Source organism: Dama dama, chromosome 25 (genome assembly GCF_033118175.1).
Source record: "Dama dama isolate Ldn47 chromosome 25, ASM3311817v1, whole genome shotgun sequence".
Classification (NCBI taxonomy): Eukaryota; Metazoa; Chordata; class Mammalia; order Artiodactyla; family Cervidae; genus Dama; species Dama dama.
In genome coordinates, this window is record NC_083705.1 from 20,481,472 (window position 1) to 20,609,937 (window position 128,466).

Consider the following 128,466-nt stretch of genomic DNA (forward strand, 5'->3'; position numbering starts at 1 on the left):
CTTAAAATATGTCAAGCATGAGTACTAGAGTTAACACTGGTCTTATTTCTAAAATCTTTTGTTAAAAGAAATTTCTCTTAAAGTTAGAATCAAGTCCCATAGCCATCCAAACAATTTTTCTCTTCTCTTTGCATAGATACCTATTACAGATACAGAAATGGTTTTAATAGTCCATTCTGTGCCTCTGTTTAGCAACTCAAAACTAATTCTTAGAGAAAATTCAAGTCATCATGCTTACTGGCTCCCTACAGCTTGTTTTTTTTTTTATTTTTTTTTATTATTATTATTATTTTTTTTTTGTCATACATTGATATGAATCAGCCATAGATTTACACATATTCCCCATCCCGATCCCCCCTCCCACCTCCCTCTCCACCCGATTCCTCTGGGTCTTCCCAGTGCACCAGGCCCGAGCACTTGTCTCATGCATCCCACCTGGGCTGGTGATCTGTTTCACCATAGATAGTATACATGCTGTTCTTTTGAAATATCCCACCCTCACATTCTCCCACAGAGTTCAAAAGTCTGTTCTGTATTTCTGTGCCTCTTTTTCTGTTTTGCATATAGGGTTATCATTACCATCTTTCTAAATTCCATATATATGTGTTAGTATGCTGTAATGTTCTTTATCTTTCTGGCTTACTTCACTCTGTATAAGGGGCTCCAGTTTCATCCATCTCATTAGGACTGGTTCAAATGAATTCTTTTTAACGGCTGAGTAATATTCCATGGTGTATATGTACCACAGCTTCCTTATCCATTCATCTGCTGATGGGCATCTAGGTTGCTTCCATGTCCTGGCTATTATAAACAGTGCTGCGATGAACATTGGGGTGCACGTGTCTCTTTCAGATCTGGTTTCCTCAGTGTGTATGCCCAGAAGTGGTATTGCTGGGTCATATGGCAGTTCTATTTCCAGTTTTTTAAGAAATCTCCACACTATTTTCCATAGCGGCTGTACTAGTTTGCATTCCCACCAACAGTGTAAGAGGGGTAGCTTGTTTTATAATTAGCATAATTAGTCAAAGGTGGCTGAATGGGGAAATCATATCATTTACTTCCCAGGAACAAACCCTGGGATGCCTTGCCAGTGTTTTTCATTAATGGAAAGAGCAGAGATTGTGCAAACCCTGCTCCTCAACTGGACTCAAAACAGAGAGTTAGTTTCCAATATCCAAATTACTTACTGTTTAAAACTAACTCAAAGTTGATTCCTTGTTCACCAATATGTTTAATTAAGGCACACAAAATAAAATTATTGTCTAGGTGATATCTTGCCTAAGTATAAATTCTTAATAACCAGATTTAATGCAATAAACAAAGTATTCAATGATTATTTGAAGAACAAAGGATGTGTTGACTTATAAAAGTGAATCCTGCTCACAAAGAAATCAGGTAATAATAAAGAATTTTAAAAATCACCTGAATCTCCCTAATTACCTTTGATGTTTGGTAGATAACTTTATAGACATATCTCAATGTATATGGACAAATAAAACACAGGCAGACAGATTTAAGAATGCATTGCAATAATTTCATTAAAATAGATCTACATGATACATTCTACTTTTTAATAAAAATCTTCAGTTTAATTTTACCTAAATTTAACAGAAGAAAATAAAGTAAATTGTAAAGTGAAATTAAAGAAAGTAAAGTGACATAGCAAAATTTTAGACAGACTCTTGGAAGAAAATCAATGACAAACCTAGATAGTGTATTAAAAAGCAGAGATATTACATTGCCTACAAAGGTTCGTTTTTTCAGTAGTCATGTAGGGATGTGAGAGCTGGACAATAAAAAAGGTTGAGGGCTGAAGAATTGATGCCTTCAAACTGTGGCGCTGAAGAAAACTCTTGAGAGTCCCTTGGGCTGCAAGGAGATCCAGCCAGTCAATCCTAAAGGAGATCAGTCCTGAGTGTTCATTGGAAGGACTGATGCAAAGGACTCGCCATCCGATGCAAAGAACTGACTCACTGGAAAAGACCCTGATGCTGGGAAAGATTGAAGGCAGGAGGAGAAGGGGACAACAGAGGATGAGATGGTTGGATGGCATCACTGATTCAATGGACATGAGTTTGAGCAAACTTGGGGAGATGGTGAAGGACAGGGAATCCTGGTGTGCTGCAGTCCATGGGGTCTCAAAGAGTCGGACACAACTGAACAACAAAGAGATTCTTCCCATGTTAAAACTATAATATACAATACAGTGGAATATTACTCAGCCATTAAAAAGAATGAAATAATGCCATTTGCAGCAACACTGAAGGACCTAGAGATCGTCATAGAGTGAAATAAGTCAGAGAAGGAGAAATAGCATATGACATCCCATATAGGTGGAGTCTAAAAAGAAATGATACTGACAAAACAGAAAGACTCAAAGACTTCGAGAACAGTTCTGGTTGCTGGGGGTGGGGGGATAAGGATGGGGAGAAGGGATGGTTAGGGAGTTTGGGATGGACATTACACACTGTTATATTTTAAATGGGTAACCAACAAGGACCTACTGTATAGCACATGGAGCTCTTCTCAATGTTATGTAGAGTCTGGATGGGAGGGGAGTTTGGGGGAGAATGGATACATGTATATGTATGGCCGAGTCCCTTCCCTGTTCATCTGAAACTATCACAACACTGTTAATCAGCTATACCTCAATATTAAATAAAAAGTTTAAAAATATATGTAATATACAAAACCTTTAAGAAAAAAGAATAATTTTAATTTTAGGCGATATCCGCTGATGGCCTGTAAGAGATAAAGTATTAATCTTACATATCTTCCTACTTAACCTTCCTTCACATCTTTTTTTGTTAATCATTTTCTTATGCTTAATGCTTATAATATTTAGATTTAGTTCTACAATCACAGTTCTCATAGTGACTTCATGTTTTAAACTCAAAAGGATTCAAACAGTCATATCAATTTTTTTACAAGTTTTTTTTCTATTTATTCATTATTTTGATTCACCTCTTGGCTGGGCTGGATTTCATAATATAATAGGTTATTCATAAAGAACTTTATTTTCAGTCTGTTGACTTTATACCTGAAAGGCAATCTGAGCTTGTTACACAGCTTTTAGCTCATATTTCCCTTAAACTTCCTAGATAACATTCAACTCTCTTATATTATTTGTTGTTGTTATGGGGAAGGTATTAAGAGCTAGGATTCTAAGAAAACATAAAGATGTCTTACAATTTAAAAACATTTAAAACAGAAAATTAACATCCAAGATGTTGCAATAATAAATAACCAGAACTTATTTATTATTAAAGAGAATAGAAGAAGGATAAGCAATGTTTCTTTTGCAGGCTTATCTTTACCAAGTTATTCTTTTGACTATATAAAATTATTTAATATTTATTAAGCTTTCTCTGATAGCTCAGTCAGTAAAGAATCTGCCAGCAATGCAGGAGATTCAGGAGACACAGATTCGATCCTTGGGTTGGGAAGATCCCCTGGAGGGCATAGCAAAAGACTCCAGTATTCTCGCCAGGAAAATCCCATGGACAGAGGAACCTGGCAGGCTATAGTCCACGGGGTCGCAAGGAGTCAGACATGATTGAATCAACTGAGAATGAGCACAAATATTTACTAAGTGGTAAATATGATGCCTGTATGCTACATGTGATAAGAATCTGACACTTGTAAAGCTACGTGGAAAATAACTAAAATGAGGATAAAAAAGATCTACAATGCAATTATTATATTACGTGAGATAAATCTTAAAACAGGAAGCTGACTAACACAAGGGGTCAGTAAAAATTATATGTACGTATAGATATGTGCAATAGTTTGATGCTAAATGTTTAAGAACTAGTTAGGAGGAGGGGCACCTGATTTATAACAAGTACCCAATTCCATGGTGTACATACTAACTCATCACAGCTGATTTCAAGCTACCAACATGATTTCACTAACCAAGGAGTTTGGAAGAGATGGGCATGACCTGAGCGCCATCGTGCTTATGTGGACATTGGGAAAACAGAAAACAAAATCTAGAATGAGTGAAAGAAAAAATGTCAGGGCTTCAGGGATTCAGGTTTCCTAGGGAGTGTAATACGAGAGAGGTAATCTCTCAAATAAATGCAGGATAATTTCTACAAGGGAAAAACAAAGTGATTAATGAGAGGTCATAACAGGGGGCCCTGGTTAAAGAAAATTCTTGACAAGGTGATTTTAAGGCTGATTACTAAAGAATTAGTAGGTACTGCCAGGCAGAGTTGGGGGACAGTGCTCCAGGAAAAGGAATGCAAAGTCAGCAAGATGGAGAAAGTCTATTTCAAGAACTAGGAAGGAATTTTCCTCTAATCCTCACGGTGAGAATCTGGCTCAGATACTGGAGACACAGGGGTGGATGCTGACAGACGGAGCCCTTACAGAGCTGCTTACGAGCCCCAGATCCAGCCCTGACTCTTGTCGCTGGCCTGTCCTGTGGGCTTAACCGCCGCACACTCCTCCAGCTGTGCACCTACATCTCATAGGCCCAGCTTTCTTCACCAAACACAAGTGGGGAGACCCTGTGGCCACAGGACTGCACGCTGACACCAGGGCCCCTGCAGCTGCAAGTGCATCGGAGCGGGCGCAGCCCTTGCTGCTGGCCCTGGCCCCCGCCACCATGTGGATGTCCGCAACTGGCCCCTGTCGCTACACAGGCACCGATCAGGAACGGGAGAAGACAGCCCAGTCTCAACGCTCCTTTTCAACATCGTCCTGTGAGTCCAAGCCAGAGTAATCAAAACCAGAAATAAAAAGCTTCCAGATTGGAAAGGAAGAAGTAAAACTGTGTCATGCTGATGACATTATCTTGAATATAGAAAATTATTATAAAGACCAACAGAAATGTTAGAATAAACAAATTCAGTAAAGTTTCAGGATACCAAATTAACATATAAAAATTCATTGTGTTTCTAGATACTAACAGTGAGCTATCTGAAAAAGAAATTTAAAAACCCATACTATTTACAGGCTCTCCTAGTGGCTCAGACAGTAAATAACCCACCTGCAATGTGGGAGACCTGGGTTTGATCTTGGGAATATCCCCTGGAGCAGGGCATGCAACCCACTCCAGTATTCTTGCCTGGAGAATCCACATAGACAGAGGAGCCTGGCAGGCTTCAGTCCATGGGGTCACAAAGAGTCAGATATGACTGAGGGGATGAGCACATACTATTTATAATAGCAGCAAAGACAATAGAATAATTAGGAATAAAGTCATTCTAAAAAGTGAATGATATATACAACAAATCTATAAAATATTGATGAAAGAAACTAAAGGAAACACACATAAATGGAAACATATTCATTGTTAATGGACAGGGATTAGTATTGTTAAAACTTCCACATTATCCAGAGCCATCAGTATAATCTCTATCAAAATCCTAATGGCATTTTCCACAAAAATACAAAAAACAATCCTAAAATTTGTATGGACCACAAAAGGCCCTAAATGGTCAAAGCAATGTTGAGAAAGTAAAACAAAACTGGAGGCATCACATTTCCTGGTCTCAAACTGTATTACAAAGTTACAGTATGGCACTGGCATAAAAACAGACACATAGGTCAGTGGAACAGAACCGAGAGCCCAGAAAGAATCCCATGCACATGGAATCAACTAATATTTGACAAAGGAGCCAAGAATACTCAATGGGGAAAAGATAGTCTCTTCAATAAACTGTGCTCAGAAAAACCAGATATTCAACATGTAAAAGAATTAATTTAAACTACTATCTTCAATCATTCACAAAATAATCTCAAAATAGATTATGAACCTAAACATAAAACATGAAACCATAAAGCTCCTAGGAGAAAACTTAGGGGGAAAGCTCCTAGACATTGGTAATGACACCAAAAGCACAAGCAACACAACCAAAAGTCAACAAATGGGATGAAGAACACCAGAAAGCTTCTGCTCAGCAAAGGAAACAATCAACATGATGAAAAAGCACCTTAGAGAATGGGAGAAAATATGTGAAAATCACATAGCTGACCAGGTGTCAGTATCCAAAACATGTAAAGAACTCATACAACTCAAAAGGGGAAAAGGCAAATTACCCAATTAAAAGATGTACAAAGGACCTGAATGAGTATTTTTCCAAAGAAGACATACAAATGACCGACAAGTACATGAAAAGGTACTTGGCATCACTAATAACCAGGGAGATGTAAGTCAAAACCATAATGATAGTTTTGACCTCACCCCTGTTAGAGTGGTTATCCACAAAAACACAAGACAAATGATTATTGCCATTATTTGCCATTAACTAAAAATTATCTTTTAAATATCCACAATTGCTGGGAAGAATGTAGAGAAAAGGAAAATCTAATGCACTGTCAGTGGGTATGTAAATTCATACAGCTACTATGAAAACAGTAAGGAGTTTCCTCAAAAAATTAAAATAGGACTACCATATAATCAACAAACCCACTTCTTGGTATATATTCAATGAAAATTAAATCACTATCTCAAAAAGATATCTGCTCTCCAGTGTTCACAGCAGCATTATTCACAACAGCCAAGACAAACAACTCAGGTATCCCTAGACAGAAGAATGGATACAGAAAATGAGAAAGATAAACATCTCACTCTTATGTTTACATATATACAATACATATTATCCAGTCATAAAAAAAGGAAATCCTACCATTTATATCAACATGAATGGACCCTGAAGGCATTATACTGAACAAAATAAGTCAAACAGCGGAAAACAAATACTGCACGATCTCATTTAAATGTGGAATCTTAAACCATTAATCTCATAGAAACAGAAAGTAAGTTGAGAGTTACAGGGAACTGAGGGGGGTGTGGGGGGGAGGGGGGGAGTGAGGAATAGGGAGAGATAACAGGCATAGGATACAGACTTTCAGTTATAAGGTGAATAAATTCCAGGGATTTATTTAATGTATAGCAGAGTGACTATAGTTGACAATACTGTATTGTATACTTAAAAGTTGCTGTGAACAAAGATCTTAACTGTTCTCACTATAACAGGTACCAAAAAAATAATAATTATGTGATGTGAAGGATGTGTTAACTGACATTATCGTGGTAAACTTTTCACAATATATATATGCATTTATCAAATCATCACACTGTACACCTTAAATGTACACACTATATGCCAATTATACCTCAATTAAACTGGGGCAAAATGTTAACAACAAAAAATAATAATAATATCAATTATAAAAGAATGCACAGCATGAGAGTTGCAAGTTAAGTTTTATTTGGGGCAAAATGAGGAGTGCAGCCCAGAAGACGGCACCTCAGATAGCTGTGAGAAACTGCTCCAAAGAGGCAGGCAGGAAGGCTAATAATATATATGTGATTCTGGTGAGGGGGGAATAAATGCAATCAAGCACACATTTTTCCAGAAGGTTTCTACTAGTTTTGTGAAGCTTTGCTAGTCACGAGGAACAGCTGTCACCATGAAGGATTTTAGTGTTTTTCTAGATAAGAGGGAGATATAAGAATTGGGCTTATAAAATTAGCTCCTGAACAATCTCTATCTGAAGACCCATCCTGGCAGTTTTTCCCTGAGTCCAGAATGCCTCATTTCTGCTCTCCATCCTGAACTCCTCTCAGGGGGTGTTGAAAATCAGTAGCTGTAGCAGCAACATGATTTAATCCTATAGAGGCAGATTGCAAATGCTAACAGCAAGAGTCAATTTGTAGTTGACACTAAGAAAAAGAACGTATCCTGAACAAAGAAGAAAGAAGCACAACATGAGACCGGAGAAGGAGGTGGGCAAGGGTCGGATCCCACAGTGCCCTGTGCACCAGTCTTATTGAAAAGTTTGTGTTTTATTCTAAGTTTAATAAAAAGTCAATGCAAGCTTCAAATAAGGTAGTATAATTCAATTTAAAGTGTAAACCATCAATTTGGATGCAGTATGGGAAAAGGATTGTAAGAGGATAAAAGTCTGAAATCTGAAGAGTTATTAGGAAGATGAGGAAAAATTAGGAAGCCCAAGGCAGGAAGCTGTGAAAGCATTTGCAGGAAAAATGTGACTTTGAGTTGATCCAGGGTAGGGAAGGCAAAGATGGAGAGATGGAGATTCAAGATAGGCTAGGAAAAGGAGTCGTTAAGGGGTGTGGGTATTGAAACAGAGGAAGAAGTCAAAGATGGCTTCCAGTTTCTAGCTCATACCAGTGTGTTGTTAGAAGCACCATGCCCTGAGAGGAGAAAAACTGAGGAAAAGCAACTTTGGGGAAAAGATTGTTGAGACATCAATGGTATATCAGAGTGATTTTTGGAACATCCTTTCGAATGTGTGGTTCTGGTCTTCATGTGAGTCTGAGATTGAAATTTTGGATTTGTCTTTTTATGGCTAGAATTTAAACCCAAGGATGAAAATGCCTAGAAGAAGAGTGTAGAGTAAGACCAGAAAAGAGCCCAGGACAAATACTGGCTGGTAAGAGAAAGAATGATGGATGAATCATAAGCTAGAATAGAGACTGCCAGGGAAAATATCAACAATCTCAGATACGCAGATAATATCACTCTAATGGCAGAAAGTGAAGAGGAACTAAAGAGTCTCTTGATGAGGATGAAAGAGAAGAGTTGAAAAAACTAGCTTAAAACTCAACTTTCAAAAAACTAAGAACATGGCATCCAATCCCATCACTCCATGGCAAATAGTAAGGGGAAAAAATGAAAGCAGTGACAGATTTTCCTTTCTCAGGCTCCAAAATTGCTGCAGATGATGACTGCAGCCACAAATTCAAAAACTTGCTCCTTGGAAGGAAAGTTATGACAAATCTAGACAGCATGTTAAAAAGCAGAGACATGACTTGCCGACAAAGGTCCATATAGTCAAAGCTATGGTTTTTTCAGTAGTCATGCACAGATGTGAGACCTGGATCATAAAGAGCGCTAAAGAGTTGATACTTTAGAACTGTGGTCTTGGAGAAGACTCTTGAGAGTCCCTTGGACTGCAAGAAGATCAAACCAGTCAATCCTAAAGGAAATCAATCCTGAATGTTCACTGGAAGGAATGATGCTAAAGCTGAAGTTCTAATACTTTATCCACCTGATGCAAAGAGACAACTCATTGAAAAAGACCCTGATTCTGGGAAAGATTGAAGGCAAAAGGAGAAAGGGGTGGCAGAGGATGAGATGATTAGATAACATCACCGATTTAATGGACATGCATTGGAGCAAACTCCAGGAGACAGTGAAGGACAGGACAGCCTGGCGTGCTGCCATCCATGGGGCTGCAAAGAGTCAGATATGACTTTAGTGATTGAACAACAACAAGAGAAAAACACATCTTCAAAGGAACTTGAGAAAGAGAAATCAGAGGAGAAAGAAAAATTCAAAAGAAGATGGTGTCATGAGAGCCAAGAGATAAAATGTTTCAAAGAAAGGTGATAGTTAGCCAGGTCTTATGAGCAAAATATAAGGTGAATGCTTTCGAGTTAGCAACTTGGGAAGTCATTGGTAAAGTTACTGAAAATTATCTCTGCAGAGAAACTGGTATACAATTCAGGCATCAGTGACTTATAGAGAAAATGATTCTACCACATGATTTCTCTGATTTTGAATGTAAATTCAGGCCACTACAATGGCCCAGATATCTTAAGGATTTGCTCAGTTATGTGATTCAAAAGGCCATGTGTGATATCCACTATAAAGACACAGGAATTCGCCTTTCTGGAGTAACATGAAAAATTTACAAATTCTGCACAGAAGAAGCAACTAAAATTTCCACGGGGTGAAAAAAGTAAATAATGAATCACTTTTGAACACATATGTCCTGGAGCCTTCTCGGGTCCCCTTTCACAAAGGGTGATACATGCATACAAGAGTTGGATGAAGGAAATAAGTTAGCTAAAATATAAGATGGCATTGACTTCCCCTTCCCAGCAGCACTTGAAAACACTGGATCCAAATTACCATAAAAAAGGTACAGCATTTCTTGTTTGCTTGCTTGGAGTTGATGATGATGGGTTAAGATGTTTTGTTACTGTTCTCATTATTTGCTATTAAATAAAATGATGTTTGAAACTAAGTCTGTCTATAACTGTGGCATAGAAAAACTGTGCCATTTTCCTTCCAAAGCATAAGTATCATATTTCTAGGCAAATATTTTAAAAGATACATGTGCTCTATTCCCAAATTCTTCACACTGAGAAGAGAAAGGTTAAATAAATTGTGATTCTTTCCTCAGAGTAAATGACTTGAATTCTACCATGACTAAGAACCACCATTGGTCAACTTAGGTGTTCCTGCTCTGATTCCTTTAAAAGACCATTTGGCCGACTGAACTATTTCTTTTTGAGTTTAAATATTTGCTTAAAATGAACATTTCAAAAGTGTATTTATCCTCTTTTACAGCTGAAGGTACAACTATAAATTAAAAATCTTTCAGCTACTAGGAAGATAAAAGATTTTCTTACTCAATTTAAATCTTTTTTCAAATAAAAATGTGTATTAGCAGCCCAAATTATGTTTTCTTCACATTGTGCTGTACATGTAAAACCTACTTATACTACCATAGAAACCCTCTTCAGTTCAGTTCAGTTCAGTTCAGTCGCTCAGTCGTGTCTGACTCTTTGTGACCCCATGAATCGCAGCACACCAGACCTCCCTGTCCATCACCAACTCCCGGAGTTTACTCAGACTCATGTCCATTGAGTCATGGTGCCATCCAGCCATCTCATCCTCTGTCATCCCCTTCCCCTCCTGTCCCCAATCCCTCCCAGCATCAGGGTCTTTTCCAATGAGTCAACTCTTCACACGAGGTGGCCAAAGTATTGGAGTTTCAGCTTCAGCATCAGTCCTTCCAATGAACACCTAGGACTGATCTTCTTTAGAACGGCCTGGTTGGATCTCCTTGCAGTCCAAGGGACTCTCAAGAGTCTACTCCAACACCACACTTCCAAAAGCATCAATTTTTCGGCACTCAGCTTTCTTCACAGTCCAACTCTCACATCCATACATGACCACTGGAAAAACCATAGCCTTGACTAGACAGACCTTTGTTGGCAAAGTAATGCCTCTGCTTTTTAATACGCTATCTAGGTTGGTCATAACTTTCCTTCCAAGAAGTAAGCGTCTTTTAATTTCATGGCTGCAATCACCATCTGCAGTGATTTTGGAGCCCAAAAAAAGTAAAGTCTGACACTGCTTCCACTGTTTCCCCGTCTCTTAGTCAACTAATAATCATAGAAAATGAACACATCTGCATAACACTTTTAATGAAACCTGCACTATGTTGAAGTTCAAATTTCTAACCAGACACATATGGCAAATATTAGAAGTGACCTTCTGTCCTTTTGAAAAACCAAACAAAACAGAATTTGAATGCTGTATTATGGAAATTTCTCTTCTGGGAATACAAGAGTTCTATAGTATCACCCCATCCTTTATGTACATATTAATCAGATGTGAAAAGAGAAAAGATAAGTGAGTGGGGGCAAAAGGGGGAAATCAGTCCAACCATCTTTGCTACAACCCAGACATGAGGAGAGTAGGGTTAAGGTTGGGGTGCTGGTGGTGGGAAATAACAAGTGAGAAGAGGAGAGGCTGTAGAAAGGGAGAGCCAATGGGATCGTCCCAAACCACTGCTACATGTTAGGGATGGGAGGGAAAGGAAAACTCAAGGCAGACTGAAGTTTTCAGGTGCAGTGCGAGTGAAGGTGCATTGAAAGAAATATGGAAGCCTAGCATGGGACTTGAGAGAAAGTAGAGTGTTCTCAAAAGGAGAGCCCACTTTTAGATGTACTGACTGAAGTCAGGGTAGGACTGCCATGTTATCAGGAAGAGAGGGAAATGCAATTGGAGCCCAGGAGAGAAGTCAGGCCCAGAGAAGTAGATCTGTGAGTCATCTACGCAAACATGACTGTCCCATCAAAACCACATGAGCAGTGTGAGGGCAGGAATGAAGAGGAGGGAGAGCAAAGGGGTCCTCCTGATGCTCCTGGGGAAGTGCTACATTCAAGGGCAGCAGATAGAGGTCAGCTGGACATAGGGACCCCTCGTCACAGGACAGAGTCATTTATTCTTTTCAATTCAGGTAAAAACGCTTAAATCTCCTAACTCTTTATTAAATAGTATCCACAAACAGATTTGACCAGGACTTTAAAAACAAAGGAGCAAAAAATGAAAATAAATGAGACAAATTTTATTTAACTGCAAAATAAAATTTGAATGTAATATCAGTAAATAAAAAAGTAAATTTTGTAAAAAAAAAAAAAAACTTTGAAGTATGGAAATAAGTGGGGAAAATAGGGATTTTTTTCCTTAAAAGAGTTCTCCCTGTCTTTTGATTTCTATTGTCCGTAATACAGTTTGTTGAGTTTGAATATGAGATTCTCTATGCTGACTGTTTTCTCTTTCTAGAAATATTAGTTTTCTTTTTCAAGAAAACATATAAGAGATTCTAAAAGTAATTTCATATTTTAAAAGGCCTACTAAATAGTGTGAGAGAGAGAGAGAGAGTGTGTGTGTGTGTGTGTGTGTAAAGTGCTTTAACCCTTTGAGACTTTAGGTCAGCCATAGGAAAGACTAAGAGTCATTCATGGGGTAATTTCCCATGTAGCTGTCTGTGGGAGAAGCAGTAAGGGTGAAAGCCACTTCCTCCCACTGCTTTCCCTAACCTAAATTAGGTTTATTTTATCCTCAAGACTTTATCTGTAATTAAAAGAACTAAAATTAAATAAATATATCTTTCTCCTTTTGCAAAGTGAAGGCAGAAAATCCACCAGTTGTTAACTTCTTCTGATTTCAAAAATCCAAAATTGTGATGTAGTAAAAAAAAAAAAAAAAAGAAAGAAAAAAGGATGCTTATTAAAATGAGGTAGAAAGGAAGTACAATGAGTAAACAACCTAAATACAACTGGCAACCTTGGAGTACTTCTTCAAGGAGGTACAATATATGCTCACAATGCCAAACAGAGCCGACAGGCTGTTTCTCTCCCACCATCTTTCTCAAGGTAAAAGATTTCCAAAGCCCCATCCAGCATATGGGCTAGGGCCTTCTGGAGCAGGCAGGTTGCAGGAGCTGGGAGAAAGGAACCTTGGGGGAAACTCAAACTGTTTGAAAGGAAGATGTGCAGATTTAAAAAACAGAAAGAAAAAGAATTGTTCCTAGGTGGCTGAAATTTTTAGTGTTTGCTGACTGACCCATGACCCTCAGCCCCGCTCTCCAGCTCTGCCCAGAGGCTGCCTGCCACTGCTGAGACTGACAGATATTTAGCCTCCTGAGGTGCTCTGTCATCTGCCCTGTGTTGGTCATTCATTCCAGATAACTCACATTCACATGCTATTAATACATTGGGAAATGGAGCTGACAGTGAATATTTCAGGGCATCCAAAATACACCGAGGGTATCATTTCCCTTAAGCAGAGCAAAGGCTGCATCACTGACAACTAACAGTGAGCTCGTGTGTGTGTGCTTACCCGCTCAGCCGTGTCCGACTCTTTGTGATCCCATGGTACGTAGCCGGCCAGGCTCCTCTGTCCGTGGGATTTTTCCAGGCAAGAATACTGGAGTGGGTTGCCATTTCCTCCTCCAGGGAATCTTCCCAGCCTAGGAATTGAACCCTCGTCTCCTGTGTCTCATGCATTGCAGGTGGATTCTTTACCCGCTGAGCCATCGGGAGAAGTCCGATAGTGAGCCTATCAGTTTGCAAATGTCATCCCTCAAAGCAGCTCTGTCTGGGACAGCATTAAAATTTCAGTCTGTATTGCTCTCTTCTAGCTATGCTCTCTACTTCTTGAGAGAGAAACAAGACATACACATGTGCAATGATGATCTTCTGTGTGGGTGTCACCTCAACAGATATTTCTATTTCTGTTGTGTATTGCCACACCCCCAAAAGTTACAACTGTTCCTGCCATAGAGAGGCATCAGTAGGTATTTGTTAAATGAATATATTATTTTAGATAATTAGATGTGTATATTTAGCTGATAATCTTAAATGAATTTTCTAAGAGCTGAAAGAAGCCAAGGTCTTCTTTTTTTCTTACCAATTACTGATTATTATTTTGAAGATACAAGTTTTCTTGCTAAATGAAGAATTGTTAAACATTTATAAAATTATGTCAATATTCAAAACATATAATAGAACAATAGATATTTTGGAGGGGTGGATAAGTTCAAGATGCCATTTGAGTCTCAATTCCCTGTTGAAGAATAAAAGACATAATTTTAATCTCCCAAATATATCCAATATAGACATAAAAGCCTCTCAAGCAGTGCTCTAAAAATTGCTAACTTTCATAAACACAACCAGTGACAGACTCTGCTCAGTGAGAAGCAGGAGGTCACCCACCTCTAGATGTAGATCTCATCTGAGATCATGGTGATGGTGAAAAGAACTACAAAGACCACACCCATAATTGGCAGCTGCCAACATTTATGGTGTCCTTTTTATGCCCTCATTTGTTCCCCTTCTTAATAATTCTGTCTATGAAATTGCTCTTATTCTTAATAATTAAATGAAGCAATCTGTGTAAAGAATTTACAACCATATCTCACACCAAGTAATTGCTTTAAACTCATTGGATGTCATTTAGACTATCATTTTAAAGACAAGAAAATTCAGTTAAGCAGCCATCTCCAAAATCACAGAGACAGTTAAGTGGTAAAACTGGGATCTGAATCTGAAAATAAACTCTATCCTTAGAACCGAGGCCTTAGCCTCTAGACAATTCTGTCTCCCCCCGGTTCTGTGCCTCCATCCCTAACCTCATTCCTTCATGTTCCAAAACCCTGCACCTGTATATAACTTAAAAGGATAAGTCTGAGTAATATATTCAGTCAATACTGTTCATCAAAATTACTTACTCAATGAAAATTCAAATACTTCTGAATTCACTGATTTTGTAAGGTGAGCACTAATTTGCAAATGCTCATATATTGACACGTTTCTCCTCACACTCATTGTCACTGGACACAAGTGAAACTGTCATCAATTCAGCTGAAAATGTGAAAAATTCATCTCTTCCATGTTAGACAGCCAGTTACATTTTAATTGTATATGGTAAAGAGAGTAGCCTCAACCTAATACTGTGAACACAACTCTGAAAAACTTTTCTAAACCCAATTTTCATCGTAGAAGTTCTTTGTTCTTATTGGATTTTATGCAAATTACATTTTGTCTTCTACTGGGGAAAAAAGTGGGTTTCTAATTGAAATAAAGTCATGTGCATACAAAATATTTGTTGTAAAATCACATGAGAATGATAATATCTATAAAAAGCTACCCATTTAAATTAGTCAAGGGACAAAATATTACTAACAGGTCCACACTCCAAGTCATAACGTGGATAAACCATACTAGCATAAACCTGCATCTGAAGGTGCAGGCTGGTTGGCCCACTGTCTGCCTAATCTGCTTTGGGAGCAGCAGGAATCTGAGTTAAACAGTATTTCTGTCCTTTTCTATTTCCCTTCTGGAATCTTCAGATAATAGCACAAAGATATAATAAGTAATTCATTTATTTATACATTTCCTACCAAGTATTTTTTATCCCTAATCCACTTTAATGAACAGCTCTTCTAGAGAAAAGAAAGCTGACCATCTGGCAGACACAACCCAAATACTTATTTTAGTCAGAGTAATTGAATATGAGGATGTGATGAGGAGAATGAGATTTTGCTGAACAGAGCTGATCCTAGTCAGCAGTTCCTAGCTAATCAGTAGCTAATCCCACTTCGGCTGCATGAAACCTGAAGCTAGGAAAAACTCTAAGCTTCTTTCAAGCACCCAAGAGTCACCTTCTAGAAATAATGACTTCAGCTAAGAGGCAACCTATGCTCTTTTTGCACCCTCCATGCCTTCTGGGTCTGTAAATTTAGTCCTGCTTTGGCTTCCCTCCCTGAGATCCCAGTCTTCTTTGCAATGCCCTTGTATGTACCTTATATTTGCCTACCAGCAGGCCTATCTCCCACATTCCTACAAACATTACTTTCTGCCAGGCATAAATGATTTTTAAGTCCTATTTCTACAAGAGAATAAATCCTTTGAGACCATAGGCTGTAGCTAATTCTTCTAAATGCTTTTAAAGCAAATGCATGCTTGATTGACAAAATACAGCTGACCTTTGAACAACGTGGAGGTTAGGGACTCTGACCCTTTGCACAATTGAAAATCTACGTATAACTTATAGTCAGCCCTCTGAATACACTATTTCTCTGTATTCATGGTTCCAACTGTGGATCATGTACTACTGTAGTATCGATTACTGAAAAATAATCTGTGTATAAGTGGATGCACACAGTCCAAATCCATGTTGCTCAAGGGTTAACTATAATTGTTTATATGGGGTACTCACTCTGAGCTAGCACCATGCTCCAGACATATCAACTGCCTGTTAAGCCATTTCTCTAGCCTGGTTTGAAAAGTGTTTTAAATTTAAAATAGACTTGAGAAATAAATAGAATCTTCTTTTTTGTTTAATAGGATGAACTGATGTGGAACTAAAAAACAACACTATTTCCTTTGTTTTCCATGATAAGGACCAAGTCCAGTTATCTATTTCTAGGCTTAAACCCTTCTACTGAAAGTGTGGTCCTTGGATCGGTCCATGGCATTGACACCACCTGGGATCTTGTAGCAACTACAGCAACAGAGATTCCACTCCAGAACTAGTGAATCAAAATGTGCAGTTTAACAATCTATAGGTGAACTATACACACATTAAATCTTGGACACTGATTTAGTTTGTAACTTTTTCTTTGTAATACTGTATTTTGTCTTTTGTTTCATTTGATTGGATTTTTTTAAAAGTACTATGTGCCTCATGTAACAAGTTAAACAATATAAAATTGTACATGTAAAAAGTTAATAAACACTCCCATCCTAATCCCCCCATGATTATCAATGTTAAACGTTGACTATGTATCCTACATTTTAGTCTAGGTTCTTATATAATTGCACACACAAAAAATATATGCATGGAGGAGATAAGTTGTGAGAGATGGGACAACTTTATTTCCAATCAGCTCTAGAATGTGGACATTGACACAAGGAGGTTATTAACCCAAATCAACATCAGCCACCTGCATTTGCTTAACCCATTTCTCAGATCCCCTAGGTGCGAATGGGCCTTTTCGCAGTTATCTGTGCACAACTGCTAACTTCTGAGCAGTGGAAACAAACAAAAAAAAGATGAATAAAGTAAACACGCAGAGTAAATCCTCAGATTACAAAGAACCAAGCCTTTGTATATGATATATTTCATATGATGGCATGCACATGATGTGAACAGAACCAAATGTTTATGTTGTCCGGTCAGCACAGTGTGGCATTTTCTGTCTGCACTTAGTTGGAGCAGCATGGACAGTGATGAAAATTATACGGCTTGATTCAGAGGACAAAAGATGTAGGTACAATTTACCCCTAAAGTCAAATGGCAAAGTTATTACACAAAGCCAGAAAATGGCTCTGTTATATATTCACAAGTTTTTTTCTAGGCAAACAGCACAGATTGCTTAGGCATTCATATGGTGGATTATGTAAGTAAAATGGACTATTTTGCATGAAATAAAGTTATAGATTATCCTAGGACAACTGGTAGCTGAAATCATCAAAATAAGACAAAGTTGAAGAAAAATGAAGACTAACATTAACAGCAATGAAAGGGAGGGTGTGAATCAAGCTATGAGTTCACCAACTATGCTGACAGATGACTTCCTTAGTGTGGGACAAGTCTAATTTGAGCCACTAATATGTACAGTTGTTAGACATAAATGCAACATAAACTAGCTCATAAAGTATTTGGCTTGAAAACTAGTCATACCTTTTTTTTCTACAGACAGAAGGTTTGATGGGTTCATTTAAGGCTCCATCAAAGGGTAGATCAATGAAGGGCTGAAAGCCCTTTCGGATGGAGCCATTCTCTCTGATGGCACAACCCCCAGCATAGGGCACAGAGTCTGTCAGCAGCAGCAGAATCAGTTCTTTTAAGTTATCCTTGAGATCTCAACCCACAGGTTAGCTCTCCAAATATTCAAATCCTAAAACTACAGGCTTTTCACCTTTGAACTGAGCCCTAGGGTTTGGTCTGCAAAAATAAAAAAAAAGGGAACAGAAAGAATCCTTAAGTTAATGAATAATGACTAGGTAAGCCCAAATGACACTATAATACATGCCCACTAATCAAGCCCCAGAGCCCTCTAGTTAGTGGATACTCATCAGGATCCAACCAGCCTGGGTATAGAGAATAAAGGATCAACTCTGTTTCTCTTTTCTTGTAAAACCTTTCTCCTGTATAACAGAACTTCATTACAAGAGAAAAATGCAGTAAAAACATAAGAAGGTTTGCAACATATTTTCCAAAGGGTAGTGTTTCTAAAAATTATTCCCCGTGCGTTACTCTACCAAGAACATCCGAAAGTTTGACTTAAAACAGGAAACACACACACAAAAAAGCTTGAAATCAGTACTACATAACAGAGCTAGCTATGTGCCCAGCAACATGCTAAGCGTTTTACCTCATGTAATCGCTAAAACAACTCAGTCTGTTAAAAATTATCACCATGTTACAGATAAGGAAATAGAGCATTAGAGACATTAAGTGGCTTCCAAGGGTCACACAACTATAGTAGCTACAGAGATGCCTTTTGATTACAGGTTTTTCTGCTGCCAGAGCCCATGGTCTTTTACCCTTAAAGTGAAAGTGAAAGTCGCTCAGTCGTGTCCAACTCTTTGTTACCCCATGGAGTACACAGTCCATGGAATTCTCCAGGCCGAATACTGGAGTAGGTAGCCATTCCCTTCTCCAGAGGATCTTCCCAACCCAGGGATTGAATCCAGGTATCCCACATTGCAGGTGAATTCTTTACCAACTGAGCCACCAGGTTAAGTCCAAAAATACTGGAGTGGGTAGCCTATCCCTTCTCCAGCAGATCGTCCCAACCCAGGAACAGAACCGGGATCTCCTGCATTGCAGGTAGATTCTTTACCAGCTGAGTTAGCAGGGAAGCCCTTATCTATGGAAAAATAAGTTACATATAGTGGGAATACAGCACTAGATTTGGAGTCACAATATGTGAGCTTAAAAGCTGGCTCTACCTCCTGCTGCAGGCAAGTTACTTCAATATCACTGAGTGGCAGAATCCTCATTTTAACATAGGTTGCTTTAAGAATTAAATAGGTTTACACAGAAAATAGAGTGCCTGGTATGTAGTAAAACTTTACAAATAACAAGTTCCCCAAAATGATCTTCATACTTAGCTATTAAGAAGAACTGTAGCGACTTACCCTTGATGTATAAATATAAAGTTCTTGCTGCTTGTTAGACAATGGACAAACAAGGGCCATCAGGGTCTAAATGATTTTGTTGAAAGAAAGATGACATCATCCCTACTTATATTGAAAATCAAAGTTGGAGAAAATGCCTGTGGTGTTTCACCTTTCTCATTAATGCATGGCTTGAAACATAAATTGACAAAGATTTTTAATCCTCCTAATATCAATTCAATCAATTCAAACAGAATTTGAAATTAACATATAGATTTCAACTCAGGGGCACTATTACTTTTAACTGGCTGTGTATATCTGGGTTAATATTTATGAAACGGTACAAATCTTATTTAGCAAAAAGTCTGCTTCTAAGCCAGGAGACATGCAGGGCTCACTAAATCTCATCAGCACAAAAGCCGAAAAAGGTTAATCCTGATTTAGCCGCCGAGACATTAAAAGCTGATCCTTTGTTTCTGTCCTTTTGTTCTACCCTACCTGCACAAATCCTCAAGGCTTTATCTAACTGTGCTCCAACTCTAACTCTGCCGGGTGTCAGGAGCGCCCCAGGCTGGTGACAAACAGACTTTAGTGAGAATGTTCCACAGCCCATCCCTACCCTCCCCACACGTGCCACTGTCAGAGGACTCCTGTGGTGTCCAGAAACTCAGGAGAAAATCATGTCTGTCCCAGCTGTGTATCATGCAGAATCTCACAACGGTTTGTATAGTCTCTTTATTTTTTTTCATCAAAAACAGAGAATGAAAAAGAAAGCAATCAGATCTTTGCAGTCTCCAGGGTTACAGGTTGGGACTAGTACATCTGCAAACTGAGACTGTCCAGGAGCTGTGATGCTCTAGGTGCCAAACCAAGAAGGTCCAAGAATAGACAAGGTAAGAAAGACTGAGTCACAGAGCGTTCTGCAACGCAGTGGGTCTGCTGTTACCATCACTCAAACAAACAAGCAAGAAAATGATAAGAAAGAACAGGAAATCATTTGGTCCAACACATGCTTTGTGTTGATCAAAAAAAAAAAAGTCCAAAAAATGGGAAAGGAAGGAGGAACTCAAGTCTGTTTTATTAAAAAAGAAAAGAAAAATCAAGCAGGTCTTCCTTTGACCCAATCTCCTCCTCTCATTATGATCTCCTTGCTCTCTCTCTCATATGACATTAGCTCAAATCCTGCTTCTAGAGGACTTACTATTAATACCTGGTCATGAGCAAATTATTTAAATGACCTGTACCTTACTTCCTTATCTGGTAAGAAGAGGATACTAAAGCTCCATACCTGATGGGGCTGTTGTAAGGAATGACTGGAAAGAGTGCTCAACTTATGAGGGACGCTATGAGACCACGGCAAGTTTGAGTCTGCAAGAAAGGAGTGATCACCATGTTCAGACAATGTCCCTCAGCATGTGGAGTCACCAAGAAACTGAGTTCTAGAGCAGGCATTTCAAGTAAGGAGATGAGGTAGCATGTAGTCTTCTGAGGAACGTGCATAGACTTTAACTCAAGGTCTCGGACATAAACATCTGTGCAGGGGGAGTAGGTGGTGGTAGAAAGTAAGGGAAACAAAAGGGCCTTTGTGATGCGTCCACTCCATGGAGAAGAAATGTTAGGTTGGGAGAACCGATAAGTGTTGCTGGAGGAGAGGAGGAAGATGAAGGTCAGAAGGTAACTCACACCCAGAGCAAGAGACCAGAAACTCAGGGAGAAGGTGAGGATCACCACTGTGTTAGTTCAGGGCTTCCAAGAGGCAGAAACCAAGGCAGGGTTATACATGTGGGCCATTTACTGGAGGAAATGCCTGTGAAGGGAACAGAGAAAGGGGCCAGAGAAGGGTGGGGAGAACCTGTAGGCCATGATGCAGGTCTGAGTCCTGGGAAAGACAGCGGGCAAGAAGGAAGATGGACAGGAAGAGTCCCAGACTGCAGAGCAGTTCCAGCAACGTCCTGGCTGGCCCAATGGGATGTCCTCAAGCCAAAGTAACCAATCAGAGGCAGGGAAGGGCCTGCATGAGCCCCGCTCTGTGCCCAGTCATTGGCCAAGAGAAGCCTGTGGGAAGGCAGGCTCCAGTGGGAAATGGGGGTGGATCCAGAAGGACAGCATCTGGGGCCATCAGCCAACTACGCTCCTGTAGTAGGAGATCTAAGAGTGCATTTCAGGGCCACCCACACTCCCCTTGTGCTGCACGGGGGTGCTTTCTGCATGCAGGCTTAGCAGCAGCCCCTTCATCCCTTCTGGTTGGTCTCCTACTGAAGGACGTTAGTAGGTCTCAGGCCACCACTGCTTCTCCTCCTTTCCCTCCTCCACTGTCCATTCTACATTCCCACATCCCCTGCTATCACCTTGGGAAATCATGCGGGCTTATCTAGTAGTGGGATCCACACTTTCATTCCTTCTAGGAAATCACACCTTTCTGGGCCTCAAGTTGCTACACTTACTCATTCTCAGCTCCATAGGGGTAGGGAGTACCAGCGGATACCAAAGTGGATCAGAAAGTTTCCACATATATCTCTCCCCATGGCCCCAACTGTGCAAACACAGACCTACTGCTCCTGCTGGTCAGAATGTGTTACCACGGACAGGAAGTTAATTTTCCTTCTTGCCTGCTGGGCTCTGGACACAATCTCTCCAAAATGTTTTGCCAGCAGGGGTAACCTGGACTTCACAGGACCTGACTGTGTCCTCTTCAACCCTGTGAGCATAGAATTTCAGGGAAAGGAAAATCTCCAGGAGGTCACTGGGAGTGAAGGCAAATGAAGCCGCCCCTGCACCCACCCCTTACTTCCCAGACTTGCAGACTTTTCCTACTGAAACACAGCATCGTAGAGAGGTCTCTGAAGTAATGCATATACTGCCTCTTGAAGGATGGCACTCCATCCTTTCATAATGTTGCCTCTAAGCTAGTGTTTCAGGCATGCCTTCAGATGGTCATTCGAGGGCTTTCCAAGGTCATTTCCTATAGAATAGTGGGCAGTGTGGTAGATCCTATGTTCATGTCCCACTCCCACTGCCCCTGTGCAAAGTCAGATCCCTAGTTGGATCCATGTCTATGGATCAGGCCTTCTGCAAGTCCCTGGATAGTGGTATTAGCTGAGATTATGCAGACAGAACAGTCTAGCACATACCCAGAGCAGGATTTCGATCTCTGTGAAGATGAACCATGGCCCTTCTGGAATAGACCCAACTTAGACACTTTACCATCAGTGGACTTCCCTGGTGGTCCAGTGGTTAAGAATCTACCTGCCAATGCAGGGGACACAGGATCAATCCCTGGTGGGAAGATTTCACATGCTATAGGGCAACTAAGCCCATGTGCCACAACTATTTAGACTGTGCACCTAGATCCTGTCCTCCACAACAAGAAAAGCCACTGCAGCGAGAAGCATGTGCACTGCAACTAGAGAGTAGCCCCCGCATGCTGCAAACAGAGAAAGCCCACGTGCAGCAATGAAGAGCCAGCACAGCCAAAAACAATTATTTCTTCAAAAAGGGAATGTGGTACATTAGGGGCTCAGACTTGGCTCTTTGGCAGATAGGTAGACCACTGCACAGCAGAGGGGACTATATCCAAGTGCTGCACCATTCATGGCCACCACTCTATCTATGCTGCCCAATGTATTGTGTAACTGTGAGCAAATCACATGGCCTTTTTGCATCTTAGTGTCCTTTTATGAATACGGGAGGTTAGCCTAAAAGCTCCCTGAAATTTCTTCTATGACCAACCCTATGAAATACTATGATATGAAGATAAGATATTAATAAACTGGGATGGAGGTGTTCCTCTAATCCCTAAATCCTTAAACAGTAAACCCTTCCTTGAATTACTTGAATGACTATTTTCTGTAGAGAAATGTGTTGGCAGAAATTCACCAACAATCTGGATCGTGAAATATTTGAGGTTTTGTTACCTTCAAGTAAACTAGGCTAACGCCTAGTAAAGAACCTACTTTAATGAAAAAAAAAAGCTATGTGGTTTTTATTTTCTTTTCACTAATTTGCATGTGAGTGGATTGTTAAAAAAAAAAAGACAGAAAAAAGAAAACCTCTCTGTCTCTTCCTCCTTCCTCACATTCACTACACAATCAGGTTTTTAATCGCAACTCCATCAGGTTTATAATTACCACCAGCAGGGCCCTCAGTTAAAAGTACTTAGGATGAGGATAGCACCGGGGTGACAGCTGTAATCAAGGCCGTAAAATCCAGATGTTTCATTATCAAGATTGAGCTTTCAGGGCTTCGGGCATCTGTTTTCCTGGCTATTCTGTCGCTGCTGCTTTCCTTCCTGAGAAGCTCCTGGTTACTCTGGTAACTTATACAAGCAGCTTATACAAGCTGCTTAACTTCCCTGTGAGCTTGCTCACTTTCCTCATCTATGAAATGGAGATCTTTACGCCTACCTTATAATGCAGTTCTGACGATTTAATGAGATAATGTGGTGATTAGCTGAGATCTTGAGTGTGGTTAAGTGCTGCATACACGATTATTTTCATTTTTTGACTTGATCATGTACTTGCCCCATTCTTCTCTGCACCGTTGCCAGTTGATAACCTCTCCACTGTTTGCTGGACTTCCCGGTGGCTCAGACGGTAAAGCAGCTGTCTACAATGTGGGAGACCCGGGTTCAATCCCTGGGTGGGGAAGATCTCCTGGAGAAGGAAATGGCACCCCACTCCAGTATTCTTGCCTGGAAAATCCCATGGATGGAGGAGCCTGGTAGGCTACAGTCCATGGGGTCGCAAAGAGTTGGACACGACTGAGCGACTTCACTTTCACTTTCCACTGTTTGGTAGGCATGGGTCTCCTTTCATCTTTCTCAGTTCTCAGAAAGACATTAATCTAAATTTCCACTGTTCCCCTATCTCAGACACTGGCGTTTCACTTGTGTCTTGGTCTTAATACTTCTCCAACACTCAGGACCCTGTGTTATCTTCAGAATTCCAAAATGAGGCACTTAAAAGGAGTTTAATTTCAAATATTTTAAATAGTTTCCCCTTTCTACATTCAGAAATACAGTCCCCTTTCTGCTCACGATAACTGGCACAATCTGGGAAGGAAGACTTCATGTGCTCAACAATGATAAGTCACATCTCGTACTTGACCCAAAGTACCAAGGTCTGATATTTGGGAGCATTGTCCAATATGTGCTCAAAGCAAATAATTAGATGAAAAGTGTAGTCCCCCAAATAAAGTTGCCACAAAATAAGTCCATCATTTTCCCTCCCCAAATTTAAAAGCAGTTCCATTGAAATTCTTATTTTTCAATGAAAAGAGGCCACAGGGTTTTAGATGATACTACCTATGAATGTCTAGTTGTGCAGAATGTCTGAAAGCTTTTCAGATTCCCCGCCCCCCATTTTCTTTTATTTGTGAGGCTGTCAGGTATAATTGGGGCTTCCCAGGTGGCTAAGTGGGTAAAGAATCTGCCTGTAGTGAAGGAGATATGGGTTCAATCCCAGGGTCAGGAAGATCCCCTAGAGAAGAGAATGGCAACCCATTCCAGTGTTCTTGCTTGGAAAATCCCATGAACAGAGGAGCCTGATAGGCTACAGTACATGGGGTCTCAAAGAGTCAGACACAGTTGAAGTGACTGAGCATGCATGCATGCAGGTTTAATCATCCTAAAGTCACAGACAAGGGAATAGGCCAGGAGAAGACACGCCATTTACCAGGGGTCACAGAGATGATGGATTAGCTCTAGACTTTCTTCAGTTCAGTTGCTCAGTCATGTCTGACTCTTTGCGACCCCATGGACTGCAGCATGCCAGGCTTCCCTGTCCATCACCAACTCTTGGAGCTTGCTCAAACTCATGTCCACTGAGTCAGTGATGCCATCCAACCATCTCATCCTGTGTTGTTCCCTTCTCCTCCTGTCTTCAATCTTGCCCAGCATCAGGGTCTTTTCCAATGAGTCAGTTCTTCGCATCAGATGGCCAAAGTATTGGAGTTTCAGCATCAGTCCTTCCAATGAATATTCAGGACTGATTTCTTTCAGGATTGACTGGTTTGATCTACTTGCAATCCAAGGGACTCTCAAGAGTCTTCTCCAACACCACAGTTCAAAAGCATCAATTCTTCGGTGCTTAGCTTTCTTTACAGTCCAGCTCTCACATCCACACATGACTACTGAAAAAACCATAGCTTTGACTAGATGAACCTTTGTTGGCAAAGTACTGTCTCTGGTTTTTAATATGCTATCTAGATTTGTCACAGCTTTTCTTCCAAGGAGCAAGTGCTTTTAATTTCATGGCTGCAGTCACCATCTTCAGTGACTTTGGAGCCCAAGAAAATAAAGTCTCTCACTGTTTCCATTGTTTCCCCATCCATTTGTCATGAAGTGATGGGACCAGATGCCATGATCTTTGTTTTTTGAATGTTGAGTTTTAAGCCAGCTTTTTCAGTCTCCTCTTTCACTTTCATCAAGAGGTTCTTTAGTTCCTCTTTACTTTCTGCCATAATGTTGGTATCATCTGCATATCTGAGGTTATTGATATTTCTCCCTGCAATCTTGATCCCAGCTTGTACTTCATCCAGTCCAGCATTTTGCATGATGTACTCTGTACATCATGCAAAGTAAGTAAGACTCTTTCTTACTTAGACTATATTGGAGTCATCAAACTTTTACTTAAAAGAGATAGTAAATATTTCAGGTTTCATGGGCAACATAGGACAAATTTTTCATATTCTTGTTATATTTAAGAATGTAAAAATATCAGCTCACATGTTATATTAAAACAGGTGGTAGACTGATTTAGCACTACAAGCCATAATTTGTTAACCTCTGTACTAGAACAGTTTTGCACTCACACTCTGTCCTATGAACCAGATAAAATTAAAGATGCCTTCAGGTTTTACACTAGTTTTTATTTTTGTTTGGGGGCAACAGTGGTGTTTGTTTGTTCCATAGCAATTATAGTGTTTTTTATTTTCTTTTCATAGTTAATTCTCTTCCAAAAGATTTTAAAAATAAATTTGGAACTTATAGATCTCTAAATGATTTTTCTGCCTAAAAGAGCTAAATAATTTGACTATATTTCTATGCAGGGTAAAAAATGTCAGTCTAAACCCTTTGATTTAAAAATATCTTATGTATTCTAAATTTGCAAGGATTTCTACATGGTGTCCTTTATTTCTAAAAATTTCTAGATATAAAAAAAGAAATGGGGCTTCTGAGCTTCTTAGGCTAAACTTTACAATTTGTCAGCACTTTGAACTTAACCAGTCTTTCAGAGTCTCTCTGAAAAATCCATCAGCCCATATGAATAGCACGCAAAGAAGTAAAAATGAACATAAAGAATTAAGTTCTTTCAGCAATATTCACTTGTCTGACTATTTAGTCCTCATAACTTTTTTAGGGGTTAAAGATCATTTGCCATGTTGACTCAGAAAAAGCAAACAGGAAATCAATAGCATGTTAATAAATACAAAGGTTATCCCAGGTGAAAATAAGTCATTCTTCAAATGTTATTGGCCTTAATCTGTTACAGGAATTGCTTTTCTTATGACCTAGAGTTATAGGAAATGTGGAGTTGCAGTAAGCCAGATGCTAAGATGACCTTCTTCATAATCTATTCCATATGCCAGTTGTTTCACAAACCTACTCATCTCTACAACCAGGTGGGTCAAAATCTTTTTGGCATAATGTTGATGAAAAACATATCACATATGTTATGTATTATGCAACTGCATCTATACAATAGAGACAGAGTCCATCCTTCTTCTCCTTTCCCCCACCTTCCTTCAGGGAATTAGGAACTGGCTACAGCCAGAAGTTGAATGTTCCCTGTGCGCTATCAATTCCTGTGGGAGCACTTCTAAACCAAGCCCCGGGTTACCATCAGTCTCTGCCTGCTGCTTTATATAACCACCTGTTTATTCTTCACAGGCCTCAGTGTCACCTTCCATTTGCCTTTGTATCTCTGTAAATTCTCTTAGTGTTTTCCCCATCCCTTTAAATAGTTACACTTGGGTTTTTTTCTGTGATGTTTTAAACTTGAATCTCTCATATAACTCCATTCAACAACAGTAACTAGATTGTCATCTAAAAGAAATGTATAATCCACCCATAATTCATATTCCTTTATTTATTTTTTTTTTGGGGGGGGGGCTCCAAAATCACTGCAGATGGTGACTGCAGCCATGAAATTAAAAGACGCTTACTCCTTGGAAGGAAAGTTATGACCAACCTAGACAGCATATTAAAAAGCAGAGACATTACTTTGCCAACAAAGGTCCATCTAGTCAAGGCTATGGTTTTTCCAGTGGTCATGTATGGATGTGAGAGTTGGACTGTGAGGAAAGCTGAGCACCGAAAAATTGATGCTTTTGAACTGTGGTGTTGGAGAAGACTCTTGAGAGTCCCTTGGACTGCAAGGAGATCCAACCAGTCCATCCTAAAGGAGATCAGTCCTGGGTGTTCATTGGAAGGACTGATGCTGAAGCTGAAACTCCAATACTTTGGCCATCTGATGCGAAGAACTGACTCATTAGAAAAGACCCTGATGCTGGGCAAGATTCAAGGCAGGAAGAGAAGGGGATGACAGAGGATGAGATGGTTGGATGGCATCACCGACTTGATGGACATGAGTCTGAGTAAACTCCGGGAGTTGGTGATGGACAGGGAGGCCTGGCATGCTGCAATCCATGGGGTTGCAAAGAGTCGGACACGACTGAGTGACTGAACTGAACTGAATTCATATTTTAAAGAAAATGTATAATCCATATAGAGTCTATCATCTACCATTTTCCTCACTGCTGAATCCTTCTTCAGTCACTAGTTTTGGTCTTAGTTATAATAGTCTCTAGCAATTTCATTGTCCAAGCAAATTTTAAAACAAATACCATAGAAATCAGTGTTTCTCAAACTTTCATGTGCACAAGAATCCAAAGAACTAGTTAAAGATACAGATCACCAAGTCCTACTCAAAGAGATTCTGATTCAATATGCCTGAGGTGGAGCCTGGAAATCTGAATTTCAGCAAAGTTTCCTTGTGACTCTGATGTAAAATGTTCATTGGACAGGCACATAGTTTAACAAGTGAGGACTCTTTGGGCAATGTTCTGAAAATCATTGGGTAAAAGCTGGTCTGAGTTTGCTTAATGATGCCATAGGAGAAAAGTAACATACTAATAATTTATAAAATTATAGATCTTATAGGCCCGTGCATTCATCAGGGTTCTCCAGAGATACAGAATCATTCATATTTCATACATATGTATACATACACACACACACACACGTGTGCATGTGTGTGTGTGTGTGTGTGTGTGTGTATTCTTGCATATTTTCAAAATCTGTTGGGGGACTCTAGCAGGATGGCAACTCAGGAAAGAGTTGCAGTTCAAGTCCCAGAGTAGTGTGCTATAAAACTAGGAAGAGCCAATTTACAGACGAAGTCTAAAGGCAGTCTGCTAGAGAACTCGCTCTTTCTCAGGAGAGATCATTCTTTTGTTCTATTCAAGCCTTCAGCTGATTTAACGAGGCTTGAATAGAGGGAGAGCAATCTGGTTTACTCAACGGCCACCAGTCTAAATCGAAACCTCACCCAAACATACCCAAAGAAACATCCAGAATAATTTTTGACCAAATATCTGGGCAGGGGGTTCCAGCCAAGTTAATACAAAATTAAACATTATAGGGAATCCAGTACAAGGGGTTGAGATTTGGGAGTCATGAGTTATAATCCTATAACTCTCTGATTGTAAGATTCATCCATTTTCTAGTGTTAATGTTGTCTCTAAGATATAACTTCTAACATAAAAGTCCTACCTTTAATAGGCAAGCATACCTATTGACTATTTATAATGGTTTGGGGGCTAATCATAACCCTCCTTTCCCTCACTTGCTCTCTCTCACCCAAACTGCCAGGAGATTGATGGCAAACATTTCTAAATAATTCTCTGTGACTGAAAATACTGTCAGTGACATTGGGAAGTTTTTCACTTAGGAATCAAAGATCTCAACTTCCTTAGTATCAGTCTCTGACCATTGAATAACCTGATGGTTAAGAAAGAAAAAAAAAAAAGGCCTAAGAAATGGGTGTGAGGTTTTCTCATTACTTTAAATGTGTAGTTTGTAAGATGAGGATTCAAGAGGCTCTTTTACTTTCTCTGATATTTCACCATTTATTAATCCAGTCACTTTGCAATTCATGCATTCAATCACTTAACCTCTCTTCAGCTACTACCCTGCTCTAGGGTTTTACTGGAGAAGCGCGCCGGCTGCAACGGACCGAGCAGAAGCGTGGCCGTGAGGAGCTACCCCTCGCCCAAGGTCAGGGGTAGCGACCGAGAGCGCCAGGCTGCGACAGCGCAGGAGCGGCGGCCGAGAGGAGCTTCCCCACCTCCGCGGTCAGGGGCAGCGGCCAAGAGGACCTACCACGCCGGAGGTCAGGGGCCCCGCCCGAGAGGAGCTTCCCCATCTCCGAGGAGCGGCTGCTGCGGGGCGCAGGAGGGCCGAGAGGAGCTACTCCACGTTCAAGGTCAGGAGGGGCGCTCTGAGGAGATACCCCTCGTCCACGGTAAGGAGCAGCGGCTGCGCTTTGCTGGAGCAGCCGTGAAGAGATACCCCACGTCCGAGGTAAGAGAAACCCAAGTAAGACGGTAGGTGTTGCGAGAGGGCGTCAGAGGGCAGACACACTAAAACCATAATCACAGAAAACTAGCCAATCTGATCACAGGACCACAGTCGTGTCTAACTCAATGAGACTAAGCCATGCCGTGTGGGGCCACCCAACACGGCCGGGTCATGGTGGAGAGGTCTGACAGAATGTGGTCCACTGGAGAAGGGAACGGCAAACCACTTCAGTGTTCTTGCCTTGAGAACCCCATGAACAGTATGAGAAGGCAAAATGATAGGATACTGAAAGAGGAACTCCCCAGGTCGGTAGGTGCCCAATATGCTACTGGAGATCAGTGGAGAAGTAACTCCAGAAAGAATGAAGGGATGGAGCCAAAGCAAAAACCATACCCAGTTGTGGATGGGACTGGTGATAGAAGCAAGGTCCGATGCTGTAAAGAGCAATATTGCATAGGAACCTGGATTGTTAGGTCCATGAATCAAGGCAAATTGGGAGTGGTCAAACAGGAGATGGCAAGAGTGAATGTCGACATTCTAGGAATCAGCAAACTAAAATGGACTGGAATGGGTGAATTTAACTCAGATGACCATTATATCTACTACTGTGGGCAGGAATCCCTTAGAAGAAATGGAGTAGCCATCATGGTCAACAAAAGAGTCCGAAATGCAGTACTTGGATGCAATCTCAAAAGTGACATAATGATCTCTGTTCGTTTCCAAGGCAAACCATTCAATATCACAGTAATCCAAGCCTATGCCCCAACCAGTAAGGCTGAAGAAGCTGAAGTTGAATGGTTCTATGAAGACCTACAAGACCCTTTAGAACTAACACCCAAAAAACACATCCTTTTCATTATAGGGGACTGGAATGCAAAAGTAGGAAGTCAAGAAACATCTGGAATAACAGGGAAATTTGGCCTTGGAGTACAGAATGAAGCAGGGCAAAGGCTAACAGAGTTTTGCCAAGAGAATGCACTGGTCATAGAAAACACCCTCTTCCAACAACACAAGAGAAGACTCTACACATGGACATCACCAGATGGTCAACACCGAAATCAGATTGATTATATTCTTTGCAGCCAAAGATGGAGAAGCTTTATACAGTCAGCAAAAACAAGACCAGGAGCTGACTGTGGCTCAGATCATGAACTCCTTATTGCCAAATTCAGACTTAAACTGAAGAAAGCAGGGAAAACCACTAGATCATTCAGGTATGACCTAAATCAAATCCCTATGACTATACAGTGGAAGTGAGAAATAGATTTAAGGGACTAGATCTGATAGACAGACAGCCTGATGAACTATGGAGGGAGGTTCGTGACATTGTACAGGAGACAGGGATCAAGACCATCCCCATGGAAAAGAAATGCAAAAAAGGCAAAATGGTTGTCTGAGGAGGCCTTACAAATAGCTGTGAAAAGAAGAAAAACAAAAAGCAAAGGAGAAACGGAAAGATATTCCCATTTGAATGCAGAGTTCCAAAGAATAGCCAGGAAAGATAAGAAAGCCTTCCTCAGTGATCAATGCAAAGAAATAGAGGAAAACAACACAATGGGAAAGACTAGAGATCTCTTCAAGAAGATTAGAGATATCAAGGGGAAATTTCAGGCAAAGATGGGTTCGATAAAGGACAGAAATGGTATGGCCCTAACAGAAGCAGAAGATATTAAGAAGACGTGGCAAGAATACACAGAAGAACTCTACAAAAAGGATCTTCACAACCCAGATAATCACAATGGTGTAATCACTCACCTAGAGCCAGATATCCTGGAATGTGTAGTCAAGTGGGCCTTAGAAAGCATCACTACGAACAAAGCTAGTGGAGGGGATGGAATTCCAGTTAAGCTATTTCAAATCCTGAAAGATGATGCTGTGAAAGTGCTGCACTCAATATGCCAGCAAATTTGGAAAACTCAGCAGTGGCCACAGGACTGGAAAAGGTCAGTTTTCATTCCAATCCCTAAGAAAGGCAATCTGAAAGAATGCTCAAACTACCACACAATTGCACTCATCTCACACACTAGTAAAGTAATGCTCAAAATTCTCCAAGCCAGGCTTCAGCAATACGTGAACCATGAACTTCCAGAGATGTTCAAGCTGGTTTTAGAAAAGGCAGAGGAACCAGAGATCAAGTTGCCAATATCCGCTGGATCATCAAAAAAGCAAAAGAGTTCCAGAAAAATATATATTTCTGCTTTACTGACTACGCCAAAGCCTTTGCCTGTGTGGATCACAATAAACTGTGGAAAATTCTGAAAGAGATGGGAACACCAGACCATTTGACCTGCCTCTTGAGAAACCTGTATGCAGGTCAGGAAGCAACAGTTAGAACTAGGCATGGAACAACAGACTGGTTCCAAATAGGAAAAGGAGTACATCAAGGCTATATATTGTCACCCTGCTTATATAACTTATATGCAGAGTACATCATGAGAAACGCTGGGCTGGAAGAAGCACAAGCTGGAATCAAGATTGCAGGGAGAAATATCAATAACCTCAGATATGCAGATGACACCACCCTTATGGCAGAGAGTGAAGAGGAACTAAAAACCCTCTTGATGAAAGTGAAAGAGGAGAGTGAAAAAGTTGGCTTAAAGCTTAACATTCAGAAAACTAAGATCATGGCATCTGGTCCCATCACCTCATGGGAAATAGATGGGGAGACAGTGGAAACAGTTTCAGACTTTTTTTTTGGGCTCCCAAATCACTGCAGATGGTGCCTGCAGCCATGAAATTAAAAGATGCTTACTCCCTGGAAGGAAAGTTATGACCAACCTAGATAGCATATTAAAAAGCAGAGGCATTACTTTGCCAACAAAGATCCATCTAGTCAAGGCTATGATTTTTCCAGTGGTCATGTATGGATGTGAGAGTTGGACTGTGAAGAAAGCTGAGTGCCGAAAAATTGATGCTTTTGAACTGTGGTGTTGGAGAAGACTCTTGAGAGTCCCTTGGACTGCAAGGAGATCCAACCAGTCCATCCTAAAGGAGATCAGTCCTGGGTGTTCATTGGAAGGACTGATGCTGAAGCTGAAACTCCAGTACTTTGGCCACCTCATGCGAAAAGTTGACTCATTGGAAAAGACCCTGATGCTGGGAGGGATTGGGGGCAGGAGGGGAAGGGGACGACAGAGGATGAGATGGCTGGATGGCATCACCAACTTGATGGGCATAAGTTTGAGCAAACTCTGGGAGCTGGTGATGGACAAGGAGGCCTGGCGTGCTGCGATTCATGGGGTCACAAAGAGTCGGACATGATTGAGCGACTGAACTGAGGGTTTTACTGTAAGACAGTCTCTAACCTCAAGTAGGTCAAACACAATGAGCAGCAAACATACATACAGCAAAAATAATCATAATTATTTACTAAGGGTCTACCATATGATATGAACCCATGCTATATATGTGTGTATATATGTTATTTAGCCAATCTCAGACACAGTTTTCTCAAAGTGGGATTAACTACTTTGAGACTTCACAAATTTGCTGAAGTGCAGTTAATCCCACTTTGAGAAAACTGCATCTGAGAGTGGCTAAATAACTTGTCTAATCTCATAGCCAGTTTCTAAGAGACTAAACTATCAATCCATTACTGCATACTTCTGACTCCAACATCCAAAATCTCACTCTCCTGTACAATTATCACACAACAGAGGCCCAATAATTGTCAATAACTGTCATGCCATGGTCACCATGGTGTAAAGAAAGAAACACAAGAATGACTGATTTGGAGAACATGACACTCAAACTAGCTCAAGTGAGCAAAATTTTGCCACAATGAAATGATAAGAAAGGGGATTCTAAATAAACACTCTAATCCAAAATATAGTATGGTAAAATCAAAGTGCCTGCATTTAAGTATCAGGGTGTAGCCAGCTATAGCAGAATGTAAGGGTGTAGAGATCAAAAACTCAGGGACTCCCCTGGTGGTCCAGTGGTTAAGATTCTGCACTCCCAATGCAGGGGCCAGGGTTCAATCCCTGGCAAGGTATCTAGACCCCACATGCCACAACTAAAGAGTCCCCATGCTGCAACTAAGACCTAGTACAGCCCAAAAAAAAAGATTAAAAAATGTAGAGATGGGGCTCAGGACTTATAAATTCTTACATACAACTTCTCCTTGCAGGTATGGGGTGCTTTAAATTCAGAGTTTGCGTTCACCACAGGAATGGCTCTCCTGTCAAAATGATACCACAATATGCACAGCAGGAACTCAACTGTAATTGAATACAATAATTTGGATGTATTCAACCAAATTATTAAACTTTTCTCATCCAATTAAGGGGATTTATAAAGCTGTTAATTTTTTACAAGCGAATATATAAAACTCTTAATTTTAAAAAATATCATAGCATTAAAATCAACCTGTTGGTTAGTAATATGGTACTTCTAATTTTAAAAACATTAGGCTATCATACGTTTAAAATAATACCTGCTTCAATGAAAGAAAATCTATGAAAAACAAGCAAAATTTACATTTGCATAATAAACTATTTTTTTTCTTTTAGGTTTCTAATAATGAAAACAATTTTACTGTGTAAGTATTTTTTGTTATTGTAAGCTAAAAATAAGTTGGTTGAACAAATAAATGTTTTCTTGTTAGCCCTTCAGTTCTCACACTCAGGAACTCCTCATCTCCTCTGTCTTCTTTGCCTTAAACAATGTTGCTGGCAATTCCACCACAAAGGCCAGCAAGAAGTAGAAAAACAAAGGCCAGCTATTCAAATAAAGCACTTCTAACTTTTTCTTTGATTGACTTTTGTGGTGCTAATTACAAATTCCAAACATACTCCAAACAATGGGTTCACACCATTCAATGTGTGTCCTTTAATTAATTAGCATTATATGTGAATTGCAGTTTAATAACTGGCATTACAGAAACTTAAGAGAAATGCCCGTATAATACATAAAAAAATATTTCTGAAAGTTTAAAATAACTATCTGTATTCAATTCAAAACTTTACTGACATCCCTTTAATCTTCAGGTCTTTAAGATGAGAAATCATTAGTTCTTTTCCATCATTTACTGAAGTGAGATTCAAAACACCCAGACTTTTGGAGGGTAGAGTTCTAGAGACCTCATTTATAGGTCCACCTTTTGATCTCAACTTCCTTCATAACTTTAGTTGTAAAATTCTACCAAATGATTGCTATGTATTTCCTTAATTAATTATTAGAGGAATCACAGGTCTTTGATATTTCCTTTCAAAAGATATTTCCATAAATTAAAACTCTGATTTCTAAATTCAATGCCAATCAAACTGAGTTCCAAAGACCTCCAAGGGAAACTTGAGGAATTTTCTCTTGCTTTTAAAAGGAGCTGATAGGGTTTCTTAGCTTGAGAAATACTGTTTGCTTTCCAATGGCTTAGACAGTAAAGAATCTGCCCACAGTGTGGAAGACCCTGGTTTGATTCATAGGCCAGGAAGATCCCCTGGAGAAGGGAATGGCTATCCACTCCAGTATTCTTGCCTGGTGAATTCCATACATAGAGGAGCCTGGCAGACTAGAGTCCATGGAGTCGCAAAGAGTACGACTGAACGAGTAACACTTTCTCTTTTCACTTTCACTTTCCAAAGATGATAGACAGCAAAATAAATGTCCTCGGTGTCTGGGGGGCAATAAAGTGGATCATGCATGCTCTGCATCGGTAGTCCAAATTTTCTTGGTATTTATACATACATTCTAATAATGACACCTCTGCAAGGATAGGAGGAGGAGGACATCCAAATGCCAATACAACTATTATCAAAGCTATCATTTGGGGAAACATTGCCTACAAAAGATGTTACTCCACACTAAGAGCACTAATAGTTTAAAAATTCTGACGAGAAAATTACAAGTCAATAAACAGAATGACAAGTTCCATGGTCTGTGTTTTTCACTTGCCCAGAAATTTTGCTATATCAAACACTGATACAGGCAATTTAGCTATTACCTAGGGTTGAGAGGTGCACTTATTTCATTTAGCATGGCATCAGACATCATCAGGTATCACTGAGTAAAATTCATGCATGTTTCCCCACAGAAATATTTAGGGACCTACAGGTTTAGAAACCAGGTGTGACATAAAAAAAATATACAGAACTCTATTTGGATATGCAAATTAAATCAACAGAAGTCATTCAATCAATTAGATTTATTTTTCATAGAATGTTACAGGAGCTTGCCCCTCTATAGAGTCTTCCGAAAGAAGTTAGTTCTGTACAAATCTTGGTCCTGTGTGTTCCCTCTTCTCTCTAGCATAGAGCAAACTTATTACAGCATCACCACAAGCTTTTGTGGGTCTCTCAAATTTGCACGTGTGTGACTTGGTTCATGTGTACATTTTCTTTCTTCCAAAATGCTAAGAGATTCAGTTTCTTCCCTTAAAAGTCTGAATAAATTCTTGGATTAAGAATTGCCACTTTCAAGTGCTGGCTAGAACACCAGAGCAAACATATTTGTGCTTATGGAAAGTATCCTGGGGGTTCCTGGTCAGACTTGTATTGGCTGTTGGCTTGGTTTGTCACATAGCACCTTGAGAAAAGGTACTTCTTATGAAAAAAAAAAATCCTCTTCAAAGCCATCAATTCTTGAAAAAGTTGAGCTTCATTTATATTCTGAAAATGAGTGATTGGTTTACTAAGCATAGAAAGCATGAAGTTAAAGCTTTAGTCCATCTAAATCCTCCTTGAGCATCTGTGCTCAATGATGAAGATAAACAGATGAAATGGATATATTTTCTCTACTCCAAGTGCTAAAATCTACTGGAAAAGACAGATACATAGACAGATAATTAGACTAAGTGCTCTAAGGGTATGTGAATACAGCGAGGTGGAACTCAAAGGAGGGGAGGATTTGGCTGTGTGTATGCGTACGTGTGTGTGTATACGTGTGTTGTTATTTTTCCCCATCACTGGCATCTCTTTGAAGAAGCCACATGAGTCGGCAGTCAAACAAAGAAGTTCTGAATGTGCATCTGGGAATATCACACAAGGATGAGGGCTTCACTGTACTGCGATTGAATAAGGAGCTGATTATATAAGTATCATTACCTGCCTGTGTTGAGCTTTGACTATTTCTAGCACGTTGCTAAGAACGGAGGCTTCTCAGTGGTGGTGCCAAGGAAACTGTTGGAGGTTGCCAGTCATTTTAGAGAAATGCCACAGAACACTGCATGCCAGATGGCTACTGATGAAAGTGATGAAGGTTCACGCTTGGAAATGAAGGCCAACTCCATATTTGGTCCTTCTTTCCTTCTTTCTATTTTGAATGCATAAGAGCACAAACTCAGCCTTATTCTACTCTTGCCTCACAAAATCCCCATTATCCTTTCTCCTTTTAATAAGGTCCTGGAGAGATGGAGTCAAGTTAAATCTGCCTTATTCCCAAAGCCTCGGAGGCCCCAGAATCCTGTCTCTCCCTCAGCCAGGTCTTTTCTTTTTTACCTCTTCTTATTTATGACTGCCAGAAATGAATGTCAACAGAACCCACTCAGGGTGGGCCTGCCAGGGACTAAGGTTTCTATGAGGTAAGTTTTTCCCATCTCAACACCTCATGGAAGTTTTGGGGGGGGGGGGGGCGCGGGAAGAAATGGCCCACTGGCAACGTTTTCTAATGGTTATGCTTCGGGGAAGAAGTTCACCTCGTCTCTACTGGGGACATTCCCCACAACCACAGCCCCAGTGACCTTGTCTTTCTTTGACCAGTGCATAATATTAGGAATAACTGCTTCTTCCTCACTGCTTATGTCCCAGGTGGAGGGGGATCCCCAGGATAACAGTCCTGGTCTCTCTCCTCTCCTTTCTTCATCTGACCACAGGAGAGCGAAGTGGTAAAGGGAAAAATAATCTGAGCCTGCTTCTCCCAGCATCTGCCACACTGGGGACCAAGACACCACCTCCCCTCCATGTTGGCTTAGGTGGGCACGTCTGCTTAGTCTGGGCTCAGCATCATAGGCTGTCTTGCCTAGAGTCGTACAACCACCATCCGAACTAAGTTTTATCATAGTAAGGGTGACATTTTGGTTCTCTAGCCATTATTAGGTCCTCTCAAAGACCTTCTGCAGGTGAGAAACAGTGATATGAATTCTAAGAAAACAGACTTCACTCTAATCAGATTTTTAAAGGACAAAAGAGTTATGTCGCTTTCTGTTCTTTGGCCTAGAGGTAGAGGATGGCTTTGTAGGAGAAAGGAAAATGGTGGCAGATTTCTCAATCCATCTTGAGGGGTATAAGAAAGCCCTGTTAGGAAAAACTTTACTCTTTGATGGCTTTAACTTGATTCTTGTCCTTTAATGCAGGTTAAAAAAAAAAAAAATCTAACATTTAGATATTCTGGGCACATAACTGTCTGAGGTCTCCCCTTCCTCCTATTATCATGACCTCATAACTACATCTCCAACAATCCCTCGTAAAGCTTTCTAAGAAGTGTTCTCTAACCTTTCTCTTCTAGCTTCCCACTGTACTTGCTCTAACAGTATTTGGATGAATGAATAAGTAATGATTTAAAAAAAAAAACAACATAGTAGAATAGCTCTTGCTTGCCCATCTGTATGAGAGATGGAATCTTCTCTGGTCTTCTTTGGGGCTACTTTTCCTCTGTCACTTTGAGCCACGTTGAAATGCTTTGGGAACAACAGAAGCTCAAAAGCTTTTCACCCAATAAGCCAAATATGAAGATCAAACTAGCTCAGAATATGCAACTTGATTTTCATCACACTGGACTTCACTTTGTGCTGCCTTGGACTTTGGGGTCAACATAAGGTTATTAACATTTAGGCCTGCAGTCTTTTCATTTGGGCCAGAGAGCCAGACCGCCCAGCCTGAGACCAGGTCTCCACCAGCACAGGATGGTGAGGCAGAGGGCAGTGTTCCAGGCCATTTGGAGGAACGGAGGCTGAGCTTGGCTAGAAAAGACCTGAGGAAAGCAGTTTTGATGCCTGGATAATTGCCCCCATTGCTTGCAAAGCATGCCAGTGGAAACCTGTCCCAGGCGCTCCAAGCTTAGAAAGTAAAGTGACTGAAGCTCAATCCAGAATGAGGGTTAGTGAGGCAATTAAGCAGGGGAGCAAGTGGGGCCTTTGCCTGGAGCAACTTCTGTTCCATCAATTGAGAGAATTTACTTGCCCTCAAAGGAAGGTTATTTCAGCACCTGGCACCAGAATTCTCAATATACGAGCTCTGCTGTCTCCTTTGATCTGCACTCACTAGTTCCTGTATTATCAGGCAGTGACCAGGGGAAGAAACATGTTCTCCAGTTGCCCTTGGCCCATGGGCTGTGGCCAGTTCTGAGGGCTGCAGCTCCACATAGCCTACTTTGTATATAAGTTTCCTCACCAGAGTTCTTTTCCAAAAACCCAGTTGAACAGAATCCAGCCACCTCCAAGGTCAGCTTGCATCTATACCTGTGCTGTAGGTTACTTTTTGCTTCTCACCTTTTCATTTCCTAGCCCTACACTGATGACTACAGTAATATGAGGCCATCCACAGAGGTTCAGGGCCTTTTTTTTTTTTTTTGAGGGAGAGGGGCTTTGTGTTCACTCAGTCCTGAATTCAAACCTCAGTTGTGTGGCTCAGAAAAGTAATAATTGACTTCTCAATTTCCTCACCTTAAAAAAAAAAAAAATGGAAATAGAAAAATACAATCTCATAGATTTGTTACTAGGACAAAATTAAACATTTTATGTCAAGGACCAAAACAGTGACCTGCACATAGTAATTATAAAATAAGTGATCACTCCTTTCCTTAATCCTCTTCCCTAAGCAGGCTCTGGAGAATTGCCCTAAATGAGTGGTTCCATTCCAAAGGTATGCTTCTGAGAGGCGATTGGTAAATTTTTAGGAATTTTGTGAGCCAACTGATATAGAGCTGAGAAGTTAAAATTGGCCGAGGTGGGGGCATTCACATCAGAGAAATCAGCAGATACTTTATTCAGGCATTCCACCCACTCCCTCAGGTATCTGATTTATCAGACCACCAGTGGTTTTCAAGGGGCTGTCCTGCAACACCAGCAACAAAGTCACCTGGAAACTTTCAGAAATGCAAATTAACCAATCACAACGCAGCCCTGATGAATCACGAATTCTGGGGGCGGCGCCTGGAAATCCATGTCTTAACAAACCCTCTTAGTGTGAGTTGTGCCTGGCATCGCCAATGACTCTCAGAGAAATAAACCAGTGTGGCTGGAGGGAAGTGAGACTAACAAGAGGTGATGGGGGTCGTGGGAAGCAGGCATCAGGGAGCATTACAGACCATAGGGATTTTGACTTATACTCCAGGGGATAAGGGAACCACTGGAGGGTTTTGAACAGAAGAACATAATGTCTTTAAACCTCCTTTAGAAAGATTCCTCTGACTGCTGAGTTAGAAATAGATAGTGGAGACAAGAGTGATAAGAGAAGACAGTAGTTTGAACCCAGGGGGACAGAGACAGATACGCTAAGAAGTTATATATCTGGTTAGCTTCCAGATATATTTTGGAGATATAGCCAAGAGGAATTGTGTTGATTGTATACTCTTTTTTTTCCCCCTCTCCCTCAGTGCAGCTTACAGTATATTAGTTCCCCCAACAAAGGACCCAGACCCCCTGCAGTGGGATCGCAGAGTCCTAACCACTGGACCACCAGGGAAGTCTCTGTTGATGGTTTACATGTAGAGAAGGAGAGAGAGGAGTCAAGGATGACTCAAAAGTTCTTTAGCTTAAGCAACAGGAAAGATGGAATTTCACTAAGATACAGAAAGGATGTGCTGATGGAAGATAGAAGGCTGGTGATTGGGAGATCAGTCCATTTTGGATGTGAGGAGTTTAGGAAATTTATTAGACATCAAGAGGAAATGTCAAGGAGATCATTCAGAATGAGTTTGGGGTCTGGGGAGAGGTTGGGCTGAAGATTTAACTTTGAAACTCATCACCTTTCAGGTGGTACTTGATGAATTCAGATAATACATTAAATGCAGGTAGAGAAAAACAGAACCTGGCTCTGGGAGGTAAAAAGACCTAGAAGATGCAAAGGAGCCAGTGAAAAAGGACAGAGGAGGAACCATCAGTAGATATGACTTCTAAACAAGTTATAGAAGCACTCTGTTGAAATATTACATTGCAAGTAGCTATGCAACTTTGGTGTATCCCAAGGCCTCGTACATGTCCTTTCTTAACCATCAATGTGTAACATGCCTGACCTCCAAAGTTAAGGCACTGGCCTCTGAAGGCAGAGTGAGCGCTGCACGTGAAGTGGGACCCTACTAAGCCAGCCTACCCTTTCTTCACCACACCCCTCACCATCCTGTGCGGCTGGCTTCTCCCTAGGGAGGAGAAGAGTCGTTACCACAAGTTAATCACAGCTGGCAACAGGCTCGGCAGACCAGTCTAAAACTACATCTGTGTTTGTGAATGTTTTTGCTTTATCTAAAGGAACATGTAATTATCTTAAAAACATAATTTTCCATCTTTAACATAAGCTGGAATGGTCAAACCTCCTTAAACTCAGAGTGCTTTTACAAGGACAGTTTATTCAATTACCTTTTTAAGCTTTTAAAAGTCCCTGACTCATTTGAGTGAGTGGGGGAAAAAAAGGACAAAACATCAGTTATCTTGCTGGAAAAATATTGTGGTTATTGGCCCTGAAACAAAAACAATGCTATGATAAGGGCACTGTGTTCCCCAAATCAAGTGTACACCTCATCTTTTTCTTAAGAAGTCCTCCTGCACTGAGGACTTCGTGAACCATGAATGTTTACAATTTGCACGATGTGCCCTTGGATAAGTTCATCTCTCTAAACGTTAGTTCCATTCTGGGTAAAATGGGGATAATAGTACCTACACAACACTATATGAGTGGGAAGCAACCAGCACAATGCCTGATACTCAGTAACTCATTTTCCAGTGGCCTTAAAACAAATAAGACACTTGTTGCTGGAACGAGCACTCCATCCTTGTGAGAACTGCTGCTCCTGCTGTCTGTCCACACCTTGCCTGCCTCAGAGTCCCTCTCTAATATCGCCAGCAATACAACATGTATTTGGGATCATCTTTGCTGGAGAGGGACACTGTTGTTTGTAGAGAATATTAGAACATGGCCTCATCAAAACATTGGTGAATAAAATGTGAAATGTCTTTTTTTAAAAATTGCAGTGATGTGCAAAACAGATAATCAACTGATCTATTTCAACCATGACCTTCATCTTAACTGAAGCCTTTGTTTGAGAGTTAGGTTAGGGTTGTATATTTCCCACATTGAGCTTTTCTGAACGAAAATTTTACTGCTTATTTTTGCAACCTGATCAAAACATGTGGTTCAAAAGATACATTGCTCTGTGTGTGTGTGTGTGTCTGTGTGTGTGTGTGTGCACGCGTGCACTAAGTCACTTCAGTCCTGTCTGACTCTTTGTGATCCTTTGGACTGTAGCCCAGCAGGCTCCTCTGTCCATGGGATTCTCCAGGCAAAAATACTGGAGTGGGTTGCCATGCCCTCCTCCAGGGAATCTTCCTGACCCAGGGACCAAACCCATATCTCCTGTGTCTCCTGCATTGGCAGGTGGGTTCTTTACCACTAGCACCACCTGATACATGCTAATATTATTACACAATTATCCAGTGGGGCTTCCCTAGTGGCTCAGACAGTAAAGATTCTGCCTGCAATGCAGGAGATATGGGTTTGATCCCTGGATCAGGAAGGTCCTCTGGAGATGGGACTGGCTATCCACTCCAGTATTCTGACCTGGAGAATCCCATGGACAGAGGAGCCTGGCCCACTACAGTCCATGGGGTCACAAAAAGTCAGACATGACTGAGCAATTAACACTTTCACTACTTTCATAAGATGTGAAAGACCAAGAGTGAATCCTAATGTAAACTATGGATTTGGGGGTGATCAATGACCCCAGGGTTCATCAGTTGTAACAAATGGAGCACTGTAGTGGGAGATGTTGAAAATGAAGGGGACTGTGCATGTACGGGGCATATGAGGAACCTCTGTAACTTCCTCTTAATTTTGTTGAGAACATAAAACTGCTTGAAAAAATAAAATCTATTTTAAAATTTTTAAAGCAAAACAAAGTTTTAAAATTTCATCCTGAGGTGGCACATATCCATCCTTGTGGTCAACAGATATGAGATAGCCTCCTAAGGATGAGGGTCTGAGTCAGAGCTGGCTGAGCCTCCTGACAACAGACCGGACTTGGTATGTGACTCATTTTATGTTGTTGTTTTTTTTTTTTTTTTGGCCACACCACATGGCATGTGTGATCTTGGTTCCTTGACCAGGGATCGACACTGTGCTCCCTGCCATGGAAGTGCAGGATCTTAACCACTGGACCACCAGGGAAGTCCCATGTGTGACTCACTTTAAATGTAGTTTCTCGAAGTACTTTTTTGCCCCATGAAAAAGTATCATAGCAAGTAACATGCAATAGGGCAATTATGGTCACTATCTTCTTGGAGAATGTATCCAAGGCAACCTGGAGTTCACCAGCACTGAAGAAAATTCAGATAGGTGGTTCCTTGACCTCTCTTTTGTGAAGCTCTCCTGACTTAACTTCTGTGACTGGTATTCTCCCGGGGTTCCCGCCTGCTTTTCAGACAGATGAGCGAGTCCCCCCCAGTGAGGCCTTCTGTCCCCACCTAACTCTGAAATGTGGGGGCCCCACTACTTTCCCCACTCTTCATGTTCTCACTCCAATGTTCCCTCTCCTGGATACAAAAAGTCACTTGGGTTTCTCTGAGATTGCTGGGATTTCAGAAGATAGTGCTGGATTCAAGAAAGGGGAAGACTTAGTGGGGGAATTTGTAGTAAAGTGTAGCAAGTTTCAGTGGGAGAGCCTTGCCTGAACTATAAGTACAGAGAAAATGAAGAGCTGTCTTTCTGATTTCAGTTACTATGTATATGGTAAGGAATTCTCCAAATCTATTATCTCTAGCACAATACCTCTCACAAGCTTCACAGCCTTGTGTCTCCACCTGGATATCTTCCAGAGAACTCAAACTGTCTAAAACCACAGTTTTCACCTTCTACCTTCAGACCTACTTCTCATTCTATTTTCTACACTTTTTGTGGGACCACCATCTATTCAGTGGGTCTCCTGGGTGGCACCAGTGGTAAAAATCCACCTGCCAATCCAGGAGAAAAAAGAAACACCAGATTCAACCCCTGGGTTGGGAAGATCCTCTGAAGTAGGAAATGGCAACCCCCTCTGCACCAATATTCTTGCCTGGAAAGTTCCACTGACAGAGGAGGGCCACGGAGACACAAGAGTCAGGCACGACTGAACACGCGCATGCACACACACACACACACACACACACACATCTATCTAGTTATCCAAGTTAGAAACCGACTTCCAATCTCTCTTACTCCCATTCCCCAAATCCAATGAGAAACCTTACAAAATTCACATTCCAAATATTTTGTGGATCCATCAGACATCTCATCATAAAGTCAAAGCATCAAGGATTTCTAGGAGCTTCCCCAATCCAGCCCCAGTGATTAAATCCAGGATACATAGGTATTTTTGTAAGGAGAGCTCTAGAGACATGTTATCCTTCTAGCCAAATACATTTTCTGCTACCAGTAATAAATTTTTACTTCTATAGTAAAGTCTTGATCATTTTTTACTTTCTTTGGCATTTTATATTCTTCTATTCCTCCCAATTTCTCTTTTGGCACATAATCAGTTCTTAGGATTTCTAGAATTCAGGTCTCTTCTAGGCCAATGCCATTATTGTCTATTAGCTGCAGCCTTACGACTTTCCTAAGTTGCAATGCAGGGGTTTCCAACACCAAGGGTGGACACTGCTTTGGCCCCTCTGAGCCCTGGAAGGTCACAGACCAGCTGCTGAGGCTGCTAAGTAGCTTCAGCCGTGTCCAACTCTGTGTGACCCCATAGACGGCAACCCACCAGGCTCCGCCATCCCTGGGATTGTCCAGGCAAGAACACTGGAGTGGGTTGCCATTTCCTTCTCCAATGCATGAAAGTGAAAAGTGAAAGTGAAGCCATTCAGTCGTGTCCGACTCTTTGCGACCCCATGGACTGCAGCCCACCAGGCTCCTCCGTCCATGGGATTTTCCAGGCAAGAGTACTGGAGTGGGGTGCCACATCCTTCTCTCACAGACCAGACATGCATATACATTAGAGCAAATGCTGGAAAAAGTTATTAGACATTTCCTAATTCTACAAAGAATCTAGAAATCCAGTCCCTATTTGAGAAATTTTAAAACATAAAAATAAACAACTTGGCAATAAGCAGAGATTGGCAGAAAGAACCAATATAGCACATGTTCCCTCCCAATCAACAAAGTGATGCTCGGGAAAGGGCTGTCCGTTCTCTTGAAGTTAAGACAACACTTCATGACGCTGTCCCTCTGGCCAGGCAGTAGGGACAAATAGAGGTGCAAATAAGAAAACTGCTGCTTCAGGAGGTCTACAGTATAGAGGGAAAAGTGAAAGTGTTAGTTGCTCAGTCATGTCCGACTCTTTGCAACCCCATGGACTGTAGCCCACCAAGCTCTTCTGTCCGTGGAATTCTCCAGGCAAGAATACTGGAGTGGGTTGCCATTTCCTTCTCCAGGGGATCTTTTCAACCCAGGGATCAAACCCAGGCCTCCCGCATTGCAGGTAGATTTTTCACCATCTGAGCCACCAGGGAAGCCCACAGTAGAGAGGAGGGGCAGATGAAAATAAAAGAAAAAGAACTGTAATGAGTGTGGTGGGGGATAGCCTCTTACTAGCTTTATGAAGAAATTTAGACTTTGTCTTATTTTGTTTCTTAGAAATACGACTCTCTGGTGGGGAGAATATAGTGAGAGAAGACTACTGGAAGAGTTATTTATAAAGAGGCTTATTGTAATACTTTAAATGAGAAATTTGGTGGCTTATATGAGGAGAATAGCAATGGGATATAAATAAGTGCTTGCGTTAAAAAAAAATTTAGGAGTTAAAAAAGACGTGATGATTACACATGAAGATAAAGGACGCAAAGAAATGAATGATGACTCCAGGTGTCTGACATTAGCAACTTGTTGGGTAAGACAGCAGTCACTACGATTGGAAATTAGAGCTAAGAAGCAGGGTTGGGAAATGAGAACAGAGAAGGAGCATAAGCTGAGTTCCTGATATGTTACATCCCACATTTCTGCAGTCTATTCAAGATGAAGCATATGATAGCCAATTCAGTATGGAAGTTAGAAAAGTGATCTTGCCAAGAGGTAAAGCTTAGAGTAAAAGAGCAGACAGTAGTGAAGGGGATTTGATGGTCTCTGCCATGGAAACAGTGGGAGCTGAGACTCAGAGACCCTAGAACAGGACTCAGGCACGGGTCCTTGCAGAGGAGACTAGAAGATGCTTACAGAGAAAAGGAGGGGCACTGCTGTGGTCTGGTGAGCAGCATCGTTTCAGAAGGAGAGTTTATAACAACGCGCTGATATGTGAAGATGTTCCGGAGAAGGCAATGGCAACCCACTCCAGTGCTCTTGCCTGAAGAATCCCAGGGACGGGGGAGCCTGGTGGGCTGCCGTCTATGGGGTCGCACAGGGTCAGACACGACTGAAGTGACTTAGCAGCAACAGCAGTGAAGATGTTCAACACACATTACATGAAAAGAGGTCACTGAAGAATGATATGTGTGGCGTGATCTCCTTGTATTTTCTCCATATTGAATCTGAATTGAATATTTCAGGACATACAAAAGACTATCAAAAAAAAAAAAAAGGTCCTTAAGAAAGTAAGGCTGGAGAGTCATAGACAAGAGAAGGGGCCTGTAAATTACCACATGGTGTACCTCCAGGATTGATGTCATATTTCACCTTGAGTGTGTACTACATTTGTATATATTTTAAGTTAATTTAAAAAGGTGAAAGTGATCAATAGTTATCAATAGTGCAGAGAAATAAAGTCAAAATGAAAAATATTCATTAACTTTGCAACAAGAAGGCCTTTAGGGAATTGATAGAAGGCTTTTCATGGGAGTGAAGAGGATGCATTTGCAGACAGCTGTTTTGAAATGGGAGAAAAATAGGAGAAAATCTGTGTAGATAACTCATTCTGAAAGATTAGTTTTCTACAAGAGACCAGGAGAGAGATAAGAAGAGACAGGGCCATTACAAGAGTGGGCATGAAGTTCAGGAAGGGGATTTTTTATTTAATCTGTTGGGTTTAGACTACTTTGACATTTTGATAGACTTCACCTCATTATTAAGGGAGCTTCTACAAAATCAAGAAGTGGGACAGGGACTTGAGATATATACCGCAGAGAGGTAGGAAGGGGTGGGACTTGAAGAAAAGGTTAAAGAATTAACCTTGCACTGGAAGAGATATCCCTCTCACTGCTCAAAGAAAAAAGGTCGGGGCGGGGGGGGTGGGGGGCTGTGGCGGAGAAGAAGTAAGAAGAAAAGAGTGAAGGCAATGCAGATAAGTATGGAGGGGTTGCTAGCAGGGTCATTCACCAATATCTGGGACTTTTGAAATTTCCCTCAGTGAAACAAAAATATAATTAAATCCCATGTTTCAGGCCTGTAGCGGAGTAATTTAAGAGTTTGAATGTTGATATCTATAATAAAAGCATATTACTCTTTAGTATCTTCACCATGCAAAGTACATATGCCAATAAAAGAGCTTACATATAATTGGGGGAGGGGTGTTTTTGTTGGTTTGTTTTTTTCAGTTTTTATTTTATATTGGAGTATATTTTTTTTATTGCAGTATAGTTATTTTACAACATCATGTTATTTTCTGCTGTACAGCCAAGTGAATCAGCTACACGTATACATATATCCCCTCTTTTTTGGATTTTCTTCTCATTTAGGTCACCACGGAGTACTGAGTCAAGTTCCCTGTGCTATATGATTGGTTCTCATTAGTTATCTATCGTATACTTAGTATTTGCAGAGATATGGATGAACCTAGAGACTGTCATATAGAGCGAAATAAGTCAAAGAGAGAAAAACTAATATTGTCTATTAACTCATACATGTGGAATCTACAAAAAATGGTATATATGAACTTATCTGCAAAGCAGAAATAGAGACACAGACATAGAAAATAAATATGTGGATACCAAGGAGGGGAAGGGGAGGGAGGAGTGAGATGGATTGAGAGATTGGGATTGATGTATGTATTTTGAAGGGCTATCATTTATATCTGAATATGCTTCATGAATTATAAGTTGTCTAATCATTGCTGATTGACACCCAAGAAGTCATGCAATGAACATGGGGACATTGATTTATTTTATGAGTAATGCTGTGAGTTTCTTGAGGGCAGGGTTTATGTCTTCGTCTTTATATCCTTGTATTTAGTCAGGACCCAGCACAGAGTCACAGATCAATTAATGTATAATGAATAAATAAATGTAATTCTGGGAAAAAGTTGATGTTTTATTCTGATCTATACCACCAACAAAAAGGCTTAATGTGTGTGTGTGTGTGTGTGTGTGTGTGTATATATATATATATATATATATATATATAAATTACTATATAGATTTTATTCTTTACAGCCTAAAAAGGTGCTTTTATTTATTTATTTTAGCAATTGCAAGGGTGCTAACAGGAATGGGAAGGAGAGAAAGAGTTATAAAAACCCTTAACAGTGCAGCGTCACCTGTGAATATTTATTCCATATTGCTCACTCCAGCGTTGGTCATGACTTCAAAACGATACCATAAGTTAATGCATTTTCACACCTCAAAGGAAGGTTACACTCTTCATGCCAGCCCACTGTGCACAATTATGAGAGAGAAACCACAGGGAGTAACAAGTTGCTAACAAGCTCCTGCAGAACATCAGAGGATTTTCAACCACACATCCACTCACCCAGGCTGCCCAGCACAAATTCAATCAGACCTTTCATTTAGAAATTATGATTCTGAAAGCAGCCTCTTCTGAAGGACCAGATTGTTCCAAGGGATTGCAGGGAGTGGAGCTTTGCGTTCCTTTTTTCCTCCTCCTTGGCTACAATTAGAATTCATTACCATCTGAGGGCTATTTACCAGGCTGTATAAAAGGAGTTAAATGTTGAGCTAACAGATTGGAAATATGTCCTTGTAATACGATTTGCTCTCCCCACTGGCACTCATAATGGCAGCCTGGAAAGAGGGCCAAGAATGTAAAACACATCATATCTGTTAATATTAATACTTAGCTGCATCCCTAGGTAGGTTTGCCCCAGCAGGGTTAAGGCAGACCGACCAGAAAGCCATTAGCAATCTGCACTCTGATTTTGCACAATAGGAAGAAGAACTTTCAGAAGTACTAAACTTATTTTTTAAAGTAAATTGAGAAGCTGGCCTTCTACACAAATCACTCCCCAAACTGTAGACACTGCCGCACCACAGCCACACAGCAAGATGGGGAGTGTGCGACTGGGGCCTCCCTTGTCTAATACCTTGTAGCTTTCCGCTCTTATTTCCTACCACACAGCTAGTAAACTCCAGCGAGTTTTCTTTCTTCTGCCAAACTCAAACGATTGGAGAGGCAAAAAAATAAAAGGGGTGGGGGGGGGGGGGGGCGGGAAGAGGAAGAGAATCCAGCAATGGTGCACAATTAAAGAACAACCAGAGGAGAGGGAGCTCCACGTGTGTGTATGTGACATCTATCTTCTGAATAGCTTAAGGCAGAATCACTCACACCCAACCTAAGACCCCAAGTCTTAGATATAAGCATTCATCATCTTATAAAAGCAAAGAAGCATCTGATACTGTCTGATGACCATCTTATAATCTGTCCCAACTTTTAAACCTCAACTTCTGTAGCTGCTAAATGGGAATAATGCATATATCACAGGGAAGTCATGAGGCTTAACAAGACTACATAGCAATGTGCTTAGCACAGTCCCTATCACTGTGGAAGCACTCAATCCATTATGACCATAATTGTGATTAAGCAGAGTCAGAATCTCACCTTTGGATGACAAGATAAACTGCCAATTTTTCCCTGTTTCATTGCTTCTTTCTGAGGTTATATCTTGTTCTTTTGTTTGGAACATACTCCTCTGTTTCCTCATTTTGCTTGACCCTCTGTGTTGGATTCTGTATATTAGAGGAAACAATTCTCTCTCAGTCTCAAAGGAGGGACCTTTATAGGAAGTGAACCTTATTGTTCAATCTTGCCCTGGCTCTTGGTTGCCTCTCAAACATTTTTGAGCATCCAAGCAGACTATTTCATTTTTAATCGCTCCCAGGGATTAAGGGTGTGCCAAGACCAGTCCCTGTCCCAAGGCAGGGAAGGAGGGATTTTAGTCACCACCTAGACGCAGGTTGTTCGGAAGCCAGACTCTCAGGAAGCAGGTTTTAAAATATGCAAATACATACCACCCTTTAGGAATGCATGCAAAAGTCCCTCTAGCCAGATGATCTAGAGGTGTCCCCAGGGTGAAAGTCACAAAACTCAGAGCTCCAGACAAGTGTCTAAGTGCCTTTCTGGACAATCAGTGAGCTGAAGCCCAGCAGAGGGAGGGTGCAAAGATGGCATCCCCCTGCCTCTGTTCTAAGTGCCCCTCTCCTGGCCCCTAGGAGGAGGATGCCAGCCCAGAAGCCTGCCTTTGAACCAAATCTCCAGAACAAGCAAACAGGCCTCTTTCTTGGAAAGACTGCGAGTGTCTCAGCCCACCGTCTATGCAGTCCCCTGAGGGTGGCATGTTACCGTCCCAGGGACCCAGGAACTCAAGGTCCCCACCTCCAGAGTTAGACCATCAGGTGCGTCCCCCGGGCAGCTGCTGCAGAAACCAAGGCACATAACGACGTTCACGAATGCTCCCCCATGAGAACCACTGATGCTGTGGAACTGGCAGTGGGAGAATGGGAAAATGGTGCCCAACAGTGTATTTTTTTTTTAAGTCTAAGCTAAAAAAAGAGCCCATGGGGTTTAGCAAGATTCAAAATGATGACTGCCCAAGATCAAGATCAGCAGGTGCAGCTCTTTGACAAGAAGTCCAGGACTTTTCAAACAGTGCTTCTGAGCATGCCCTTGGCCACTTAGTCTGTGTACCAGCCCTTCCCCAGCTCATTACAACACTTTTGGTCCTGTGGACACAAGCCCTGTTGGTTTTCAAAGCCAGGTGTTTGGAGGCTTGTCCTCAGGTTTGGGTCTTAAAAGCCGGGGCACCTGATATGGGGCCTAAACCCTTTGCTCCTCAGGGAGAACCTTTAGGTGTGGAGTTCCTCCCAGGGTAGGTTGTCATGCCAGGGGTAGTGTTTCAGGCAGGACTGTATCTCAGCCTCTCCTATCATTTGCTTCCTTGCAGACATCAAGGGGTTATTCAGCTAGCTTTCAGGCCTCTTCCAGAGGAAATTGTTCCACATGTAGATTTGCTGTAAATTAGGTGTGGCCATGGGAAGAGGTGACTGCAGAATCCTCCTACGTCACCATCATGAAACACCTTGCACTGGATTATATTGATCCACGAGGTACAAGTTCTCTCCACACATCAACCTTTATTTTAGGAAAAACAAAATCCTTGGGCATTGATTCACAGAAGTTACCAAAGGGATCTGGTTGTTATTAAACACAGCAAAGGACTGAATTACTCTCTAATGAACAGATTGGAAGCAGAGCTATAAAAAGAGGATGGGCCTTCTTCACCCCCTGGGCTTCCCCCTCAGACCACAAGGGAAGGTCTGTGCCTCGGGTGAGGCCACCCAGTGCAGCAGAAGCCATTCCGTGAGAACCTCACCTATATTCTCAGCATGAGCCAACCCAGTGGCTTCCACCTGCATGCACCTATGGCTCTTTGCCAGGTGGTTTTCCCTGGCCCACTGAGCCAGAGGAGAGACTGGAAGAGTACCAGGGAGTTAATATGCTCTGGAGCCGACTTTTACCCATAACTGGTGGAAGCTGGTGGATGGCTAGCTAGCTCTTCAGGTGGGATAACCTGAGATATTTCTACATTGTCTCCAGAATTGCCCAGCAGATTGTGTCCCACTACACACAGCAGTAATCTGCCTGATGAGGTTGGCTTCCTTCCCTTCTCTCACTTCCCCACTTCCTATCAGTGTTTCCTGGACCACCTCCCATTTTCTTGCCTTCAAATTCTCCTTCTGGAAATATCCAACTTAATACACCCAAAGGAGTTCTTCCTTTAGGCTCCATCAGGAGCTCCCCCCAGTTCCTCATCACAGAGTTCCAATGCCATCACTGGCATTATAGTAATTACCATTTCTGTTTGTGGATTCTAATTCAGGGACATCCAGTACAGCTTCCAAAACAACTTTTATCTTGTGGAAAACTACACCAGCCAGCATTTCTTGCAAGCTCACCTTGCTGCAACCACCATAAGAATCAACTTTCATGTATTATCGCTAATCATCACAATAAAGAAGGTATTACGGTCCCCACTTAATAGCTGTGGAAATCCAAGTTCAGGGAAGTTATGTCACTTCCTAAAGTCTTACAGCAAGTGAGAGGGAGAGCTGGGTTGGAGCCACGTTGGTTTAGCATAAACGGCCATGAAATTCCTTTTGCTCCCTGTAAGACCTGCAGGGGGGGTTCCCTGGCAGCTCAGACAGTAAATAATCTGCCTGCAATGCAGGAGTCTGGGTTCAATCCCGGGGTCAGGAAGATCTGTGGAGAAGGGAATGGAAATGCACTCCAGTATTCTTGCCTGGAGAATTCCATGGCGAGAGGAGCCTGGTAGTTCTACAGTCCATGGGGTCGCAAAGAGCCAGACACAACTGAGGGATGAACACTTTCACTTTTCACAAGAACTGCTGAGGGGCTGCTCCAGGGTCTGTATATTCATCGGGCATGATTGGGGGACTAATATATCTGGACTTACTGGAGTAGTTGAACATTTTTTCCTTCTTCTTTTCCATGAGCTACTTTGAATCTAATCTGCTTTATCATAACCCTCTATCACTTTCCAACATGTAATTTAACAGCAAGAGTGGATTTGTCCCCTCATATCATTCTCTACTTTCTCCTTTTGATAACACAACCCCTTGGTTTTAGCAGAATGCTTGACCACCAGCTAGAGGCTTCCTCTCCCAATCTGTCTCGCAGCCATGACGCCAAAAGATGTAGTCACGAGCATGCTAGTGGAAGTACTGAGGACAATTTCCAGGACCTACCAGGTGGTGCTGTATCCCTATATATTCCTTCTCCCTCTATTTGGGAGTTAATTCAGGTGTGAGGGTCACAGAGCATCAACAGTGACCGGGAGAACCCAGGGAGCTCCCCAGCAAGAGGTTGAGACAAGCTAGAAGGAGCCCAGGTCCCTGTGATCACCGACCATCACATATTTTCATATGGGATTCAAACTTTCATTAGTTTGAATCACTGTTATTTGTTCTGCTTTGAAGCAGCCAAACCCAAATCCTAACTAGTACAAGGAGGAAAGAGGAGAAACTGAGAATAAAGTCAGCAGGGAATTGGTGTAGGACCACGGGGGCAGGGGAGTTGATGCAGGGGAGACCAGGAAGGAAAGCAAAGCTCAGAAGGGACTGAGTTCTGTTTTATTTGTTTGCTTGTTTTACCGTTTTCTGAAACATAGAGGAGGAAGAGGAAATCAAAGCTAGAGAAGAAAGGAAAAGCAACAACATTCTCTTTTATCCTGCCTCTCGGGAGGCTGTGGGTGGCAGGAAAACAGAGGGGGAGAGGAATCCCCAGCTGTTATCAGGGCCCATAAAAAGTTCAAGCTCAACCTTCTGCTGGGGAGCAGAAGATGTCATCAACTCTGAAGCAGAGGGGGTTCTTGGGCTTAACTGGGCATCTGCAGCGTCCTTTGCATGGGCAATGACCTCCCTCTTCCTGGAACACGAAGGCAAGGGAGCAGGTCAGGGACCTCCCTCCTCCTGTAACAGGAAGGCAAGGGAGCAGGTCAGTCACCAGGTTTTCACTTTACTCCCAAGCATGATAACCATACAATGCAAATGTGTGCAAGCTTCCAGTCATTTTTTTTAAGAGGACACATGATTTGAAACATTTATTTCCCGAGTCCACCCAATGAGACATTGTTAGTTATTAACACAAAAATAAATACAGCCACTCTGAATTAAGGAATACTTTAAAAAAAAATCATATGCTAATGATTCTCCCATGCAATGCCTGGCCACAGCCAGCACTTTTGTGAGTGAGCATCACTGTCTGCCTTTCAGGACTTGGCACAGCCCCAGTTCCACACAGGCCCCACACACAGCACTGCTCAGACTGGCTGCCAGGTTCAGCAGCTCAACCACACTCTCCCAGGGCAGGGGTTGTGATGTGGTGCTTTATAAGCAAGGCACAGATCAACTGAAAATTCACCATGGACACTAAATAAAAATAAGTGAGAAAAATACATAACATCAGCAGACAGCTTCAATCAGGACATATCAAAAGTTAAAAGCCAACAGCTCTGGATGAATATAAATTAGAGTATACAATCCAGGTTTCCCGTCTCCTCAACTGTCACGAGTCAATGTTACCTTTAACGCTCAGCAGCTTGAAAACCCATTCTGCAGAACTTTAAGAAGCCTAGTTTGGGGAGGAATTTTCCTGCCTCCACTATTTCTGAATCTTGCTGGAGATACCTGCACATCACACAGATTTATCCTGTCACCTGCACTTCAGTCAGCCTCCTGTTTCTTGACAACTCAACTCATCATTTGCACAGGTCATTACTTGCCAACTCACTACTAGTTGTCCAGACTGTTGTCTTTCTCCTTGAAATACTACTCCCTGAGCTGAGCTTTAAGGCCTTCAAGCATGGCTGAGACCAAGATATAATATCTAATGATAGACAGGCTGGGGGACACTCAAAGGAACAACAATGCAGAAAGAAAATCTTCAACAGGCTATTGGACATCACCCATCCAAAGATCCACAGAGCAGGACCTTGCTTAGGGGGTGGCCAGCTTGTGTCTCAGTGCCCCCGCAAGATGTTAGAGGAAAAGGCAAGGAGATGACGCTCTACTCTGATTGGACTTCAGGTAGTATGGCATCCCTAGTGTCTCCACCAGAACACATTTTCCTCTTTGCCCTTTCTGGTCAGTATCCCTCAGAGATGCCATTCTGGCTGAAGAAAGGTCACTTCCATGTCATGAGGCAGGGCCTCTTGATTCCTTAGTGTCTTTAACCTGCTTCGGGCTTTATCTTGCATGATCCAAGTTACAGACATGAGAAATCCACTTAAACCTCTAGTAGAAACTGCCCACAGCTTAGAAAGAGATACTGAGGTTCCCTAAGGGCTGGATTAAACCCACTGGAGAGTGCTGAGAATATTCTAGTGCCTCCAGCAGATATGAAATTCAAAAGGAAACTTAAATTATAATATAATGAAATCCAAGCACATTCTCATTTTTCTCATCATGATGATTCGGGTAGTTTTTCAAAATATTTTTAAATTCAAATACTTCTTCAAGATGCTCCCATTATCCTTGGAACCTTTCCCTGCTGGTGCCCCCAGGTCATTCAGTTTCCTGAGAAGCACAGCAGCGGGTCCAGGGTCAGAACCCCCAGTTACAGGTGAGGAGCTTAGTACCAGAGCCCTGCTAATATCACAAAGGCCCCTACCTAGAAATCCACCAAGCTTTCATAGGAAAAAAAAAAGTCTTTTCTCCAGAGTCCTTCTACTGGAGTATTCCTGAGAACACTGGGCTTTTGCCCTCGCAGATAAGACTGAACTGTCTCCTAGATTGTTGAGAATCACAGGTAGCCCCTGCGTTTCTTTTTGTCCACTCTTGCCTCTGAGACTTCCACCTGAAGGTCAACGGAAACCTCCCATGACTCATTTATTCAACAATGTTTGTGGAGCACCTGTAGAAGGTTGAGCAGTATCCCTCAAAAATCCGTGTCGACACAGTACTTCAGAATGTGACTTGACTTGGAAAGACTGTCTTTTGTGGTTGTTCACTCGCTCAGTTGTGCCCGACTATTTTCAACCCCATGGACTGCAGCATACCAGGCCTCCCTGTCCTTCACGATCTCCCAGAGTTTGCCTAAGCTCATGCCCATTGAGTTGGCGATGCTACCCAACCACCTCATCCTCTTCCAGCCCTTCTCCTTTTACCTCTTTGTGGATATAATTAGTGAAGATGCAGTCATTCTGGAGAAGGGCAGACCCTAAACCCAATGACTGACGTCCTAATGAGAAGAGGAGAGGAAACACAGACACACATGAGGAACAGACCACGTGAGGGCGGAGGCGGGCATCGGAGTAAGCATGCAGCTCCAAGCCAAGGAACTAATTCCAGTGGCTGCCAGCAACCACCAGAGGCTAGAAGACAGGCAGGGAACAAGTTGTGCCTTAGAGCCTCCAGAAGGAACTGACGTTGCCAACACCTTGATTTCTGATTTCTGGCCTCCTGAACCAGGAGAGAGTAAATTTCTGCTGTTTGAAACCACCCAGGTTGTGGTAGCTTATTATGGCAGCCACAGGAAATTAATACAGCTCCTAATGGCCTCTAGTCACAGTGAACGAAGCAATGGGCGAGACAAATAAGATCCCTGTTCTCGGGCGGCTAGAACTTCAGTGGGAAGGAAAAACAGTACGTAATCAAATAAATAGGGTTAATTCAGAATGTGATTAATTTCGTGAAGAAACACACGGGAGTTACAGAATGGAGCAGGACCAGCGTGGAAGGCAGGGCAGGAGCTCCTTTCAGATGTCCTGTCTCCGGGACATCATGAGTCGCAGACTGACTGCAGTCCGGCCAGCACACCCAAGGAGTGTGTGTCCGTCCACTTACACGTGATCCGCTCATCCCCACCACAGAGATCTGGCCTCTCCTCTCCTCTCCTCCCAACCCAGCACCGCTGAGTTCCAGCAGCAATTCTGCTTCTGACATAGCCCTCTGTTTTCACTCCACACAGATTTCTCTTCCTTCACACGTTCCCGAGCTTGAACATGTACAAAACTGACAAGAATTGTTTTTGTCCCACCCCCCCACATCCAGCCTGTACATAATGGATGTCAGTCTATTTCCTCACCATACTAACAGAGCAGATCCAATTTGATTTAATTACTGCCGGAGCTCTGTAAACAGCCGCAAGTTACTGCCGAGCCCTGTGGTTTATGAAGAGAACACCACAAATGACAGGAAGCTGCAGGGAGAAAAATAGTCTGAGCTGACTTTGGCGTGTTCATTTTCAAGTACAGATACTTCCATTCATCAATGGTGACATTTATGAAATCTGGACTGTCAAGATGATATTCTAGAAAGGAGTAACAAAAACCCAAAGTGTTAGTTGCTCAGTTGCATCCGACTCTTTGTGACCCATGGACTACAGCCCGCCAGGCTCCTGTGTCCACGGAATTCTCCAGGCAAGAATACTGGAGTGGGTAGCCATTCCCTTCTCCAGGGGATCTTCCCTACCCAGGGATCGAACCCAGGTCTCCTGCATTGCAGATTCTTTACTGTCTGAGCCACCAGTGGGCACTCAAAGGGTTGTGCTTATGAGGCCATCCATCTCTTAGCAGAAGCCCTTCGACTAGAATGCAAGATGCCCCATGAGAACCAGAATCAGCCGGACACAGAGAACCCGTCCACGTGACAGTGAATTTCCGTGAATGCGCCCTGCCCTCAACCAACCCTGGCATTCAAGAAATCAGCACAAACCCAAAAGGAAATCCATCTAACCAGAACTTGACCAGAAAGATTTCCACCCCACAAGTGCAAGATTTCATAAGATGAAAGATGCTGCACCATCATCTCATAGACTTAAAAATACAGAATGCGCCCAGAGGGAAGAGCTGGTGAAAGCAAAGCAGACATCGCCATTCTCCCCAATGGCACACAGGTGCCCTGAGCTCTGGTGGCTCATAGCAAGGAGCAGACGGAGGCGGTACTATGCGACCCCATAGATGGCAGCCCATCAGGCTCCCCCATCCCTGGGATTCTCCAGGCAAGAGTACTGGAGTGGGTTGCCATTTCCTTCTCCATTGCATGAAAGTGAAAAGTGAAAGTGAAGATGCTCAGTCGTGTCCGACTCTTCACGACCCCATGGACTGTAGCCTACCAGGCTCCTCGGTCCATGGGATTTTCCAGGCAAGAGTACTGGAGTGGGTGCCATTTCCTTCTCTTAAAAGATGATTAATCGGCATCTCTCAAATCCATCTGCATATGAGAGTCATCTGAGGAGCCAATCGTCTGGTTAAAAATCCCAGTGCCCAGGCTCCAGCCCACAGCCACGGAATCAGGATCCCTTGGCCAAGTGTGTATACAGGGGTTACAAGCACAGAAGGGAAGGGGTAAAGAGCCATGAAGGGAGAAAAGAGATGAGTCCAAAACAAGAGGGATTGGAGCGGAGACTAAATCCACACGTTTCTTACTTTTATTCTCACTTCTTTCAATTTCGCTTCGCTTTCCCCTGATGGACTCTCTTTCTCCCCAGTAGTCTTCTGATCAAAGGACGTTCCACAGATCAGCATCACCTGGGAGCTTATTAGAAACAGACTCCTAAGCTCCTCCCCAGATCTGTTGAATCAGAATCTGCATTTTAACAAGATCCCCAGGTAATTAGTGGGCACGGTACGTCTGCAAGCATGGCTCTGCGTAGACATGAGCCCAGGCTTCCTCCGCAGACACATGCTCGGTGCAAAGGCAGTCCATTAAGCTGCTCGGGCCCTGCAACTGGGGATCAGCTGCTGCCTGTGCCCTGCCAGGCAACCGTAGGAGAGGGTGCCTGTGGACGTGTAATTGATTTACAACATCATCTGGCTGTAAACCAGCAAAAGCCAAGTTGTCTTTTTCTCTGTATTGATATAATTACCGACTTGAGAGGAAGCAGGTTTTCTTCAGACCAAGTAACCTTGTTATTTATCAGTCTGTGCTAGCTTCGCTTCTGATGAGCAATTCATTCTGGGTGGTTATTGACTGACCCCACTTGGCTCTCCTGATTCATCCTGTCCCCACTGGCAACAATTATTCAGCTCTCAAGGTGATAGCAACATCAATGCAGTTACATATATTTGCATTTTCTATACATTTTCCTATTTCTCTTGCCTGCTTTAATAAACAGAATAATACTTAAGGACCATGATGACTTTTTTAACTCCTCACAATATCTAGCAAAGCAGCACTTACTGAAAAACATAATGGATGCTGCCGGGTGGTGCCAGGAACTACTCTTAACACTGTTCCTCTCAACTCTCCATCTCATGTGCTAGAAACAAAACGGTTTAAAGCCACATTGGAACACCCTCACTTTGACAAATCTCATTTCCAGTCTCTGCACACTGACCCTGTGCTGTAAGTCAGTCCTAAAAAGCAGATGCTGTCACCAGCTTAGAATGAACTCCGTTTCCCAAGAGTTCATTTCAAAGTCATTTATTGGAACTTCAAGTGTATGATCCCCAAACAATCCCTTTGGTTCTCACTGTTTCCAGGCTGGATCTCAAGAGTGAGAAGCCACACTCTTAGAAAACTACTAATCAATAGCAGCAATGTTAAATTAAATCCAAATGGGTTTTTATTCAACCTAATTTTGGTGCTTAACAAATAGTTTACATCAGGCCACAATCAGGAGGTAGCAACAGATGATATTGCAGAGATGGACTTTTTTATATTTTTAAGAACTTTCCAGACAGGTAGCATTGATTCTTCATGATAGTATAACTTCTCATTTTCCCTTCTACTAGAAAACACGTGAGTGTGCCTTCATTTCTGTTTATCTTCCACATGTATCACCATTCTGTGGCTCACAGATGAATTTAGAAGAGGGAGAAAAAAGGAGAAAATAAAAGAGGGAGAGAAAAATGCAAGTGATCATAAGTCTAGAGAGCCTAAAATACTAGGAGGAATGAAAAAGGCTCAGTATATGCATCAGTAAAGGACAACATACAGTAGCTATAGAATAACTGAATTTTAGAACTGGCCATGGCCTCAGTCAGAATTACATTTTCCCTTTTTGCAATGTTTTATAAAAGGGGGATTAGGGGCAGTTTTCCCCATGGGGAGCATCAGGCAATGTCTGGAGACACTTTTGGTTTTCACACCTAGTAGAGACATAGTAGTGACATCTGATGTTTAAGGACCAGGGAACATGCTTAACACCCGACAATGCCCGAGGCAGCTCCCATAATAAAAACTCAAAATGCTTCCCCAAACGTAAACAGTACTGAGACTGGGACACTGCCTTGGAGGAGGGGAGCAGCATGCAAGAAGGCCACAGGTTGGCTGACTAGAGTGAGTCATTTCAGGTTGTTCTGCAAGATACTGAGGTGGAGAATTGGAATGTGATAACCCAAGGCTTAGTGCACTTGAGAAGATGATAATTTCCATCAAATACTAAGAGTAAGACAAAGCAGAAAGAGAGTCAGTGGTTGGGAAAGTCACGGGTAGGGAAAGCAAGGTGCAAAGAATGGGCAAAGGAGAACAGTTCCAGGGTTCCAGGCTGAGCACCCTTGATGCTGTGGAAGTAGACACAGGGATAGCTTAAAAGAGTTGCCTCGAGGAACTCCCTCCATGAGTCTGTCACCTGGGCTGAGCCTCCAGGTTGGTATAAATGGAGACTGGGCCAGCCTCTGTGTAATAGTCCACTACTATGAACATGAGATGTTTGTAAGGAAGATCCCTGTAACTTGGAGGGTGTGCATGTGTGCTAAGTTGTGTCTGACTGCAGACATGTCTGACTCTTTCCAACCCTATGGACCATAGCCTGCTAGGCTCCTTTGTCCTTGAGATTCTCCAGACAAGAATACTGAAGTGGGTTGCCATACCCTCCCTTGAGGGGATCTTCCTTACCCAGGGATCGAACCCAGATCTCTTACACCTCCTGCATTGGCAGGCAGGTTCTTTATCTCTAGCACCACCTGGAAAGCCCAACTTGGAGGGTCTCAGTATATAAAATTGTCTCTCACTTCCAGGAACTACCAATCTCATTAAGATAAAACTTACATGTATGAGCTAGTGGCGCTCCAGTTTTTAACTTTAGCCAGACCTCCTCTCCTGGACTCCTAAATCATTTATCAAATGCCAATTCACCATCTCACCTTAAATATCCAACAGACATCTCAAATTAACATGTCTAAAAATAAACTCTTGGTAATCCCCCAAACCTGTACCTCCTACAGTTTTCCTCATCTCAGCTGCTCAAAAAAAAAAAGAAAAAAGAAAAAAAAAAAAACTAGTCAGCAAATTCTCTCAATGCTACTATCAAAATACATCCAGGTTGAAAACATTATTAAGTGAAAGAAGCCAGCCATAACAAAGGACTACAGATTGCTTGACTCCATGTGTATGCAATATGTAGAATGGGCCAATCTATAGAGACAGAATATGATTGGGGTTGCTAGCGCTGAGGGAAGATTGAGGAATGATGGCTAAGGGGGTGCAGGATTTCTCCTGGGAATGATGGAACTGTTCTAAAATCAATAGTGGTGATGGCTGCATAAATCTTTGTCTTTACTAAAAGCCCTTGAGTTGTAGACTTTAAATGAATGAACTGCACGGTATAGCTCAGTAAACTGCTTAGTATGAAGTACATATATACACATATGTACACTTATATCTCTAGAATCTGCCCTCTTCTCGTCATCTGCATCATAACCACACTGGCCCGAGTCCCCGTGACCCCTCACCCGGCTGCTGCAGCAGCCTCCTGAACTGACTGGCCATTGACTTCTCTTCCTGCACAAGCATCCATAGCTACCCTTGAAACATAAGTCACGTCTTATCATTCCTCTTCTCAAACCCTTCTGGTATCTCCCATCTCACCAGAGGAAAACCAACACAGGCCCCCACACAAACTGGCACTCGGGAGGGACCAGTTTTGTGGAAGACAATTTTTCCACGGACCAGGGTGGGGGTGGAGGGGTGGGAGAATGGTTTTGGGATAATTTAAGCACATTACACTTATTGTGGACTTTATTTCTATTATTATTACATCAGCTCCACCTCAGATCATCAAGCATTAGATCCTGGAGGTTGGGGACCCCTGCTATAGAATTTTTATGATGAAATCATTTCACACCTCTGTTTTAAAACCTTGATTTCTTTTTCTGCTCCTTTAAGTATGTTCTTTTATAGACATGGTGACCTAATTTTCGAAAGCAACAATTAGAAACATGGAAAAGAATATATTATCATTAGAGAAGGAAAACTGTAAAAAAAAGTAGGAAGAATAATATTCCTTTAATACTTTATAATGTTAGAAGGGACCCAAAAGGAGGACAAGTTCCTTCCAACCTGGACATCATTCTCTGGTTCACTTGCCTTCTGTGGATTTTGGCTTCATCCCAACAATGAAAAGCAGTTCTTTTATATGTACTTTAAAAAAAAAAAAACAGACTATAAGAAAAAAAAAAACAGATTATAAGAAAGAGGAGAGCTGAGGTGCCATGCATGGCTGGAAAAGAAAAGTGACCTCTAAGAGCAAATAAATCTCTTTGAGTAGACAATGGCTGCAGGGCCCTTGCACCTCCTAGGGTTACTGGAAATCCTAGAGCTTCTCATCTTTGCCTCAAAGAGCTTTTGAGTCAGATAAGTGACTGAAGATGAATTACAGAAAATATTCTAATAAACCTAGGAGAAAATCATGATTCAATGAAAGAATCAATAATGATTACTGAGTAACCATCTATTTCCACTTTTCTTAAGCATTTCTTTCAGCCCTGCTCTCATATACATCTTATTTAAATAGACTCTTAAAATATAATGTACTTAGCACATAGAGTGTAAAACCATGCTGAGTTCTCGGTTAAAACTTGGGAGGTCCTAGAGCTGGGCGCATGCAGACCCCTAGTCCAGGAGCTACTTGCTCATTCAAACCTGACAGTCTCATGTTAGAACTGCACTCAAAGTTCCCAGAGGAAAAGGGCAGTGACCTGTGGAAACCCACAGCTACAAATCAGTAACAGTACCGTATTTTTGAAGAAGGCATTCGTGGAATCAAGGAAATCTTCATGGAAAAAGGAGAACTTTAGAAAATAGAGTGCTGGATAGGTGAGGAAGAGTGAGAGTAAGATGTCAGCAGATAAAAAGGGGATTTTAGGTAGATGAAAGCAAAGACAAGTCCTCTGTGATGACAGCAGAGAAGCCTCTCCACTCATGCCTTTCAAAGAAGTTAAATTGTGTCCTAAGGGAAGACCCCAGAGACACAGTGCTAGCCATTTTCTGGAGGGCATGGTATTCCACAGTACTGGAGCTGGGGAGCAGATTACAGCCAATAGCGCCAACATTTTCTCATATGCAAATTTGTGCATAAGCAGGTATACCTCAAATATTTTCAGAGCCTAAGGCAAGAGTATAAATAGAGGACCACATGCCATATATTTGAATTATCACTCACACAAGCAAGCTATTAGATATGTTCTAGTCACCTACCTTATCAGATATTATTTTTCAACAACTTGGATGGTCTGATTTGAGAGTAGAATTCTCAGAATTTGTACCAGAACATGACATCAGAGGATGGCATCTAGGGGAGAACCACCTTCAGCCTCTAACCTGTGGACTGCCCTCTTCCCAAACTCAGTCGCTCCAAATCCAGTTCTATCTTGTATCTCTGTCCACACATGTGAACATCCAGGCTGCAAAGCCAGGCTCCATCCACAGCAGTCATTTGACCATCCTTCAGGCCTAGAAGTTTCTGCATCAGTGACCCAGGATGACTTCTGGCTTCAGACTTGGAAAAGAAGACCATGGAAGGTCATTTGAGCAGAAAAGTCCAGGGCCCTGGGTACCAGGGCCATGATCTTGAAGGGTAATGCAGGTTCTAAGTGGCCATATGGTGGAAACATGCTTGGAAAAATGCCAGAGAGGATCTAAAGCATGTGGTCCTATTGTCTGGGTGATGCAGAAATAACTGCCTGAGCAAACTTCTCACGTATCTGAATGCTTTCAAGGAAACAGGTGGGAAGATCAAAGATTACACTTCTCCCAAACACCCAGCACTAGACCCCTCATTGCTTCAGAAGACTTCCATTACATTGACATCTCTAAAAATCATTCAGGCGACAGTGCTTTATTATAGAAGAATTCCAACAGCTATGAGTAGATATCCCTCTAGAAATGGAGCTTAAACCTCTCCCTCTTTGAGCATGGGTTGGACTTAGTGATTTGCATCCAAAGAACAAAGTTTAGAGTATAGAAAAGGAGAATAATAATTTTACAGTGGAGCAACCTGGCTAATACTACCTTAGCCAAATGATCAGGGTTAACCTCATCAGTGAAAACTAATGTTGATAACGTGTACCCCCAATAACAGGCACACTGGTGAGGGGGTACCTTCTCTGTGGTTTTCTTTCCCAAATCCCACAACCCCAGTCTAACTAATGAGAAAACATCAGATATGTCCAAAACGAGAGACATTGGTACAATACCTGGCCAGATCTCTTCAAAAGACTGTCAAAACCCTAAAAAGAAAAGAGAGACCGAGAACTCACAGACAAGAGATTAAGGAGATGAAAACTGAATGCAACGTGGTGGATTGGATCCTGGCACAGAACAAGGACATTAATGTGGAAACTTGTGAAATACAAATAAAATCTGGAATTTACTTAATAGTTCTGTAACAATGTTGGCTTGTTAGTTTTGACAAATGTACTGTGGTAATGTAAGATGTTAACAATAGGAAAAACTGGGTGAGGAGTGTATGGAAACTCTCTGTATTGCTTTGGCAACTTCTCTATAAATCTAACATTGTTCCCAAATAAAATGTTACTCAAAAAACGTTCATCCACATCATCAAAGAATCACAGAATATGCCTCATTCAGTCTCACTGTGGCCCGCACTCACTTGATGGGGCAATGGGATGGCGTGTTGCAGGTCTGGAATGTTGATGGAGAGCCCTTTCTCATGAGATCTCCAAGATGCCAATTCTCACGGTCAAAGCCATTGCGATCCCAGAGAGGCATGTAAGTGACAGCTCCTCAGAACATCTAGATGTGTTTGTAAGCATTCCAAAGAACATAAACAAGGTTTTGAAGAAGAAAAAGGGAAATTACTTGTGGCATGTTCACAATTTGGAACAGCATAAAATAGGAACAAATGACATATATAAAATTCCTGTAATAAACTGAAGGATGAATCCTAAAACAGACCACAGAAACCATAATGCTTCGGGGTAGAATTTTAAGCTATAAAACCTCCCTATAGCAGCACACAGTAGATGATCTACTTCTGAGCCATGGGGGAAGCCCACAGATTTAACTCAAACTGGAATGAACTGTAAACATATACCATTGCGTGCACCTATTGGTTATAGAGGGGGAAAGGGAATTTGCATTAAACATGATGCATCAACTCTTTTTGAGAATAGCACTTGGTTTTACCATGAGTAAACAGCTCAGGACCTAGCTCTTGCCAGGTACCAGGCCCCATTCACTCAAACGTCCAGAAGAAAATATGTTGAGTCTTCTACACATAAATGTCTAGGATTTGAGGGTAAAAAAAAAACACAGGACTTCAAGTATTCCCTGTATCTTCAAGTATTTTCTCATCAAAAATAGTGATTTCTTTCCTAATTAATTTAGTTATCCTTCAATCAGTCCCACCAGGTCTAAGTGGGGCAAAGCGATGGAACTGTACCATAACCATTTCAATTAAAAGGAGAAATGTCAATAAATCCATCAGTATCTATTTCAAAAGCCATATTTGCTCTCTCATTGAGATTCTTATTGTTGAAAAGTTGTTTTGAAAGTAATTAAATAATTATATGAAACTCTAGGCCTTATAAAATTTGGCAGCAACATCATTACATTAGAAACATCTTTGCATTTATATAGATTTAGTTACTTTTGAATAGATGCTTCAACATTCATCTGTAACTTAATTATTAAGCCTTCCTTAGTCAGACCACCAAAGCAAGAGAAAGATTCGTCAGTATCGAGCACAGACTATATACTAGGAGTTGCATGCGCTATTTTCTTCATTCCTCCCCCATCCCTGTGAAGCAGGTACTATATTTCTTTACATACAAGGTAACCAAGTGTGTGGGAGCTTATGTTCTAGGTAAAGTCACATTTCCCGGTGTGCTGGAAAATATGTTGCCATTCACCCACAATGACCCCAGAAATACTCTGGAAGACAGAAAGAGATTGAGAGAGAGAGACTGACAGACAGATAGACAGACAGACAGTTGGGATCAAGATTTGCTGCTGGCAAGTTTTGAAGTAAAGAAAGTTTCTGTTTGGCCACACTCCGTTTTGCCTTCCTCCTTTTCTCCCCTCATCCAAACTTTCCTGCCTTGGAAATCATCCTTGCAGGCTTATAATTACTTTAGTTTCATTAACAGAAACCCTGGCTCAAAATGTCCTGAATCCATAGCAGAAGAAAACTTTTAGATCCATTACTAGAAAATCTAGAAACAAAGTGGGTTTCAAACCCTCTGTATCCTAGGCTCTCACAATGGGGCTGGGACCTATTTGGTCTCTTCTTTTTTCCACATCTCAGAGTTACCTCCATTCACAGAGTGGCCTTTTCCAACAGAGCTCCCAAGGAAAAATGTTTTCTAATTTGCATCCAAGGAGAAATATGTTAGAAATTGAGAGAAGATAGTGACATGGAAATATGAGACAATGATACAGAAAGGTCCAAATTCTGTCTCGGCTCAGTAAGCACTGCCCCCATCCTCCTCACCAGCGTCCGCATCCCTCACCTCCAGCTGCATCTGCAGTTCCCTGTGGGACGTGTATACACAGGGCAGTGGGGACTGAGATGTAAAGCTCCGCCTTGCCACACACCAGGCACACGGGACCCACACAGCAGAGGTCCCTGGTGAACGTGACAAGAGTCCTTGATGAAGCATTATGGTCATTCTTTTCCTGCCACCAATTTAAATGCAAAGAGAATTCCCAAATACCTAAATGTTTCTGTGCAAAAAGGAGAGAGATCCTGCCTAGATGACAGCATAGTAACAGAAGAGAAACAGAAAACCAATCCAGGGCCAATGTCCTGTTCTAAACATGATCAGATGGAGGCAGAAACACACAGCCATGCCTGGAGGTGGGACTCCTCCCACTAGAAAATGTGCCTTCATCAGTGTCCTGAAATCTGACCAAGTCATTTCAATATTAATTCCTCTTAGAAAGAGAAATACATTTGTCATTAGGCATTGCCTCCAAGTCTCAGAAGATATTCCTTCCTAGAAGGAGCTTTCTAGCTTCTTAGGTGGGATGAGTGTTGTCTTTTATAACACAGCTAGGACAGGTAAAGTAATCCAAGGATGACCTGGGGACATTGTTTTGCATCACTGTTCTGAGAAAATGTGACCTCAAGCAGCAGTCAACTCTACTTGATTTTTCCAAAGTGAAATGACAAACTCCGCATGGATTTGTGGTATAGAAATTTGCTGAAAAATGTCTGCAAGATAATCAAGACTTCATACCCAGGTTTTTCAGCACTTAGAGACCATCACTTATTGGGTAACTCTAAGGAAATCACTTTCCTTCTCTCTGCTTTAGTTTTCTCATTTACACATTGGGAGAAGGTGGGGGTTGGCCAATATCTTCAAATTTCTTCCCACAGTCTCAAATATAAAAAAAAAAAAAAAATGGTATGTATATATAAATGTGGATTCTAGTATTGGTTGCTAAGAAGTAACACTTATTTGTACCCTACCTAATTTTACAATAGACATAGGGCTATTGTAACTTTTCAAGCTTAATAGGGAAAATACTATACCTTAAATATGTATATAGCACCAGAAGATGCTCAGAAGATCTTAAGTAAACTGTTAGCAAGGGTACCAATGAGGATAGAGTCATTCTCACTCAAGGGTCCAGTAAAGAAATACGATCTTGGTCCCCAAATCAGACAATTTACCCCTATACTGGTATGACTTAATAAATCCAAACTACAAACTAGGTTATAAAAATTAATATATTTAAGTCTACAGAAATATTTTAATACTGTTATGCCCAGTTTAGCTTTCAGCTTACCATGTAGGTGAAAATGTTCTTTCTTACTCATTTTCTCTTTCCTCAAAGAGTGTATTACTCTACAGACCCTCAGTAAAAGCCAAATATTGAATTATGTCCTAGCTTTGAATGCTTTTTTTTCTCCTTTGTTAGTATTTTTAAAATACAGCATGCAATGGAAGTGAAATAAGCATGAGATCAAAAGAGCTAAGCTCAGGTTTCCATTCTTCTACATTATAGAGGGGTAGCCTAAGCAAGTGACTTCTCTCACATAAAGAGAAGAATCACATTTACCTTACAGGATTATTGTGAACATTACTTTTACTTATTGACACCTTGTGCTCTTTCAGAAAAGAGTTAAGACAGACTCCATGAATATATAAGAATATAACATTCCCCCTCCCCCCAAATGGGACTAAGATAGGAAAAAACAAGACTTGGGATATAAAAATGGAGCTGGGAATAAAATTAAAACAGCCCGTTACATAAAGACCTAAAAATTTCTGCAGATAGGCCAGAAATGGGAGCGCTGAGGTCGGTGAGGGACATCACCGACAGAAGAGGACTGAGGAAGGTCCCACGTGCTATGAGCTCGCTCCTTGTTCCTGTGAGAAAAGCCTGGCTTTAGGTATCCTGCCAATCCCATCGGGACCACTGGCTCTGCATGCTACTGCTACACCCTCTAAGGACCTCGAATTTTCTCATCTACACAATGAGGAGAATGAATCGTACTTTGCAGGGTTGTGGAGCTACTAGGTTGGCCAAAACATTCCTTCACGTTCTTCTGTAAGATGGTATGAAAAATTCAAACGAACTTGTTGGCCAACCCCCTCCAAAGTGCCCTTGGCAGCCAACGTAGAGCAGGTCCCCGCCCCTTCTTTCTCCCCTCTCTCCTTCCTCACTCTGCGCCTCTTTTCCACTTACCCCAGGTAGTCAATACTCCTGCGAGATATCTTTTGTAATTCACTAAACTACCCTCTGTTTGTCATCGTTTTATTTTTAATAATCATTAACAGCAATATGATACCCATATCTGCCTCAGGGAGTTACCTACATCTGTATTTGATAGAAAACGGTTTCCTCTCAAGGTGTCGACAATAACAAAACAGCAAAGTACCTTTAAGAAATTGCCCTGAAATACGCAGAGCCATTAATGTCACATGCAATATAGCAGAGTTGATTTCTTGACAGAAGGTTAATTAGTTCTCTCCCATAGGATGGCGTCGCCATAATTAAACCAATAACAACAAGGAAAAAACACACTCCTGGGCAGCTGAAGACGTTCTTACAATAATGAGGAACAGCAATGGGCACTGAGTGTGAAGGCTGCTTTCTAGTTGCTGCTGTTTAATCATCACTGGCACAAAAAGACATTCCTCCCTGTGCCAGGTAACGTCTGTTCCTGAGAGAGCCCTGTTGTAAAAGGAAGGCATTTCAGCTTTATGCTAGCAATATACAATCCCTTGATAAATGTAAGCAGGAAGCTCCGAATGCGGAGGAAACCCTGTACCTCTGGTTATGTGGTACCATATATCATTTCCCCTAGTAACGGTATGATTAATAGCATCTGCTCTGTGACCTTATTATAGCCAAATTTGTGCATATTCTTGATGGGGAGGAGAGGAGAGGGTGCTTGTTCCCCTAAAGGAGCGTCCTAAATAAGACCCCTGCAGAGACTGCTCTTCTGAGCACTCATGCACACCCACGGGCGTGGCTGCCATCTTTCTTTCCTCCATTCAGGCACGGGGGACATGCACACTTTCCCTGAACACCCTTCTAAGAACCTGGCAGAGCGTCCAGGGAAGTGTCACTCAGCAGCTTGGATTCACTGGGATGCCCTTCACAAAGGTTTACTGCTGCTGCTACTGCTAAGTCACTTCAGTCGTGTCCGACTCTGTGCGACCCCATAGATGGCAGCCCACCAGGCTCCCCCGTCCCTGGGATTCTCCAGGCAAGAACACTGGAGTGGGTTGCCATTGCCTTCTCCGTCACAAAGGTTTAAGGGGGACCAAATTCAAAAGAAGAAAAGCAGTACCTTGTGGTTTCACATATCCCTACACCACTGCCCCCATGAAGGTTGACCATGTTGGAGATAACGCAGTCATCCAACCCCTGTACATCCAAGACTCCAATGGACTGAGAGGTGACCATTGGTGTCCAGTGTGAACTTGATTCAAATACACACCACCATCAAGGCTCAGCTGAGTACCTGGGTGCTCATGGCTGAGAGCAACCAGGAAAAATAGAACCAAATAAAAATGACTGCTCAGAATATATAAAAACTGCTCCAAAAGTCCTCAGTCAGAATTCCAGAGCACTGTCAGTCTGCTAAGCCTTGTCTCTTGGCATGACATTGGAAGGTCATGAGCATTCACAGTTTCTGGGACCTTTACCATGATCTGCCAACAGAAACTCTGGCACTGAATATGCAGGACCAAATGAATATATTTCTCAATATAAAACTTGGCTTCATGGGAATTTGGACACCTTGGTTTTCCATCCAGAAGCACTTCTGCATCCTCTCTGTCCATTTCCTGGGCTCAGCCTAGTTTTCAGAGTAGCATGAGAACCAGTGTTTGCCAAGCGAATAGAGTCTGCTCCAAGGAAGCAGATATGTAGATGGTTATTATTTCCTCAAAGATCTAGGGCATTAGCAGACATAATCAATGTGCTTTGCAATCAGAACACACACACACAACCTTGGAATATATCTTCAGTGTCACTGAAAATTCATACATTGATGCTTCTCCTAGATGGTTCCTCATACATGACAGTCAAAAAAGTTCACCTGCTTGGAAATAGTTTATAAGAATCTTTACTGAGATGTAAAGAAATTAAAAGACGCTTGCTCCTTGGAAAAAAAGCTATGACCAACCTAGACAGCATACTGAAAAGCAGAGAATTACTCTGCCAACAAAGTTCCATCTAGTCAAAGCTATGGTTTTTCCAATAGTCATATATGGATGTGAGAGTTGGTGAAAGAAAGCTGAGTGCCAAAAAATTGATGCTTTTGAACTGTGGTGTTGGAGAAGACTCTTGAGAGTCCCTTGGACTGCAAGGAGATCCAAACAGTCAATCCTAAAGGAAATCAGTCCTGAATATTCTTTGGAAGGACTGATGCTGAATCTGAAACTCTAATACTTTGGTCACCTGATGCAAAGAACTGTCTCACTGGGAAAGACTCTGATGCTGGGAAGAACTGAAAGCAGGAGGAGAAGCGGACGACAGAGGATGAGATGGTTGGATGGCATCACCAGCTCGATGGATGTGAGTTTGAGCTAGCTTCAGGAGTTAGTGATGGACAGGGAAGTCTGGCGTGCTGCAGTCCATGGGGTCACAAAGAGTCAGACACGACTGAGCGACTGAACTGAACTGAACTTACTGAGATGTGATTCCAGGCAACGTATCAGAATATTTCTAAAAAGCTTCAGAGTTCTCCAGCAATTGAAACACACTCTTACCTAATTTTGAATAATTTAATAGAAATTTCAGCCCTTACATCAAGACACATGAATTACTAAATTAAAACCCAGTGAGGGATGCAATGGAAATTAAGACACAGCCACTGACCTCCAGGAGCTTAAAACCTAGGTGACAAAAAGTAAATGATGTAAAGGAGAAGCCTTCATGGGAAGGAGGATGTGAAAAATGTCATTGTATCCCAACAAAAAATAGATGCTGATCCTGTCCAAGCACAGAAAATAAGGAAATCAAACTAAACTCAAAGACTGTTATTCCAACTCCATATAATGTGAAACTCCTGCTATGCATACAGAAACATAAGTTTTCTTATTCTTCATTGATTAGGTCCTAATTGATACACATGTCAAATCAATTATTCATTTTGTGGCCTAATGCTATTGCCTTCTGAAGTAGTCACAACTATAAGTTCACCAAGATGATGAGGCCAGTTAATACAAATGAGATGTTCTGGTGGCATCATAAACCCAGAAGGCAAACCAAGTCCTCAAGATGGAAAGCATTTGATGTATTAGAATTTAATCTTGCTATCTTATATTTAACAGATGGTGCTCCTGGGAGAAATGCCACTCTAAATGGAAAGTTCATTGATTGAATCTAACCTCAAAGTTTAAAAATACATAACATCAAAGCAAAACCCCTAGTTTGAGCCTAAACCAAAGGCATTTAAAACTCAATTTAGTACTTAGTAAATATTTATTGGTAACCGACTGAAAGAATACAATTGCCATTCACACTGTGTGATATTTTATTATTTGGGCTTTCCACGGCCAATTATTATATGCTCCCCAGATGAGCAGGGCATGTATGAACTAAGACATTAGGATAGAAGGATATGAATCCCAGTGTTCTTGACACAGGTGCTTTTCATATGCTGCTAGAAGTTGAACAATTGGAATGCATGTGTTTCATACATGTGCTGCGCCCTCCCAACTTACAACATCCATTTGCATTGATTTAAGCAAAGTACTATGAAGGAAGATTTAATAATAAGTCCCCTCTCCTTTACTGTTCTACTATCAGCCTTCTGTCTTTGTACCTTGACAAAGAAATTCATTCATAACTAGGTATTTGATCAAGTGGTGTGGATGACTGTAGACCTTGGATGGATCCCTTTTCACTCAGTTGGGATATAAAAATGAGATCACTTATCTTTAAATGTTCTAATTAACTGGCTTCTACTTTCCTTACCATGAATGACTGAGTGTCTTCCCTCCTTGTGATAAATCCAAGACCCCAGGATGCTGGCTCAGCAGGGTATCAGTCTTAATGATCCCCTCATGGAAAGAGAAGCACAGAATCAATCTTAGCATCCTCCATGGACCGGCCACCTTTCCTGCTGCTGTCACTGCCAGAACCATTACTTGGTGTTGTTGAAAATAGCAGCGCAACACAGTCCTTGCAACTGCGGCGAAAGGGCAGTGAGCTAGGCCTGTCTCTTCCTCGACTGAGACATCCCAACAGCTTGATGCTACAGACAAGCCTCAAGGAGCTGTGACCATCCAAGCGTCTGTCCACCTATTCTGACCTAAGTTTGCACTGCTTGTGTCTTAGGTTTCACACACGTGCTTTGTCCTTTGATTCCTAGCCACAGAATTCCTACAACAGCTCCAGATGTTCCCAAGGATGGAACATCTGTTGCTGGTGCTACTCCATCACCATGCCGCCACTGACGAGGAGAGGCCTGTGCACAGGCTGGCGGGGTCCGCGAGGCAGAGACAGCTCCAGCTGTTTCCCAGGGTGACCAGCCTCTGCGCCCAGGAGTGAGAGGGTGTGAGCGGATCTGAGACTCCTCTTCAGAAGGCTCTGTGAACACCCCTCCCGTGACTGAACACGAAGCTGCGCCTGCTCCGTAACACATCCCCTTGTACTTTGGCTCCCTGCCTCCCTTGCCTCTTTTTTCCCCTCCCCTTTGTTTCCCTGACATGACACCTTCTCCATAAAGCACTGGGAAGCCTATAAGCTTTACCCCAAGCTATTTTCTAGTAAATCTGGGCTAAGATTCCACCTCCACTGAATAAACTGAAAAGTCTCAGGTTCTCAGCAAATGGAGAAAACTCTCCATATATGTTACATGCAACACTATTTACTCTACATCATGGTAGCCTGGGCTCCTAATGCTACTATAATTAAAAGCAATGTACTTTTAGTACTATACATTCTCTCTCTCTCACTTTATCTCCAAGAGTCTATCACACCTCCATCCCAGGGTCAGGGTAGGTGGGACAGAAGAGGCTTCAATTCTTAACCACAGTGTCTTCAGAAAACCATTCCCTTCCCATCTCAACCCTATGACTGTGGTACCACCTTGGAGAGCAGAAGAGAAAGTACCTCCCTCTTCTAGTCTTAGAGACACTTTATTTCCAGCCTTAAAAGGACTGGCTTTTTCAAGGAAAATTCCAGCTTACTATGAGGTTATAAGAAAATCATGATCATTCAAAAAGCTACTTTGGTAAGACCCCTTTTGTGGCTCTCTACTCCCCTGGTTGGGGGGGGGGGGCGGTGGTGGTCACAAAAGGACATCACAAGGCCAATCATGACAAGGAGAATTCATTCTACTCTCATTATTTGGCTAGGACAAGGTCTACTGGGTGATATTTATTCAGCTACCTTTACTGTTTAGTTTGAATGGCAAGTAAAGGAATTTCTCACCAAAACCATCTAATCCCTTTTCTCCTTCCTGATACATTCTTTTTAATTTCTGGCATTGAATTTCTTAAGAAACCTCTGGAAACATGTGAATCTCACCTGGATAAAACCATTAAGGGGCAAGGCAGAGAGGGGAATGGTGTAATATTAACTAGTCGATACAACTTGCACAGATCAACTGGCAGAAAGCCTTGTCCTAATGCAATTGGATGTTTTTCAACAACTTTCAACCAACCTACACAGCGAGCCCTTATGATGTGCCAATTGTGCCAGGCCCAGGGGAAAAAGAGAGGCAAAACTCCCTCTCTCTGTCCCAGAGGAGCACACTAGAAACTGGTTGAGGCTTGTTTTACTTGCTTTATTATCATCAACTTTATTAGGAAACTTCACATTTTACAATAAATAAATTTTAAAAGAAATCTATATCATTGTCCATCATTCTGAGTGCATTTTAGAGCATCATGTAGGCATATAAATGCCTTTTTACACAGATAGAATAATTATTTACAAATTATTTTTCATTAAATGTCATATGTATCATACTCTTGCATAAACCTAAATGTTATCAATTTAATAATTATATAATTCAATAATTATATATAACATCTCAGTGATCTTTTTTAATGAAAAAAATATTTACATTCAGGGACTGGAAAACTTAGTATTGCTAAAATATCAATACTGCCCAAAGAAATCTACAGCTTCAATGCTGCAGGCATCGCACTACCTGATTTCAAAATGTATAACAAAGCTACAATAACCAAAATAGTATAGTACTGATGTAAGAACAGATACATAAAACAATAGAACTTGATCATTATCTTCTACCATACCACACCAAAAAAAAAAAAAAAAATTCAAAATGAATTAAAGTCTTAAATGTAGACCTGAAACCATGAAACTACTAGAAGAAAATAAACCCAACAGTGTATAAAAATAATTATACACCAAGACATTGTGGAATTTATTCCAGGTGTGCAAGGCTGGCTCACTATTCAGAAACCAACTAATGTAATGTATCACATCAAATCACATGATATTATCAATAGATGCAGAAACAGCATTTGACAAAACCTAATACTTATTTGTGATTGCAGCCATGAAATTAAAAGACGCTTAATCCTTGGAAGGAAAGTTATGACCAACCTAGACAGCATATTAAAAAGCAGAGACATACTTTGCCAACAAAGGTCCGTCTAGTCAAGGCTATGGTTTTTCCAGTGGTCATGTATGGATGTGAGAGTTGAACTGTGAAGAAAGCTGAGAGCCAAAAAAGTGATGTTTTTGATGTTTTGTGGTGTTGGAGAAGACTCTTGAGAGTCCCTTGGACTGCAAGGAGATCCAACCAGTCCATCCTAAAGGAGATCAGTCCTGGGTGTTCATCGGAAGGACTGATGCTGAAGCTGAAACTCCAGTACTTTGGCCACCTCATGCGAAGCGCTGACTCACTGGAAAAGACCCTGATGCTGGGAGGGATTGGGGGCAGGAGGAGAAGGGGACGACAGAGGATAAGATCGCTGGATGGCATCACCAGCTCGATGGACATGAGTTTGAGTAAATTCCGGGAGTTGGTGATAGACAGGGAGGCCTGGCGTGCTGCGATTCATGGGGTCACAAAGAGTTGGATATGACTGAGCGACTGAACTGAACTGAATTGACTGAACACTATGTAAGAAATAAACCTAAAAGTCCACCAGGAGAAGAATGGATAGACAAAATATATTAATATGTATTTATATATATTCTTTCTATTCCAGTATCCTTTATGAAAGTGATAATCACCTACCAGTAACAATGGCTTGTTAGAATAGTGGTTAAGGAGCCCCCTCACACTCCTAATCCCTATTCTGATCTTCACCAAAATATAACATTTCATGGTGATGAAGAACCAGAGTTTACTTAAGCATTACTCTACTGATCATCATTTGTGTGATTGTTCTCTTTTATATCTATTTATTGGAGTATCTCACTGCTGTAGACATTTTTTAATAAGTCATTCTTTCTTTCTTTGGGGGGTATATTCCTCAATGAAGTGTGTAACTTTTATTGTACCTTGCAAGGTCACTGTTTCTAAAGGCTAGAGTAATACAGAGCCACTAATAAAACAATCAATGTGCGTGTGTGCCCTGAGTCCATTGGGCTGGATCAGTTGCAATTATTTCTGCTAACTCAAGTTGTCATTTTCATTTTTTCAGTCATTTTCAAAGCTATGTATTAATTCTATGTGGTGCTTCACTTACTCTGTTTTCCTTCTATGTAAACCATCTGTTCAAATCCTTGGACTCTTAGAAGTGAATTTTTATGTTAAATAGAAGGAGTTTCTAGAAAATTGGGACAAAGTAGGGCTTATAGGCTTTGGCTGCCTGGGGTAGCATCCCAAACACGGGGCCCAGGTCCTGAGATGAAAGAGATGAGATCAGAGGAATTCTGATTACCCTTAACCTTCTGCACAGAACACCACAGACCTCCATCCAAGAAAGGGAAGTTCCCCTAACCTTGGTGCCAATTCCCAAACCATAGATATAGCCAGCCATTCTACATGAGCGGGGATTTTCAAAGGTCTTTCAAAAACGCCTTACAGCTCATAAATTAATCTGACCACCCCCAATTTGCAAAGAAAGGAGCTGAGTCACAGAGGGCTTGGCTGACCAACTCGGAGGACCAAAGGGGCCAGGGCCTGTTAGTGGGAGAGTTGGAGGCAAGAGGCAAAGCTCCTGAATTCTTGTCCTGGGCTGGGGGAAAAGAGGCCGCTTTGCCTCTTTACTGTGTCCATCAAGGAACAGACAACCAATTGTGAATTCCCCATTGCCCACAAAAGAGCAATTTGCGGCTTTGCCAACAGTAGGACCTGAATAAACTGGTTTTATGCTGAAAGTCCGCTGAGCCCAGCTCCGTGCTCCAAGCCAAGAACAGTCCCAGCTTGCTCTCTGGCTGTATCATCTGCAGGCTGAATTCCAGGATGGTGGGAAGACCTCTCATGGAGCTACAGATAGTTTGAATATGAAAGAGGGAGTCATTCTTTTCATTTTCAGGAAGAAGAAAACCAAAAATGCGTAATACATAAAAGTCAACTTTTTTTTCCCAAAAAAGGTAAATTAATCCTAATTTTTAAGTTAGACATTCAGACTCATTGACTCCCCAGAGATTTAAAGATAGTACCAAAGCATTTAATCAGTTTAATTGATCCTGCCCCCTCCCTCCAAGTTGCTTAACCAGCATTTTGCCCAACATCCAGGTAGGTTGTAGGACCACCTTGATGGTACCCAATGAACCAAACAGCAATGAATAAACACCTTCTGAAAAAAGTCTAGAACTCCAAAAACCAGCTTTTCAATGATCTGACTTTATATTTTGCATCACTTGGAAGTGACAGAAGAAGCAGATTTGTCTGCTTCCAAATAAGCCCCTTCCACCTTATTGCAAGGCATTTCGCATGCTCCTTTAAGAGCTAGTCCCTTCTCTCACATAAAGCCAAGTGAGATTCTACTGTCAGGATTTCACTTCACTTTCTGACTATTACTGAGCAGACATACTTATTTTTTTAAGGGACAGTGGATCATGAAAAGAAGACCAAGATTTTATAAACCAGTGTTCAAGTACCCCCTTGGAAATTCGCTACCAAGAATATACAGTGGGAGTCTCAGGAACGGAGACATCACTTTAAAAAGTTTCTCTTCAAAGTGCTCTAATCATTCTAAGCAAATAAATAAAGCAGCATTTCTGGACTCGTTTGTAGCCGGAGGCAGAAAACCACAAAGACTGCCAGCGCTGCCAGGGTCCAAGGCCTGCTTTGCCTCTCTCCTGCTTGCTGCCCCGCTCGGCACAGGCAGACAGACTGTGCAACAATTTGTTGCTGGCAAATTCTCAAACTTTACCTGGGCGGTAATGGATCCTGTGAGCTTCATTCTCCAGTTGTAGGGGAAATGCCTCTGTTTACATTAGGCTCCCAGTAAACGAGCTCTTGCATGTACACTCTGCCCAGAAGGGCAGGCACATGGGCAGCAGATTGCTTAATGTGAAACCAGGGACTGCTCACATATGGCACAGGCCTCTGTTCTCTTTTGCTTCCACAGTCCCTAGCAGAGAAGGCCAGAATTCAACCAGTAGTGCTTAAGGTCTCATGTGTCAGACTCAGTTTTAGGCTCAGGGGGGACAGAAATGAATGAAATTAATGAGGTCCTTGCTCCAAAGCAGTTTACTTTCTAGAAGGGTAGACAGACAAAAAATAATTTATTTAAATGTTACTAATAATCAGATGTGACTACTGCAAGCACTGCTAGCATTTTGGTGAAAATGTAATTGGGTGACAAGAGACTGGCATGTGTGATAGTGGGTTTCAAGGAAGTCCTCTCTGGGAGATAACAGCTGAGCTCCTTGCGGCTGAGTGACAAAGACCTTGTAGATGGACAGGGCAGAAGCATTTGTGGTCTCTGAGAAAGATTTATGAACTCCAAGCCCATCTTAGGCAGTCAGCCTAGCCAGAATATGTGCCTAGGAGACCAATTTACCATTGAAACACTTAACAGAGAGTCACCTGTGGCCCTGGAGATAATCTCGTCCAGTCCCTCACCTTAAAGCTAGAGAACAAAGGCTCAGAAAGACACAGTGATTTGCCTTAAGTCACAGGACTTCAGGTATGTCAAGCTCATACCTGGCAGGATGGAAGGGGGTGCAGGTATGAGGAGGCATTGATATGCTAAGGTAGAACAGCCTTTCTAGAACCTATAAATCACAGCAGACTTACTTCACAACAGGGAAAGAAGACCCTGAGTTTTCATCAGACACATACCTGCCTAAAAATCAGTCAGGATAGGCCAGGTTATGTTACTATGACAAATAACTCCAAAACCTTAATGATTTAAAAGCCATGCAGGTTATTTATCATGGGTCAGCAGAGAGGGCCTCTTTTTCAAAGTCAAGTCGACATCATGAGCATTCCCCAGAGGGAAGGGAGAGTTCTGGAAGGTGTCACATTGGCAATGAGATATTCCAACTCAGAGGTGATAACTGTCACTCTGCTCACAACTCATTTGCCAGATTTACTCAAATGATCCCTAGCAACCAAGAGGTGGCTATGACATGCAGCCTAAACATATTCCCAGGGAGGAAGAGCTAGATATATATCTGCAAATTGAACTTAAGACTCTATACTTTTTTCTTCTAAACTCTACAGGCTGCACCAGCAAAGAGAAAACTCCTCCACACGACTAAACAATAGGCCTTTTATTTTCCATCCTAGAAAAGCCAAAGTACTACCAGGGATAAAGTAACCAGAGAGTGTGAAGAGTAGAGAAATACCCAACAGGTAGTCAGCTGGAGAGAGGGGGAAAGGATGGTTGGCTGAGGAGAAAGAATGGCATGCTGAAAGTTGATGGTCACTTCCTTGAGCAACCTGGATCTAAGAGGTCCTATCCTATCAGGAATAGAAACCTTCAAGTATATCTTAACACCCACTTGTGACCCCATAGACTGCAGCCCACCAGGCTGCTCTGTCTGTGGGGATTCTCCAGGCAAGAATACTGGAGTGGGTTGCCATGCCCTCCTCCAGGGGATTGTCGCAACCCAGGGATCAAACCCAGGTCTCCCATATTGCAGGCAGATTCTTTACTGACTGAGCTACCAGCAAAGAGTTAGTAGGAAGTCTTAATGTTATTTTAAAAGACAGGTTCAATGGTAAACTGGCTCCAGAAAGTCTTGGCTCTGACACAGAATCTGCTCATTTCCAATCTTGTAGAGCTGTTCTCTTGCAAGGTAAAGCTATCTAAACAGGTAAACTCAGTCCTACACATCCCCTAGGACAATAAATACTGAAATAAGACCCATTTCCATGCTCAGACCAACTAGATCTTGCCTTCGAACTAGGCACATACAGGTTTATGACCTGCCTGAAACTTGGGCACCTGCAACTCACCTAAAGTTTTCATCTACCGTCTCTCCTGGCTTCAGCGAGCTCGTGCAACTGACGACTCTTGTGCTATTGCTGCATCTTGTGTAAGACATGATCACCACAAACATACACACATGTCCGCATGCTCTCAAGTGAGGGCTCACTCTCTCTAATCCGAACACAGTGTGAATTCTGAGAAACAGAATTATCTTCCGTCCTCTCTCACCCCAGCATAAACCACGGCTGGGGTTTTGTGCTCTGTTCCCAAAGGCCACAGTGAGAGATGAGTTTGAAAATTCAGTCAAAGGACCCAGTGCTTCAAAGAAACCACACAATAGAGCGCTAGTCACATGAACCCCAAGAATGCACTTGTTATTTTTAAGTCTTCAAAATCTTCCCACTTTTCCCACATATATCACTCTCTTAGAATCCTCTTTACCAAAGCCCCCCTGCCAGAAGGAGAAGCATTCCAAAATCACATAGACTTAAAGGCTATAGAATTCTTCACCACTTTTCCATGGAAATTGTGCAAAAAGCTGGCTTTACAGCAGGATGTCAAAATGGTCTCAGCCTACCTGCCTCTCTGTATGAAACACTGGAATCCTTCTTAAGGAAATTCCACCCAATGACCTTTTTCAGCACATAATTAAGAGTGTGAGGTTTTCTTAAGCCCTGTGCTAAGATGTTTCTGGAATAAATCCATTGGTGATCTGAAATCTCCTGTGATTACTGGAGATTGCTATGCCACTTCTCAGAGTTCAAAAGCCAAGCAGACAAATACCACTGGGCTTTGGGGACACACAGAGCCAATGTGTTTGCCAAACTTCAATGCTTCCTCATTAGAACTCATGAAATCTGCAATTACTGGCCTGCCGAGGCTTTTGAGAGAATTCCTATACATTTTCTGCACCTCACAATGAATCTGCAGGATTTCAGAAACCGCCTCGCCCCCACCCCCATCTGGCTCAACTTTGTCAAGGCTTGTTTTAATCATATTAAAATGTCACATCTGGGGGATAAACTTTTTCATGGGACTGCACATATGGCCTTTACGAGGGACTTTTACTGCTGATTCATGAGCTGTCTCCCATCTGAGTTGAAGTTCTGGTTCAGTTCCTAGCCAATGGTTCTCTCTCCCAACACCCATCTCCTTTTTCCTCCCTCCACCTCGCCCCTCCATCATCACCTTCACTGCTGGCACTTGGCCTGGGGTATCATTAGTGCCACAGCTGGGAATAAAATTCTCCCCTGTCATCTACTGTGCAGCTCACTTCCTCCACTGAGTCACCCAAGAGCATTGGTTTCACCAGCTGAGAGTAATTTTTCAGGAGTGGTACACCCTCCCTCCTCCAGGCAACCCACCAACACACTCTATTTATAGGGTTAATCACCACTAAAACCTTCCTACCCAGTGTCACCTTCCCAGGTTAGGCTGAGAAATGTGAAAATGGGAAACGGTGGGTTACTGGTGTCAACTGTGAGGACATTATCACATTTGTGGCTGCAGCTAATATTTTTGAGGGATTACTCTATGTCAGGCACTCATCTATTGCTCTCCCTTTATCATCCCGTTCAATCCTAAAAACAAATGCATGAGGGGACAACTCATTAGCTTATTTTAGAGTCTCAAGGAAAGTAAGCAACTTGCCCAAGGCCATGTGTCTGCTTAGTGACAGAGCCAGGATAAAACTTAGACCTTCTAACTCTGGAACGCCTTCTCTTACCAGCAGTCTTTCTAAGTGATATAAAGAAAAACACCAGAAGTTCCCCAGAAAAGGGTGCTCTCATCACTTGTGACCTACCATTATTCTGCTTTCTCCTCTCCTGTTAAGGAACAAAAGAACCCATCCACCTTGCAGGATGTCGGGGATCTTGGTGAGAGAAAAGGTGGCCCAACCTCCTGCCCAGCACACCTCTCTTCCACTCACTGCCTGGTCATCCGCCAGGCCGTGTGAAAACCAGGCAGACACACCCCCAGCTTTCTCACAGCCTTGAGCTCCTCTGGGACCTGCAGGGTCTCCGTTTACATCTATACAATGGATATACCTGAAGGAAAGACCAGCCAACTGTTCTTGTTCGTCCAGGATGAAATCCAAAATTTCCTCCACAAGGCCAGCTCCACCTCAGTTCCCAGATGGCCACTAAATGAACCCAAGACCAAGTCCTCACCCCAACACTGGCAGAGTCAGGACGTGTGATTTGGTGTGAGTAACCCGACCTCTCTGAGGCAGTTCCCTGGTGACAGGGCTGCCGCAGGCCTGCAACCAGCCAAGGGGTGTGGAGCAGGGCACCCACTTCACAGGCCCACACGTATTGCTCTCTCTCTGGAGATGAGTGGTCTGCCCTGATGTCCTGGCTCTGGGGAGCTACCCTTAAGGACATCCAAATCCCACAAACGCCTCAGCGCCTGACCGATTCTGTGACCTCTGACCTCCTCTCTGCCTCCGGCTTTGTTTATAACCTCACCGCTGCCTGGCCTCTTCTTTGCCTCCCTCATTCCTGGAAGCTGGTTGCCTCCTTGCCCTTGGCTCAGCCCTGCCAGCCCGCCATGTGGGTATGGGGCCCCCACCCGGACACCAGGGTGGGGACCACCACGTCTTTGAGGGGCAAACTCATGCCAGGTCCAGGGCAAAATTACTAAGTCGGTGACATGTCTCAACACACCCACCAAATGTGCCTGGTCTGTCCCTCTCCCGGCTTATCTCCTAGACAAGTCCTGGCGGTGGCTCCCTCGCTCTCAGACTCAGAATCTGAGAACGATTTTATGGCCCACAGGATAGAGCACAAATTGTTGCTGAGGCGTTCCAAACCCACCACCATCCTTTCCTTTGGCCTGCTTTCAGCTTTATCCTCCCAAGACCACTCCACCAGACAGGCTTCAGCCAAACAGAACCATCGCCAGCCTCTGTACAGCCGATCACCTTTGGTAAGTTCATTCCTCTCTCAGGACTTCAAGTTCAACTGCACAATGCAGAGGCTCTCAAATGCCTTCCCCTAAAGTACTCAACAATCAGACATGAGCAAATGAAGGCTCACTGGACAGCAACAGAGCCAGGAAGCCACAATACATAGATTTTTTTTTTTAACCTTGGCAGGAGTTGAGTCCACACTACCTTAAAAAAAAAGCCTGCCCCTTCATTGTGTCTAGCATCACCTTGACCTCTGCTGCAGGATGACCATCTATGTATGGTCCCTGGAGTGGCCCCTGGAGTGTGGAATGACACGCCTCCCCACAGGCCACCAGACCATGTCAAAAAGATGCATCAGGGTGTGGAATGATGCAGTAATAAAAACCTATGAAAGTTAAAGTTGCTACAAGTGAGGAAACTTTTATGAATGAGATTTTTCTCACTGTACTAACATCGGGAAGTGAATCATTCAACCGCCAGAAATTCCTCCCTTTAGATCAGCAGGACTCACCATCCAACAGTTTTTACATCCAGTGGGGGAACAGGAAGGCAGGTCCCCCTATGGTGGATGTTAAAATAAACAGGCTCTGGCAGCGTGAAGAACCTCCTGTTTCTCTAAGCAGGATCTGAGACAGAAGAGGAAGTGTATGGACACAACATGCAAGTTTTTATAAACTGCCCCAGTGTATAAGTCAAATTCAATTTACAAATGATGACGTGAAAGCTAATATCCATTTCTAGATGAAGTCAGAAAACCCTTTTCTGTTTTTTTAAGAGTTTATGCCACTAATCACTACAGCCAAGAGGATAGGAACAGAGAAAAATAAAACATCTTAGAAGTTACAGATGCTTCAGAAACCTCCCAAGTTCTGTTATTAAGAGTTACATGTATTTTTTCCTCAAGGGCAAATATTAATGGGTCCTGGGCCACACCTAGCCACTTCCAGGGATTGCTTTTCTCCATGTTTCACTCTTCATTCCTGGAGGTGGACCTCAAAGGACTTATGAAATCCCCCAAAACAGTACCCACATCCTCAAGTTTATGTTTGTATGTGCACTCCTTTAGGAAGAAAACATAAACTTCATTAAACACCAAAGGATTTTGAAACTCAACAAAGGTCAGGGACATAATTTGAGAAGAAGTCCTCATCCATCTTTTTTTTTAATTGGAGTACAATTGCTTTACAATGTTGTATTAGTTTCTGCTGTACCATGAAGTGAATCAGCTGTTCAGTTCAGTTCAGTTCAGTCGCTCAGTTGTGTCTGACTCTTTGCGACCCCATGAATCGCAGCATGCCAGGCCTCCCTGTCCATCATCAACTCCCAGAGTTTACTCAAACTCATGTCCATCGAGTCTGTGATGCCATCCAGCCATCTCATCCTCTGTCGTCCCGTTCTCCTTCTGCCCCCAATCCCTCCCAGCATCAGGGTCTTTTCCAATGAGTCAGTTCTTCGCATCAGGTGGCCAAAGTATTGGAGTTTCAGCTTCAGCATCAGTCCTTCCAATGAACACCCAGGACTGATCTCCTTTAGGATGGACTGGTTGGATCTCCTTGCAGTCCAAGGGACTCTCAAGAGTCTTCTCCAACACCACAGTTCAAAAGCATCAATTCTTTAGCACTCAGCTTTCTTCACAGTCCAACTCTCACATCCATACATGACCACTGGAAAAACCATAGCCTTGACTAGACGGACCTTTGTTGGCAAAGTAATGTCTCTGCTTTTTAATATGCTATCTAGGTTGGTCATAACTTTCCTTCCAAGGAGTGAATATCTTTTAATTTCATGGCTGCAGTCACCATCTGCAGTGATTTTGGAGCCCAAAAAAATAAAGTCTGACACTGTTTCCACTGTTTCCCCATCTATTTGCCATGAAGTGATGGGACAAAATGCCATGATCTTAGTTTTCTGAATGTTGAGCTTTAAGCCAACTTTTTCACTCTCCTCTTTCACTTTCATTAAGAGGCTTTTTAGTCCCTCTTCACTTTCTGCCATAAGAGTGGTGTCATCTGCATATCTGAGGTTATTGAAGCAGCTGTGTGTATGCATATATCCCCTCTCTCTGGGGCTCCTCTCCCACCCTTTCCCCCTCCTCCAATTCCACCATCTAAGTCATTACATACACTGAGCTGAGCTTCCTGTGCTTTAAAGCAGGTTTCCACTATCTATTTTACACATGGTAGTGGATGTATCGGCGACCCACTCCAGCATTCTTGCCTGAAGAATCCCATGGAAAGGGGAGTCTGGTGGGCTACAGTCCATGGGGTCCCAAAGAGTCAGACAGGACTGAAGTGACTTGCACAGCGCAGAGTATATATGTCAATCCTAATCTTCCAACTCATTTCATCTTCCCCTTCCTCCCGACCCCACCATGCATCTACATGTCCATTCTCTACATGTGCCTATTTCTGCCCTGGGAATAGGTGCATCTGTACCATTATCCTAGATTTCACATATATGTATTAATATACGATATTTGCTTTTCTCTGACTTAGTTTACTCTGTATGACAGACTCCAGGTCCATCCACGTCTCTGCAGAAGACCCAATTTTGTTCCTTTTTATGACTAAGTAGTATTCCACTGTATGTATGCACCATATTTTCTTTATCCATTCAACTGCTTCCATGTATGCAATGAACACTGGGGTACATGCGACCTTTTGAATGGGTTTTCTCAGGATATATGCCCAGTAATGGGATTTCTGGGTCATATGGTAGTTCTATTTTTAGTTTTTAAGGAAACTTCATACTGTTCTCCACAGTGGATGTATCAATTTACATTCCCACCAACAGTGCAAGATTTTCCCTTTTCGCCACACCCTTTCCAGCATTTATTGTTTATAGATTATTTTGATGATGGCCATTCTGACTGGTGTGAGGTGATATCTCATTATAGTTTTGATGTGCATTTTTCTAATAATTAGTGATGTTGAGCATCTTTTCATGTGCCTCTTGGCCATCTGTATGTCTTATTTGGAGAGATGTCTATTTAGGTCTTCCACTTACTTTTTGATTGGATTGTTTGCTTTTTTAATATTGCACTCCATGCACTGTTTGTATATTTTTTTGGAGATTAATCCTTTGTCCCTTGCTTCATTAGCAAATATTTTCTCCCATTCTGAGGGTTGTCTTTTCGTCTTGTTTGTGGTTTCCTTTGCTGTGCAAAAGCTTTTAAGTTTGATTAGGTCCTGTCTGTCTACTTTTGTTTTTATTTTCATTACTCTAGGAGGTGGGTCAAAAAAGATCTTGCTGTGGTTTATGTCAAAGAGTGTTTTCCTATGTTTTCTTCTAAGAGTTTTATAGTGTCCGGTCTTACATTTAGGTCTTTAATCCATTTTGAGTTTATTTTTGTGTACAGTGTTAGGTAATCTTTTAGGGCAAAGAAGTAGATCAAATGGAGCCCACATGGCTGTCTCTAGTTTCTGTGGGCTATTTAAACTAAGAAGAACTCAAAACAGATGTCTGCAATTTGTAACCTCAAAGCTTAGTCAGGACCCTAAGTACATTATATTCAAATTACCTGGTTACAACTCAAAAAAATTTATGGGACAACTACTGTGCCACCATTGTTCTAAGCATTAGTGATATAATTGGCTTAAACCACTACAACAGTGTGTGCTGTTAGAATACTAAAGTTCTTCCGTACTGCCCCAGCCAATGCCTCTCCATTTGGAATCCCCAGAGTCCCCCCAAGTCCCTCAGCTAAAGGGCGAACCCCCAGAAGTGCAGAAGGTATCCAGGACCCCACTCATACTACAGTCAGTGTCCTCATATTGGTTGGTCCCAGGGTTATAGCATCTATTAACATTTTGAATACCACCCCTCAATATAATCATGAACAAAAAACTGGACTGGTCCTTACCCTGTTTTTACTTACAGTCTGTATTAATCAGAGCAGTTAATAGAAGCCACTGTGAGAAACAACACCCCAAATCTCATCTACTTATTACAATAAAATCTAGTTCTCATAGTCCCACACAGGCTGTCCAGTCTAAATTCAAGGAAAGCTGGGAAATGTAGTCTTCCCGGGGGCCCAGAAGGGTACACAAGCATCTAGCCATTACTGGCACACAGTCCGCGGTTACAGCTCAGAGTGGGCTGCATGGCTGTTAGTCAAATAATCATAGTAGGAAAAGTGAAATGGTGCCTGTGATAAGCTTCTCTCTCTGGACGGCTCTATATGTCTCAGGGCCAATCCTCCTTAGCGCAGTGCTCCTCAAAGATGCTGTGTGTTCAAAACCTGGACAGCTTGCTAAATCCTGGCTTGCTGAGCCCCACTCCAGCATTTCTGAATCAGTAAGTCGAGGGGGAAGCCTGCGCATCTGAGTTCTAAGAAGTCCCCTAGCGATGATGATACCAAGACTGCACTTGACGCCCAAGCATCCGAGCATTCCCAGGCCAGCAAGGAGGGCCTGAGCCCCGAGGACCTGTCTTCTTTCCCCTGCTTGGTTTCTCTGAAGCCCTTTTCTCCTCTCTCTGGGGCTTTCATGTCTCCCTCTGAAATACCTGTCTTTAGGTGAGGGGAGGACCTTTATGACTGAGGGGAGGATGGCCCCGAGGCCCTTCCAGGCTCATCGCATCTTGTGAATGGCTGCCTTTAGAGCCCCTTCCCTCTCTCTACCCAGAGTCCTTGCCCCAAAACAGACCTCTACAGAGACAAACAGGGCCACCAAGGGAAGGTCCTCTTCAATCACCCTCCTTTCCTTTCACACTCCTTTTCTTCCCCCACTCATGGGAAAACCTGCTTGCAACAACCCTCAGAATCTCTTTCAGAAGATTAACTCTGGTCAGAAGGGAGGAAAAAGATACTAACAATTTTATTGTAACCAGGAACTAGCAAACCAAACTTGATCTGAAATGTTTACTCTTCAATTTCTCTCAGAATTCTAACTCCCCAGATGTCAATGAACCCACTGTATCTATTAATACTTCACATTCAGATATCTTTGTTTTCATATGTTCCACAGGCAGCTGATACAGTGGACTCAGATCAGAGTCCAATCACTGTCACTACTCTGCCAGCTCTGTGACCCTGAATTTTTGTTTTCTAACTTGTGAAGTAGGGATAACAATGCCAACCTAATAAAGCTCTAGTGGTGGTGAAATGAGACCAGTCTGTGGCCCAAGGTATGTTTTTCAGGTACTCCATACACAGAAATTATCAATAACTTGAAATGCATTATCAATGTCATGGGCAGGCAGCATTAACAGTGAGTAAGCATATATATTTTTATGTTTTTGTACCAGATCACATCCCCTGCTGTGTAACCCTAGGCAAATCACTTGACGTTTCTGTAATTCTAAGCTGTTTGCCGTATGTTAGAAGTGAAATTTAGTTACTATCTTGTTTCTTCTGAGGGCATTCTGCAAATAAACAGGAGAGAGGATTAAATTCTCTGAGCTCCTTGAAAAGGAGTATACTATAAATCCAAACCTACAATTAGGGTGTGTGTGTGTGTGTGTGTTAGTTGCTTAATCATGTGCAAGTTCTTGTGACCCCATCGACTGTAGCCCACCAGGATCCTCTGTCCACAGGATTCTCCAGGCAAGAATACTGGAGTGGGTTGCCATTCCCTTCTCCAACATAATATCAATAAGTGAACTAAACAGACTATGTGATGCAAACCTGTTTTTCTAGATGAAAGACTTGTCTCCCAAGAAGGGATTACCTACAAATAATACCCACCGAGAATTGAAGTGGGAGGTTGCTTTTTGGTTTGCTTGTTTTGTTTTGACTGATTTATGCCCACATGAGCCTGAACATGAAAGTTTTAACCTGAGATCCTGTACCTAAATATTTAGAAAGGTTCTACAGCAACTTGAGGATTAAACACCAATGTATCATTCAGAAGAAAGCAGACATCACTGTTTTAACCCAGGGTTGAGTTCATGTCATCCCCTCTCTCCTCCCAGCATGTTGAACATCTGCACCACTTAGCGGGTGTTCCAACAGCCCCCAGAATCTAGAAATATCCGAGAGCAGGGCTGCTGCAGAAAGGAAATTAGGAAAGCTGATGCCATCCACCAGGAAATTGAGTATTTAGGATAATGTGCTTTTCCAGCTTAAAGAACTCTGTGAACTACATCTTTCTCACTCTGTTAATGATAGGAAATGAATCATTCCCTGCTTCAGTGGGCCAGCCAGTTTCCATTTTCCAGTGTTAGGGAGTTAGCCCATTAGGGAGGATGTTTCTCTCCCAACAGCAGCAGTGTAAAGGTCCTCCAACACTCAGAATCTCATAAAGGGCCCAGACCAGGTAGAGAAGGTTGATGCAACTCAGCACGTGAGGAACACATATGCACCCAGTTGGGAATTCAAAACCTCTGTGCCCCTTCCCTGGCGTGTTCCAGAGAACAGTCAACCATCAGGGTTGTGTGCGTGTGTGGCTTCTGTTTGCCCCGTCCCTCTCTGCCTTGCACAGACAAAATGACCTTAGGTATACCAAAATCAATCAAGATGTCTAATAAAATGAGAGCTTTGCCAGCTTAAAATCCAGTCAACAATATTACAATATTACAAGTGGATTCTAATGAGTTTGAGGCGACACATTTTGTAATCTTTCTTTCTCTCTGTGGCACTCCAAAGCACCCCTTTCACCAGGGAAGCCTGAGCAGGTCTTAAAATGTTTGGGAAGAAAAATGTCAGATACACTTTTAACAAGGGAGAGATCACTGGTTAGCGCCTAATATCCCGAAGTCTCTTCTAAGTGCTCCTTGAGGTTTATTTCATGTAATCTGACAAAATCAGGCCCAGGGTTGATCCAGCCTTACACATTCATGATTTTTTTCCATCTGTGCCCTCTCCTGCTTCTCGAAAGCAGCCATCACATACCGTCACGGATTTTAAGCAGGGACACTTGATAGCAGGCAAAAATGCAAACCCACAGAACAAGAAAGGGCATGGGCACCCCTGTACAGAAGAAGAACCCTGGAGGGCTGTTATCACAAGTGTGCTATCACAAGTGGGAAAACAGGACTTCCTCGTCCTCTGAGAAAGCCTGTCCTCGCCAGCGCTTTGTATGCATGTCAGATGAAACACTGCATTCTAAATGGGTCCTGTGGAGAGAAAAACAAGTGGAGGCTAAGGCAAAGCAGGGCCTTCTAGGTGAGGAGAAACCACACAAAAGCACACAATGCTCCAAAACAAATGCAAAAGAACAGCAAACTGATTCTTCAACAGCACTGACTAGGAAAGAACAGCCGGTCAATTCCATGAAAACAGGGGAAGGAGGGAGGGAGGGAGAACAGAGAGGCGAGAAAGGGAGCAGAGAGAGACAAAGTGGAAGGGTAATGAAGACCTCCTCTGGGGCGGTTTATGCTATGTTTGGAGTGACAGGATCCTCATTCTTCCCTCCAAAGTATAAGCAAAAGGATGGCTAACCTTGACATTGAAAGTGGATTTTATTCTTTTCCTGAACACTACCTGTCCCTCCACCCACCTGCATATTTGCGCGCATGCGCGCACGCGCGCGCGCGCACACACACACACACACACACACACACACACACCAGAAAGTTTGAGCATTTCAAAGCCTCAGGCTGAAAATTACCAGACTCCCTGGAACAACAGGTTCAAATTCTAGCAGAGAAATTAGAGCCCTCTTCCTTCAATGGCTGCTGATTTGAGGGACAGGGGAGCAAGGAGATTATTCACTTTATTTGCTTCTTCAAGGTCCAAGTCCACAAATTTCCAGTGTGTACTAACATTATCTATTACTCATCAGGGTTTGTAGGACAAAGATAAGTGTGTTATCACAAGTGTAAAAGAGGAAAAGATCTGAAGTGTAAAATGGGGGAACATTTTGGCAAATTAATGACTCAGATTTCTTATTGCTCATCTTTGTGTGGAACAATCATTTGTTAATTTGGGTGAATATGAGAGTAACATCTTGATTCCAAGCACCAGTAGAAGAATGTGTTGATAAGAAAAGAGTCCCAGTTAAGAGAAGCCAGAAGCAGAAAAATCAAACATTCATATTTGCTCCTGACTATTCATGATGTTAATCAAATGTTACATCTTTGGTATAACAAATGATCAAAAAATGGGCCAAAGAACTAAACAGACATTTCTCCAAAGAAGACATACAGATGGCTAACAAACACATGAAAAGATGCTCAACATCACTCATTATTAGAGAAATGCAAATCAAAACCACAATGAGGTACCATTACACGCCAGTCAGGATGGCTGCTATCCAAAAGTCTACAAGCATTAAATGCTGGAGAGGGTGTGGAGAAAAGGGAACCCTCTTACACTGTTGGTGGGAATGCAAACTAGTACAGCCGCTATGGAAAACAGTGTGGAGATTTCTTAAAAAACTGGAAATAGAACTGCCATATGACCCAGCAATCCCACTTCTGGGCACACACACTGAGGAAACCAGATCTGAAAGAGACACGTGCACCCCAATGTTCATCGCAGCACTGTTTATAATAGCCAGGACATGGAAGCAACCTAGATGCCCATCAGCAGATGAATGGATAAGGAAGCTGTGGTACATATACACCATGGAATATTACTCAGCCGTTAAAAAGAATTCATTTGAACCAGTCCTAATGAGATGGATGAAACTGGAGCCCCTTATACAGAGTGAAGTAAGCCAGAAAGATAAAGAACATTACAGCATACTAACACATATATATGGAATTTAGAAAGATGGTAACGATAACCCTATATGCAAAACAGAAAAAGAGGCACAGAAATACAGAACAGACTTTTGAACTCTGTGGGAGAATGTGAGGGTGGGATATTTCAAAAGAACAGCATGTATACTATCTATGGTGAAACAGATCACCAGCCCAGGTGGGATGCATGAGACAGGTGCTCGGGCCTGGTGCACTGGGAAGACCCAGAGGAATCGGGTGGAGAGGGAGGTGGGAGGGGGGATCGGGATGGGGAATACGTGTAAATCTATGGCTGATTCATATCAATGTATGACAAAACCCACTGAAATGTTGTGAAGCAATTAGCCTCCAACTAATAAAAAAAAAAAAAACTGTTATAAAAAAAAAAATGATTAACTGTGACTATAAGATGGAAATGGGTCATTACTAGTGGTTCCAGATCATTAGAGGTCCAGATCACTTGGATCTGGAACAAGACAGTCTGCGTTCTCTTCCTGCTTGATCACTGATTAAGTGGTATGATCTTGGCCAAGGTGGGACTTCCCAGGTGGCTCAGTGGTAAAGAATCTATCTACCAACGCAGGAGACAAAGGAGACCCAGGTTCGATCCCTGCATCAGGAAGAGCCCCTGGAGGAGGAAATGGCAACTTGCTCCAGGATTCTCATCTGGAAAATTCCATGGACAGAGGAGCCTGGAGGGCTGCAATTCATGGGGTTGCAAAGAATGGGACGTGACTGAGCCCACACACACAGCAATGACTGGGGCAAGTTACTTAACCTCTCTGTGTGTTAGCATTCCTGTCTGTAAACTGGGGAAACGGTAGGACCAAGATCATTGTTTAAATAATTTAAATAAATGACTTAATACACAAATATCAAAGAGGAACAAGGCCTGGCACAAAGTACACATTTGAAACTTACAGCTTTCATCATGTCAAACATATCTGTAATGGGGCACAGCAGTGATTTTCAAGGAATACCACCACCTACCCCATTGTTTAAGAGTGAGAGTCACTACCCAAGGGCTTCCCAGTTGGCACTAGTGGTAAGAACCCACCTGCCAATGCAGGAGATGTAAGAGACATGGGTTCCATCCCTGGGTCGGAAAGATCCCCTGGAGGAGGGCATAGCAACCCACTCCCGTATTCTTGCCTGGAGAGTCCCACAGACAAAGGAGCCTGGCAGGCTACAGTCCATAGGGTCATAAAGAGTCAGCCATGACTGAAGCAACTTAGCACACCTTTAAAGAAAAGTTGGCGCATGCATGTCACTCCAAAAGAAGAGTTATTACAAGGAGTATATGTTGCCTATGTGAATGATGTAAAGGTTTAAAAAAAACACACACACAAGCATTGTTTTGTTGTTTCAAAACACAAGCTCCTGTCTTGAGACACAAGCATTGGTTAGTTTAGTATTTAACCACAAACATTCACCATATGTAGATATATAGCTCAAAGCAGTTATTTCATTTTCAACAAAATTTATCTTGCAGGCCCTCCCAGCTGAACGGGAGCTTAAAATACAAAGAAAACCATGATCCTCACAGTTTAGAGGGGCACAGCCTAAAAAGAAAAGCTGCATTACAATGTAAAGCTACAAGCACTGTGTCACAGCATGTGCCATGTGCTGGAGGAGCACTGAAGAATAAATTAGTCTCTTTTGGGAACCCAGGAGGAATATGTGTGCTGAGTCTTGAAAGATACACTTTAGTTCTCTATGGGGTAGGAAGTCTTCTGGGGACAAATTAGTTCAAGACTGTGAAGAGCCTTATGTGATATTCTGAAGAGGATGGATTTTACCCTTCAAGACTCATCAAGAGTTTGCTCGTGAAGTGGTGTGACTTTGCCTGTGTTTTGGGGGATACCTCCAGTGGCAGAGGGAGGATGGGTTTCACGCAGAAGAGAGACAGAGGGAGAAGAGGCAAAGACTACTGAAACAGCCAAAGCAGGAAAGAATGAAAGCCTGCTCTAGAACAGAGTCAGTAAGGATGGAGAGCTGGACAGGGCTGGAGAGGGGAAGTAGAAATAGCAGGACGTGGTATACTGAAATATCAGGAGTCAAAAGTCAAAATAATCCCAAGGACTCCATGTCGCACTATGGGCTAGATGGTTGTGTCCAATTCAAAAGACTGTGGGACAGAAAAAATGTTCTTGTTTTGGTTCCGGTGGGCACGGGAAGATACGAATGTATGGACATGTTGAGTTTGAGGAGCCTCTGAGGTGATTAGAAAGGCATCCACTGGTAGATGCAATAAAGTCCTAGCGTTTAGGCAAAAGTCAGGAGTCTGAAACACAGACCTAAACATCATTGGCATTCTGGCTGTCTTTCAAGGTAGTCAAGCAGAGCGTGTAAATTGAGGGGAAGGTCAAGGATGGAGTCCATGGGCACAGAAAGGGAAGGACAGCTCACGGAGCTGTCAGAGAGAGGGGAATGTGGCTGGAGCACTGGTCGAGGAAGAACACACATTTTAACTTTGTGGCCGCACGTGAGATTCTGACTCCTCAAGATTTCTTTCCTCGTCATATATATGAGAAGGATTTTATCTCCATTTGATTTCGTGATGAACAGCTAAGTACACATTTGTGAAGAATACAGAGTCTGGGAGATGGCACTGGAAGCACCAATGATGTATGATGGGGACACTTTCTGTATCACTGTCCTGACAGCATCGACTCTGGCACAAGACTACATGTGTCTTTTGTATGACTTGTCACTGCTGAAGGATTAGCCTCTTCACCTCCACTGCTTCTCAAGAGGCACCACCCTACTCCTGGCCATGTACCAAATCATGCTGGCTTCACAAGGCATTCTCAGCATCCCACATTGTTAAGTGTGAGACGTCGGTTGCTCCACCAGGTTTTACAATCGTCTAAAAGAATCTTACTTCAGATGCACCCTCATGATCTGAGTATTTGCAAAAGACACAGGGCAGCTATAAATTTACCCATTTTAAGGATGTGTAATCACAGAAGACAGATGAGCCATGCATTATAATTTTTATCTCTGTGTCTTGCTAGCTATAGGACATCAGACACATTACTTAAGCTTTATGATTGCCAGTTTCCTCATCTGAAAAATAGGGATGATCTTTAACTGGATGCTACTGAGTACCAACCCTGCATCCATTTTCCCTTCTTAATAAGACCCCAGTTTTGCCAGGTATCCACCTCTTCCCTTAGAGGCATGACCTTCGGGGCAGCTAATCCCACCCTTAACTCCAGAAGTAGACCTAATTGACTTAAGAATAATTACATTTGGCTTTCTAAAGACTGATTCAGAAACAGGCTAAATTCTGAACACTAACGTGTAATAGAAAATCTATAGCAGATATTTGGGGAAATTGTTCTCACTTTTGAGAGAGAGCCATGCAAAGAGATAATCTTACTCTGAACTTTGCTGTGTTTGGCTGTGATATCTGAAACTACTGCCACCATCTTGCTTCTAGCTTAAGAGTAAAGCCAATGTAGGGATGGCAGAAGAGAGAGAGAAAAAGTAAGCTTGCACTTGACAATTTAAATCACTGAGTCAACCAACTCTGCAGATTGCTCTAATTTTGGACTTCTTGTCCTGAGAGAGAATGAATTTCCTCATCATTTAAGCTGACTTCTTTTGGAATTTCAAATATTGTAATGGACAAAGTAGTGGTATCCACTTCTTAGCATTGCAGAGAAAATTACATGAAACCTGTGAAGGGCTTGGAATGCAGGAAGTCCTCTAGCTATGGCTACCATTGTATTGGTCCATTACTTCCATTTCAACTCACCTTCCATGTCAGTTACTCTTTGCAGAAAAGTTCCACCGTGTAGGGCTCACCTTGGGAAAATGTCACTTGAATTCTACATATCATTTTGTTCTACAGTCTTGAAGTTAGTGAACCATGATATCCACAAATTGAGGACTCATATCATATGTATGGGACTGAGCATATTTCGTGAGCATATCTCACTGAACCCTTAAATTAATCCAGAATCAAATGCTCACTTTTAATATCTCACTTTACAGAGGCTAAAACTTTGTCTAGAGAAATGGACCTGAATCTAGGTTTATACTTGCAAGCCCAAAGTTTATACCTACTGTTTTGCTTTTGAATGCTGAAATGATCGATTTCACAGACATCTGTGAAGGAACAGGCGTCTCCTGCAGCTCAGCCATGTATAAAAACTTTTGCAAATGGGTTCTCCTGTCTGTGATGGGACAGGAGGCTAGGTGGGGCCAGCAGAGATACAGAGGATTGAAGCTATTTAGATTTAATCAAAACGTCAAGAAAGCATTCTACAAGAGGATGGGCAGAAGCGAGAATGCTGAGATGCATGTGACTGGGCTGAGCAGGTTAAACGCTGAGCTCACTGGAAAGGAGCATGGACGCTCAGAACACTGTAAAGATCAGAGAAGGCCAGTGAGTAAGTTTCCTGTGTCAGGCAAAAAAAAAAAAAAAAAACATACATTGATTCTAATTTAGCCTAAATAGAGTTATCTATAATGAGCTGGCATAAGGTCATTTCTGATTTGAAATATGTTATATGTGCAGCATGTATGTTGTCATACAAAGACAAGTAGAAAGAAACATAGCAATGTTTTGTGGAGATTGGATGGTGAAATTGTGGATATTTTTATTTATCTGCTTTGGGTTTTTTCCATATTTTCCAAATCCCCTAACCAAAATTATTTTATATGCAGTAATTATATAATTAGAAAAATAATGACATACATATTTATGTGTGCATGTATGTGTGCACACTCACACACATCTACTTCACATTAACCACACTTCTGCTGGGCCAGTCCAGCTTTGGTCATGTCCTCTCTTCTGCCCAGGCTTTCCTCTCCTATAACCACTTACCACGTTCTGGCTTGTCTCCCTGAGGAAGTGAGCTCCTCCCTTGAGGGGAGGGGGACAATCTAGAGATGCACCCTGACCCTAACCAGCTGTCTTGTTCCAGAGACCACAGAGTGAGGATGGGAGACGGCACGCTGGGAAAAGCAGAGGGGACAACATGCTCGATAACAGCTCCGCAGGGGCTCCTTGATCAATCTGTGAGAGCTGGGAGGTGAGCGTGACTGATGAACTATTCTAAGACGTAATTAGGAGAAAAAGGAAGGATTCTCTGAAAATTCAATAAAACTGGAAAGGGACAAAAGTAGCATTTCAACACATACATTGTTCTTGATGTTAGAAAATACCTAACCAGTGAATTCAGTCTTTTTCTTACATTTAGGAACAGGGAAGTGGTGTAGGCAGTGGGGAGAAAGGGAAGCTAGGAGGGAGAAAGGGAGGAAAAAAGAACACCATCAACCAGCAAAGAATGCTTCTCTCCCTTAAAAATCAGTGTCAGAGTCAAAAAAAGAAATTACCTTAACAGCCAGCTCCAGGATTCTCTTTAGAAAACTGTTTCATCTTAATACAGCAGTGTGTGAGACTATGAGAACAGGAATTAGCAGGAGATATGGCAATAAAAGCTATGATGTGGACATCATGGACTTTTAAGAAAAAGTGCACTCAATATTCAACTGAGATTATATGCCTTTCAATATGGAAATTCCCCTCTGAGTCCCTCAGAGCTGTTGGTAAAACCTACTTAAACACACATTCAAGACTCTGGAGAAATAGTAGGTCTTTGGAAATTGAAAGGACTGAGTTCTATGATGAGGTTGATACAGAAGTAAGACCCGGGAAACCAAGGATGAATCCTCAATAGACTAAATGTATTGAGCAGAAGGAGGATCCCAAGTCCAAAAGTCACACCCATGGTAATCATCCAGCCTGGAGTGTTACTGTGTGTGAGCATGGATGGACTAGTTTAATCCTCACACTCACCTTGCAAAGTGGAGACCATTCTTATCTCCATGTTACAAATGAGGAAGGAGAGGCACAGATGGGTTAATCATACCTTGTATAGCCCATGCTCCTAATCGCAAAGCTGAACTGCCCCTCCCAAAAAGAGCCTACATTCCAGGAACTCACAAGAGGCTATTGGACTTCCCTTGCATTTTTGGATGGCAGTGAGTTTCTTGTTTTTCCATATTTGAACCGGCACGATGGACCCAACTGACATTTGGGCCAAAGGGGCATAACATAATAATTATAGTCAGACACCCCAGTTTTCCTTTCTAATTTCTATCTTTGTGACCTTGGAAAAGTCATGGATCTCCTCTGATCTGCGGCTTTATCTTCAATGAAGCAGTAGGCTAGTAAGAAGACCCACTTCATAAGGTCATCTAAGTAATAAATCACCTAATGAGCCTGAAGCATGGAACATAGGGAACAGCATATAAATTACCAATCAATGGAGCCTTTCGTTTGTTCTCTGCAGTTAAAATGCATACTGATGCTGAGAGCTCCAGCTAACAGCTGCCAACCAGCAAACCTGCTAAGGCCATATCAGGTGCACCGTCTGTAAATGCAAAACATCTGGCTCACTTCATACAGGCCACTAGGGTTTCAGTCAAATAAAATAAATACAGGCCTGAAGAAAATTTAGGGAAAATATGCACTCAAAAGTTCACTTTAATGCACGATTGTATGAACTGAATATTAAAATGGGAAATAAAAAGTTCCTGCCACTGTCTGAATATACTGCAATTAGTTGCAATCTGAAGTTGACACAATACTGTTTTTCCAAGGATTAAAGTTTCTTATTCCAAGTTCAAGACATATGTTGAGGCTTTGGGTTCTTTCTCCCACCAGGATTTTTATAGAGGAGCCTGAATTAAGATTAAATAAACATATAACAAACTCATATCACATTTTTAGTTCAGGAAAAAAAAAAAAAATGAAAGCCTGAATCAGTCAACCCACCTCTCTCCTTCCAGCTGGGCCATAAATGTCAGTTGTTCTACTTAAACAGAAACAGAGGGCCTGTCTCATGTCTCCATGGGAGCCAAGTGAGATGAGAAACCAGAGAAAAGAGGCGATTGTTTCAAAAACTGCAATGCTGGGTGTACTTGGAGTTCTCAAAAAGCAATAATTGCTGAACATCAGATTTTGAGCTATCAAAAGACTTCTGTTCAGGAGTCAAACCTCATCCCACAGCAGGGCTTTAATGACATGTGATGTGAATAGAAAAGTTTCTATACAATTTCTTTCTTAAAACATTCTAGGGAAAATACCAAAGCTGGCAAAAGAGAATCATTTAATGGAAAGGAAATGATAAAACTCTTCCAGCTTTCAAAAATCTCTGAAACCCATCCCGCACAGTGAGCTGAGTGGTGGGGTCACATGGATTCACATTAAGGATAACAAGTGTAAAACTGAATATCCAGAAAATAATTTTCCTTTTAAAAAGTTGTGTATGGAATATGTCTTAAATGAAGAAGAACTTCTGTTTAAAAAAGAAAAGAAAGAAAGAAGAAATTCAATGATTTTCAGAATTCCAAATGGCTTGGACTCAATTTATCCTCTGGAAACAAGATCATCAAAACGCTCACGAAACACATGAAGGTCCCACTGGTACTTCCCAAATCGTCCGGAGTAGATACAAGCTAACCTTTAACAGCAGTGCCCTAGCAACTTCTTCATCAGCTTTTTCAGCCTTTGTCCGAGAACGGGACGATCCCAGGTGCCATTTCTAGGATTCCCACAACTGAAGGAAAGTAAAGCTGCTAAGGATGTCTGTTGAATAGCTTAGTAATAAAGGCAGAGGTATATCTCCTCAACAGACCTAAGCCCCACTCCGACTAAGATGCCCCTCCTCTGTGTGTGACCATCCCTGTGTCACGCTTCACACTGAGGTCACACTCAGGACAGGAGACACAGTTCTCAGAATATTCAGCAATCCCATGCTGGGCGGGGCAAAATCCTTGGAACAAGAAATCTAACGAAACAGAAATCACGTTGAAAGTGTTTTGAAACAGTGAATTTTGTGTATGTCAAACAGAGGATCTTTTGATTTCATTTGTTTTTTTTTTAAGCTTGTGGGCAGAATGGTCTGATGTGCCACTTCTGTGGGTGTTTTCAGCAAGTTCACCCAGTATGAAATTCTACCCTAGGAGCTTTCTCCTTCAAAAAGAACACATTCCTCCATCTCTGCCTCCTTCTGCACACGCAGAGCTTAGTAATTCTGCAGAAATGTTCTTCTACCAGAGGGAGAGGGTATCCAGAGGTCACTGAAAGGTTCGCCCACCCAGAGATCACTCCCCATCAAGCTTTTCAATTAGAATCAACTGTTGGAAGACAGGGATGTCACATGGGCATGTCTGGGTAGAGGGCTGCAGCAAGGGTGGTAGGGACAAGATGGAGAGCAGAAAAGCTGCTTGGGCTTCACAATGGGGCTCTCTGAGACCCTCAGGGCTGGGATGAACAGGCACAATCAGGAACTGGAGTGAGGAGAGAAGCCAAAGACTTGTATTTCTTCCTTCTTAATTACTTGTCCCCAAAAAGCCCAGCCAAGACCAGGAAACAAGACTGTACCAGAGCATGAACCTACACTGCAACATGTTCTCATGTTACAATGAAAACATAATAGACTGGGGGAATCACAGCCCCCTCACAGAGCAGACCTGAATAACTTTAGAATCACAGAAGTGCAACAGCATATTCAAAGACTATTAGGGTATTTAAGGATCCAGTTCAGGAGTTGTTAACATTTGAGAAGCCATGGACCACTTCCTGGAATAGGACCAAAGTAATGAGCCTTCCCCAGAAAAGTGCCCATGTACACCAAGATATAACACACTGCCAACTATCCTATCTTGGAGGGACAAGATTCTGAAGCCCTCTGGATCATGAGCAAAAGACTTCTAATCCAGCCACCTCCCACTTTTCCTATCCCATTATAAAATGAGAGAGCAGAGGGCCAATGGGTAAGATAATCTCTCGTTTTGAATAGCCAGAGCTGCATCAGAGCCAAAGCTAGCTCCATCTTCCTCGATTCCTAAAGCAGAATTTTTCCACTGCTTTGTAAATTATTCAAAGATTTTTTTATCCTTTTTATTCATTTTTATCTCAGGTCTAAGACACTTACAATAAAAATCAGTGTCTTCCACTGCCACTCAACCCTAAAGGGGCCACAGGACGAAATGTAAGAGAATCTAGACAATTAAACAAGTGCATCCTTCTTTTATATGCAATATTTTTTTAAACCCTGGGAAAAGACTGTTCTGGTGATAGCTACTTGGATAGTCTTAATTTCAGTACCCATTTTTCCCTGACAAGTCCCTCCTGGGTGTGACCTTCCGTACTCAAACCACCCACCACATAACCTGCTGGCTGGACACCTTTCTGAAGCACTTTCATCTTCTTCTCATTAGTGTTCAGCTGAGAACTCTGTCCCTTTTCTCTCTATTCAGACGTGTGCTGTCGTTCTTTCCAGATCAACGGCAAATGTTCCAAGTTGTCATGGAGCCAAACTCCCCGCTTGCCCCTGACTAATAAATCCTCTTGAAATCCAGGCCCAAAATGTCAGCTATCTTATTGTGAAGGGCCCCTTTAGATAACAAAGCAGGACTTTGGGTGGGCTCTCATAGAACTTCAGAGTATTTGGCTAACAATGCTAATTGAAAGTTACTGTGGACCAATATTTTTTGGATCCCTTTCTCCCTTCACTTTGCAAGAGCAAGGACTAGTCCTTAGAGAGGCAAAGATTCTAGGAAAAAGTAGAACACCGGTTGCATAAAAAAAATTTTTAACCAAGTATGCAGAATGTAAATCTCTCCAAGACTGGTCATTATCCACGGGTGCTATCATCATTGCTTAATGGGAGAGGCAGCATAGAACAAAAATGCAGGTCCTTGGGGTACTGGCTGGGCCTGTCCCAGGGAGGGAAGGCCCTGGTGCCAGGTCAGATCATTCCAGGCCATCAAAGGTGACCATCCTAAGCTTTGCCGTGACTTCCTACTTGTGCTCATTTCATCTGCCCTTCCCCTAAAAGCTTTTCACAGCCCAGAGGGTACACACAGCCGAGCCAACTTCGGGGGCCCCCACATTTGGAAAACCATATGTTAAAACCCCAAAGTCTGATTTGGCTTCCAAGGGTCACTTGAATGCATGAATCTGCAGGAAATACACCTATCCTAACCACCCCAGAGCAGCTTAGAGCCCAGAACACCCGGGATCATCCCATTTCTCACATGGGAGGACCTGCAGACACCCCGGTGCTGAGCATTGCCAGGCACAGGGCAGAGCTGCCCATGGGAGGGCCTCACCAGCAGAGAGGGGAGAAGGGCGGGCATGGTGCCTCTGCGTGCATGCCTGACGGTGTGCCCTGGAGTGGCTCCTGGAGGTCCTGGCCCTGGCTTAGCTTTCCAGAGCTCACTCTTAGCTGCCTACAACCTCACCAAGGAGAAGAACCTCTCAAGATCCAATCCTCAATTCACCAACAGCTCAGCCTTCCTTAAGACCAAACCCACCCTCTCACCTTCCCCTCCTTGCCTGGGTGACTGCTTCCATCAACCTCACTAGGTTCTGTGTTCTAGATCATTTACCACTGCCCCTTTTCTTCCAGTGTGTTGATAGCGTAAATCATAGGACTGCCTACTCCCCTCAGGATCTTTCCTTCCCATTTTTAAGAGTGCATTTTTGGCAATTCCACTTCTGGTATATATCCCCAAACAACTGAAAGCAGGGACTAGAACACTGATGTTTAAAGCAACATTATTCACAAGAGCCAAAATGCAGAGGCAATCCCAGTTTGACAGATGAATGGATAAACAAAGTGTGATATATATTAATACATACAATAGTGTATTATTTACATATTAAAAGGAATAAAATTTTGACAAATGCTACAACATGGATGACCCCTGAAGACATTTTGCTAAGTGAAATAAGCCAGTCAGAAAAGGACAAATACTGTATGCTTCCACCTATGTGGGTTATCTAGAGTATAAAAAATCATACAGATAAAAGAACAGGGGTTGTCAGGGACTGGGAGGACAGGGAATGGTGGGTTCTTTTATAATGGGTATGGAGTTTCAGTTTGGAAAGATGAAAAAGATGGATGATGATGGTTGCAGAATACAAGAGCAAACTTAATGTCTTTGAATTATACACTTTAAAAGGATAAATTTTATGTTCTATATATTTTGCCACAATTATTTTTAATAAGTTTGAAGAGTCTGTATTTGGAAGCAAAGTAACACTAACAAAAAATAAATCAAAATGTCACCTCTTTGGATCATAGGTACCGAATGCAATGCTACTGAAATTGAAGAGGGAAGTCATTTCTTGGGCTTCCCCTCACATTTCACTTCCCCATTGTGCTTCGGCAGCTGCCCTCAAGTTGCCAGTGGCTCCTGGAGGCCTGGGAAGCATGACACGGCTGTGGGCGTGAGAACATCCCCGCCAGTCCCGGGAGATGCCATCTTTCCCATGTGTCTCTGCTGAGATGATAAGAATTCACAGTGTGACATTCTGAGAAAGAATTACATAAAAGCAATTTTCCTCAGTACTATTTCTGGAGCGTGTCTGAGTCACTCCCTGCCTTCTGAAGTGTTTGCATCGCTAATGAAGGCTTTCAATGCACAATACAGCAAGAATCCTTCAAAATTCTATTGAGATGGAGAATAAAAAATCTGCTGTTTCATTTTTATGTTCATCCTGAAGGGTTAGAAACAACTAGATGAAAGAAGCACTTATTCACTAGGTGTTTTCTACCAAGCCTGGGAAGTACTACCTCCATGTACCCAACCACCCCTCCCCCAGTAACAGTTAATGACTCTAAGAGCTTATTGCGTCAGTAATGAGAAAAAGAGTGACTTGCTCCTTAGAGGCAGGGCCAGTTTATGTTTTGTGCAGAACTGGAAACTGGTATTGACCATGACATTTACAATGACCACTATGGTAACTGCTCTAAGTTTGGAGGACCTCAAAGTTGAATGTCTCCTAAAACCTCAATTGAAAAGACACTTTACGTAGACTAGAACTCCAGCCCAAAAGCTTCTCATGGACCGACTGTTCACAGGATAGTCCATTATCAAAGGATTTGTTCAAATTAAGACCTGCTTTCCTCTCTAGCTCTCTGCAGGAATGAAATAAGCATGCATATGAGGCTATTTGGAAAAATGCAACTTACTACCCATGCAGAAAGAATTCTACCAGCCCCCTTTGTAGAGAGGAAACTGACACATGAAGACATCAAAGATGCACCAAGACATCAAAGCAAGGCTGCTTTTAGTGGCTTCAAGACCTTCACTTTTCCTCAACTCCTCTCACATTCTAAATCCCCAAAACTCAAGGGATACCCACTTACTTAAAGGAACTGAGATTCCTCAGTCTGTTCAGTAAGGAGACACAGACCAAGGCAATTAGCCACAGAGAACTTCTTCCTCCTCCCCCTTCTACACATGACCCATGTGACAGGTAAGCTCCCTTACTTGGAAAGCAGCAATGGTCCCTTTCTGAAGGGGGCTCTGACTTGTAATGAAGTCCCCTGACAATGCCCTACCTCCTTCCTCCTTGTGTCCAGGTGGTTCCTGTCTGAGTTACTGTTGTCTTACTTGTCCCTCTGGACAGCACTGTCACCAAACAGAACATCATTTCAGGAGTCCTTTCTGCCACTGATGCCTAAGCTAGCTATTCATTTCCTTCCCCCATTTCTATTGACTTCTTGAACTATCAGAGAAAGGGCCAATACTAGAGATGCAGCCCAATCCCTGAGAACTTTAGTGACATGTCCAAGGTCACAAAGAGTGACATGGTTAGTGGCATAGTGTTTTTCTTCTCATCACTCTATCTTTTATCTCTAACTCAGTACCAGACATATAGTTTGCACTCAATTTCTATTTGATATACTCAGTGAATGATTTTCATATCTTCCATGGAACTAATCATTCTTTCTTGACAGGAGGTGGGACAGGGAAGAGAAATGAAAACCACCATTATTACTCTTCATTTGGCCAGCAGATGAGAGGACCAGGCACTTGGAGCTGAAGGATCCAAGGGTGCCCTCACTATTCTGAAGGTCACTTTTCCTGTCTTTTACACATCTAGATATGGTCACACTTTGTGTAGTTTGTGAATGAGCACCATGCCTTGCCCTTAGTCTTGAATGGGAAATTATGAAATTGTGCAAACACATACACACATAAGCGTGCAAATACACACACACACAAGCCCAACGTGTTGGGGATAGAGAGCGCAGAGGCAAAAACGTAACAACTGCCTCTCGCAGGGAGGGATGGCTGGTGGTGAAAAAGACCAGGAGTGCCAGCCAAGGACTGCAATTTCTGAGCCAAGTCCCGGGGGCAGTCACCGTTGCAGGAGCCATGTTCCTCATTTGCTGGTGAAAATGAAATTGAAGAAGAGCAAACTCTTAATTACTGCTATGAAATTCCAAACCCCGCGCACGCTTCATCAAGGCTGGGAAAAATGGTGTTGCCCTCCGGCATGGTGCTTCCCAGACCCGAGGGCAGGCTCCCCCTGTGAATGGAGCACAGAAAACCTGCTTCCCTTGTGTGAAGAATGGTCCTGAACAACCTTGAACAGTAAAGACCACTTGCGGCAGGAGTCTCTCTGGAGCCACCGAAGTTGCGGGCAGCTCTGCTTGGCCATGGATTCTGCTTCATGTCTGAACTTGACAGATATGGACTTGGTTGCTTGCTGAAGTTCTGTATGTGGCTGGCAAAGCCTTTGACCATTTCAGAGGCCATGTGCTATTTGAGTGAAGAATGACACTGTGATTTTCAATATAATTTACTATAAACTATACTTCAAAATTCTTTCCAAACCTTAGTGCATTTAAATGAATAAAATTATTGCCTTCTGTCTTCCTTTGCCAAAGAAAATTACAGACGGGCCAGTCCTGGTGTGGTCCTATCCTTTCTCTGCCAGATGACTAAGTGTTTTATCACCCAGCTTTTCTGTAAAGGCAGAATCAATGCAGACAGAAGGAAAAGGTGGCCCATTGTGACCACTGTCATTTTTCTTATCTCTATATATTGGCTTTTTATTTGAGGTCGGGGGGCCTGAAACCCTCTAAGAGGAGGTGGCAAAACTAAAAATATGGTAAAAACTTGTTCAGACTTAAAGAAAGCAAAATTACAAGTTGTGGCTTAAATTCTCACAAGGAATGGTATCCAAAGAGCTTATTATATTTTCAAGATAGAGTCAAGTCTGACACATAGATATTCAAAAGCATTTCTTTCATCTAAAGCTTGACAAATGCAATGTATCAGAGTTAAAATGAAAAGACATCTGAGGATAGGTTTTCTTCTACTCAGAGAAATGGACAAGACAAAGCTTTTAAGTGGGCTCCACTGGGCACTCAACCTGGCTGAAATAGCACTGGCAAAGTCTCCCACAGCCTCAACAGCATGTTGACATTCAGGGACTTTTCATGCTTCAAAATCTAAGTGACAAGCTTATCTCATCAAAACTACTGCCATCCTCAAAACCAAAAGACCCTTGGCACAGGTGGCTAAAAAGGAAGAAAATGTTTCAAAACCACAGTGAACATGAAAAAAAAAAATGGAAATCAAAATAAAAAGGATGTTTGAACTTGAATTCATGGTTCTTTACAGGCTTTTCCATCATTCATTCATTCCTGCATCAGGCTGCTAGGGGATTGGGGGCAGCACCAGATAGCAGATGAGAAAACCAAGGCTGAGATACCTCAGGGCAAGTCTAGGGTTTTGGACCAAATGCCAGACCTTATGGCTGGAAGTATCACCAGAGCTGCCTCCCCTTCCGAATTCTGAGTGGCATCTGAAGATGCCACTGAGTGACTCTGAGACAAGATTCAACACCTACAGCCATGGGCCAACTCCAGCTGTGGCGCTGGAGAAGACTTGAGAGTCCCCTGGACTGCAAGGAGATCAAACCAGTCAATCCTAAAGGAGATCAGTCCTGAACAGTCATTAGAAGGACTGATGCTGAAACTCTAATATCTTCGCCACCTGATGTGAAGAGCCGACTCATTAGAAAAGACCCTGATGCTGGGAAAGATTGAAGGCAGGAAGAGAAGGGGACGACAGAGGATGAGATGGTTCAATGGCATCACTGACTCAATGGACGTGAGTTTGAGCAAGCTCCGGGAGATGGTGAAGGACAGGGTCGCAAAGAGTTGCATACAACTGAGTGACTGAACAACAAACAAGCCAAGAATGGTTTTCACATATTTAAATCAAAAGAAGGATATTTTACCACATGCAAGAATTACCTGAAAATTAAAATGCTTTGGTGTCCATAAACAAAGTTTCATTGGAACATGGCCCCACTTGTTTCTTTACATACTGTCTGTGGCTGAGTTTTAAAACTACAACAGCAGAGTTGAGTAGTTGCAACAGAGACTTTACAGCCCCCAGGGTCTAAGATATTTACTATCTGGCCCTTTAAAAAAAAAAAAAAGGGCTTCGCAAGTGGCACTAGTGGTAAAGAACACACCTGCCAATGCAGGGGACATAAGAGACCCAGGTTGGATCTCTGGGCCAGGAAGGTCCCCTGGAGGGGGCATGGCAACTCACTCCAGTATTCTTGCTGGGAGAACTCCATGGACAAAGGAGCCTGGCAAGCTACAGTCTATGGGGTCACAAAGAGCCAGACACGACTGAAGCGACATAGCGTGCCTTTAAAGAAAAGTTGCCTCTCTCTCCCTCTAAGATCACTGAGGGAAAGAGTAAAGAGCAGAGAGTATTCTGGGCGGTTCTATCTGGGATCAGGAGGAAAGAGGCTGTTTTCCCCATTAAAGATTCCTTCACCAAGGAGGAGAACCCAGAGGCCAAACTGCTCTTGGATGCTGAGGCCTGAAAGAAACTGCTCTGTCATGGGATTCTGATTCCTCTGGCTGTGCAGCCATTAAAGTCAATGATCTGTGCATTTTCAGCTGCTGCATTCAAGTTCCTTGGGCCCCCCTATTACCTCATGGTAAACAGCAGACTGTGATCATATAAATGTGTAATTACATCAGCTAAACACAGATGAGGGAAAAAGAGGCCAATGGGGCCCCGTTTTGTGGTGTTGGACTGTGTAACCTGTCAGACATTCCAAACACATACCCCGGGGCCAGAACTCTGGACTTGCCTTGTTGATAAAAGGATCTGCCCTAGATGAGCATCACTGGGATTGAAGGATTTAATGCTGCCCTATTCTTACAACACTCAGGCTGAGTGTCAGGCAATCAGGGATTTGGGGGTAGTTGGGGCTTCTCCACTGACTGTCCCACAGAGCTTCGCACCCAAGCATGCAGTGCTTCCCAGAGCTCACAGAATGTTGCCCCACTTGGGGGAGAGAGGGAAGACAATGTAGGATTGTTTGCCAACAACAAGTTTGACTCATCCCTTTGTTAAACTGGATCTACAAAGCTGCCGCATCTGTGTATGCTCTGGAGTCAGCACAATTGGCATTGTTTACAGCCCCATTTGTTGTGGCTGCTTCATGCGCACAGATTTAGCAGGGGTAGAGATTTCCACATTAAAGTCATTCTTCGAGTGCTTGGGGGTTGGTTCATCTTTGCCTACCATGCTCCTGGACTGGACAGCCCGGCCTGGAATAATCTGGGGATATTGGACAGCCAATCCTATAGGACAGCCAGTGTCTTGAGTACGAGAATGAGCAGGCATCTTGAGATGGAGGGAAGAGGCCAAAGGAGCACACTGACACAGTGGACATGTGCTGACATAGTTCTAGCTTACAGCCCTAGTTTTTCCAACAAAAAACATTCTAAAAATCCAATCTGCACCTTGGAAATGCTTGAATTCTAAGTCCTAAAGAAAAAGAGTTCTGGAACTCTTTAGAAAGGAAGGAAGGGAGGGAGGGAGGGAGGGAGGGAGGGAGGGGAGGGAAGGGAAGGGTGTGATGGGTTTCAGGATGTTAGATTGACTGGGGTAAACTATAAGGATGGAAGGGGTGGCAACAGCCATTTTGCAGTAAACACGTACCTTCTCCTAGTTATTCAAACACTAGTCTAGGCACTGCTATGAAGGGATTTTAGGGCTCAAATTAAGGTCCTTAATCAACTGCCTTTAAACAAAATTATGTTGATAGACCTGACTTAACCAGTGTATGCCTTTTAAATAGAGCATGGCATTCCCTGAGTCACGTACCAATAGCATCTGGGTGTTCAACTGCTCTCCCCTCACTGGCACTTCTGTCCCTCTAACAGCTTCAGCCTGTGCCTGTGGGGTCCAACTTGCTCTTGATCATCACTTCTTAGATCTATCTACCCATGGATTCCAGCTTCAACAGTCGTGCAAGCCAGTTCCTTGTAGTTATCTATCTCCTACCGGTTCTGGATCTCTGGTTGAACTTGACTCACACAGAGAACAAGGAAGGCTATCCATGCAAATCAGGATGAGATCACATGATGTCATAAAGTCCACCAACAAAATTGTTCTTGATTTTTTACCTGCTTCACCCCCACCCTTACCTAAGGGATGTGATACTTTTCTGTCTAAACCATGGCTCACTTGGGCCCTGATTTTCAATAAGGGGATTAGTAGGAGACTACAGCAGAAGACTCAGAGACTGTGTCATTAACAAAGCCTCTAGAAATTTCTGCTACCCTCCTCCCACACCTAGGATGAGAATCTCTGCAGCCAAGAGTGTCTGCGAGGTAGACAAGGGAACTTTGGTCTCTTTTCTTCCCTAGGTAATCTGTTCATCCAAAGGTATATCAAGTTGGAAGAATGCTAGAACCAGGCAATGATGGAGCAGTCATACCACTAGATCTAGATTCAGCACAAGCTTTTGTCTATTCTCCCCATTTCCAGTATGAGAGCAGGAATGATTAGGCCTAACCAGGATGGTTTTTTTTTTTTTTTTTTTTTTTTTTTATTAGTTGGCATATTCCTCACCTACTCAGTAAAACATCAAGAAAGAACACTTTGGTAATCTGGGTCCTACCATTCCTACTGGCCTTAGGGCAGGCTGAGAGAAGTATATAGTTTTGTGTGGTGGGGTAGGGGGGGTGTGTGGCCTTCAACACTGGCCCATCCTGGGATCCTCGGATTTCCTAGGAAAAGGAGAGCACCCCTCAGTGGCAGAAGAGAAAAAAGAAGGGGAGGGGTGAGCAGGGATGGGAAAGAGCCCCATTTCTTTCAGCTCCCCCATTCAATTTCCAGACTTGTATTCAGGGAGTCCTCAGAATCCAGGTGGAAGTCCCTGAGGCTAGAAACGCCTGTGTTTGATTTTATGTTTATGTTGGGCACAGACATATCAACAGGCCCTTAGAAACACAGCTTAGGAGGTCTCTGCTTGTTGTTTACCTCCGAAATGACCAAGAAGAGGCTGACATGCAAGTAGTATGTTTTGAATGATGTGCTAATTTAAAATCTTCTGTATGAGAAGACATGGAATGCACAGTTCCTATCAGAGTTCCGGTGGTTTGGCGGCAGAGGCCCTCAGCTGAAGTCAGCATCACGAGCAGAGTGTCTGCTCCTCTTTCCGCCCTTGAGTGTGCAGACCTCAACAGGCTGCACTTGCTGACCCACTCAGTCACAGTGCAGAAATAGTATTTTCATGCTTGCTTTGTGAACATGCTTTCTTTTCTAAAGGAAAAGAAAATACTAGTTCTTGCTAAAGATAAAGATCTTCTAAAGGTTCTTTATCTTCAGCAAGAACTATTTCTTAGTTCTTGGAATTAGACTATAGGATAATATCAATTTGGGAACAAATTTTTGGCTAAGACTCTTATTTGGCTGGATCAAGTTTCTGGAAAGTAAAAAAAAAATAAAATAAAAAGAAAGAAAGAAAACATTTCAGACAAAGCATTCCCTTGTATTTAGTTGATTCAAAATCAACTTTATCAAATGAGGGGAGAATGAAACTGATCATGTGAATACTATTCCTGAAAAGAAAGGTTCAATTTTTTACCAATTAAAAATATATTGGTTAACATATAAACACCCACACACATACCCCCTCAGGCTCATCAAAAGCCAAAGGAGTCATACACTCACACAACAAGCCTTTTGCCTTTCTGAAAACTAAAACAATTATAATTATTACAGAAGTAATCCCAAATCCTGGTAGTTTCCATGAGGTTTATGAACTTTCCTGTAAAACAGGCTTTGTGTCTGTGATTAATATATTTCTGAACCAAAAATTGAGACACGATGTCTGACACAGAATTTTCAGGGGGAAGAGAAGATGGTTCCAGGAAATCCTGGACACGTGGTTGCCGTAGTGATGCCACGTGTATTGATAGAATAGCACCAATTTTTATAGTTCAGCAGTTATAAGAATTATATTCTATATATTCCTTACATCCCTCTTCCTCCAAAGGTCTAGAAGATTACTGGTCATGCAACAGGGCTCAGTATGCTTGGATTCTATTTTATGCTTTATAAGATATTTTTACCTTTTCTTTTTTCATTTAAAAATCATCAAAAGTATCAACATGAAAGCAAAGAAGCAATTATGACTGTACCTATTTTATTGAAAGTACTATTATAAGGACCTACCTACAGGGAACTCTACTGAATACTTGGTAATGACCTAAATGGGAAAAGAATCTAAAAAAGAGTAGATATATGTATATGCATAAGTGATACACTTTGCAGTACAGCAGAAACTAATACAATATTGTAAAATCAACTATAGGCTAATAAAATTTTTTAAAAGTATTATTAAATTCCTCATTCTGCTTTTATAGACAAAGTGGCAGGATGCCAAAGGTCATACAAATGGGAAATGGCAGAACTGTAACTCATAAACACTCATTGATTAATGAATTGATTGATTCAAGAAACTGCTCTTTATTACCTATGTAACTGGCAAAGACAAGAATCAAACTGTATGCTTAGCTGATGTAGTTAGCTGTGCATTCCCTGGTAGCTCTGCAATGAGCATACAAGCTGGAATCCAGCAAAATTAAAAGTTGCTGCTGCTTAAAAGACAGCTGTGAAAATGAAATGAGAATGCATACTTTGAGAAAATATGCACAAAATGCATATCTGATAATGGACTGGTACCCAGAATACATAAAGAACTCTCAAAGCTTAATAAGAAAACAAACAACCTTAATTAAAAATAGGCAAAGGATTTGAAGAAACACCTCATCAAAGAGATGTGGATGGCAAACAGGAACATAAAAAAGACCCTCAAAACTATTAGTCATTAGGGAAATGCACATGAAAATTGCACTGAGATACCACAATAAACCTAATAGAATGTAAACAGACAAACAAAAAAGGTGGCATGACCACGGGCTAGTGAGGATGCGGAGCACCGGGAACGCTCATACACTGCCAGTGGGCATAAAAAGGTCCACTTTGGGAAACTCTTCAGCAACTTCTTAGAAAGTTAAACATAAATTTCCACACAATCCAGCAACACCCATCCCTAGGTATCCTTGCAAAGGAAATTAGAATTGATATTCACATAAAAACTATAAAAAATGTTTATAGCATCTTTAATCATCATTGTCAAAAACTGGAAACAATACAACTAGGAGAGAGGAATTACGGTACATCTATAAATTGGACCACTACTCAGAAGTAAAAAGGAACAAACTACTCACACATGCAACAACATGGATGAATCTCAAAACAGTGCTTTAAGTGAAAGAAGTGAGACACAAAAGGCTAAATACTGTAGGGTTCCATGTTTATGACATTGTTGAAAAGAGAAAGATCAATGGTTTCCAGGGTGTACGGTGGAGGGGCAAAATTTATTATAAAGAGGCATGATGGGACTTTCCTAAGGGCTTTGAAAATATCTGTAACTTGACTTTTGTGGAATTACATGACTATATATGTTTTCAAAATTTACAGAACTACATACTTAAACTGGGAGAGTTTTACTGTATGTAAATGATACCTCAATAAACCTTACTTTTTTAAAAAGTGAGAACAAGTATTTTTTTTGCACCAAAAAACACAAAGTCCTATTAAGTGACAAGTCAGTTTAACACTAATTGATGTCTGTAAGATACAAAGAAGGTAAATATCTGGCTCTTTGTATGATTTTGATCATATTTATATAAGTTTTCATATATTTGGAAGAAAACCAATTATCCTAGATTATCAACAAAAAAAATATTTATATAGATGCCAGAGAAGGTGATTTAGGATATAAACCATTCCCTATATATAGTGAGGCTTTCCTCATATGTCAGTTGGTAAAGAATCTGCCTGCAATGCAGAGACCTGGGTTTGATTCCTGGGTCGGGAAGATCCTCTGGAGAAGGAAATGGCAACCCACTCCAGTATTCTTGCCTGGAGAATCCTGTGGATAGAGGATCCTGGCAGGCTACCATCCATGGGATCACAAGAGTCAGACACGACTTAGCAACTAAACCACAACCATCAGAGTGGACCAAATGGTCACCCAACAAGATACATCCACACCCTAATCCTCAAAACCTATGAATGTTACCTAATATACAAAAGAAGGAATATTACCTAATACAGGAGAAGGTGTGATTAAGTTCATCTTGAGACGAGGATTATCTGGGTCTGCCTTAAACACAACCACATGTACCTTTCTAAGAAAGGAACTGTGTGGTGCACAGAGGAGAGGCTGTGTGAAGGTGGAGGCCACGTGAAGACCGGAGTGATGCAGCCACCAGAGCTAGAAGAGGCATGAGCCGCTGGAAGGAACACAGCCCTGTCATCTTGATTGCAGCTTGGTGAAACTGATCTTGGACTCTGGCCTCCCAAATTATAAGAGAATAAATTTCTGTTGCTTTAAGCCACCAAGTTTACTGGCTTCTTATTTTGTTACAGAGGCTATAGGAAATGAATATAAACATCATGATGATATGGTCATGTAAGGGCTGGACACGAATTTGAGCAAATTATGGGTGATTGTGGAGTACAGAGGAGCCTGGTGTGCTATAGTCCATAGGGCCACAAAGAGCCAGACACAGCTTATTGACTGAACGACAATATAAGGACATGAGTACATATGCCCAACTCAGCCACAAGAAGCAGGCCCTACATGAATTGTTCTTGGATTGTACTGACCAAGGTACCCTGTGGCTTTGATTGTTCCCTACTCTTCACCATCCATCTGGCGGTGAGCCTGCCCAGAGAAAGAAGTAGAACCCCAGGGACTACAGTAGAAGCTGCTGCTTGCACACCCAACATCCATCCTCCCTTTGTCCTTACTAAGAGACACCTACACAGTTAGACTCTGCAATAGACAAACCACATTTCCAAACATCCCTTTTAGATACAGGTGGCGAATGAGATTTAAGTAGACGTTATTGGCAAAAGCTGCAAAGAAAGGTCTTCAAAAGAAAATTGATTCTACTGAAATGCAAGTGGCTTTACTCACCCTGCTTCCCTTCTTCCTGATGTCTGTAAGGCAGAAGTGATGGATAGAGCTCCGACAGCCATCTCTTGATGGTGAGGTGACCTTGAACATAGAAGGCATGTTCTAAGGATAGAGAAGGAAAAAGATAAAAGGAGACTGAGTTCCTAAGGACCACAGAGTTGCTCTACTAGTTCTAGGCTGCTTGTTTCTATTTCACGTGAAATAAAATGCAAAAGGGCCTTATTTTGGAAGGCCATTGTTATTTTGAGCCTTTGTTAGTAGAAGCCAGAAGCAATTCCTAACTGATTGGAATTAAATAAGGATCTAATTAGCTTTATTAAATAATACCAAAAACTACAAAGTTAAAAATGAAAAGTTGTGGATAGCCTGATTTCTCTCCCCTGATTTAGTTCTCTTGAGAACAAATGTGTCGATATCATAAAAAATCCCTATTATTTTAATCTGCTAATCTTTGCTTTTTTTCTTTTTCAGTTAATCTGTAAATAAATGGAAATGTACAAGTTACTTATAAGTCACATCACTCTATGTCCCCAAAACTGCATGAAGAAAGTACCCAGCCCTGTTCCTTGTTCCAAATAAGGAAAAAAAATTACATTAGGATCCAAATTACTATTACTAATTCCCATCTTCTTATATTAGTACCCAGTGTATGCAAAGAGGCTTCCCAGGTGGCACTAGTGGTAAAGAACCCACCTGCTAACGCACAAGGCATAAGTGATGCAAGTTTGATCCCTGGATGGGGAAGATCCCCTGGAGAAGGGCATAGCAACTGACTCCAGTACTCTTGAGCCTGGAGAATCCCATGGACAGAGGAGCCTTGAGGGCTAGAGCCCATAGGGTCACAAAGACTTGGACACGACAAAAGTGACTTAACACACACATAGTGTACTTAAAGAGCACCGAAACATTTTCTCACTAAACTATGTAGTTTTGCATTTTGTAGAGGCTGGCTGACTTATATGGATTCTAAAAAATTCAGACAACTTTCTTCTGATCATTAAAAACAAATCTGCAAAACAGGTAGAGAGATGTAAACTCTAAAATCTTTAAAAAAAAAAAAAAAAAAAAAGTAAAGTCCCAAATAAGGAGAATAGGGAAAATTACTGAGTGAAGTGATTAAAAGCAAATTTATAAAAAAGATACCTAGAATTAAAACAATGATTTAAATAAGGATAAGGATAAAAGAACCTCCTAAGGTTATAAAACATAAGAGGACCAGCAGCCCATAAGATTGATCACCTGTGGGCCTGAATCTCCTTGGCCTTTCTTGTGTTTACAAGAGCCCCATTCACAGCACCTTACAAACCCTCCATTTGCACCACCTCCCAGGCTGTCCTGGGGGAGCAGTTTGGGGAAACAAGGACTATAAACAGAAAGCATAATAAACAAGATCACAAGCCCTGCCAGGTACAGGACAGAAGGCAGAACCGTTCGTCTACACTGGGCTCCTAATCTAATTTTGTGTTTCCTTCACCCCCATGTTTCTTAAAAGGGAGGTTTAAACCAGTTCAGGGGAAGTCAAGACTGTGAAGTTCTTTCTGGGTGCACTTCCCATTGCAAGGAAGCCACTGTACACACACAGGGTGAAGCTCCACTGTGCAGGGTCACTTCTGAGACAACTGTAACCATAAATGCATCTGTTCTGGGTAACAAAATCGAGAGGAACAAGAAGTCTTCAATTGCACTCTAATCTCAGCTTCCTTATCTGAAGAAAACTGAAAGGTCATTCACACCATGGAGAATGCTGACTTGAGTTTGACAGTGTGGAAACAATGGAGATTTAGGCATCTAAAGCCTTGCACATGCGCCTGATATAATTTTGTTAAATGATCTTAGCTTTATGGTTAAATGAACTTAACCTCCCTGAGCTTCTGTTTCCTCATCAGGAAAATGAGGTTGATACTACATTTATTCCAGGATCAGGTGGAAAACAACAGCCACAGATGTTCGGTAAATGTTGATTCATTTCCCCCTTCTTCTACACAGTATCATAGCCTATCATAGCCCCAGATTGGCAGCCTACAAGCCAAAGCTGGCCTATAGACATGATTTTACTGCAAATTGTGGGTTGTTTTCATTTTGATTCTTTCTTTAATTTTAGGAAGACATTACAATTAAATATTTTTCTAAAACTGCAATTTCAGTTTATCTTGAAAAACTGGGATGGCAACAGTGGGCCTGCACTTCTGCATGGTCACATGATTGTTAGAGTTGATTGTTTAGACACGGCATGTGCTATCTAGCTCATCAACTTCCTAACCCAGCCGTATTCATTCCCTTGAGTTAAATGCCTGACATCATAGGCATCTGAATTTGCTAAATCTGCTAACAATCACATGGGGGTCCACTCAAATCACCATCTTTTCTTCCCTCCACCACATCACATCTTCCAATACTGAAGTTAAACATGCCATTTGGGATAATTCTAATGTTGGAGCAAGAGACTAAAAGCAAAATTGAAAGGTTAATCAACAAGTTACAGGAAATTAAGCCATGGGGGAGGGAGGTTGAAAAGACACACATAGACACATACAAACAAACAGATACACACATACATTGTGTAAGCCCATGATTGATTGACTATATTCAGTTAGGTTCATTTCTTTCCCTTTGAGAATTCAATGAAATTAGTTTATGGGAATAAACAAAGTATAAATCATACACTTTAATTCTACAATTGTTACTGTTTAAATGTACTTTTTAATTCTAGTTTGAGTCAGCTTACAGTTACACATAAAATCAAACATTAATTTAATTATCAAAAAAAAGATAATTAGAACAAACTGTTAGGACAGCATGGAGGAATAAGCACTCTTATATTACAGATGGGAGTGTGAAATGTTACAATCCCTACAAAGGAGAATTTGCAAATATGTAACACAAGTCCAGATGAATTTACCACTTAGACCTCAAAAATTCCACTTCCAGGAATATATATTAAAGACTCAAAAGTGTATTAATTATCTATTGCTGTATCACAAATACAGCTATTAATCATCTTGGTTTGTCCAGGACTGTGGATTTTACTGAAACTCATAATTTTCAGTACTCAAACTAGAACAATCCCAGGCAAACTCAGATTTTTGGTCATCCTAGCAACAAACTGCCCTAAAATTTAAAGAACATATTCAGTAAGCTTGTCAGTGGTCTTGGCAATGATTTATCTGACACCAAAAGCAAAAATAAACAAGTGGTAATACATCAAACCAAAAAGTTTCTGCACAGCAAAGGAAATCATTGACCAAATGAAAACACAATCTACTGAATAAGAGAAAACATCTGCAAATTATATGTCTGATAAGAAGTTAATATTCAAGATATTGTATATTCAAAATATCCTCATACAATACTCAAAATATTGTATGAGAAATTCATACAATTCAACAGCAAAAAAGCATACCATCCAACTTTAAAATAAGCAGAAGATCCAAATATTAATAGATATTTTTCCAAAGAAGACATACAGATGGCCAACATGTACATAAAAAGACACTCAACATCACTAACTATATCAGGGACATGCACGTCAAAACCATAGTAAAATATCTATCCCCTTTATCTGTTAGAATGGTTATTATCAAAAAGACAAAAATAATAAGTGCTGGTGAGAACACAGGAAAAAGGGAACCCTTGTGTACTGTTGGTGGGAACATAAATTGGTACAGCCATTTTGGGAAACAGTATGGAAATCATCAAAAACTTAAAAATAGAAGTAGCATATGACCCAGCAATTCCACTTCTGGGTATTTATCTGAACAAAACAAAAACACTAACTTGAAAAGATATATGCATCCTCATGTTCATTGCAACATTATTTAAAATAGGAAATGACCTAAGTGTCCACCAGTGAATGAAGGGATAAAGAAAATGTCACACACACACAGAAATATTATTCAACCACAAAGAATAAAGTTTTGCTATTTGCAACAAATTGGATGGCCTCAGGGTATTATGCTATTTCTACGTGAGATAAGTCAGATAAGGAAAGACAAATATTGTAAGAGCTCACTAACACATAGAATCTAGAAAACAAACATAAACCAAGCTCATAGATAGAGAAAACAGATTGGTGGCTGCCAGAGGTGGGAGACTGGGAAGAGGGGAGAAATGGGTAAAGGGAGCTAAAATATGCAAATTCTCAGCTACAGAAATATAAGTGAGGGGGTGTAAAGTCCAGCACAGTGACTATAGTTAATAATACTGTATTGCATATTTGAAAGTTTCTAAGAGAAAAGATCTTAAAAGCTATGAGAATAAAAACACTATGTGTGGTAATGGATATTAACTAGACTTATGTGGTTATTATTTGGCAATGTATACAAATAACAAATCATGTTGTACACCTGAAACTAATATAATGTTATATACCAATTATTTATCAATTCCAAAAAAAATTTAAAACCTTAAAATGCAAAACTAGAACAGGCAAACAGAGATTGTCATCCCAGTAACACCAGGTACACACTCCTGTATTAAAATGGTAACCAACAAGGACCTACTCTATAGCACAGGGAACTCTGATCAATATTATGTAACCAGCTAAATGGGAAAGGAATTTGAAAAAGAAGAGACATGCATATAAGTGAGTCACTTTGTGTAAATCTGGAACTAATACAACATGGTTAGTCAACTACAGTCCCGTATAAAATAAAAGAGTCAAAAAATGCTGTAAAACTTGGCAGCTTAAAATAATACACATTTATTTAGCTCACAACTTCTGCGAGTCAGGAGTGTAGGCAAGGCTCAGCTGAACTTGTGCTTCACGGCCTCTCACGAGGCTGAGTTCAAGTGTCAAAGAGGGCTAGGGTTTCACGTGAAAGCTCAACCAGGGGAGGAGCTGCATCCAAGCTTACTTACAAGGTTGTTGCCGGAGTCAGTTCCATGGGGCTGTTGGAACGCAACCTTCGGTTATTCTCTGTCAGCAAGTTAGAGGTCACCCTCAGTTCCTTGCCATGTGGGTCTCCCCAGCATAGCAACTTGCTTCATCAAAGCCAAAAGAAAGAATTTTCCAGCAAGGCAGAAGTAACACTTTTGGTAACCTAGTCATAGGAGTGATAGCCCTTCCATATTGCCATCTTCTTTGGTTAGAAACAACTTACACAAACTACTGCACAATTGCACTCATCTCACATGCTAGCAAAGTAATGCTCAGAATTCTCCAAGCCAGGCTTCAACAGTATGTGAACCGTGAACTTCCAGATGTTCATGCTAGATTTAGAAAAGGCAGAGGAACCAGATATCAAATTGCCAACATCCGATGGAGAATTGAAAAAGCAAGAGAGTTCCAGAAAATCATCTACTTCTGTTTTACTGACTACACCAAAGCCTTTGACCGTGTGGATCACAACAAACTGTGGAAAATTCTTCAAGATATGGGAATACCAGGGCACCTGAACTGACCCTGAGAAATCTGTATGCAGGTCAAGAAGCAACGGTTAGAATTGGACATGGAACAACAGACTGGTTCCAAATCAGGAAACGAATATGTCAAGGGTGTATATTGTCATCCTGCTTACTTAACTGATATGCAAAGTACATCATGCAAAATGCCAGGCTGGATGAAGAACAAGCTGTAATCACGATTGCTGGGAGAAATATCAATAACCTCAGATATGCAGATGTGAGAGTTAGACTGTAAAGAAAGCTGAGGGCCAAAGAATTGATGCTTTTGAACTGTGGTGTTGGAGAAGACTCTTAAGAGTCCCTTGGATTGCAAGGAGATCCAACCAGCCCATCCTAAAGGAAATTAGTCCTGAATATTCATTGGAAGGACTGATGCTGAAGCTGAAACTCCAATACTTTGGCCATCTGATTGGAAGAACTGACTCATTGGAAAAGACCTTGACACTAGGAAAGATTGAAGGCAGGAGGAGAAGAGGACAGCAGAGGATGAGATGGTTGGATGGTATCACTGACCTGATGGACATGAGTTTGAGTAAGCTCCAGGAGTTGGTGATGGACAGGGAGGCCTGGCGTGCTGCAGTCCATGGGGTCGCAAAGAGTCGCACACGACTGAGCTACTGAACTGAACTTGCGTAAGGGGAGTGGCTTACACAACGCCAGAAGGTAGAAATCACCTGGGCCAGAAAAGACTCTGTCTTGAGCCCAGGCCTGGGCGCATCAGACACAAGTGTGTTCTATTTCAAATCCTCTCAACCCCCACCTCTTACTCAAGCCACTGCTGCAGCAAAGCCCCAAGTCTTGATTAGCCTTACACAGGCTGATGTCTGATAGAGACCACAGTATTCCAAGGGGTAGCATGGATGGACAGAGAAGGCAATGGCACTCCACTCCAGTACTCTTGCCTGGAAAATCCCATGGATGGAGGAGCCTAGTAGGCTGCAATCCATGAGGTCACTAGGAGTCAGACACGACTGAGCGACTTCACTTTCACTTTTAACTTTCACACATTGGAGAAGGAAATGGCAACCCACTCCAGTGTTCTTGCCTGGAGAATCCCAGGGACAGGGGAGCCTGGTGGGCTGCCATCTATGGGGTCGAACAGGGTCGGACACGACTGAAGTGACTAAGTAGCAGCAGAAGCATGGATGGACAACAGTGGAGTGTTTCCTGAGCTCTATTTATAAGGGGGAAAAAAGCTTAAGAGCTAGAAGAAAGAAAGCTGAAATTAGATACTACAATGGAAAAAATAAGGCCCTCTGCCTGGCTCCCAGGTAAGTTCATCCATAGACCCAGAGCCCACTCACTGAAGGGGAGGTTGCACCTCCTTGAAGAGGAGCCCAGGCAGTCCATCACAAGTATAAACAATCAGCACTCCCTCAATCTTTCTCCAAAGTGACCTAGGGACACTTACCACAGTACTGTGTACTGGGGAAAGGGGAATACAGAGTTGCTTCGACCTTAGGCTGCTATGAGAAATCATAAATGCCATTTATTACTGTTTGTCTGATTAGAGAAGAAAGTACAGAGGACAGGTGATAAATGAAATCCCCACCCTGGTCCAAGTCACAGTGAAACCCATAGTTATTTCTCCAGTAACTGAGTCTATAATTGGGACAGGTAAACTTAGAAAATGGAAACCCCTCCTATCAGCTCCCTGTATTTTTACGTTAGAGCCTTTAGGGTCATGTAGAAGGCCCGTGTGATTTTTATAGTTCTAACAGCTCTAGGTGATAGGCACATGCAAAGCAAAATTAGATACCACCCATTTTCTTCCTGGGAGAAGGCAATGGCACCCCACTCCAGTACTCTTGCCTGGAAAATCCCATGGATGGAGGAGACTGGCAGGCTGCAGTCCATGGGGTCACAAGAGTCGGACACGACTGAGCAACTCCACTTTCACTTTTCCCTTTCATGCATTGGAGAAGGAAATGGCAACCCACTCCAGTGTTCTTGCCTGGAGAATCCCAGGGACAGGGGAGCCTGGTGGGCTGCCGTCTATGGGGTCGCACAGAGTCGGACACGACTGAAGCGACTTAGCAGCAGCAGCAGCAGCATTTTCTTCCCAGCTATCATTTGAGGGGGGATGAAAAGTGCTGAAGCCAGAATGAGCCCCGGGGGGCGGGGGGGGGGGCGGTGATGCGAGGCACACTGGGCACCCCAGGTATGCTCTCCACCCTCTAGTCTACTTTTGTAAAAGGTAATTAGCCCTGAGGGGAGTCACACATTACCAGGAAGTCAGTTACACCCTCTCTATCATCCAACAGAGGATCTTCTTGGCCTTACCTAGACACTTACATGATAATCACAGGCCGCCACTGGTCTGCTCAGAGCAGTGTAGGGCAGGCCCACAGGTCGCCAGCAGGTCAGCACCAGGGTCTCCCTCGGTGGAAGTCTATGTCAGCCTGCACAGCCCTTCCGCACTAGCTTTGGCTCAGGTTCGAGGCGCGAGAGCCACACTGGCAGGTGTGTGGGCTAACCTGGCTGAATATCCTCACTCCTCAAAGTAGCCTCTCCTATAACAACTCCCTGGACGTAGCTTTCATTCCCTCCAGGGATACCTCGTTATAAAAGTCACCACACCCAGGGAGGCCTCAAGAATCGTGTCCTTAGCAGGAATGCGCGGTCTTTCATAGCTCCTCCCAGCCCAGATAAAACTGACCAGTCAGGGTCATTTTTATCATCAGCAATGTTACTTGGAAATACAGTTTGCATTTTACCCTTAAGAGGTTGCCAGAGTAATTGGCAGGTAGATTCTTTACCACTGAGCCACCTGGGAAGCCCAACATAGCTGTCCAGCTACCCAAAGGGCAAGTTCTCATGTAGAAGGGAAAGCTTTGTTTACCCCTTACGTTAGCCACCCTGGCTAAAGAGCAGGCTCTACAGATTCTGTCCTTTCTTCAGGACGGAGCTTCCGTAGCTACAGCGGTGTTTCAACGTCTTTGGGGAGCTGCACAGAAAGACATGGATGGATGGAGAGGAATTCCAGAACCAGCTTTATCTCCTCCTCTGGTTTTTGTTATTTGTTTTTTTTTTAAACAAGCCCTATTTGAAATTGAGGCTGATGTTCTTGTTTGTTTCAAATAGGGAGGCCGTGGTGGCCACAATGCAGACAAATCCCTTAGGGCTTCATCTGACACCAGAGATTGAGGTGCTGGGACCTACTAAAGCAGAGTGCAAACACCGCCCCCTCTCTGCTGTGTCCTTCAAATCAGGCAGGACAGTCTTACCCAGGTGGATCAGATTGTCTTCCTAGTGAGAGTGCGGGCCTCAGGAACAAGATTCTGTTCGATTTTGCTAAAAGGATTGCTGACTCTTTTCTCCCGCTTTGAGTTACATTAAGAATAGGTCTTCTTTTCTCCTCTTGTTTGATGGGTGCCATCCCCCAGGAGATAAGAGGAGGTCAGGAACTCACTCTGCACATACATACTTCCAACTTTACAGGAGCCTGCCTTGTTGATTCCAAGAAACTGAATGTCCATGAGAAAAGTTTTGCCCTGAAAGAAGACCTCACCGCTTCCCCAGGCTGTGCAGCAAGCGAAGCCTCTGGGGAGACGTGCATGTTCATCTCCAGGGTCTGCTCTGTCCTCCTTATGGCCAAACTCACCCTTACAGCTTATGGACTGGCACCAGCCCCATGGAGAAAACTCAGTTCTTTTCTCCCTGCGCAAGTCCGATATGCTTCTTTAATGAGTCTGGTGGTGCTTTGGTCAAGTGTCCAGAGAGACAAGAACAGACTTGGAGGGGGTCGGGGGGATGGGGAGATGAAGACAGATGAGCTGGCATCTGTGGGAGAAGGAGAGCTGTGCAGTGATTCCTTAATGAATTTATTTAAGGGCGGAGGTGGGGGAGATGAAATATGGGGCAGCCTGAGAGGACAGAGGGGAAGAACGAGAGAAAGAGAGCAGATGTTGTGAAAGATACTCTTTCGTGTTTCCTGCGCACTGGCAATCTGCAGATGTATGTTGGCAGGGCTACAGTCAGAGAACAGAGGGAGGCTGGAGTTTACACATCTGGAAATCATTTGGCAGGGGGCAGAGTTCAAACGCTTTCTGCCTCAGCCGCTCGCAGACCTTCCTTGCCGCGTGGGCTGTGGCTGGGTGAGGGGCCGCCAGGCATAGAGTCCCTCCAGCCTCACTCTGGGCGGAAGCCCCACCTAAGCCGGTGGGGTTTGCCTCTGTATGGGTCCAGTCACGCGGAAAAGTTGAAATGCTGATAAAAAGAGAGAACGGGACTGGGGAAGGACAGGAGCAAAGCGGAGAATGCACCAGAACGGAGAGAAGCCTGGCTGGAAATCAAGAAACAAAATGTACTTGGACCGAGTCCAGAGCGTGAGTTAACTGGAGAGCAAAGAACACCATTCAGTGGAGGGGAAGAAAAAAAAAAAAAAAGACTCCTCTGCTGCATAGTAACACCCAGGGATCATGCTCATGCCACATTTACTTTTCTCAGAAATCCCTGTCCATGTTGCCTTCATTGGTTGCAGGAATGTGGAGGGCCCTCTTGATCCTGAGGGAGGATCCCTTGGGAAGGATTTATGGGGTTCTGCAAGGAGACAGCAGGGTCTCCCAGGACCGGGTCATCACCCCACTGACCCAAAGCCTCTGCGGCCACTGGGAGACAGAGTCCTCCCTCCCAAAAGGGGCAAGGTCAGCTCGGGTGTTTAGCTTCCCTCTGAGGAGAAACACATCCCTGGTGAACTTGTGTCCCAGCACAAAGACCCTGCCACGCTCAAGGCAGCAGACACGCTGGCTGCAGCTGCTGGGGGGCGCGGTGCAGGGCGCCACGAGGCCTGTGTGGGCGGTGAATGCACCGCGAGTGGTCCTAAGTTAAAGGCACTCGGGCTCACCCAGGTGGGGTAATAAGGTCCAGGACCTCAGAAAGATCAGAGTCCACCTGGGGAGAGAACAGAGCACATGAAAAGGCAAGTTACAAAATACAACTGAATGGAATAAAAGGCCAAACGTGAGATCAAACACACTCTGATGGATCGCTTCATAACCCCCACCCCCACCCCAAACCTGCTTAACTTCCTGTCCCCTCTACCTTACTGGAAGTCTCTGCCTTCCCTAGGCTGCCCGTGCCAAAAACGGTCATTACTCCCCCTCAGCTCATGTCACGTGTGGCCACAGGTCCTGCTGATTTATGCCTTCACCTCTTTTGCACGTGTCCATCACCCGCTGCATCTCTAGACTGAATCACTGCTGCCGCTTCTGAATCAGCCTTGCTGCTGCTGATCTGATCCCCCGAGTCCGCGCTCCAAGATCTCAGTCTGAAGGGAAATCTGAGTGTGCCACTCCTGTAAATGGTTCAGCAGTCTTCCACAGTTTTCAGGATAAAGCTCAGCCTGCGAAGCATGACACACAAAATCGTCATGACCTGGCTTTTGTCCACGATCGGAATCTCATCTTCAGCGGTGAGCTCAGAAATGTTTAACAGCCAAGGCCTCCAGACACAGCATGTGTCATCTCACACGACACACTCCCCCTGAGCAATGAAGTTCTTCCAACTCCCTGGCCATAACCACGTCTCTCCCTCACCTGGACCTCTGCACAGCTTTCTCTCTCTGCCCAGAAAGACCTTTCTCCTGCCTCTCCCCCATGCTCACACCTCCCAACCCACCCCTGCCAATCATCATCCTTCCAGACCTGGCTTCCACCAGGAAGTCAGCCCTTAGCAGTCATGTCCGACTCTTTGCCACCCCATGGACTATACAGTCCATGGGCTTTTCCAGGCCGGAATACCAGAGTGGGTAGCCTTTCCCTTTTCCAGGGGATCTTCCTGACCCAGGGCTTGAACCCAGGTCTCCCGCATTGTAGACAGATTCTTTACCAGCTGAGCCACAAGGGGAGGTTGCCATTTCCTTCTCCAGGGTTAGCAAGCACAGGGGCCACCAAATGCTGCCTTGTAAATGTGCGGCGGGACTGTTGCTCTATCAGGCACCTTTGAGGACAGAACTATTTTTATCTTTGCATCCACATTGCCTCCCACACTTTCTGGAACATAGTAGGTTTTCAGTTGTCACTGAAATACAGAATATAAACACTGCTAGTTTTTAACTTACTACTTATGCTCTGCCCTCTGGTAAAAAGATTCAAGGTTGTGAATGAATGCTATAAGCCTTTTCCACAAACAGAGCTCTGGGAAGTACAGAAGTCAGAGTGGCCAGAGAAGACTTCTTGGAGCAGAGTTGCCATAATCAGCAAATTAAAATACAGGATGCCCAGTGAAATCTGACTTTTAGGTAAGCAATGATTTTTTTTTTTTTTTGTAAGTAGTTCCTATGCAACATTTGCAAAATACTTAAACAAATATTCATTCACCTGAAATGCGTATTGAACTGGGCGTCCTGTATTTTATCTGGTAACCCTATCTTTGAAGAGGCTGCATTTGAGCAAGAGCTTGATGGATGAGTCAGATTTAGAAAGGGCAAGAGAAGGGGGACTGGTTTTTCTCACTGGAGGCTGGTGGGAGGGGAGATGAGCCAAGTGCATGCAGACCAGGACCTGTAAGGAATTTTCAGATCGGTCTTGTTAGAGCATAAATTTGGTGCTCACAATGAAAGGCTGAAAAGGAGGAGAAAGTTGAAATGGAAATAGAAATGGAAGTGATCAGAGAGAGAGGACCACTGCCATTATTTAGACATTTGTTCAGTTTAAAAGTCCTGAACTGGCCCAGAGGCGATTGGAAAAAAGGACAGGAAGAAAGGGCAGATTTCTAAGTATGTTGGGGGATGGGAAGGAGATCTAAAGAATCCACAAAGACTTAAGACTCAAGAGGAGAAGCCAGCTTAGAAGGGACAGGCAAAGGAGGATGAGCTTCATTTAGACCAAATGACACTGATGTGAAAGTAGGATCCACAAGGAGGACTGACTACCAAGTAGGAGAGGAGATGCTGGGGCCTCGGCGTGACAGTGGTCATGGAGTGTCCCTACATAACTGACAGGGATGGTCTGCGAGGGTTCTCAGTCACTTACATGTTCCCCGTACATGACAGAGGAGGACTGGTGGGATGATCACCACAAATAGCCAAGGCAGTGTGACAGACCACTAATATGCTCCCTCGATGATGACTCCTCATTCCAGGCCTTCTCAAGAGTCCACCAGGCCACTCGAGAGACGTCTCACTCTTCTGTTTCATGAAGGAATGATAGATGCAGTTCACTGCAAGACATTCAAAGATGGAAAAGGGCATTTCCCCACTAAGTTACCTAAATGTATTGTAAAGTTCAAATTTAATACACTTCAAATCTGTGCCTGACCAGAGCAAATTATTTATCTATGTGAAATCGGCAAAGGGTCAGTCTGTGGATATGAAAATACTTTGAAAATTATACTATACTATACAAACCTAAGGATATTATTCATATAAATGGAGTCTCTAAAAGGTAACAGACATAATCACCCAGATATCCAAAATTGTGTTTGCTTTTTGCTAGATGTCTAGATATTTCAAGACATCAAATTCAGTCCTCTCCCTAATATTAACCATGTCTTTCTTATCTGATTTTTACATAGTACTTATCACCATCTATCATACCTTATATCCAGTTCAGTTCAGTTGCTCAGTCATGTCTGCCTCTTTGCAACCCCATGGACTATAGCAAGCCAGGCTTCCCTGTCCATCACCAACTCCTGGAGCTTGCTCAAATTCATATCTGTTGAGCCGGTGATGCCATCCAACCATCTCATCCTCTGTTGTCCCCTTCTGCTCCTGCCCTCAATCTTTCCCAGCATCAGGGTCTTTTCCAATGAGTCAGTTCTTCGCATCAGGTGGCCAAAGTATTGGAGTTTCAGCTTCAACATCAGTCCTTCCAATGAACACCCAGGACTGATCTCCTTTAGGATGGACTGGTTGGATCTCCTTGCAGTCCAAGGGACTTTCAAGAGTCTTCTCCAACACCACAGTTCAAAAGCATCAATTCTTCAGCACTCAGCTTTCTTTATGGTCCAACTCTCACATATATGACTACTGGAAAAACCGTGGCTTCAACTATACCTATTCCCCATATGGAATACCTTATTTTGTGTTTTCCCTGATTACTCCACAAGACTGCGTGAGCATTGAGGGCAAGAATTTATATCTCTTTTGTTGATGGCTATACTTCTCCATGCCCAAAGCAAAGCTTATTTCTGACTAAGTGAATTCACTTTAGTTTTCTAAGGGATGATTAAGCTTATGTAAATATATCTTGATTGCTCGGAAGTATCCTAAAGACAAACATGAAAGAAATATCCAAATTACAATATACACTGTTCTACAATTAGGTATCAAACAGTCATGCGAAGTCATGAGGACACACTGTCCATGTAAACTTGATTGTCCTAAAAATAAGATACATGTAGACCAATGTTAAGTTCTTCCTGGTAGCACACACTACAGGCATCTCAGGTGACCCACAAGAGTTCATTTCCCTCCCTTAGTATGGATCTTGCTAAGCTCAGCTGTTTGATAGCTCTTCTCATGTCCCTAGAGGCCTCAGGTCCTCACCACACCCCTGCTGAGGGTTGATTCAACAAAGACCCCATGTGGACTGTGCCTTTCCCCCGCTTCCTAGGACAGTGTGTTTGTCTCAATCTGGAGAAGAGAGCCACATTTTGATTCCAGTTTCAGAGCTCTGGTGTCTATTTGAGCCTATGTTTCTTCTTGCACAGTTCATTCCCCTGTTGTTGGTAGCAATCCTAACTGTCTTAGAGTGATGATTGGACACCATCTTACACATGGTGTTCTGCAGAGTAAGTTCAAGAAAAAGGATCCCTGCTCAGCTTCCCAGCATGAACTGGCATCCCTAATGTAGACAAACACACAAAAAAATACACCGCAGCTGAGGCTCAGATGAGCCTTGAAAGGCATCCAGCTGCACTCTTAAACCCAGCTGGTATGTGTCCTGGTTAAATAACGGAATAGACTGGCAAGTCCCGGAGAACTCAGTGCTGAAGTCCAGAAGGCTATCATGTCTGTGTGTGTTTGGCATCCCTGGGAGGCAGGAGGATGGTGGGGAGAAAGATTTGGTAGCAAGATGTTAAGGAAGCTGGAGGTGCCGTAACTAAGAAAGACCCTACTAAATAGCTGACTCCTTGGAGTCTAGTTTTAAGGAGACGGCTGGAAATCAGCAGTGAGAGGTGGGCCACGAGGCCCACAGAGGGCATACTGGAGAATCATGGATGGGGATGTCTGAATCCCAACAGGTCCTGGAGGAAAGCTCATGCACCGCTCACCACTCCCTCCACCCACTACTCTTCTTCTCTCCTGACCACCCACAGAGAGCCAAAGAGGAGACGCCCCTGCCGTTTCCTCCGACCTTGGGGGACTGTCTCCTGCAAGCTCTCCTCTTCCTCTGGAAAGTCATCCAGCTCCAGAGCCCAACAACCCTTTCTCCTTTCCATCCTGTCCTCAGCAGATTCATGCAGTGTTCCTTTGGCCTCCTAATTACTGCCAGACGCGAAGCTGATGGGCCAGCCTTTATAGACACTATTACTGCCAGATCCTCTTCCCTTCACTGTCTGGAAGCCTGTCTCTATTTAAGCCCTAATCCTTTTTGCCATTTTTGACCTAGTTCTCATTATTTTATATTTTTCCATATTAAGTTAAATAAGCCACTTGTCAGCCTGCATATATCTTATTGAATCCAGCTCTTCTTTTGTGACTCAAATGAATGCCTAATGGAAAAAAAAAAAAAAACTACACTGGCCAGTTCCAGGGATTTATCCACTTTCTTAACTTCCAGCATAAAGGACTAGATGGAAAGTCCCTTTTAAAATGCTGGTGATATTCCTTAACTAGGCAAAGAGAGCCTGTAACTCACTACCATTCTACTGCCTGCAGTCTTCAGATGGACGAATAT

At 42.4% G+C, this 128,466-nt stretch overlaps 1 long non-coding RNA gene across 1 annotated transcript; it reads right to left on the reverse strand.

Moving 5' to 3' along the window:
* Positions 1–53,081: 53,081 nt before the first annotated feature.
* LOC133046561 (uncharacterized) lies at positions 53,082–121,140 on the reverse strand. The gene is made up of 3 exons (XR_009690533.1): positions 120,920–121,140; positions 113,222–113,323; positions 53,082–53,535 (listed from the first exon to the last, which is right to left on the reverse strand). It is a non-coding gene; the product is annotated as an uncharacterized LOC133046561 (long non-coding RNA).
* Between the last annotated feature and the right edge of the window lie 7,326 nt (positions 121,141–128,466).